The sequence below is a fragment of the Cucurbita maxima genome, unplaced genomic scaffold, assembly GCF_002738345.1.
Source record: "Cucurbita maxima cultivar Rimu unplaced genomic scaffold, Cmax_1.0 Cma_Scf00041, whole genome shotgun sequence".
NCBI lineage: Eukaryota > Viridiplantae > Streptophyta > Magnoliopsida > Cucurbitales > Cucurbitaceae > Cucurbita > Cucurbita maxima.
In genome coordinates, this window is record NW_019272057.1 from 317353 (window position 1) to 453229 (window position 135877).

At 36.3% G+C, this 135877-nt stretch overlaps 21 protein-coding genes, 1 long non-coding RNA gene and 2 other non-coding genes across 36 annotated transcripts in view; 10 read left to right on the top strand and 14 right to left on the bottom strand.

Moving 5' to 3' along the window:
• LOC111469794 (PTI1-like tyrosine-protein kinase 1) overlaps positions 1–1091 on the bottom strand; it is a 2664-nt gene extending 1573 nt beyond the window's left edge. The window contains exons 1-3 of the mRNA XM_023115221.1: positions 780–1091; positions 573–682; positions 1–490 (exon numbers count right to left, since the gene is read on the bottom strand). The exon at positions 1–490 is cut by the window's left edge and continues 270 nt beyond it. Coding sequence (XP_022970989.1) covers positions 1–490; positions 573–682; positions 780–992 — 813 coding nt within the window. The 5' untranslated portion in view covers positions 993–1091. The remainder of the gene's footprint in view (positions 491–572; positions 683–779) is intronic.
• LOC111469915 overlaps positions 1–1667 on the top strand; it is a 3022-nt gene extending 1355 nt beyond the window's left edge. Inside the window, exons 2-4 of one of the 3 annotated variants that reach the window (XR_002714934.1) lie at positions 1–69; positions 1099–1154; positions 1357–1667. The exon at positions 1–69 is cut by the window's left edge and continues 16 nt beyond it. This is a non-coding gene — a long non-coding RNA (uncharacterized LOC111469915). Of the gene's footprint in view, positions 70–1098; positions 1156–1356 lie in introns of those variants that run through there. The other 2 variants (XR_002714933.1, XR_002714935.1) reach the window with 2 other exon arrangements.
• A 5784-nt stretch (positions 1668–7451) lies between these two features.
• LOC111469782 (rop guanine nucleotide exchange factor 1-like) lies at positions 7452–10465 on the top strand. The gene is made up of 6 exons (XM_023115207.1): positions 7452–7559; positions 7668–8022; positions 8144–8260; positions 8351–8883; positions 9150–9503; positions 9604–10465. Exons 2-6 carry the CDS (start codon positions 7749–7751, stop codon positions 10042–10044), a joined length of 1719 nt encoding a protein of 572 aa, XP_022970975.1. The 5' UTR covers positions 7452–7559; positions 7668–7748; the 3' UTR covers positions 10045–10465.
• Positions 10466–10965: 500 nt separating this feature from the next.
• LOC111469808 (F-box protein SKIP23-like) lies at positions 10966–14628 on the bottom strand. The gene is made up of 2 exons (XM_023115243.1): positions 13249–14628; positions 10966–11396 (listed from the first exon to the last, which is right to left on the bottom strand). The coding sequence occupies exons 1-2, from the start codon at positions 14563–14565 to the stop codon at positions 11391–11393; spliced, it is 1323 nt and encodes a 440-aa protein (XP_022971011.1). The 5' UTR covers positions 14566–14628; the 3' UTR covers positions 10966–11390.
• Positions 14629–15480: 852 nt separating this feature from the next.
• LOC111469927 lies at positions 15481–15631 on the top strand. The gene has a single exon (XR_002714938.1). It is a non-coding gene; the product is annotated as a U4 spliceosomal RNA (small nuclear RNA).
• Positions 15632–16145: 514 nt separating this feature from the next.
• LOC111469809 (hippocampus abundant transcript-like protein 1) lies at positions 16146–21288 on the bottom strand. Its single transcript, XM_023115244.1, has 14 exons — positions 21030–21288; positions 20844–20955; positions 19409–19521; positions 19204–19326; positions 18901–19106; positions 18467–18542; positions 18011–18097; positions 17866–17946; positions 17753–17785; positions 17253–17306; positions 17141–17182; positions 16982–17060; positions 16408–16478; positions 16146–16320 (listed from the first exon to the last, which is right to left on the bottom strand). Exons 1-14 carry the CDS (start codon positions 21198–21200, stop codon positions 16252–16254), a joined length of 1317 nt encoding a protein of 438 aa, XP_022971012.1. The 5' UTR covers positions 21201–21288; the 3' UTR covers positions 16146–16251.
• Positions 21289–23311: 2023 nt separating this feature from the next.
• LOC111469931 lies at positions 23312–23451 on the top strand. The gene has a single exon (XR_002714942.1). It is a non-coding gene; the product is annotated as a small nucleolar RNA Z247 (small nucleolar RNA).
• Positions 23452–27364: 3913 nt separating this feature from the next.
• On the top strand, positions 27365–30045 carry LOC111469910 (serine/threonine protein phosphatase 2A 57 kDa regulatory subunit B' beta isoform-like). The gene is made up of 2 exons (XM_023115385.1): positions 27365–28499; positions 29623–30045. Exons 1-2 carry the CDS (start codon positions 27384–27386, stop codon positions 29875–29877), a joined length of 1371 nt encoding a protein of 456 aa, XP_022971153.1. The 5' UTR covers positions 27365–27383; the 3' UTR covers positions 29878–30045.
• On the bottom strand, positions 30000–42752 carry LOC111469753 (transportin-1-like). Its single transcript, XM_023115167.1, has 29 exons — positions 42271–42752; positions 41450–41737; positions 40944–41033; positions 40680–40757; positions 40499–40579; positions 40173–40223; positions 39883–39968; positions 38056–38122; positions 37903–37959; positions 37780–37809; positions 37566–37625; positions 37318–37431; positions 36754–36867; positions 36444–36542; positions 36054–36179; positions 35900–35974; positions 35676–35747; positions 35426–35536; positions 34760–34843; positions 33806–33913; positions 33434–33535; positions 33012–33074; positions 32864–32938; positions 32267–32338; positions 31518–31642; positions 31285–31336; positions 31143–31211; positions 30990–31049; positions 30000–30663 (listed from the first exon to the last, which is right to left on the bottom strand). Exons 1-29 carry the CDS (start codon positions 42451–42453, stop codon positions 30577–30579), a joined length of 2679 nt encoding a protein of 892 aa, XP_022970935.1. The 5' UTR covers positions 42454–42752; the 3' UTR covers positions 30000–30576.
• Positions 42753–44298: 1546 nt separating this feature from the next.
• Positions 44299–47970, bottom strand: LOC111469901. Of its 4 annotated transcripts, none has more exons than XM_023115369.1 (4): positions 47784–47970; positions 45852–45951; positions 44990–45258; positions 44299–44595 (listed from the first exon to the last, which is right to left on the bottom strand). In XM_023115369.1, the coding sequence occupies exons 2-4, from the start codon at positions 45889–45891 to the stop codon at positions 44581–44583; spliced, it is 324 nt and encodes a 107-aa protein (XP_022971137.1). In that variant the 5' UTR covers positions 45892–45951; positions 47784–47970; the 3' UTR covers positions 44299–44580. The 4 variants fall into 4 exon arrangements, 3 of the variants coding, with proteins under 3 accessions (XP_022971137.1, XP_022971138.1, XP_022971136.1); XM_023115370.1 differs by having other exon boundaries at positions 45852–45964; XR_002714924.1 differs by lacking the exon at positions 47784–47970 and having other exon boundaries at positions 44990–45227; positions 45852–46395.
• A 577-nt stretch (positions 47971–48547) lies between these two features.
• LOC111469847 (protein CHAPERONE-LIKE PROTEIN OF POR1, chloroplastic-like) lies at positions 48548–51165 on the top strand. Its single transcript, XM_023115298.1, has 3 exons — positions 48548–49013; positions 49784–50132; positions 50770–51165. Exons 1-3 carry the CDS (start codon positions 48687–48689, stop codon positions 50943–50945), a joined length of 852 nt encoding a protein of 283 aa, XP_022971066.1. The 5' UTR covers positions 48548–48686; the 3' UTR covers positions 50946–51165.
• Positions 51166–51859: 694 nt separating this feature from the next.
• On the bottom strand, positions 51860–55707 carry LOC111469763 (nitrate regulatory gene2 protein-like). 3 transcript variants are annotated; one of them, XM_023115180.1, is made up of 5 exons: positions 54314–55707; positions 53973–54196; positions 53152–53375; positions 52194–53058; positions 51860–52048 (listed from the first exon to the last, which is right to left on the bottom strand). In XM_023115180.1, exons 1-4 carry the CDS (start codon positions 55236–55238, stop codon positions 52218–52220), a joined length of 2214 nt encoding a protein of 737 aa, XP_022970948.1. In that variant the 5' UTR covers positions 55239–55707; the 3' UTR covers positions 51860–52048; positions 52194–52217. The 3 variants fall into 3 exon arrangements, with proteins under 3 accessions (XP_022970948.1, XP_022970947.1, XP_022970949.1); XM_023115179.1 differs by having other exon boundaries at positions 51860–53058; positions 54314–55367; positions 55482–55706; XM_023115181.1 differs by having other exon boundaries at positions 51860–53058; positions 54314–54991; positions 55144–55237.
• A 1630-nt stretch (positions 55708–57337) lies between these two features.
• Positions 57338–61323, bottom strand: LOC111469824 (probable protein phosphatase 2C 60). Its single transcript, XM_023115264.1, has 5 exons — positions 61004–61323; positions 60104–60461; positions 58757–59124; positions 58417–58653; positions 57338–57960 (listed from the first exon to the last, which is right to left on the bottom strand). The coding sequence occupies exons 2-5, from the start codon at positions 60420–60422 to the stop codon at positions 57691–57693; spliced, it is 1194 nt and encodes a 397-aa protein (XP_022971032.1). The 5' UTR covers positions 60423–60461; positions 61004–61323; the 3' UTR covers positions 57338–57690.
• Positions 61324–69502: 8179 nt separating this feature from the next.
• On the top strand, positions 69503–74989 carry LOC111469788 (translation initiation factor IF3-1, mitochondrial-like). Its single transcript, XM_023115215.1, has 8 exons — positions 69503–69889; positions 70265–70361; positions 71160–71227; positions 71366–71464; positions 72580–72636; positions 73412–73480; positions 73643–73705; positions 73808–74989. Exons 1-8 carry the CDS (start codon positions 69713–69715, stop codon positions 74759–74761), a joined length of 1584 nt encoding a protein of 527 aa, XP_022970983.1. The 5' UTR covers positions 69503–69712; the 3' UTR covers positions 74762–74989.
• Positions 74990–76403: 1414 nt separating this feature from the next.
• On the top strand, positions 76404–84946 carry LOC111469743 (probable ubiquitin-conjugating enzyme E2 23). 3 transcript variants are annotated; one of them, XR_002714919.1, is made up of 9 exons: positions 76404–76681; positions 77803–79836; positions 80219–80368; positions 81514–81996; positions 82236–82305; positions 82400–82539; positions 82620–82931; positions 83707–84013; positions 84757–84946. XR_002714919.1 is itself a non-coding variant. In XM_023115142.1 (8 exons), exons 2-8 carry the CDS (start codon positions 77803–77805, stop codon positions 83956–83958), a joined length of 3441 nt encoding a protein of 1146 aa, XP_022970910.1. In that variant the 5' UTR covers positions 76404–76681; the 3' UTR covers positions 83959–84394. The 3 variants fall into 3 exon arrangements, 1 of the variants encoding a protein (XP_022970910.1); XR_002714918.1 differs by lacking the exon at positions 84757–84946 and adding an exon at positions 84470–84640; XM_023115142.1 differs by lacking the exon at positions 84757–84946 and having other exon boundaries at positions 83707–84394.
• Positions 84947–85721: 775 nt separating this feature from the next.
• On the bottom strand, positions 85722–86648 carry LOC111469888. The gene has a single exon (XM_023115353.1). The coding sequence runs from the start codon at positions 86368–86370 to the stop codon at positions 85912–85914; it is 459 nt and encodes a 152-aa protein (XP_022971121.1). The 5' UTR covers positions 86371–86648; the 3' UTR covers positions 85722–85911.
• An 810-nt stretch (positions 86649–87458) lies between these two features.
• Positions 87459–90428, top strand: LOC111469841 (pre-mRNA-splicing factor syf2-like). Its single transcript, XM_023115288.1, has 7 exons — positions 87459–87604; positions 88120–88267; positions 88538–88755; positions 88835–89075; positions 89453–89589; positions 89676–89904; positions 90284–90428. Exons 2-6 carry the CDS (start codon positions 88144–88146, stop codon positions 89901–89903), a joined length of 948 nt encoding a protein of 315 aa, XP_022971056.1. The 5' UTR covers positions 87459–87604; positions 88120–88143; the 3' UTR covers position 89904; positions 90284–90428.
• A 1831-nt stretch (positions 90429–92259) lies between these two features.
• On the bottom strand, positions 92260–97730 carry LOC111469816 (heparan-alpha-glucosaminide N-acetyltransferase-like). The gene is made up of 13 exons (XM_023115255.1): positions 97543–97730; positions 96914–97051; positions 96658–96739; positions 96425–96501; positions 96029–96129; positions 94897–95023; positions 94467–94583; positions 94295–94380; positions 93806–93872; positions 93550–93628; positions 93278–93369; positions 92892–93035; positions 92260–92771 (listed from the first exon to the last, which is right to left on the bottom strand). Exons 1-13 carry the CDS (start codon positions 97648–97650, stop codon positions 92733–92735), a joined length of 1257 nt encoding a protein of 418 aa, XP_022971023.1. The 5' UTR covers positions 97651–97730; the 3' UTR covers positions 92260–92732.
• A 2489-nt stretch (positions 97731–100219) lies between these two features.
• LOC111469828 lies at positions 100220–103766 on the top strand. The gene is made up of 2 exons (XM_023115268.1): positions 100220–100702; positions 102837–103766. The coding sequence occupies exons 1-2, from the start codon at positions 100403–100405 to the stop codon at positions 103674–103676; spliced, it is 1140 nt and encodes a 379-aa protein (XP_022971036.1). The 5' UTR covers positions 100220–100402; the 3' UTR covers positions 103677–103766.
• A 212-nt stretch (positions 103767–103978) lies between these two features.
• On the bottom strand, positions 103979–107804 carry LOC111469865 (CDP-diacylglycerol--inositol 3-phosphatidyltransferase 1-like). The gene is made up of 12 exons (XM_023115326.1): positions 107570–107804; positions 107262–107371; positions 106939–107077; positions 106693–106777; positions 106542–106591; positions 106066–106105; positions 105851–105895; positions 105680–105745; positions 105477–105591; positions 105337–105393; positions 105148–105246; positions 103979–104246 (listed from the first exon to the last, which is right to left on the bottom strand). Exons 3-12 carry the CDS (start codon positions 107003–107005, stop codon positions 104187–104189), a joined length of 684 nt encoding a protein of 227 aa, XP_022971094.1. The 5' UTR covers positions 107006–107077; positions 107262–107371; positions 107570–107804; the 3' UTR covers positions 103979–104186.
• Positions 107805–108445: 641 nt separating this feature from the next.
• Positions 108446–111506, bottom strand: LOC111469850 (basic leucine zipper 19-like). Of its 3 annotated transcripts, none has more exons than XM_023115302.1 (5): positions 111213–111413; positions 110161–110976; positions 109031–109161; positions 108701–108800; positions 108446–108481 (listed from the first exon to the last, which is right to left on the bottom strand). In XM_023115302.1, exons 2-3 carry the CDS (start codon positions 110942–110944, stop codon positions 109121–109123), a joined length of 825 nt encoding a protein of 274 aa, XP_022971070.1. In that variant the 5' UTR covers positions 110945–110976; positions 111213–111413; the 3' UTR covers positions 108446–108481; positions 108701–108800; positions 109031–109120. The 3 variants fall into 3 exon arrangements, with proteins under 3 accessions (XP_022971070.1, XP_022971071.1, XP_022971072.1); XM_023115303.1 differs by lacking the exon at positions 108446–108481 and adding an exon at positions 111434–111506 and having other exon boundaries at positions 108597–108800; positions 111213–111272; XM_023115304.1 differs by lacking the exons at positions 108446–108481; positions 108701–108800; positions 109031–109161 and adding an exon at positions 109257–109609 and having other exon boundaries at positions 111213–111411.
• A 1261-nt stretch (positions 111507–112767) lies between these two features.
• On the bottom strand, positions 112768–117217 carry LOC111469770 (serine/threonine-protein kinase CDG1-like). 2 transcript variants are annotated; one of them, XM_023115193.1, is made up of 11 exons: positions 116869–117217; positions 116311–116627; positions 115636–115709; positions 115426–115526; positions 115212–115327; positions 114474–114953; positions 114141–114389; positions 113886–114049; positions 113577–113804; positions 113332–113481; positions 112768–113234 (listed from the first exon to the last, which is right to left on the bottom strand). In XM_023115193.1, the coding sequence occupies exons 2-11, from the start codon at positions 116492–116494 to the stop codon at positions 113040–113042; spliced, it is 1941 nt and encodes a 646-aa protein (XP_022970961.1). In that variant the 5' UTR covers positions 116495–116627; positions 116869–117217; the 3' UTR covers positions 112768–113039. The 2 variants fall into 2 exon arrangements, with proteins under 2 accessions (XP_022970961.1, XP_022970960.1); XM_023115192.1 differs by having other exon boundaries at positions 115426–115544.
• Positions 117218–119254: 2037 nt separating this feature from the next.
• Positions 119255–122949, bottom strand: LOC111469876 (rac-like GTP-binding protein RAC1). The gene is made up of 7 exons (XM_023115340.1): positions 122391–122949; positions 121452–121539; positions 121270–121379; positions 121124–121187; positions 120054–120118; positions 119902–119967; positions 119255–119824 (listed from the first exon to the last, which is right to left on the bottom strand). The coding sequence occupies exons 1-7, from the start codon at positions 122487–122489 to the stop codon at positions 119720–119722; spliced, it is 597 nt and encodes a 198-aa protein (XP_022971108.1). The 5' UTR covers positions 122490–122949; the 3' UTR covers positions 119255–119719.
• A 6447-nt stretch (positions 122950–129396) lies between these two features.
• LOC111469738 (E3 ubiquitin-protein ligase UPL3-like) overlaps positions 129397–135877 on the bottom strand; it is an 11615-nt gene continuing 5134 nt past the window's right edge. The window contains exons 7-17 of the mRNA XM_023115136.1: positions 135812–135877; positions 134331–135738; positions 133815–133910; positions 132087–133601; positions 131750–131974; positions 131567–131671; positions 130723–130803; positions 130523–130591; positions 130283–130411; positions 129992–130114; positions 129397–129888 (exon numbers count right to left, since the gene is read on the bottom strand). The exon at positions 135812–135877 is cut by the window's right edge and continues 56 nt beyond it. Coding sequence (XP_022970904.1) covers positions 129823–129888; positions 129992–130114; positions 130283–130411; positions 130523–130591; positions 130723–130803; positions 131567–131671; positions 131750–131974; positions 132087–133601; positions 133815–133910; positions 134331–135738; positions 135812–135877 — 3883 coding nt within the window. The 3' untranslated portion in view covers positions 129397–129822. The remainder of the gene's footprint in view (positions 129889–129991; positions 130115–130282; positions 130412–130522; positions 130592–130722; positions 130804–131566; positions 131672–131749; positions 131975–132086; positions 133602–133814; positions 133911–134330; positions 135739–135811) is intronic.

Consider the following 135877-nt stretch of genomic DNA (forward strand, 5'->3'; position numbering starts at 1 on the left):
CTGAACAACATCGTCGGATTGAGAATCCGAGCTTAGAACTTTCACTGCTGCTGCTTGTCCATCTTCGAGGTTAGCTCTATACACCTTGCTATGCCCACCTTCACCAATCACCATTGCAGGATCTAAATTGTTGGTTGCATAGTTGAGCTGTTCTGATGTAAACTGCCTTTTGATTCTTTTTGGATATTGCAGTGATCTAGAACTAGGTAACAATTCATGAAGTGCAAAGTTGAGAAATGGCTTTTCTTTCTTGGAGATTTTCTGTTTTTCATTTGCTTGTAGAGAAGAGCGTAGCGTCGAACTCTTCTGTAGGTCACGGATATTAGTTTGTTGATATCCTGAATGCGAAGATCGTAAAACCGCTCTTTCGGAGCCTTGTTGCGAAGTTCCTTGGTTTTGAAATAGAATTTTGCCTAGATTGTCCATCACCATAAGAGTGCAAGTAGGAGGCAAGCCTTTTAGGCAGGTACTGAAAACTGAATAATCAGGTCTGCAGCAAAGGACCTTATAAGAAACTAAGAGGAAGAAGGAAAGAGGGTTGGAAGGGAGAGTTCATATGTTTCATCCAATACCTTGAAAGGCTACATCCAAGTACCAAAATACTGGCGTAGCTTTCTCGTACTTGACGGGTTAAGTTCGAAATATAAGGAGCGGTTTTGCTTACCTTAACCTGTAAATCGACCTGAAAAAACCAAAAAACTAATCAGTTGAAACCCAATAGAGAAGACCATCTTATTAGTTTCTGTAATTCAAGTAAGACTGATAATGGTGATAAATACCTGCTTGGATTTGCAAATATCTTCATGGATGTGGAAAGTATTTGGATTGAAACTATCATTTGGCTCTTGAACATGAATAGCCAGAACGTAATCTCCCGGATTAACGAGTGTCGTAAGCAACCAAAGGAGGATATCTCTGCTTCCATTGTCAGAATTTAGACCGATGATGATTGTCCTCTTCTTCCGAGTCTTGGGCTTGATGAGTGACAACATTTCTGAGAAGATAGTGAAGAAAGTTGATCCCTATTCTAAGCAGAATGAACACTAGACCTTATTAGGTTGCAACTCTGATGATTACTGTTTGATCTTGTCTCTACAGCATTAAAAGACTTCAAATGTAGATTACATATGAACCATTCCATCACAGCTTGAAGGGTACCCCTCCATTCTTCTGTCTTTCTCACATCACATCACCTTCCTTTACCCCACATCTTGTCTTTGTCATATCATCTCTCCATAGTTTTGATTCCTTTTATTGGTCATGGAATGATAAGGCAACTATACACCTGTCTGGATCTCTTTGAGCTAATCAAGGTGGATATTGTCTATGGTGAATGTCATTGATGTTTTGCTGCAGGAAAAAAGGAGGGAGGAAGCAGCTTCTGGCTAGATGGCAATGATAAAATAGAACAGTACGGTCACCAGCCGAGCTGCACCATTGTTCATGGTGCGTGGGAGTCCCCGAAAGGACATGAAACTGTCTGGACAGGAAGGGAGAGAGAGAGAGAGAAAACGAGTGGCAAGCCCACCACTAGGAGATATCGTCCGCTTTAGTCTGTTACTTATCGCGGTTAACCTCACGGTTTTCAAACGCGTCTACTAGAGAGAAGTTTTCACACCCTTCTAAAGAATGTTTTGTTCCCCTCTCCATCCGACAATTGTGAGATCCCACATTGATTAGAGAGGGAAACAAAACATTCCTTAGAAGGGTGTGGAACCTCTCCCTAGTAGACGCATTTGAAAACCGTGAGGTTGACGACGATACGTAACTAGCCAAAGCGGACAATATCTCGGCGGTTTGCCAGTGAGAATGTTGGACTCGGTTGGAAGGAGGTGGATGGTGAAATCGCACATCGATTGAAAAGGGGAACATAAAACGGACAATTATGTCCAAAAAGAATAAACAAGCCTTTTTGTAATGGCATTATCATCCAACTGGACAGGCAAATCTAGACTGTGCATGAATGGCAGTGGTAATTAAGCCTTTTTTCTTTCTTTCTGTAATGGCATTATCATCATTGTCTCATTCAGCCAACACCCTCCATTAAAAGGGTTCCCCCAACACTCTACATTGATAGCACATTCATTTCCTCACCTGTTTAGGGAGTGAAGTGCAAAAGTGCTTTTATTCATCTTCAGGCAATACTACTTATACTTATTCATCTTCACCCACCGCTATATTGCAAACAAAATGACAATCCAACTCAATATATTTCTACGTTCACGAAACACTGGATTAGATGCAATGTGAGCAACAACTTCATTATCATAAAATAAGAGTGTTCACGTCGAAAAGGAATCTAATGATCCTTTAATGAGTGAGTAGTTCACTCAAACACACGAGCATTAATGGCTTAAAGATCTTCAATTACATCAAGCTGCAAGGAAATTGTGCAACACAATATTGGCAAGAACAACACTTGCTCGTAATAAGCTTTGTTACCAACAAGAACATATTTACGGAATCCAAGTCTTCTCGTCTTTGTACCATTTAAAAATAAGTCAAATCTTGTAATACTCGATAGATCTATCTATTAGCTTCACCGTATACTCTTATCTAGTAAATTCATTCACTTGTTTTCAATAGAATGGTTTCTACGCCCAAAAATTGGTTTGTTATATATATATATATATATATATATATATATATATATAGATTATGGTTATTTAATATAAAAGAAAAGAAAAAAAAATGAATGAACTACGAAACAAATGAATCTCTTGAATTGAAAACTTTTGAGCATCCATTGGGCTTTTGGCCCATTTAAGAAGTGGGCTTCAATGGCTTCATATTGGCCCTAAAACAATCAATTAATAAACAATCATAATTTTTTAAAAAAAAAATCTTATTTTTTAAAAAAAGAAGAAATTCAAGTTAAATTAATAAATGCAAGGATTGAAATTGGAAATTCCAAGAATACCCTTTGACAAGAATATGAAGCAATCAATAGAGTTATTGGTATTTACAATAATGAATGAAATTATAACGTGACAAATAATGTTGCATGCTCCACCCATAAATATTTGTTTGATGCATTAATTTCAGCCCAAATTACATTACTATAAAATTTTATCCTATGCTCATATCATTGGTTTCAATTATTATTATTTTTTTCTTTTTGGTCTCAACGGTCAAAAATGTTTTTAGTGGTTAGTCCCTATAAATTCTATTATACCAAACCCTACGTACCACCTTCAATAATGCTATTTAACTTATATATAAAAAATAATAATGAACCTTTATTCGTCCTTTTAAATAATTTTTTTTTTCTAAAAAAAGACTTAGTAATTGAATACATTAAATTTTAGAAAATAATTATAAAAAATATCTTTATCGTTAGTTTTGAATGGGAACAGATAATATTTTGTTTCAAAAATATAAGAAAATAATCAAGGTGAAGACTTGCCCTAAAAATGATATTTTTAATTATTTTTGAAATGGAATAAAATAAACCGATGGGTAAACTTGCACGGAATTGACCATCTACTTACTTTGAGCAATAGCGAGGAGCCGACGTCTTATTTGACTAACCTATGGTGTATTCTGGCTAAGCATCGGGTTGTTGACAAAGAACATAGGGGCCTAGTATGTTTTCGAAAGAGAAGACGACAGTAGTAGTTCAAATGGCGAAGAGAAGAATGAATAAAATATCGTCAAAGATGACTTCTCTCTCGACATATAATTATCGAGGTGGAAGTTATTCTCTCGGAAATTTGTTTTTTTGTCATCTTAGTGGTTCTGGTATAATGAACTTTCACTTAAACGGTCAATACTCTAATTTTCTTTTCGATTGTAACACCCTTAGAGAGTAGAGAGATATTATTCTTTATCAGCTAAATGAGAATAAGAGAGGAGTTTTTGCAGGGACGATGAATAAAATATGTGACATTCCACATTGGTTGGGGAGGAGAACGAAACACCTTTTGTAAGGATATGGAAACCTTTCTCTAGCAAACGCGTTTTAATGCTTTGAGGGGAAGCGCTTGAGAAAAAGCTCAAAAATGACAATATCTACTAGTTGTAGGCCTGGGCTGTTACAAAATAGGAGGCGGGAACAAGGACGAGGATAGAGACGGAGACGAGAAAGACTTCTTTGTCCCTATCCCACCTCGTTTCACGAACGAAGGACAATGAGGGTCAACATCTTTCAAGACTCGAGGCTTGAGTAGAGAGATAGTTTCGATCTACGTTTATCTAGGGCATGTAGTGTTCAAATATATTTAACCAAACATACAATTTATTGATGTTTCAAAGTTTAATAATTATTTTTCGATAAAAAACGTACTTCAAAATAAATATTAATTAGACGAAATTAACTCAATTCTTACCTAACACATCACTCTACTTAAATAGTTCGGACAAGTAATTATTGAGCTATGACAATTATAGATAACACTCACACCCTCTCGACTTTAACTTTTAATAATGTTTTCATTCAAGATTTTGGTTATGATAACTGTGTTTTATGTTACATATGAAATATTATCAGAATTTCATTAAAAAAACTGTTCGAGAATCAAAATTATGAGTACATTTAACTCGACTACTAAGTCAAATCATTACATTCATGTTGCTTATGGCTACATGACATATGTTCCAGTGTTGCTTGTTCGAGTCAGTTGACAGAGACGTCAACCAATTGAGTGGGGGAGGATGACATAGTCATGCTTGTCCAAGGCGTGTTGTCTATGGTTGTGCCCGTTCCAAACCCCTTTTTCATGCTTTTATCTAAGATAGCCCTTTACCATTTCATATCGGGTCAATATGGGGGTGTATGACCGTTCACCAAAATCACATCTACACCCGCCTGCACAAAAATGCCTCAAAATGTACTATAGGGGGATATGACTAGTTGTCAACTTCTCCCTGCCCAATATTTATATGTACTAAGTCATTGTTATTACCTTTTGCTTACATTCTCATATAACACCAATTTCAATTTCTCAAATCTTGCTTTCAAAACTCTCTACTCCCGTTTTCTAAAACTTTATTCTTGAATCGGGGCCAGAGACTCGAGCATACGTCGCTTGGTCGTAGGCGACGCAAAAACGAACAAGCTTAACTCACTTGTAAAAATAAGTGATGCACAATTACAAATCCGCTGTAATCAAAGTACGATTGTGACAAGTGTATTTAATATTTAAAAAAAATAATTAAAACATTAAAATTTCAAAATTTTATTTACATCACATTAGAAATTCATCTTATAATATAAAGAGAATTATTAATATGAAAAATAGGATAAAGCATTTGATATATTAATAAAAATTTAATAACTTTGGATGAAAAATTAATAAACAATTATTTAACCAAACATTTAAAAAGAAATGAAAAAAATAATAATAATTATTCAACAATTGGTAAAAAGAGAAGGATAGCGATAAGACGAAGAGCATGAGCAATGAATGAGAATGGGACCCACCACGTTGGGGTATCAGAGATGGACGGCTGTGATCTAATCTCACGAATCAAAACATTGTGGGGTCCAAATTCTGAAACTCACAAGTGAAACAAAGACAAACGGCACCCCAAAGACTGCTTGCCTCCAACATTAATCTTCCCCGACCATCCGACCTGGCCTTTGGGCCCCACTTTGTCCATGTGGTCCTACACGTCACCCCCTATTTGTGTGTAGATCACGTTAGTCTATCGCCACCCCTCGAGCAACTTGGCAGGGTCGAATGTCAAGAGATGACTAATGAGACTTACGAGATGCACCTTCTTGCTCTAGCAAGCTCGTCGACTTGACCTAAAAGGTGAGTCGAGAGAGTCAATGTTATGGATATGAATGTCTCCCTATATGTAACGTTAATTGAACGTCATATGTAGAGATCCACTTGAGGTAGACACACTTACTAATTTAGCATTGGATAATATTCAAAAAGGACGATATATCTTAACAGTGGGTTTGAACTTGGGTTGTTACAAATGGTAGCATAGCTGGATACTAGATAGTGTGCCAATAATAACGTTGAGCCCCGGAATAGGGTGGATTGTTAGATATCACATCGATTGAAGAGATGAACGAGTATCAACGAGGATGCTGGGCCCTGAAGCAAGAGTGAGTTGTAAATAGCATAATAAGGTGGGCTTGGACTATTATATTCAATACCTTTATTTTTTACCTGGATGATAGCACACTATGAATGAATATTTGACTTGATAGTCGTTGTAGGTCGAGTCTCGAACTAATTTGGAGCCATATCAGCTCGTTTTATAAAATGTTGGTTGTGGAGGCAAATTACCCTTTTCTCCCCCTCATAAAATTCAAATTATTATAACCTAAATTAAACATTAGCCTAAAAACACTAATAATCTCTTATAAATTCTTATTTTAAAAAATAAAATACAATACATTATAAATCAAGTACAGCAGCGTTACGTATAAACAATGTGTACGAATCGAAACGGCCCATTTTCAGCCGTCTGATTCCCGTAGGATGACTCTGATCTGGACAAGTGGCGGATTGACTTTCTAGGTCGAAGTCTATTATATGCTACAACTCGTAACGGAGCGGTTTCTCCGCCACTCCACGGCGATGCGAACTCGGATCGGCAAAATATCAGCGGTCCATAATTGCTTTGATTGCCGATTAATTGGCTGATCATGGGATGGGAAACTGCCGTTTCTAATAAATCGCGTATTGAATTGGGTGCGCGCCCAAATTTAATGTTATACTCGGCAACGTTACGGATATTTAAAATAAATACATAAACAAATAAATTTAGATTAATAAAATTTATTTCATTACCATGAAAATATAATTTTAAAAAAAATGTATTTAATGTTTGTGACATCATATACTATATATAGAGGTACAGTTTAAATTTTAATATCATGAACTAAATAAATACCGTTCAATTTAGAGGAAATTGACGGTTTTTATAATTCAAATGAAACATCATTTATATTTGCATGCTTTAATTGAATTATTATTTAAATTTAGTATCTAGATGAGTTATTATGGTTAGTTTACATTAACTTCAATAATATTTTTTTTTTATATAATATTATAAAATTCATATCACCAACTTTTGAATTTATGCCTTATTAATAAAATTTAATCAGGTTGACCCAATGATTAGCAAGAGGCTCTACGAGAAACTGTTGCATGATCTCTAGTCCCTTAATTGCGAGATCGAAAACTGAGGGACGGAACATGCAACTAGCCTACACCTTTCGAACCATTTTTCAACTTTTTTTTTAAGAATAATATGAAGGGGATAAAATAAAATAATATTGCTTCAAATGATATATGAAATATTAAATAATGCTAATCACGAGCATTAAAAAAGTATTTATAAAAAAAAAAAGTCCACGTCATCGCTAAATAGTCCAGCCTGGCAAAAAACGGAATGGTTGAAATTATAACAGTGGGGCCAGGAGTAAACGAGGCGTGTCGGGTGCAAAGACCTACTGTTACGGAAAGACAAAGCTGCTCCAAACGGCGTCGCTTTTGCTTTTCCCTCTCTCTCTCTCTCTCTCTCTCTCTCTCTCTCTCTCTCCTCCATCGTCATCATCACACCGATGGCTTTTTTCTAGAGAGAGTTCAGTGGGAGTAAGAACCACAGACGAGTTTCCATTCCTTTTTGTTCTTTTTTTTTTTTTCCTCTCTTTTAACGATCCATTATCGTTTCCTCTGTAAGTTATTCTCTGTTTGTTTCAGTTTCAGACGATTCCGGCATCCATTTTTCTTCGTCTCTTTGTTCTGCATCAACGAATGTGCGTCTGAGAGTGGCTCTTGGAGATGGCTAGTGTGTCCTCCGACGACGGCTCCGACCAACTGAGCGACCGGTGTGGGAGCTACAGTTTGAGTGCGGATGTGAGTGAATCGGAGAGTTGTAGTAGCTTCTCGTGCAGGAGGTTTGATGGAGAAGGGGCTTCCAGTTCTATGGCGTCGTCGCCACATCCTGTTTCTGGTCATTTTTGCTTTCCGCCGCCGGTTTCCTTGCCGGTGATCGGAGGGAAGGATGTTCTTGTTTGGGATGGGAAGGCTAAGAAACGAGACGATGATTTATCTGGTAATTTTTTTTCCCCTCTTTTAGCTGGCATTATCAGATCAGGAATGTTCTATTAAGATCAGAACTCACTCATTTTCTTAATTGGAGATCTCAATCTTATCTCTCGTTGTATTTTGTGCAGAAGTTGAGATGATGAAGGAGAGATTTGCGAAACTCCTCCTTGGTGAAGACATGTCAGGAGGAGGGAAAGGGGTTTGCACCGCCCTGGCTATCTCAAATGCCATCACCAATCTCTCTGGTAGATCTTCCATTTGATCCTCTTTCAAGTAATTGTAACAATGTATTCATTCTGTAGTGTGCTTATGAACATTTCTGATACCAATTTCAGCTACTGTATTTGGTGAACTATGGAGATTGGAGCCACTAGCGCCACAAAAAAGGGCAATGTGGCATAGAGAAATGGAATGGCTTCTATGTGTTTGTGATTCCGTTGTAGAGCTTGTTCCTACGGTTCAGCCGTTCCCTGGCGGAGGTACTTATGAAGTAATGATGTTGAAACCACGCTCAGACTTGCATATGAACCTCCCGGCGTTGAAGAAGCTCGATGCGATGCTTCTCGCTATGCTTGATGGGTTTTGCCATACGGAATTTTGGTATGTTGATCGAGGGATAGTTCTTGGTGACTTGAACGACTGCAACAACAACTTCCTGCCCGGTGGGAGGCCTTCGATTAGGCAAGAAGATAAGTGGTGGCTTCCATGCCCTAAAGTTCCTGCAGATGGTTTGTCTGAAGATGCAAGAAAGAGGCTGCAGCAATGCAGGGATTGTACTCATCAAATACTCAAAGCAGCCATGGCAATCAATAGTAATGTTCTTGCAGAAATGGAAGTTCCTACTGCTTACATGCAAACTTTGCCCAGGGTAAGCGTTTGCAACTCAGCTTGAATTTCTCTGTTAGCCCTTCATATATTCATATCTGCTCCTGATGTTCTTTATAACTTTTGATCACAAATGGGAAAGTTCAATGAGTTCTTGATACCTGTTGTTCATCTTTGGCATGATTCAATGTTTTATAAGAATCAAATAATCTGATCTTCACGTACTTCTGATACCCATTGGTCATCTGATTAAGAAACAAGTATATGATGATTAGTTTTCCTTTTCTTTTCTCTCCACATGTTGAATAGAGTGGAAAAGCTTGCTTGGGAGATATTGTTTATCGCTACATAACCGCCGACCACTTCTCGCCTGAATGTCTCCTCGATTGCTTAGACCTTTCATCGGAGCATCACACGCTGGAAATAGCAAACAGGATTGAGGCATCAGTTCATATTTGGAGGCTAAAAGACCAGAAAAGAAGTGGTCACCGCAGCACGGGAAGACGACCAACTTGGAGTGGGAAGGTGAAAGGTATGGTTGCTGTCCCTGGGAAAAGTCACAATATGGCCCGGAGAGCAGAGACACTGCTTGAAAGTCTAAGACTAAGATTTCCAGGGTTACCACAGACAGCATTGGACATGGCCAAAATCCAATATAACAAAGTAATTCCTTCAATTCCTTTATAGTTTAGCTCTCTGCAACTCTTTGGAATACTAAAACCATTGAAAATGGCCTTGTCTAATGCCAAAAACTTCCCTGCAGGATGTGGGGCAATCAATTCTTGAAAGCTACTCAAGGGTGATGGAGAGTTTGGCTTTCAACATCATGGCACGTATCGACGACGTTCTATACGTCGACGATGCAATCAAGCAATGTGTCAAAGCAGAGTCGATCTCCCTTTTCAACAGAGGTTTGGGTGGCCTTCCAATCCAGAAACGTATGTCTCCCAGCCCTTTCTCAATCCACCACAGCCCATTTGCCTCTCCATTTGGAACTCCAACTTTCTGCTCCTCTACTCCCATTGAAGGAAGCCCAGAAAGACTCTCCACATCCCCAACTGTAAAAAGAAGCAAAGTCAAAGAAACTCCAGATGTTCTAAGACCTGATAAACACAGCCAAGCTGCTGGTAATGAGAAAATTTGGTCATATGCTGGGAACCTCAGTGGTAGAAGAATTTCTGGAGTCACTCCAGAACGAGACTGATAATGTTTGACAGTGGTCCATTATAATATCTAAACAAGAAACTCTTCATACCCTACTGTAAATTACTTGGCCATTAGAAATGTAGAAGGGACAGTCTTAGAAGGAGAGAGAATTTTTGCTATACATTTCTTATATGCTTCTAATGTAATTATTTGCAATGTGTCCAAAAAAGTGAATTTGGTGTCAGCTTTTTCAGCCTTAGGAACAAGCACGAGGCGATTGACAGAGTCCATTAGGAATATGTTTGGGATAAGAATGGCTTCTTCTTCTTCCCACTATAAACTATTAGGATGGCTGTCTTTAGAAGCAAGATGATCATAATTGTTCTCTAGTGAAGCTTTTGGAGTTGCCCTGGGAAATCATTGCAAACTCCTCCAGCCCACATTCCATTTTCTAGTCTGTTCTTGGCCTGTTTTTTGCTTTACTCTATTCACAACTCTCACTCTCATTTCATTGTTTTTCTTTGGAGTATCAAGGCTTTTGTTATAGAGAATCCATTCATATAACAAAGCGAGCTCGAAGAAATTCAAATCATGTATGTTTTTGTTCGATTGTCTAGCGTATCAATGAGCCATCCACCACATCCTTTAAGCATAAAAATGTTCAATTATGATGTACTCTAGCCATGAGGAAAGTAGTATATGTTAAACACATAAAATATTCAATTAGGATATACTCTAGCTATGAGTAAAATAGTATATCAATAAGTTATACAGCCATTTTTATTAAATTTAATACTATTTTATGTTAAAAATCATCATAATGGTCAAATTTTAACCATTCGACACGTAAATTATACATCTTATTGATAAATGAAATTTATGGCTATCTGTGAATGTTCAAGTCAACTTGCATGCATATCATTGACTGCTCTTTTCACGAGATTATCATTATGTTTGGTTACCAAAGTGGCTGGTGAGATATCAAACTATAGGAAATGAAAATCATTTCGATCTCAATTTTTTCAATAGATAAGTTCACTGACACCAAAGGAGTTCAGAAAATGGTTCACATATCATCAAAGTTCACATCAGATGGAGGAAGGCTCAATTACAAGTATCAAATCAGGCTCAATTACAAGATTCAATTTGTCTAATGCAAGGAAAAGGAATTTACAGGCTCATCATCAAGATCCTCTATCCACATCCATGGAAGGTTAGCACAGGCAGTGGCAACGAACACCAAAGCAACTGTATTCAAATTAATGAAGTAAACACTTTATTTATGAACAGCTTACCTGTAAACTGCCGTGTAAATTTCAGGTTTCACCTTCAGATAAAAGCTGGAATGAAGTATGACAACCATGGCACAGATTGAATAGACTGCAGGATTGTAGGCCACTGCTGCTAACTCTGACAACACATTAGATAGGCAAGAATCGTTACTTGTTTGGATACCCAATATCAATATGCAATTACATTGAAATTGGTTTATCACGTTTTAGCTAAAAGAACAAGAAATTGATTTCTCATATCTGATCCTAAGAGAGTCTACATGAAGCATCCACTTTCGAAGGCAAGAGCTCTTCTGATAACTGCACAGCTACGTTTTCCCTCTTGCCACTGAGATGAATTCTAAAAGCAGAAGGTGCAAAATCTCCCTTAAACACCGGCTAGAAGACCACTATTTTTTAAGGAAAGAGGTCAGATTTTCACATCTATTTTGGCAACATATTTTGAATAGAAGTAATGCTTAGTTCCATAAAACAATTTGGTTGATGAAGTGTGAGATCCCACGTGGTTAGAGAGGGGAACGAAGCATTTCTTATAAGGTGTGAAACCCCTTCCTAGTAGATGCATTTTAAAACCACAAGGCTAACAGTAGTACATAACGGGCCAAAGCGGACAATATCTGCTAGCAGTAGGCTTGGGCGGTTACAAATGATATAGAGCCAGACACCGAGCGGTGTGTCAGCGAGGACGCTGGGCCCGTAAGGGGGGTGGATTGTGAGATCCCACATCGGTTGGAGAGGGGAACGAAGCATTCCTTATGAAGGGTGTAGAAACCTCTCCTTAACAAACGCGTTATAAAAACCGTGAGGCTGACAATGATACGTAATGGGCTAAAGCGGACAATATCTTTTAGCGGTGGGCTTGGGCTGTTACATAAACTTTCTAGAATGAGAATTTCTTAAACCCAGAACTTTTCATGTATTTTCATTCTGCTTCAACTCTGAATTCTTTCGTCCAATAAGTTTTCCCCCCTAAATAAAAATATTTGATTATAAAAAGCAATTCAAAACATAAAAACTTCCAAATAAGCTACAAAAAAACACTCCAAATTTTGAGAAAATGACAGAAGGAACTAAGAGAAAACTCCATTTCTTTCCAATCAAATGTTCCCAAAACAAGTCTGACAACATTAGAACGAAGTTTCTATCTGAAAAGAACACCACCGAAGAGAGAACATGTCTTGAATCTAGTTAGTAAAAGCAAAGCAAACCCCAAAGGTGTTAGTTAAGAAGATTCCAATAACATTCAGTCACAAACTGTCAATCAACGTATAAGTGTTTATAAACTTAGAAGCATGCAATCAAAGAGCGCAGCAATTAAGTTGGAAAGAGCAGATAGGATTCCTTTGTTTAATCTTATCATTCAGTGTGTCCAGAGAAAAACTGACTATCTTACAGAACTCCTGTGAGATCCGTAAGAACGAAACATTCTTTATAAGAGTGTGGAAACTTCTCTCTAGCAAACTTGTTTTAAAAACCTTGAAGGAAATCCTAAAAAGGAAAGCCCAAAGAGGACCTGCTAGCGGTGGGCTTGGGCTGTTACAACTTCCCTTCCTCCTTCCATACCAATTGAAGGGCCTATAGAAGGTATAATTCAAATATAGAATTCTGTAACATTTCTTCTTTTCATATCCATATCGATTGAGGGGATTTTTTTTTTACAATCTTCTTTCATGGTAGAGGGAGATTCCTGGTCTCTCCTCTCCTCTTTCTGTTTTTCTTCATTGCCCAATTTTTCACTCATACAAAAGTTCATCAAACATCCAACATCTTTAAATTCCTAATCAATTGAATGATCATCAGATTCAATATATTGAGACAATCTTCAAAGCCAGGCCACTAGCTTATTCACTCAACAAAAATCATTATGCAGGATGTAATGTTTCAGTAGGAAAGTGAAAAAAAGAAGAGATTTACGAAAACTGAAACAGGATGGAAAAACGCAATGAAGCTTTAGATTGAACGATACTTACTCCTGACATGGATGTGATCCAATGTGGGGGTGGCCAGAACAACAATGAATACTCAGCATGTCGAGATAAAGGCGATATACTTCCATCCTCCAAGCAAAATATAGCAATGTCACTACCCTTAAACTCACCATCGTCTTCCTCACAGGGACAGGGGAAACCGTCAATAAAGACTATGCAATTTCCTTTACAACGAGATAATCCTGAAGCTGATGCAGAAAAAGAGCAATTTTCACCCAAGAACAGTATCGTGTCACCCAAGTCACGGACCACAATCCACTTCTTACTTCCATCATCTCTCAGCTTGAAAACCTTAAACCCAACTGTTTTTTCATGTAGAATACTTTCAGGATTTTTATCATCCAAAACAAAATTCTCTTTGGAGTCTATGGTTAAGTACATATCGACCAAAAACAGCTCACCATTGGATTCCACCAAAATCTTCTTGTCACCACCAAATACAGGTTCAGCCACCAAAGTGATTTTATCTTGAGATTCCACCAGGAAGGTGGCCCCAGAATTATCAACCGCATAGAACTCCCCTTTAAACAGCATCACATCATCATAAGGCAACACAGAGTGAGGGATCATACTCCACCGCCCATCCCCCGACTTAAACATAGCCAATTTTCCAGAAACATGAATAGTAATCAAAACAAATTCACTGCCATCGTAATTCAAACACTTATAAGCGACTTTCTCCCTATACAAGTCACTGGCATCGCCAGTCCGATTACTCACAGGCCAAAAATTAAGGTAATGCAACACAAATTCCTGACAGAGTTCAAAAGCCGGAAAAATCAACAAGTCCAATACCTTGGGGAAATTTTTCGGCAATGGAGTGTAGCTAGACTTAGACAGCGGATTCGCTAGCTTATTCCTTCCGTACACATCTTCTTCGACCTTGATCAACCAGTCGTTTGAATGCGCTGTTGAGCGATCCATAGGAGATCCAATACGAAATACGGAGCGTTTAGTGAGATAGAAACCCCACGTAGTGTCTGAAATGCCGTGATTTGGAAGAAATGGGAATCGACCTGGTGATCTATGGCGTCTGGGGGAGACGACGGATCTCCAGGAGGAACAGACAGATCGAAAACGCATCGTGTCGAAAGGAGTTTCGAAACATTGGGCAATGAGGTAGAGGAGATCCTTGGGGAGAAGAGACCAATCCGCCATGGATGATTTGATTAAAATCTGGAAGGTGAGAACGAAAATTGCTAATGAAGAAACACTTACAGTGTGCGTGATGAAGTCCCATTTTATAGGTTTCTGACAACGATCGATGGCATTGAGCGGGATGGTCAGGATTGGAAGCATGAATTTCTATTTATTGCGACTTTGGGGCCTAATCAAGAGATTTGGGGATTTAGGGTTATCTTGTAGGTCATGGATTATGATCGAAATAAGTAAAGCTGTAACGGGTGATAATTTGTATGAATAAGAGGAGCGATTATGATAGACTATGTAAGATTACTAAACAAGGCTTACGAGATAACCATTTTGAGTCCATTTGTATAGTTTAGTTTGAATATTGTGTGTCCACTGTGTGAGGAGGCTAAAAACATCGGGACTTGACGAGTGTGACTAGAACGATCGGAGGAGCTGAGCTGATGATAATAGACATATAACAGCCGAAACCCACCAGTTGGAGAGGGAAACGAAGCATTCCTTATAAGGGTGTGGAAATCTCTCCCTAAGAAACATATTTTAAAATCGTGATACGTAAGGAGCCAAAGCAAACAATATTTGCTAGTGGTGGGCTTGAGCCATTACAAATGGTATCAAAGACAGACACCGGGTTGTATGCCTGTGATGATGCTGGGCTCAAAAGGGATGGATTATGAGATCCCACTTCGGTTGGAGAGGAGAACAAAATATTTCTTACGAATGTGTGAAAGTCTCGCTAACATACTCATTTTAAAACCGTAAAGCTGACAGTGATACATAATAGGCATAAGTAAACAATATCTGCTATCGGTGAACTTGAGCTGTTACAAGACAGACTTGATAAAGTCACGATGGTAGGCAGACTCGATCAGAGAGAATGAAGCTTCAATGCTAATCATAAGTTGTAATGATTTACGGCCATTAATTTAGACATTTCAAAATTATTATTAAAAAAACTTTTTTTTTTTGCATTTTTGCATTTTTGGCGATTCCCACATCGGAAGATTGGAAGATGAAAAGGCCTGTTATGGCTATAAAGCGAAACCGTGGGCATCAGGTTATGGCATCTTTGCGCTTGGGGCAATGACGCAGCTAGTGAGGTTCTAACCGAGGCGCGTCAATTGCTGGTTGAAAACTATTTCCAAACCCCCTCTTAGGCCTGGGTTTGCCTCAGGCCTAAGAGAATTTCTGGAAGGGCTCCCTTCGGGGTAAGGCCCTACAATTCTTCGCTTCTAAATTTTATATTTATTTCTTGGGGCTTTATTACCGGATGACCCTACGAAAATATCTTATATAATAAAGTATTATTGTACCCTCATTAGAGGGATAGTTAACCATCCATCACTGTATTGGTTTGCATCTTTAAGTCTTAAAATTATAAAATTATAATGTACAATATGTTCCTAAAGTGATTATAATTCTAACACCTACTCTCATAAGAAATAAAATAAAATTCTAAAATTGGAGACTAGTTTCAATTTTACATATATATCAATAGCCAATATTTCGGTAAATAAATAAATTACAAAAATTATTCACATTTTATGATATTTATAAAAGATGTCGAAGACGTTTATAAACCCTCTAATTTATGAATATATCTACATACCGATCATATGAACAATACAAGCTAGGATTCCTTATATAGAAGCCTTAATAAAATAATTTACATTAGGGAGAAGAAAAAAAAAAAAAAAAAAAAAAAAAAAAAAAAAAAAAAAAAAAAAAAAAAAAAAAAAAAAAAAAAAAAAAAAAAAAAAAAAAAAAAAGAGGGTGCATAAACGTCGTACCATTGTAGTGTAAGACCAAATGGATCATTGTTTAGAGAGGCTATCGTTAAGGATCTTCTTCACTTGAAATGGATGGGTTTTCTTTGATTGTAAGGCTCAATACAAAGGCCACCAACTACAAAATAATGCATGAAAAGAATTTCAAGTAAAAAGCATAGTAATAAATTGCAGAACTTTGAAGTGAAATTTTATTTTAACTTACTGTAAAAAATCCGAGGCATAACAAAGTGAACCCAGGAAACTGAAATGGAGCATTCTTGGATAAGAAAAGAGCTGACAAAATTGAGGGAGTCAGTATATCCATTAACTTCACACTTTATCTTAAAAATATATATATAATTTCCAATTTTTTTTTTAAAAAAAAATCAATTATCTTCAGTTTTTAGTTAATAATTTATTTAAAAAATACTCTTGGTTGGATGAAGAAAGTCTCACATCGATTAATTTAGAAAATGATCATGAGTATACACTCTTCATTTGTATGAAGCCCTTTAAAAAAACACAAAGCATATTCAAAATTGATAATATCATATCATTGTAGAGAGTCGAGTTCGTATTCCTCTAACACTCTTCAACTTTTAAAAGAGTTTAAAAATACATTGAAATTCCAAAAGTAAGGTATTAATAAAATTTCAAAATACTATCCGTTAACATTAATTGTAAGTGTATTTTTTGAACTGTTTTTTGAAAATTTAAGTATAATTCAAAGCCTTGAAAGTTTTAAATTTTAAAATAAAGTCAAATTTTTTATTAATTTGGCCTACAACTTTACGTACCTGCTAGAGGGTTGAAAACTAATGGAGATATGGCGTAAGCAAAGCTTTGAATGCCAAAAATGCAACCTTGAGCTTTTCCCTAATGATGGAAACATTAAGTTTTTTAGATCGAAGTTTGTTCAAACAAGAAAAGTATTGTTTAATGAAGCATTTACATACCTGTTCTTCAGCCTCAACCTGCTTTGATGCAATACTGCATGCCTGTTTAACTACTATGCATTAAAACCCAATATTTATAATTGAAATATATAGCAAATTATATTGAACTTACTGCGGGCATTACGCACCAAGCAAGAAGAAAAAGTGTAGATGAAGCATAAACAACCTGCATTCATTGGAAACGTTTTGAAATTCACAAACAATTCAAAAGAAGGTGAAATTCAACCGATTCAAATGTTATATCCTTGACCAATATTGTAATAGTCTAAAGTTACTGCTAGCAGATATTGTCCGTTATGTATTGTTATTAGCCTCACGATTTTAAAACACATTTATTAGGGAGAGGTTTCTACACCCTTAAGGAATATTTCGTTCCTAATGTGAGATCTCACAAATATACTCGAGATTTGAATCTCCTCCTCCACAAAAAATTATTTAAAGGGTCATACAATAAATAATTTTCTCTCGACCATCTCCCACGTGCCACAGAACTTGCTTAAGATAAGATGGCATACGATCCTTAAATAATAGGTACGACCTTAAAAGTTCAAGATTAGGTTAGAAACACCTCGTTTATAATCTACTTTCAATAGAGATAGGGGGAGGAATTACCCAAAATGACCAAGCAATGCTTAAGATTAACAACTGCATGAAAGGGCAAAATGGTCAGATGACTAAAATTAGGAAGTTTAAGATAAAGTATTAAGCAAATATAGTCAATATACATTTATAAAGGTGGCAAAGAGAGCGACTGAAAGCAAGTTTTTATCCCCGATCACAGCTGATAAGAATGATGCCACAATGGACTGCAAAGTAGTTATGCTCCATTATTCAGAAGCTAAACCTATAATTTGAACTTAAAAAGCGTACCTGTGAAATAGCTCCAAAAGCCCCAATGAGTATCAATAAGCTAGCAAATTGATCTTTGTTGGAGAGAAAACGAGCCTTGAAGTAGTACTACACCAATTTATCATAATTCAATTTAACAAAACTATTAGAAAAATGTACAATTCACTGAGTTTACCAAACTTATAAGTCAGAAATTAGGTTCCGTTTGATAATCAATTGAATCTAAATTTTTAGTTTTTGAAAATGGTATTATATTGAGTTTCATTTTTTAAGAAAAATTTTGAAAATTCACGAACAGAAAAAGAAAAAGTATTTATATACTTAGTTTTCAAAAAACCAAATAATATCTAGAACTTTGGCAAATTGAGATAAACAAACTCACATTTTATCTAGAAATACATAAGCTTCCTAGATTGTCTAAAATACGTAACATTTAATGTTGTATTAGTTGTAAAAGTTGGGAGAAAGAAAGTGTACCAACAACGATGCTTGTGTCCAACCCAAAGCTATGCTGTTGAAGAAACAAACTGCTAATGTTCGTGAAAATGTTGAGCTAAAAACACAACACAACACTTAAAATATGGTCAGATTAATATAAATAGATAACAACGAGGAATAAGGACGACAACAGTAATATAAAATTATATTAAATAATTTATTGATGAATGTTGGTTGAACATTTAAATTATATTATAATTTATAGAATATTTTTAAAGTAAATTTAGGATTATTCATTTAGAATTTTTTTACAATAATTTTTATTATGATTGAATTTTTTTTTTAATTCCCGCCAAAATAAATGAGATACGAAATTCAAATTTCATGTTTAGAATTTTGACAATTTACAAAATTAAATTACCTAAATCCACAAAAATAAACTATGAAAAATAAGGAAATTGAGAATTAATTACCTTCTTCCAAGCAACGATGTGATTTCCTTGAAAGAGGGGATTGTTTTGGCCGTAGACGGAGGCAATTGGGGAACATTATCGGCACCGTCTCCGTCTTCCTCCGTCTTCAAAATCGGCCGAGACAACAGATCCATTTTATTCGAAACACTTTCTTCTAGAAAAATCCTCACATACGCAATCGCAAACAACGACGCGCACACAGCGACCTAATTACGAAACAGTCAAATCCATAACCAAAAACACTAAATCAGAACTCAAATTCGAATCAAACGATCTAAAACGAAAGCTAATCGAACGAAGAACCTGAAAGATCACGTCGATTGAAAGGAATCGAGCCACCAAGTTTCCGCACAAGTAAGAGCCAGAAAAAACTGCCGATACGATTCCGAACGCAGATAATCGCTGATCCACTAGAACTTTGTCAGCCTGAGAAGAAAAAGCGAGGAGAGTTTCGATTTCAGACACATTCCTGCTATGGAAGATCTGGCGGAGACGGAGATTCAAGTACCGCGTAAGCGAGGGCGAGGGAGATTAAGGTGCCGCCGGTGAGCACGGCGGTAAAAGTCCTTACCACATAGTATGCGTAGAAGAAACTTTTACTTCTTCCAAATGCCAATATCGCTAAAGAAACAAATGAGTTAATAAGATTAAAAAAAAAAATTAATCGAAAAAATAATTATGAATAATAATTTTTTATTTACTTTAAAATAACATTTTTTTAACAAAATTATAGATGAAATTAGATATTTTAAAAGCGATTTTCTTAAAAAGAATTAGGGATTTAAATAAATATTTAAAACTTGGAGTCGATAAATTTCAAAATTCAAATTTATTAATTCATTAAATTTTGTTTTCTAATAATTATGAAAATTTGTCAATATATATATATATATATATATGTCTTTCACCTAGCCGAATTAATGACTTTCACATCTAAATATAATTTAATTCAAAACTTTTATTCTATTTAATATTAAAAAATAAAATATCAATCTTATGTTGAAAGTGGGCATAGTTATTAATTATTTAAATAAAAAATTATAAAAAAGATATAACTATTTTTTTTTTAAGAAAAGAAAATGTTAACAATATATTGACAAAGACTGGTTTAAATTTTATTAAAATTATCCAAATTGAAAGGAGATTGAAATGATCATATATAATAATTATTTTGTTTTTAATTTTAATTTTTTAAAAATTAATATTAAAAAAATCATCTATTAGAATATTCTCTCTAATATTAAAATAAATCACCTTTTAGAGAATTTATTCCTCTATAATTAGCTTGAAACTTAATCTATCATAATAAATTTATAACTAAAAAAATTAAAACCTAATTTTATTTGACCATTTGTCGGAATTTATTTGTCATATTAATTATATATATATATATATATATATTTGTGGTTTTCAATTATTTTATTTTTAAAATAAATTGAAAATAAACTATTTCCTAATTATTATTATTTAAGGCGTAAATAGATTAAGTTTCACCTATATAAATAATTAAAATCTCATAAAATTAAAATATCAAATATTTATCTGTCACAATACATTAACATTAATTTAATTACAATAGAATAAAATTATAACTCTTGAGTGGGTTGAGTTGACTTGACGTAAAAAATGTCAATTCACGAACTAGCCCAAGTTTTAAATTTAAAAAATTCTACTCAACCCAAACAAAAATAAAATCTGAATTATTTCTCAATAATGTCGCAAACATTACTTCCACCCCTCATCATATACATGATATAGTTGTAACTCTATTATCGAGTTGGTCGGGTTAACTCGACTTTAAAAAATCAACCTCATGAACTGACTCAAATTTTTTATTTTTAAAAAATTCAACCCAATCCAAATCTAAAAAAAAAAAAAAAATAATAATAATAATAATAATAATAATAATAATAGAATGAGAGGTTACATGGGGCTTCGGGTACCTGTTGGAATGGCAGAGAGAAGGATGGGAAGTGTTAGTAGATTTTTCCTTCCGTATTTGTCGGATAAGCTCCCAATCCATGGCGTCATGACCATTGCTCCCAATCCAATTATCTGTATTTTTTTTTTCCTGTTATTTAAAAAAAAAAAAAAAAAAAGCGCAAAATTAAATGCAATTATAAACTCACTGCGTCTTGGAAGCCAGTGAGGTAGAAGACGAGGGGACACTGGTCTTGGTGGCCGGGACACAGAGCGTCGGTGGTTACGTCGACTATGGTCGGAATAACCACGGCGTAGCTGAATCCGACGAGAAGCACCGTCGCCAACAGGTGGCGGAGTTCGCTTATTACCTCCTCCATCTCCGATTCTCTGGTTCTTTTTGGAGCTCTTGATAATGAAGAAGAAACAGAGAGGAAAGTGGAGTAGGAGCAGGAGTGGGGCGGGGGGGTTTTGTTACCTTATCTTTTCCTATTTAATAATTATATGGTCCTTCCCTTTTTTTTTTAAATTTTTTTTTTTTTCATGTGATGATTATAATTATTTTAAAATTATTTTTCCAACGATGGTAACAGCTCAAAAAAAAAAAATAATGACATCTACCTCCAACATTCGCTACAACAATGATAACGACCTCCAACAATCACGGTGCCAACTTTGGTTCAAGCTTCCGTAGTTTAGATTGATTAATCTAAATTGGTCGAGTTCTCAAGTCATTTAAACACTTTGAACAATCATTCCCTCGTTGAATCAATTTGGTTATTATGATTTATGTTCTAAATCTTATAATTAATTATTTGTTATTAATAATTAATAAATATTTTAAAATTGGATTTATAATATATAGATAAAATTGGATAGATTATACGACTCACTTTGTAATTATTATAAATTATTTAATTAAAATCGTTTTTAGAGATATGTGAATATGAATATTCTATAATATTTAATTATTATTTTCACTTGTTATCTAATGAAATATAAGATATGAGGCTTGTAATTAAATATCTAGAAAATGTATATACTTTAATTCTGACAAGAATTTGACGCACGTGCCGAATTATATCTTGCTGTCTGAAAGGAATTCAAGATCATACGTGTGCGCGTGGCGCCTTCCTACTATCGACCGTACAGCGCGTGAACAATCTACACCACGTTAACGTTTGAATTAAATAAATAATTTTAATGTATTTATTTATTGAATTAAGAAACTGCCGTTATATCTTTTTAAACGGCCAAACAAACTGCCGTTTGTTGTGGTCCATCCACGGCTCACGCGCCTTCCTTTACCGTCAATTTGTCTCACCATCCACCTCGCATTTGTGGTGGCCCAGCCTGGCTGATTATTCTTTTTTGGCCCGATAATAAATTGACACGTGTAAAATTATTGATTTTTATATAGTATTTATATTTTTCTCCGAAAAAAAAAAGTTAAATCCTAGTCAATCATTTGTTTCCTTTTATTTATTTTATTAAAAAAATCAAAAGTCTAAAAACATTATAAATATTTTACCAAACAAAGCAGAATAATTTTCACCATTCGTATGCGTCCACATAATTACACGTCACCCCACTGAAAATAAAGACAGTTACCTTTGTTAAAGGTAGAATAGATCATATTTGTGTATAGTAAGATAATGAGTGATTTACTAGTTTGTTACCAAATCTATGATTTACTCGTTTGTTACCAAATCTATGATTTACTCCTTTGTTACCAAATCTATGATTTACTAGTTTGTTACCAAATCTATGATTTACTCGTTTGTTACCAAATCTATGATTTACTATCTATGATTTACTCGTTTGTTACCAAATCTTTGTTACTAAATCTATGATTTAGAATGTAATCTTCATTATATACATCTATAAATACATAAGGTCGTGACTCTAGATTATTGAGCCATTCAACTTGACATGGTATTAGAGACAAAGGTTTATTTTTTAAATGTCTACCATATCTTCCTCCTCCTCTCCATCCACCATCTCCAACACCGTCTCAACTACCATGGGGACCTTTGGCCCAATCTCTCTACACCATGCTGTCACAATTCGTCTAACCAAAAACAACTTCATCATATGGTGCGACCAGCTCCTCCCCTACCTACAGAGTACGAAGCTTATGGGCTACCTCGATGGCACCAATGCCGCACCTGCCAAGTTGGTCCCTTCCTCAACTACGGCTGGTGCTGAGTTGGTCTCTAATCCGGTCTATAATCAGTGGTATGATCAGGATCAATATGTTCTTAGCGGTCTTCTCTCCTCCATGTCTGAGGAGATTCTTTACGATGTGGTTGCCGCTACTACGTCTAAGGAGGCGTGGGATACCTTGCAACGGATGTTTTCGTCATCAACTCGTGCTCGCACTACTCAGATTCGTGTTGAGCTCGCCACGTCCAAGAAACGAGATCAATCTGCTGCAAATTATTTTCGCAAGATCAAAGGGCTAGCCACCGAGTTGGCCGCCGCCAACTCTGCCTTGCAGGATGATGATGTAATCGCGTATCTTCTCGCTGGTCTTGGCCCTGACTATGATCCCTTTGTCACCTCAATCACTACCAAGAGTGAATCCCTCACGCTTGATGATGTGTTCGCACATTTAATGACGTATGAAGCTCGCCAACTACAACACCAGGCTGAACTTCAGTTAAATCTTGGATCTTCTGCCAATTATGCTGGTCGTGGTGGTCAGCATAAGAATCGTGGGTGTAGGGATCGTGGTCGTGGTCGTGGTCGTTCTCAAGGTTATGCACCCTCTCGTCCTGCTGGTGATCGTCGTGGCCCTTCTACTCGTCCTTCCTGCCAGATCTGTGGCAAAGTGGGGCATACTGCTATCCGCTGCTGGCATAGGATGGATGAGTCTTATCAAGATGAACCTTCTTCTGCTCCTCCTACGACACTGGCGGCTACTTCCTCTTACAAGATTGACCCAAATTGGTACAGCGACACATGCGCTACAGATCATATCACCAGTGACCTAGATCGTCTCACTGTGCGTGAACGTTATCATGGAGGCGAACAAGCTCAAGTCGACAATGGAGCAGGTTTGCGTGTTTTGCATACTGGTCATTCTCTAATTAATACTGCTACTCGTCCTCTTGCATTGCGTAACACGAAGCATGTTGAAGTTGATTATCACTTCGTTCGTGAACGAGTATCGACTCGTCAGCTTGATGTTCAACTCATTTCTTCCAAGGATCAGCTCGCCAATATCATGACAAAGTCATTGCCAGCTCCTTCTTTTAGCAATTTTAGGCGCAGTTGGTAGAGCAGAGGACTGAAAATCCTCGTGTCACCAGTTCAAATCTGGTTCTTGGCACATCATGAATTTGTATGCGTATCTATTCTGCAGATTCATTAATAAAATAGATTATGAAAAATACCGATACATCATGATATCTGGAAATATACCCTTTAACTAAACTATATTTTACTCTATTTATAGATGAGTAAAATACACAATTTTACTGGTTTGTTACCAAATCTAGTGATTTACTGGTTTGCTACCAAATCTAGTGATTTACTGGTTTGCTACCAAATCTAGTGATTTACTGGTTTGCTACCAAATCTAGTGATTTACTGGTTTGCTACGAAATCTAGTGATTTACTGGTTTGCTACGAAATCTAGTGATTTACTGGTTTGCTACGAAATCTAGTGATTTACTGGTTTGCTACTAAATCTAGTGATTTACTGGTTTGCTACTAAATCTAGTGATTTACTGGTTTGCTACCAAATCTAGTGATTTAGAATGTAATATTCATTATACACATCTATAAATATATGATTTAGAATGTCACGTCAATGAGACATTCAATCTAACAAATAGATATTTTTTTAAATAAAAAAAAATGGTTTAAGGTTTTGTTCATCGGAAGCTGCTGCACTCCGACCGTCGGACTCCACGGCCGGAGAGATTTCTGGCGACGGCAATAACGACGGCGCCGATCCACTGGACGCATCTGTGTCCATGGTTCACGAGATTCCGCATGAAGCCGCCATCGGTGGTGGCTGGCGGTGTGAGAGTGAGGTGTAGGTAGGCCAAGGCGGCGTGTTTGAGGAGTGGGTTTTTGATGGGGAGTTCGTTCCAGGCGGAGGCGGTGGAGGGCGGCGGAGAGGGGGTGTCGAGGAGGAGGTCCTTGAGGCTTGTGTAGGATTGAAGAGGGGTCATTTCGATGTCGGAGAGTTCCAGTTCCGGCGAGGTGAGAGGGTGACTGGGCGGAGAATGGGAGTGGAAGAGAGGAGAGAAGTTGTGATGTTTAAATTACGACTAAATTACAATTTTTATAAAATCTTATTAGATTTATTCTTATATTTTAAAATTTTTAATCTGAAAAATAAAAATTACCTACTTTTTTAGAAAATGGGAAAAAAATTCATCACTAATTCCTACAAAAATAAATAAAAATTTTTTTGTAGGAAATAAAGATCAAACAGTCCCATTATATAGACATCTCGATTCGTCAAAAAAAATATATTCGAATTGAGTTAATTTTAAAAATTAAAATTTCAATTACAGACATAATTATTTTAATTTTATGTAATTTCATGATTATTTTTTTAAAAATTTCTTTTTAATTCTTTATATCATAACTTTTCAAAAAATATATATTAAAATTGAGTCGCACATTTTAATTAGCCTTTTAAATCATTATTTAAATATGTAAATATTCTTCTTGGGTTGAATTGGAATATTTAAGAATTTGTATAATATAGAATAAGATTTAATTATATTTGTTTGTTATTATGTTTAAAACAAATGCTATAAAATTGGATTTGGGTGTGTTTGGTATAATTATTTAATACAATCAAACTTTTAAAAGGTAAATGAAAATTGGTTCATATTCATATTAATTTGTGGATATATTTGTCATTTTCTAAGTTAGAAAATGAGAGTTTTGTTCGGATTTTTTTTTTTAAAGAATAATATACGGAAAAAAATCACCTACGAATACTCCGATCCCTGTAAATTCCTCGCGGAGAATCCCGACCCCAATCTCAGAATTTCCATGAAATAAATGATAGAGATGGAGACCTACTTTGTAGACATCTCTAGTAATAGAGCAAAATATTAGCATTTGTTCGAGGTAGAGTTGGATTTTGAATTCGTTCAGAACGGTTGAGCCAAGTGCACTTGATACAGACCGAGCTCATCTCATTCACATCAGCAAAAAACGTCGTACTCGAAATATTTCACAAAAAGGATGGTTGGAGGTTTCATCCTCTTGAAGGCTATGGTGTTTTGTGGCCCTTTCATCCTTTAAGGCTATGGCTTTAAGCCTCTTTGCTGTGTTCATCACGCTGAGAAGAAAGATGGTTGAGGTTAATGGACAGCCAAGATTTACAGAGACAATCCCAAAGATCAGTTATCTATGTTCCCTATGCTATTAGAATATTTCCCAAAAAGCTTGCACAACTCTCTCTCTCTCCCCTTTGTTCCTAGCTGCCATCAACCTATATAGTCCGTTTTGGCTTATTACGTATCGTCGTCAGTCTCACGATTTTAAAATATATTTGTTAGGAAGAGGTTTCCACGCCCTTTGGAATCTCACAATCCACCCCCCTTGAGGACCAGTGTTCTCGCTCGCACACTGCTTAGTGCTTAGCTCTGATACCATTTATAATAGTAAAACTCACTGCTAGCAAATATTGTCCATTTGACCCATTATATATCGCAGTCAGCCTCACGATTTTAAAACGTGTCTGTTAGGGAGAGATTTCCACACTCAAGGAATGTTTCGTTCCCCTCTTCATCCAATGTGGGATCTCAAATCCACCCCCTTTGGGGGCCAGCTTCCTCGCTGGCACTCACACCGCTCAATGCCTAACTCTGATACCATTTCTAACAATCCAAGCCCACCGTTAGCAGACATTATCCGCTTTGGCCTGTTACGCTTCGCCGCCAGCCTCATGATTTTGAAACGTGTCTGTTAGGGAGAGGTTTCCACACCTTTATAAGGAATGTTTCGTTCACCCCTTCGTTCGATGTGGGATCTCACAATCCACCCCCCTTTGAGGACCAGCATCCTCGCTGGCACACTGCTCGTTGCCTAGCTCTGTTACCATTTCTAACAATAAGTCCATCACTAACAGACATTATCCACTTTGACCCGTTACATATCGCCGTCAGCCTCACGATTTTAAAACGCGTCTACTAGGGAGAGGTTTTCATACCCTTATAAGGAATACTTTGTTCCTCTCTCCACCCGACGTAGGATCTCACATATTCAATACGAAAGTTCAATACGAAAGTTCACTGAACCACCATTTTGGACTATCCAAGCTTTTGTTCCTTACCTCTTTGAGTTTCAATATGTTCATACCTTATCCTCCATCTCCCACCTGTAAATTGTTTCAAAAGTCGGCCGGATTTAGTTTATGTAAGCGACAAGGTCCCCTGCAAATAAAATAATGTCAGAGTCAGCTGAGGAATCGTTTCAAGCATACTAAGAAATGATAAGATCAACAAGAATTTTGTCTAGTTGCCAATGTCCACTTGGGACAACAATGGACAACTTCTTACACGTGGCATCAACCCAGAGGATCAGTGATGACAGAGGCTGTCATATTTAGTAATGTCCGGATTGCTTGTCTGTTCAATCTTGGAAGCTACAAGATCATCAGCACTGAAACATTCCAAGCAGCAATCTCTGAAGAACAACAACAAGCAACAGTCATGGGAGCTCAAAGCAACAAGCCTCTTCCAACATTAAAACATCTTTTCGACCAAGATCCATATAGCAACAAAAGCTTTAGCTTCAACAATGATCTCGAAGATGAAATTCTTTCTATAAGTTCGTTCTGCACCGCCACGACGAGCCAGTCTGCATCGGCTTCTCATGAACTAAAACGGTTCAAGCTCACTCATCTTTTCTATGTTGTCAAGACTTCAAAGCATATACTGCACGACGATGTTTTATCGTCCCTGCTGACTTTAGTGTCGACTAATCTATTCCGACCACTACCACCACCGTGCACGGCTGCAATCAGCTCAAATGTAGCCGATGATGAAGTGGTCATTCCCATTCCTTCTCTGACATGGCCACAACTTGAAATTGTTTATGATATGCTGTTATGGCTGCTCATCAACGTTGATCCACAAACACTTGAAAAACATATACATAACAGCTTTCTTCTTGGTCTTCTATCACTTTTCGATTCAGAGGAAACGAGGGAACGAGAGAATTTGAAGAACATATATCACCAAATATATTACAGATTCACCATGTACAGATCATTCATGCGCAAGGTGATGAGCACGGTGTTCTTAGACTATATTTTCGAGACGGAGCGGCATAACGGTATTGCAGAGATGCTTGAGCTATGGGGGAGCATAATTAATGGTTTTGCAGTTCCTTTGAAGGAAGAACATAAAGTTTTTCTGAAAAGGATACTAATTCCATTGCATAAGGCCAAAGGAATGCAAGGTTTCAACAAGCAGCTGGCTTACTGTGTGTATCAGTTTGTGCATAAGGAGCCTGAGCTTGGTGGGTTGGTTGTGAGGAGGATCATAAGGTACTGGCCGCTGGCTAATAGCCAGAAGGAGCTAATACTCATTGAGGAGTTGGAGGATTTGGTGGAGAAATTGGACCCTAAACTACATAGAGATTTGGCTATGCCCTTTTGTTCTCACATGAACAAATGTTTCAACAGTTTGAACTCCCAGGTAACGTTGAATCCCTTAGCTGCTACTCATTGTGAGTTTGTAGGTACTATATTTCTTGAACTTTTGATTTCATATGAACAGAGTTTCAAAAGATATGAACTCCAAAGAAACAGATAAAATCAGAGAGAAACAATCATAAGCATATACCTTATTAAGAAAAATCTGCGCAAGGCTTGGAGAGGGAACACCATAATGAAGATGTTTTGAGTGGATATCCCTTTCGAGCTTCCACTCAAAGTTTTTAAAAAGCGTCTACTAAGAAGAGATTTTCACACTCTTATAAACGATGTTTCATTCTTCTCCCTAACCGATGTGGGATCTCACAATCCACCCCCTTCGGGGCCTAACGTTTTTGCTGACACTCATTCCTTTCTCCAATTGATGTGGGATTCCCTAATCCACCCCGGTTTGGGGTCTAACGTCTTTGCTGGCACACCACCTCGTGTCCATCCCCCTTTAGGCCTAGCGTCCTCATTGACACTTGCTCCCTTCTCCAATCGATGTGGGACCCCCTAATCTACCCCTCTTCTAGGCTCAACGTTCTTGCTAACACACAATTCCTTTCAGGGGTCAGCGTTCTCAGTGGCACATTGCCCGGTGTCTGGCTCTGATACCATTTATAATCCATAACAAATTTAGGCGTGGAAGCCGGGAAAACCCTACAAGTAGCTAATGAACATTATCCCATAAGACATTAAATATTGCTAGTAATCGATTCCAGCACTTTAGAATACGAACAACCAAAAAATACGCAATTAAGAACGTACCCATCTCTAAAAAGAGGGGTGGGGTGGGGTGATTCTGAAGGTGGATGAACATTGGATTGGTTCCAAGAAATAGTATGAAACCAACCCAATATCCATATAAGGACAATATCGTAGATGAAACACTAATGAATTAGGGAGAGGGGCAACAGAGAATATCCAGGATGACTTTCAATGCTACTCTTACATATGCAGGAGATTGATCATAGCAAATAAAGAAATGGTAGTATGAATTTCGAATTCAAAAGATTTTAGTTGTAAGAACAAAACGTGATATAGACTTGTATAAGTACTCAAAAGATAGCATAAGCCCTTGATTATCAATATCAGTAAGCAACAATGGGTTGTTTTGCATTCAGGTGGCTGAACGAGCACTATACATATGGAATAGCGAAGCATTCGTGAAGATGGTGTCCACAGCAATGGAACAAGTGTTTCCATTAATCATACAAGGAATGGAAGAGATTGTTCATAGCCATTGGAACGACAACGTCAAGAAATTGGCTCACAATGTGAAGGCTTTACTTGAAGAAATGAATCCATTTCTGTACCATAAAACCCTACACCAAAATGGGTTTCAAATAACACAAGCAACCCAAGCTCAGAGACTGTAATGGCTGCACCAAAAACAAAGTGGAAGAAAAAACTCCCATGTAAAATGGATCAAATAACTCACTTTTACCATTTCACACCAAGAATCTCTCTCAAAAACTTCACTCAGCAGCAGAGGGCAAGATGATTCAGTACAAACATGATATGGTTTGATCAAATTAGAAAAAACTGAAGTACATGACAGTTCCTTATTGCTTTCGAAAGCAAAAAGAATCCCAAATCGCCACAAGAATAACTCAGCTGTATCCTTCATGAAAACCTATAACCCTTTTTCTTTCATTAATGGAAAAATCATGGAACCAAAATCATAAACTAAAAAGGACAAGTGATTGACTCTACTCTCTACCCATATAAACTTCTATAAGACAAACCGTCACCCCAAAATCGATATAATGAATCCGGGTAGGTACTCGAAACGACCACATGAAAGGAAAGGATTGGGAACTATACGGGCACCAACACACTATCTCAACATATCTCCCCTGTACAACATTGATTGCTCCCCTTCAGCTGCTTTCATTTCAAGTGCTGTCTCAACCTGTATAAGGATGTGCAATTATCTTCAAGCTTCAACCAATAAGGCATTTTAGTAAGAGCTACGACACACAAGACAAGGCACAAAGCGACCATTGGTTTCGAGACAGAATTTGAAGCATATATTTGAGAAGAATGGTTGCTGAAGTAAATTGATAAACGTCGTCCTATACTTGATATTTCGATAGTTTGTCCCTCACAGAAGGTTCTAGAGAAGAAATATACTGGTCCCATCCACCACCATTTATCAGCATCTGCCAAATAGACATTGATATGATCATTAATATACTGTACACTAGGATCATTATACTATTACAAGTTATAGGAACATAATTATCAAGACAAAGGAAAGAAAACAAAGGGCCCCTAAGAATGGTCCAGCCACAAGTGGGACGTACCAAAAACTCTCTTTGCCAGCCTAATCCATAGCCATCCATCTTAACTCTTAAATCAGATAAAGGAAATCTACCAGTTTATAACGTATTCCATAGTTCGGTCTTTCTTTCAGTACCGACAATTTAAACAATATTTGCCTTAAAATGGGAGATGGGGAATGGTCAGAAGTAGCTTAAGTACGGACCTGTTTATAACCATGCAGAACCTGGCACACTTCATTATGAAGATCTTGACTCCTTATTTCCTGCGGGAAATAAGTTCGGTTTAGGAATACGTAGTCCCTCATAACAAAGATCAAGTAATATCAAAAATTGATAAACGAAGTCTCCATGCTTACATGCCAACTAGCAATGGCTTTGCACATATAAGCAAGTGAACTTAGTGCCCCTGACGGATTTGATTTAGCCTGAAAGTAGCAAAGATATAATAATTATTAATCAGAAACATATGAAGTATCGCTATAAACTCGAGGGGCTTACCAGAGCACAAAGACCTCGGAAAGCATCCTCTTTTTCTACATCGTCACGTATCCTGCCAGTATAATAAAAACCTCAATCCATGCTCAAAAATACAATGGATTAAAAAGAAAAAGGAAAAAATACTCGGTTCGCTCTCTCTTAGTGACAAACTGTGATTTAAACAAAAACAATCAGAAATTAACAATTTTGTCTAAGCTTTGATCACAACATTCATAAAGTAGAGAAAACCTTACATGGATAAAGCAGTGCACCATGGTTGCATGAAATGTTCCATATGTGGTGACACTAGCTGCGGACAAACCCATGCAATCCTTCCAAGTGTAATTGCACTATTTTCTACCAGAGATTTATTTAGCTCCTGCATAGCTCAAAGATATTAAATTTAATAATAATGAGCATGCTAAATACATGCGTGCGAGCACACACATTCAGTATCCCTCCTCAGGATGTAAGGGACAATCTTTACACAGCTCAATTTTTCTCTCATTGAACTGAAACGATATAAAAAATCTACCCTTTGTCACATATGTTTCAAGTTCTTGGTGAACAAAAGGCTCATCAGTGTCATAACAAACAAACTAAGAAGCATGATACGGATATGAGACACAAATACGACATCTACACGGTGACTCGACGTTTTGTAAAAAATTAGAACATAGACACAGCAAGGACACGTTTATTAAAATACACATTTTTTAAATTATATATTAAGCTTATACTACATGAAAATTCCAAATGAATAAGTTTATGTATTTACATATTTTAAAAAATGAGTATGGTGTATTTTACTCAAAATTTATTATGTTTGTCCTATATTATTATGTCTATTTAGTATACTTGTTTGTTAACACATATTTATTGTGCTAACAAGTGTCAGCCTATCCAAATGTCTGACACGGACACGCTAACCAAGCTAAAGAGTATGTGTTTATTAACACACAAATAATGAGACATGTTAGTACAAAATTATGGGGACCATCACCTGTGCATGTTGAAGAATTGGGACCAAGCTTGAAATCACTGTCATAACGACTGGAGAAATTTCTTGGTGTACCTAAACCAATAAAAATGTCAATTAATGTAAAATTGTTGCTTACAAATTCCATTTCCCAACAAGAAGATTGACGTGGAACATGCAACGCAATACCAGATTTTCTAATCTTAATCAGCATACAGGAATATAAAATAATATGATATCATAATTCAGAAACATAGAAATTTAGAAGAACACACTTGGGGTTGTGGTAGTGCAACCAGAACTAGCAAATAGGATCAAAGAACCAGTTTGAGTTGGTGAATTTTGGGCTTCTCTTCAAGCTATTGCTTGAAAGAATTCCTTAACGAGTACTATTAGCATTATAGTAAAGGATAGTGTTGAATTTCCAGGTTGAGGATGTTTTACCATCAGATGCATTACATCGAACTTATAAAATAAGAATCCTCCTACCTTTTTTTCTAAGGCATGATCCAAAAATATACTTAAATAGTCACAATATGAAGCCTGTGAGAAGATACATGCCCATACAAGCTTAAAGTACTTTGTGTGTGTGTGTGTGTGTGTATGAAAACCTACACATACCTTAATAGCTAATTCTCCAATTGCCCAGCAGGCATTGTTAGCCACAGAAACAATTTCCTTCAGCTTGGGAGTGTCCTGTGCAGAAAACGTATCAGACTAGTACAATAACTTCAAATTATAAACGCAAATAATATCGTAGATTATTTACCAGTTGTTTTGCTGCAGCGGTAAGAAATTCTGACAAACGTGGTAGCAAATGAACGTGGCATACCTAACCACAAAAATATGAATAAAGCATAAACACAATAGAAAAATATCAAGGGACACTGTCGAGCATCAGAAGCTTCATCCATGCAAATGAGGTTGCAAATGGACATGGCATACCGAGCAGTCAACAACTCTTGTGCAATCTCCTCCACCAAAGGGTAAGCAAAGAATGGAACATTCATTTGAAAACAAATAAGTATAATGGGAGCAACTTTTCAATGGAGAATACACACATCGCACACTTGTACTGACACACAGATGTACATATTTGTGGGGAGTTTGTTGAGGTTCGAAATTTGAATAACCTACTAAACTTAAAGGAGCAAAGGGAAAACAATCCAAGAGATCAATCCAAGTTCTTACTCTTCCAAGATCCCCAAGCAATGCAAAGGCACTCTGTCGGACATCAGAAGCTTCATCCAAGCAACATTGCAGGAGCAAGTCCCTCAGATTGCTTTGAGAAACCTGATGGAAATTCAAATGTCACATGCAAAGAAGTTCAGAATATATTAGCATAGTTCATTCAATTACTATTAGAAGGCAGAGCATTCACATTTTATCTAAGAAATATACAATATCATAGTAATGAAACAGACAATAAGCACCAACAAAATTTATCTTCATCTGACAAAAAAAAAAAAAAAAAAAAAAAAAAAAAAAAAAAAAAAAAAAAAAAAAAAAAAAAAAAAAAAAAAGATGAAGAAGAAGCAAATGCTTTGTTTAGAATATAATTACCAAACTTTCTACCCCACTGCCAAGACCCTCGGCAAGTCCTGAAAGAAGATCAAGACAGCATACAATAAACTCTTTATCGTATTGAACCCCAGCAGAAGCGGGATTAACCTGCAATAGGAAATCAAGTTAACATCTTAGGAAGATGGATCAAATGATTCAAGCAGAGTATTGCAACCAGCAGTGATAAATTCTTTAATTCAAACTTAATCGCACATATCATCAAGGAGCAACCAAACTTAGTATAATGTTAAATGAGAAGAGTGGGGTTGAGAGGGGGAAAAACCAACGAAGATGGAATGCAAACACAGGAGTCAACATACTGAATACCAAGTCGTTTCAAATCGAAATTGAAAAGAGACTACACTCTGCACAGATATAAGCGAAACAAAATATCTGGCTGCTATCATTTGGTTCTAATCTGTTTCTAGAACAAAAAAAAAAACGATCATTAAGTTATCAATCTAATCAAAAGTTACTTGCAGTGGTTTAGCAGAAGTCTCTATCTGTTTTGGAGGCTTAGGACTTGAAATCTCGGCCTTGAAAAAAATTGGCAATAAGAAATCTAATGGAAGAAGAAAGTGAGGAGTTTAAATGTCTACTAAAATTATTGGAAGGTATATCTCTTGCCTCTAGAGTTGATAAAACGATTTTGAAGAAAAAACATAATAATTTCTCATTTTGTTGTTTGTTAACGCAATTTCTATCTTCAAAATTTGGAGAAAAGTTCAAATGTCAGCATGACTGGTACAGTTGGATGGCTTAAATACAGCAACTGGATTACAAAAGATATGTCTTTTATGTTTTAAAATGGTCAATTAGTAGATTAAGCACAAATATGAGATAAAGCTCCATTATATTTTAGCATAGAGAAACACAAAGAAAAGAAGAGCAAACTAAAGCATAAATTAAAGAGAGTAAAATACGTATTTATTGAAAATCAGTGATGAGGAAAACCTTTGCCATTTGTTGGGTCTGGATGATGCTTATGCATCTCTGAAACACAGGCTGAGCAAATTGGGCAAATCCAGCCCCCAAAGCCTAGAGAAAGGAAAGAAATTAATCATTTTCTCAAAAGTATTGTTACGATGACTAATAGATAAGTAATCCAACTCTGGCTGAATCCATGAAGTACAAACATTTCAAGAAATGAAGCTTTCTCGCGCATTGAATTAAGATATATATATATATATATATATATATATATATTCATAATCTTGAATTTCAATACACAGAATTTGAATGCAACACCCCAAGCCCACCGCTAGCAGATATTGTCCTCTTTGGACTTTCACTTTCGGGCTTCCCCTCAAGGCGCTTTAAAACGTGTCTGCTAGGGGAAGGTTTCCACACCCTTTATAAAGGGTGTTTCGTTCTCCTCCCCAACCAATGTGGGATATCACATTGAGGTCCGGGGGGAGGATCGATGATAAAGGGACCATCCATAACCCAGCTCACATTTAATGCCAAAGACCATTAGTCCAAAATGCTAATTTTATTAATAAGAAACAATTTTAACAGCGGGGGTAGGAAGCCCAATCCAAAGGAGTTCTATGGAAAATGCTAATAAATGAGATTAAGCATTAAAAAACAACGAGTCAATAAACCAAAACACAAATAGACCTGTGCAATAGATGTGAAGCACTCCAACAATGGAAAAAGATCTTTGTCCGAGTTCGAAAGTTGCTGCCATTTGGCAATTAATGGTGGCATGAGAACATCAAGATAAGCAGGCTGCAAACACAACAAATCAAGTGAAATCATTCTTTGATGTACTGCATGCAGAATATAAAAATAATTGTACACGCAACAAGTTTCTGAGATACAGATTCATCAAAAGAAAAGGAGATGATAGGGTGAAACCATATGTTACCTGGTTTAGTTCCGCTCCAACAGCATCTGCTAAGGTTCCAATGGCATCATACACTATCCGTTGATTCCGTCTCTGCTTAACACATATAAGCAAGTCAAATACATACAAGTTCAACAGAAGATAGTTTCCAACCCAGAAAGAAATAGGGCTTAGAATGTCAGCAGCACAAGTCTCTTTTTCTATCGAATCATTCAAAGAGGAAAGCATGAAGAAAGTTAGGTTACCTGGTACTTTCCAAAGGCACATACTAAGTGTTGTAATATATTTTCCAAATGTGGCGCCAACTCCTCTGCAGCTTCCTGCAAGTTACTAAACCCCAGTCATGAACTATATACAGAATAATCTTTAGCAGGTGTAATGAAGTTTCAATAAAAGAACCTCCTCCAGCGTTGCAAAAGCAGAACAAGCTGCTTCTTGCACCCTCTTGTTGTTGTCCAATAATCTTCGTAGAAGTCCCATGAGAACTTTATCAAATTGTTCGTAGCCTTTCTGATTTTCAATGCCCTAAGATGGGAGAAAAAGTGAAATATGATACACATCAAAATCTTGCTTCGTAAAAGTACCACGAGAACATTATCAAATTTTCTCAAAGCACTCTAAATATTTCAATTTCAGTCCCAAAAATATCAAGTTTTCTATCTTCGGCATGGAGTAGTCAAACCACAGGATTGATATTACCAAATAACTTAGAAAAAAATAAGTATAGTATCTTTTACAAAATTTAAAAAGTATTGAAAAGTAAATAAATAAACACCCAGAAACACATACCTGCACGATAAACTTGCTGAAACGAGAAAGTGTCCAACAAGAAATACTCCTTATTAGAGGAAATTTGTCGTCTAAAAGAGGAATAAGAAATGTGACAATCTGCAATACAACACAACTTATTATTGAATATTCTACTTCCTAGGTCAAAAGGAAAGCACATGAGCAACATCAAATTATCAGAAACCATAACCTGCCAATTACAGGAGGAAATGGAACTATTGAAAACAATGAGCGTAACCGTTTAAAAACCTTCAATGAGAATATTATGGGAACTGCAAGTCATGAACATTGGCTGATTAAAATATATCACCTGTGGAAGATGAGGATAAAGTCCATTGATGCAACCTTCAGCTATGGCACCAAGAGCCAATACAGCAGCTTCCCTTTCTTTCCAGGCTTCATCACCTTTTGCGGATAAATTGACCTAATAGGAATCTCAGAAAAGTTCATAAGTCTGCATGAAATATCTAACAAGAAAGAAATTGAGACTGAAGAATTCATGGGAACAATATATCAAACCCAATAAGTCTATAGCACTTACAACTCCCTTAGACCAAGTATTAATGATAAATGTCATTTAATGAGTATACACATCAAACCATAGCTTCGGAAAATAAGCAAAAGCCTAAAACTCATTTCAGTGATTAAACTGCCAAGCAAAAGCAGTTTGGGACAAGCAAACCACAGAACGAAACAATACGAGAGGAAAGAAATAAACAAAAGGACACATAATTGAGAGAGGGGAAATAGAAGATAAGGTTCACAATGGATAGCCTGACCGACTGATGGATCGAAAGAAAATATAAACAAAAATAGTGAAAAGGAAATATTCCACACCAGAGGTTCTGCTTTCTTTGCCTGATTATTTGCCTACCTCAACAATAGGCATCAATATAGGAAGAATTTCATCCCCAAACACATTCGAGAGAATATCAAGAGCTGCAGCGCTGCATTTGCGCAAGTTCCAAATATTTACAATGTCATCATCCTAAATTATGCAAAGAAGTTGATATTAGAGGGGGAAAACTTAACCCAACAGAAGAAAGTAAGACATACAAGAAGACATTATCTGTTGACTGGAACCCATAAGCAAAAAATAAGAAAAATAGTAAAACAACGTACATCATCTTCTGCATTATCTGATCCATGTAACCTTGACGAATGGAACCGGGGTTTTAGATCCTGCAGTGCATAAATTCAGGCAAAATAATAACGAAGATGGCACCAGTAATTGTAGATAGCACGGGAATTCATCAAAAAGGCCATCAAGGTAATGAAACACTGGAATTTTCCAGTTAAGACCTCCAAAATTAACAATGAATGAGAGAAACCGTACCTGCTCCCGGTCTGGAAGAGATCCTTCTTCCTGCAAAAGCGAGTAGATGGAAGACACATCATGAACCATTAAAATTGGCAATCATACATACACAAATAAACAAATTTAAGTATGACAATTCACCTCAGCCTCAAGAAGTGATTCATCGTCATCAGCATAAACCATATTTGACAATAGTGCCTACAGAAGTTGAAACATGCACGTAAAAAGTATTACAAACATCTCAACAGCAAGGTATTGAAAGGAAGAAAATATTTTTCTGAGCATGTGCCATACTGGAATTAAACGTGGCAAGAACTCTCTTAAGTTCTCGGGAGGTAATTGGGCATCACAATATGCAGACCTGCCAAGCATAACTTAAAATGAAACAGATCTAACAAAGAAAATAACCAACACAAATGAGAATAGACGGGGGCGGCTTTAAAAAGGAGTCATCATCCAACAGAAGTCTCAAAGGCCAAGGATGGAAGAAACATGAGTATTCATCAGGTTCATGATTTACCATGAATTAACAATAGGGAGAAGAAAAAACGAAGTAGCAACCCTCTAATGATATAAAATTACAAAAAAGGGAAAGATTCCAGCCAAAAACATTGCAATGAGGAGGAATTCTAGTACAAAAATAATGAAGTAATATTTTGAAATAAAAAAATACGTTTGAAATTGAAGCACATCATTCATAGAAAGCCGTAGGACTTTAAAAAAATAAGAAGAAGCCATAGACATTCACAAATTGAAACTTTAACAAATAGTTAAACCACATTGTTCTGCAGTTTAAATTATTTTACACAGGTTATATTTACTAACAAGATAAATTAAGTAATATTTAGATCCAATTCACAAATTGAAGTGTTACATTGATAAAAGATATTAATTAATATTACAATGGTCTTCTAAAAGAAAATGAAATGTGAGAAAAGAAATATTTGCATAGATAAGAGACAATTATATTTAGAAACAAAAAAAGGTTTTAAAGATGGGAGAGAAGAATAAAAGGCTATTGCTACAATCATCCATAATCAAAAGAATAGGCAAAGTACAAAGCTCTTGGGTAGTGGACATCCAAAGAGACGCCAAAAAGATTCATCTTCTTAATCTTCAAAAACTAAGGAATAAACCTTTTCATGGACTAGCTGCTTAACAACTTCAACCAAAAACTACAGGAAAAGTATGACACATTGGGGTATCTCCCTTGAAACTTTGGGATTTCAAGACCCATTTGCTTGTGGGACTCTAGTTTGGCTCTGTAGAACCACACATCCAGTTTCTACCATCCTGAAACCTCATGGACGTGTGGAATTACCCCCAAGGACCACCAGGTCGTGTCCCCTCCACATCCTTAATCTAAGTGCAGCCTCCTAAACTGAAGGTTCCACCCTTTTTCATGCCCATTGTAACAATCTAACAACCAAATTTCCCCTTAATCCAACACACGCACACATCTTCCTTTTTATCCTATAAATTGTTTGTATTTTGCTACATGTTTCCTATAAAATAGATAATATTGTATCCTTGGATAACAATTTCCCTTAAAAACAAGGGCCACTCACTAAAAGGGGGAACAATGTGAGTTTAAGTATTTCAACGAAATCCCCGGAGATCTTCAGCAAAAATGGACTAAATGTAAAGAGAATCCAACTCTTTTCCATCTTTCCACACAAAACATATTATGAGGATTAAGAAAAAATGAAAAGTAACAACTTTGAATGTGTTTCATATCTTAAGCAAAACCACCAAACAATGTACTGAAATTTCGAGTATCAAACGGTCTAATCAAAACCATGCAAGGCATACCGTGGATATGAATGCTTTTTGAGCATGGTAATATCTTAAAAACCAAAATTTTGTATCTGGGTTAATAATGTAGGAAATGTGCAAGTAGCTTGAGAATCAGTTTCATATAAACTCTAAGCCAAAATTTTCTTGTTATTCAAGGATATTAAGACTAGATCTCAAAAAAAAAAGAAAGAAGACGACGAAGAAAGAAAAGAAACATGATCAAAATAAGAAGCAACCTCATACACAAAATTAAAGCTGTATGAACAGGTATTAAACTATACCCGGCAAGACACAGAGTTGCATAGTTAACAAAGTGACAATTACCAAAATTCACATGCTTCAAGTGAAACCTCCTCATCAGCATCTTTATTGACTTGCAACATGTATTCGATTACATTCCGCAGGTGTGGCTGCAGAGTCACATGATAAACAGTGTTTTCATAAAAAACGCAGCAATAAAAGACATCAACGTAGTTTAAAGAACGGAAAAAATAGTTGTCTAAAAAAGGAGGAATTAGACAGAATCCAGCTCATATTTTCAGTCCAAGGAACAAAAGGCAGGAAGTAATTAAAATATGGCATATAATTCAAACAAGGAACAAGGCGGAACCAACCTCCAAGAAAGTTGGGCGTACTTCAATTAGTTGTACAAATGCTTGACAAACCTGCTCGACATAGACACAAAGAAAGGAGAAGGATGTAAACCTAACAATATTATTACTGCTACAACATACTTCATTATCTGAAAACAACTCTAAAGCCCACAGTAATAGATGTCAAACAGATAATTTATTGCAGCATCCTAGGGCTGCATTGACTTTCTTCTATAAGAAACCAAAGGATTTAATTTACAAACAAAACAGATCAGACAAAACGCCGTGATTAAGCAGGAAGCAGCTATAATAAAATATACTCCAGACACACAGAATAAAGCACTAACCAGCTTTCGCACTTCTGACGTAGGGTCATTAGCAAGAACAAATAAACCTTGAAGATACTGATCCATGGATACATATAGAGCCTACAATCATATATATTGTAACAACCAGTGTCAACATAAGGATCGGAACAAGGTCCAAAAAAAGTAAAATAACAAAATATCTCTCATAATTATTACTTACAGTGGGCATCAGCATGATGTATTGATTCACAGAACTCAATGAAAGCTTTCTCAACGTAGCATGCGGAGACTGAAAGAACTGTTCAAAGAATATCCAAGCACAAGAATCAGGAAACAGAGTTTTAACTGGTAAAAAAAAAGGAAAAATAAACTGAAAGGATCTAACAGCTACGGATAGACAATGCTTCAATGCCAATTGAATCAATGGTAAGGAAACTATGAATAGAAAAATAGCGATACACGAGAGGGTACAAGATGACCATACCTGAAATAATCTAGGAAGAAATATGTTGATTGGGCGTTCAGACAAACCAGGTACATCTAAATCAAGCACTTGAGGTATATCTTCACAAATCTAAGCCAGAAATTATGAAAAATAAATATAATTGTCAAACCTTGACAACACTCACCTTATCAAATTGCTGCAACATAAATTCAATATAAGGCTATGTTGCTGATCATCATTAAAAGAGGTTACATAAAAGATAAGAAATTTGAATGCCAATTGAACTCATTGAACTGTCCTAGTATACCTGATTTTAGTATGAACCAAAAGATCGAAGTGTACTCTGAAAATTTTAACTTTGCCTAAACTAAATTATTCAATTTACAAACAAAACCAACCTTCCACAAGGAACAGTCTTATCTAAACATTGAACTTCACCATACTCGTATAGGGTAAAGAACGAACAATCATGTGACAAAATTTTAGTCATTGCATTTATACCTCTAAAAAATAGACAAGGTAAGATTTTAGGATAAAGAATAAACCTTGGACAAAGCATCCATAGCACCTTCCATGTGATTCTGGTCTGTACTGTCTAAGCATTTTACAAGTGCTTGCAACAACTCAGGCCACCCCAATATTCCCCCTAGTTGAACAACAACACTGATGATGGTCCCAACCGTAGACCTGATATGTCTGTCTGCAGCTCCCATACACGGCAACAATTCAGATTTAATATACTGCTGAAAGACAGGAGACATCGACTTGTATGCATTTCTAAGGTTGTTTTTCAGAAACAAGCCTGCCGCTTGTCGAACCTCGACTGATTTACCCTGCAGAAAGTTCCAATCTATCAACTCAATTTCTGAACTCCAAAACAAGAATTTTATAAATCACAGGCTAAATCTACAAGCAGCAATGATATTCTAAAACCAACACAGAGCTTCAAAACTTTTTTCAATTTTATTGCGTGTGGCTACATGTATAGCAGAGAGCAGAAGGCACACTAGTTAAGAAGGCTATTGGCAATGAACTGAAGTCAAAAGCAAAGTTCAGCAGATCGGTTGCAACAAATTAAGATAATAGTCCACCAAAAAAAACCCTTCGTCCTCGCGAATCAAGCTTCCACAGAACAAATATGACAATTATCCGTGAAGGGCACACGTTGAGGAGCAAACAAGCATTCCGGACGCATCAAGAGTACAACTCAAAAACTAATCAACCAATTTTAATCCCAACTCTACAATCACAAACCCAGAAGTCTCGAGAAGCCAGTGGTCCAATCCAGTCAACCCCATCAACAATTGTTAAGCGAATTGCAAAAACATATAAACAAAAGCGCAAAAGAAGATAGAACAAGAAGAACCTCGGCGCGTGCAAGAATAAAAACGAGGTAATTATTGAAGTCAGGAAACTGCGAGTATTGCTGAAGTTGCTGCCAAATCTGGGACTTATCAGCATTCGATGAAGGGGAAATCTGCTGCTCGAGCAAGCCGCAGATCTCGTTGAACCCATTTTCCTGAGCTTGCCATGACACACTCGCCGCCATATCAATCGATTAGAACAAAAATAAAACAAACCCAATAGAGAACCAAAGCTGGAAATCAATGAGACGTATAAAGATTAATAAATCAAAAGGGTTTAACGTGGCGTAGGCGGAGAGGCGCCGAAGCTTGCTTGAATTGAAAAATCAAGAGGAATGATGAAAGGGTTTTGGGAAGCGGCCGATGAGGGAAGAAAGCAAGCGAGCTATATAGGTGGGTCGGGTTTCGATATCAGGCGCGAGTGCCAGTGTCGTCAAAATGATTGGAGACGACGAGAATTGGACGATTCCGCTGTCTTTTAACTTTAACACATTGGACCTTTTAACGTTTTCTTTGGTAAATTGAAGAACACTTTTGTATTCTTCTTCCAATGTTTTGCTCCAAATTTGGTTTGATCTCTTTTTAAATTCTCTCTCGAACAACTAAATGTTCAAGGTGTCGAGTAATTTTATAAATTATGTGGCGATGGTTTAGTTGAAACTGATACGATGATATTAAATAACAAGGAATAGAACGTGACACTGGATTACCTAAAAAGATAAAAAGAGTTAAAACGTCGTGATTTATGTCAAATACGTTCTTGTATTTGTTCGGCTCGAGCTTAATTCAATTAGTTAAAACATGTATCGTCGACCAAGTGATCAAAAGTGTTTAAACTTTAGTTATCCGACATACACACGTGTCAAACCAACAAAATTATTTTTGTACTTAAGTCGGTTGAGTCCAAAATTCAGAACCCACTACTTGAAAAAGAGTTGAGTATTAAAAGACGATAAATAATTAATATCTTAAAGTAACATTTAGAATCCTGTACACGCATTTTCCAATCATACCCTTTGTAAACTTCTATTCAATTTGTAATAAATGTGCGTGTATTTATGGGATCCCCTGTGTTATTTTACAATCTTATTTATTTATTCTCTTTTAAAGCCAAATTTTGTTTGAGGTAGCAACACTTTTCTTGGTAAGAGATGTAGTCGTTCCGGTTATTATTGAAGGAGATATTATTTACAATGAGTGTTACTTAACAATGAATAGAAATTTTGACATGGTCGGTGCAATTTTGACATTGTTATTAACGGTTTTATACCATAAAATAAATAAATATATATATATATATATGTTCATATAATTAGAAAAATTTGACTTGATCTACATTTGTGTTATTTTATATTTAAAACTGATTTTAATAAAATACCCTATCTTAAAAAAAAAAAAACTAATTTTAAAAAGGGTAAACAATACTTCAAGGGTTTCAAAAAGTGATGGAGGAGAATCGAAAGGCACAGGGCGAGACCAAGGTTGAGGTACAAAGCCCTCCATGGAACGTCAGCTTTATCAAAATTTAAAAGAAATTGAGAAACATGTAGGAGAACACCACGGAAAACCTCTAAGAAGGATATATAAAGTTTCATGATCTTGAAAAGTTAGATTAAGAGGTTCGAGGTACGCCCTTCACAAATGGGATCACGAGGAAAGATTTTTCTCAAAACTTCCAAGTTTCAACAAGCCTTGTGTTATAAAAGCAGACAAAAAACCTACTCAAAACTCGAGTTGAAACTGACTCTAAGGTCGACCCTCAATTAAGCTTAAGGCTGATCCTAGATTAAGGTTGAGATGACCCTAGGTTTAAGCGAACTTAAGAAAAGATTGAAATCAATTACAATCTCACTTGTATTTTGAAAATACTAAACAATCGAACTTATCTAGTAAGTACTAAAGAAAAAAAAGACTGGTTGGAGACTTTATCAAGGGAGAATATGTCAATGGTTGAGGATACGAGTACTCAAATCCAAAAATCAAAGAAGAAAGTAAACTTTGGTAAGAATCAATCAATGAAAAGACGAAAAGACAAGAAAAAAATAGGATCAATTGAATACGCAATTTTTGGAATTGTCACACATTTTTTTTCCAAACTATAACGAATATTGTTTTACCCACTCCAGTCCCTCAGGGACATTTTGAGACAATTATAGATCCTAGGAGGCAATTCCGCGTTCCCGAAGGCACACCTCTCTTTCAAGAGGATTCGCGGCATATCAAACCTTGGTAAAGTTTTTTGCTTTGCATCAAATTAAACCACATGTTCCACCACTTGTGCTTGTGCTATGTAGTATGATCAAGGAAAAACATCAGGCTTCTTCAATCTACAACAACCAGCATTCAACAACATTATAAAATTATAAAATTTATGTACATCGTTAATAGTCAACCGGGAATAAAAGCATCGCCCAATATGAACTAATTTAACTACAAACTTAGCATTATCTAAGTTTCTTAAACTTGAAAAGAAGTGGAAAGTAGGAAGTAAAAGGGACTTTTCATCAGATTTGGAAGGAATGATTGGGATAAAGTTACAAAATTTTCCCTCGACTACTTCACTAAATTAAAGCCACTAAACTTTTGCAAAGTCATGTCCACTTAAATTAGCAAGAAGAAAAAGAGAGAGCCACCAGACCCCAATCAGTCTCTATAAGAATGGGTTAGGTCCTATCAGTCAGTGAAAGCAAGAAAAACAAAAGACTTTGTTTTAATACTCACCTCTGGACTGCCGCCGTCCGTACAAAAGAATCTACATTGATTCACCCTTCTTTCGGTGGGTGAGTGAGGAACAACCAAGCATCCAAAGAGGGTGGCAGTGGCACAACTCGTTTTAGACAAATAGGTGGGACTGTCAAACAGAGCCTTAGCTCTCTCTCTTTTTCCTTGCAAAAGCTGCCATTGAAGCTGTAGAAGGTTGAGATGTTGCATAATGACTGTTAGTTGGGTTGGGAGTGACCTGCAGCTTGAAAAGGCTTCATTTATCGTTCCTGTGAGGGAAATTACAACGAGAAAGAGAGAGAAAGTTTAACGGCCTAAATTGATCGTTAACGGATATTGTTTTAATTAGACTTTTCATTTCGAGCTTTTCCCTCAAGGTTTTTAAAACGCATCCATTAAGGAGAAATTTTCATACTCTTATAAAGAAAGTTTCATTTTCCTCCCTAATCGACGTGGAATCTCACAATTCACCCCCTTTGAGGCCCAGTGTCCTCGATGGTACTGGTTCCCTTCTCCAATCGATGTGGGACCTCTGAATCCACCCCCTTGGGACCCAATGTCCTTGTTGGCACACCGCCTTATGTCCACCCCCTTTCGGAGCTTAGCCTTCTTCTTGGCACATCGCCCAATGTCTGACTCTGATATCATTTGTAACAGCCCACTACTCGTAGATATTGTTCTCTTTGAGATTTCTCTTTCGATTTTCCTATCAAAGTTTTTAAAGCGTGTCTACTGAGTAAAGATTTTTATGCTCTTATAAATAATGGTTTATTGGAGGAAGAGCCGGGGAAAACAGTAAACAAAAGGCAGTAATATGTTTGATGTGACGCAAGTAGGAATAGGATACTATAAAAATCTGTACCTCCATTTTTCCTTTCAATAGATGGGGCTGCTGCTTTCATAGCTCTGAGCTTCGAAGTGTAATTACCTGCAGATTGCTATCCACTCTCTTGCCTTTTTCTCTGTAGATAAGCACTTTATTGAATTGTAGTAAGTGATGTGATGTTCCTTGTTCAATTGGTTAACTTTGGAATGATTTTACTTCAGCATGCTATAAACGAAATCAACACATACTTTGTACACGTTTACAGATCAAATAAGACACCTGAAAATATGAGAATTTTGGAAAAAAAGTCATAGTTTAAGAGGGAGGCCAGACTACTTATGCACCATCCCAGATGACAGTTTGATTTATAATAGCCATAAAAAAACATAAAAACTTAAGCAGAGATGGTAATGACGAAAAAGAAAAACAAAGGGAAAAGAAAAGATAATAGCACAATTGATGTGGAGCCGATTCCATTACAGAATAATTGTAAGATCTCACTTCAGTTGAGTAGGAGAACAAAATATTCTTTATAAGAGTGTAGAAATCTCTCACTAGCAAACACGTTTCAAAAAACTTGAAAGAAAATTTCAAAGAAGAGATTGTCTACTTGCGGTGAGCTTGGAGTTAAAAAAATTAGGCCCACTTGGGAAGGGTGTTTTATCACAAATCATGCTGCTCAGCTTTGGTCTAAAGGAAAAAACTCTCGTAAGCAACAAAATCTTAAGCAGATCAACTTTCTCAGATATGAAGGAAGTACTTTAATCATATCAACCTTGCAAGATCTGGTTTCAAAACCAGCAGATTCTACGTACGGATGTTGATTAATGAGAAGTAACTCAATTTTTGGCTTCGCTTCAGAGCCTGTTTGTTTTATCATTGAAAACAAGTCCAGCACACAGATACAGAAACACAAGTAATGCTAGAAAGCAAAACCCAACATCAACAGTTTTCAGCAGCAACCAAAAGCCACAGAACTTGATTGTATTTTGGAATGGTTTAGCATATAAAATATGGGTTCAAATATCTTCCCTGTTCCAAAAGGAATCAAACAGCTCGATGACCCACGTACATACACACTTGAAATCTATAAGAATGCCGTAGTAGCTGTTAGGAACATCGAATCTACATATTAGTATGAAATTGTTTATTCTGAACATAAATTCTCAAAGTTTAGTTTTTGGTTTCTCCAAAACATCTCGTACCGATAAAGATATTGTTTCTTACTTATCTACACGTTCTCCTCACAATTGAGTACTCCAAGTTGCATAAAGAAGAACCACACTTTCCCAAAAGTTCCAAATGGAACTAAATTTTCTCAGTTCAGAACCATCTTCTAATCTGTAACTTTGAGTTTTCTGGCCCATAACACTGAATCACTCTCCTTTTTCTAAGGCCAGAACCAACAGAAGATCACCGTATAATTTGTCCTGTTCGAACTCCGAGAATCTCGTAGAATGATTTGTACTTTTATCGTCAGGGTACAATTCCCGATACCCTTCCTCCACAGCCTTCCAACACAATGCTATTGAAAGTTCAAGACCTAGTCGCCTTCTTCTCACTCAATACCATAGAAATCTATAAGGACCTATATTACATCTAGATTCCCATTCTAGCAGCAAAGAAGCTTCCCTAAGATAGATTTAGAACAGCGATCAGTAGGTCCTATAATTCAATAATTTAGAAATAAAAGCTAATTTTCTTGGCACTTTTTCTCACCGATAAGATGCACCTAACTAGAGGCAGTAATTGTTAGATGAATACGACTCTTCAAAATAGTATGATATTATCCACTTTAAACATAAGTTCACATCTCAAAAGGCTGGTACGAGGAGAGAATATTCTTTGATTATAAATTCATGATTATTTTCTAAATTAGCGAGACTTTCATCATCCAACTAACGTTATCCAATATACTTGCAAACGAATACATAAAGAAAGCCCTAGAAAGATGCAAACCAAAGTCACCTGAGATCGGCATTTCGGCGCCAATGAGAATACAACAGGACGGCCGAACGTACGGAAGGATTGCAGTACGGCAAAACTCTGCATCTGCAGATAAGCAGCGACGACGGCCGTCGCCACTAGGCGGGTGCCGTCGATTTATCCATAAAGTCGCCGATCGGAGTGGTTTTTAAATTTTTTTTTTTTTTTATAGAGATATAGTCGCCAAGTTTAAGTTACTCTAGATAAAAATTAATTAATTAATTAATTAAAACTTATATTTCTTTTTTCTTAAAAAAAAATATAATTTAACTTTAACCAATATAATTAAAAGCTAAATTAATAAAAATAGCCCTAAAATTTTTTAAATTATTTTAAAAAGACTTACTTTTATAGAAATTACTAATATCCTTCCTTTTTAAAAGTATTTTTATCATGAAAAATAAAAAATATATATTATTTATAATTTTTATTAAAAAAAAATTAATTCTTTTTTACTATAATACAAGATAAAACCTTTTATAGATTATTTCTAAATTTTTTAATTTTTTAAAACGCTTTATAAATTATTATTTTTTTAAAAATAAAATTACGTGTAAGCCAATCTAAACTAAGATTTGTCGTTACTCTTAATTCTATTTTCTTACTCATCAAATCTCATTCACTATTTGTCAGTTTCCATTAAAGCCCCGTCAAAGAAAAATTCTCTGCTTGATCAAAATGAAGCCTTTTAGGCCTTAGAGAAAGAGAGAAGATCTGAACCGTACATCACGAAGACCAAAAAACCCCTTGCCGGATATGCGACGGAGATCAGACAATAAAAAGAGCTCACCGGAACTTATTCTATGACCGACATACCATAACATTCCTTGATTTTGCATATCAACGAAGGCCAGCCTCACGCTTCTGCAGAAAATCAGTTCGACTATGGCAGCCGCCCTCTCCGTCCGGCCCAACACCCCTGCCGCCGGTTCACCGTTTTCCCGACCGCCCTTCCGACGATCCGGCTCAACATTTCCCGGTAGAACTGTTTCCTGGACCGGTGGTGTCCCTCCTCTCTGCCGTGAATATACTAGGACGCTGCTGCTGCCGGTTCAGGCGAGCTCGCGCGCTGACGACTCGGCGCCGTCTGAGATGTCTCTCGAGAACGCGCTTAAGCTTCTTGGCGTCTCCGAAGGAGCCTCCTTCGATGAAATACTCCGCGCCAAGAATTCCATTCTTGCTACTTGCAGCGACGACAAGGGGATTGCTCAGGTAATGTATTGATCGTGGTTTGAGTGCCAGTTTTGTCTTGATTTTGGAAATTTCAATACCTGTTCTCATGCGTTGATGTCAATTTGGTTGTTTTGTGACTCAATTTTGATTGTTTCTGTATTTCTTACTTCGATCAGTGGAACCTAATAGGCTAGTATCAGTATGTTACGTAATAAATTCTCTTAGAGTCTGAATTCATTAACCAAAGTCTATCATATTGAACGCCATGCAAATATAGAAACAATTTCAACTTTCTCCCCTCAAAAGTAAAAAGGGAGAAACCGTGGATTCAACCTCCTTTTAGTTAAAAATATGATTATATTTGGTTTGTCATTGCATACTGTTCTGCCATGTTTGTCATTTATCACTTCTATGGCATAAGTCATTGTACTTGTCATTCCATTTAGCTGTTTTGTTAATTATGCATTAGGAAGGAGAGTTATTTGTCATTTGGAGAAAATCCTCTGCCTGGTTGCTAAAAGCGCGATATTAGATATCCTGCACTTTTCATGGATGACTGGGCAAAATTGTTACATTCCCTGGGTGAACGTTTTATATTTCTCAAAGGTTCTAATACTGACAGGTTTTTTATTTGTTACAAATGATTTCATGTGTTCTGTTTTATATTTTATTTGGAAGGTTTTCTAACTGAAGAACCAAGGACTATGCATCGATTCCATTCTGTCACTCGTTACATTTTTTATCCACTATAGCCTATATGGTAGGAAAGCCATAAACATCTCCTTGTTGCTATGCCAAATGTGTTTCAGGTTGAAGCTGCGTATGACATACTGCTGATGCAGAGCTTAACTCGGCGTCGAGCTGGGAAAGTTGAGAACAGTCGCATCCGGTATGCTGATGTTAAACCAGTAAATTCTCCTGGTGTAGGTTCAATGTCTCAGTGGCTGCGGAACATGCCTGTTTCTGTAGAAACACCATCTACTGGTGACTTGGGCATACAAGCTGGTGTATATGGGGCATTAGCAGTCTTGACATATGTAAATGGGGCCGCTTCATCTTCTTCACTGCCTTATGCAGGTGCTGATGTTCCTGGACTGATCTTGGCTGGTAGCTTTGGAGCCTCCCTGTACTTTATGACTAAAAAGAACGTAAAATTAGGTAAGGATTTTCACAAAGAAGGTTTACAATATATTGCTTATAAGTACTAGAAGAGTTTGATTATCATGAACTTGAGAATTCTCCATTGCAACCCATTATGATTAATGTTCTAGAGAAGTCCAGAGACCGGCTGAAGAACCATACTAGTTATCTTTGAAGTTATATACAGCCAGCAAGAACCGCGGCCAAAAAAATAAATGTAACTTGATTCTTTTCAAACATAATTTGAAATATGGGAGGTTCTTTTATTGCTCTTTCGAAATCAAGTTACCATGTTCTGTTGACTGGCTTATGGGTCATCTAAAGTTTTTTTTTTTTTTTTTTTAAAGAAAAAAAAATCAGTGTAGACCTTCTGAATAGTCGAGCAAATTAGCTTTCTTGGTTGTGTGAAAGTTCCATACAAAGGTCTCTTCTAATAATGATTCCGTTATTAGTTCTGTAATCTATGTCTAAAAATATTTTTAATATATTGGTTAAATTTTAAGAACGGTGTAAGCACTTTTCACATACTTTAAGAGCAATAATGCTTAATTTTATGTTATTATTAATTGGAGCCCAAGCTTTCAGAATTTCACAAGTTGAAACTCTTAATCGTTGAAGAACATATTTGACGTTAATTTTTTCCCTCTCATTGCAGGAAAGGCAACGGCGATAACACTAGGTGGCCTTGTGGCTGGTGCGGTAGTGGGTTCTGCAGTTGAGAGTTGGCTGCAGGTTGACATTGTTCCTTTCCTTGGTATACACTCTCCTGCTACTGTAGTAAGCGAATTCCTAATTTTCTCCCAATTCTTGGTCTCTTTATACCTTAGATAGTGCTAATAGAATATTGTAACTGCCCCTTCATTGTAGGAGTTGTAATTATTCATTTGCTCTATCACATGTTAGCTCTTTAAGGCTGTGTGCTTTTGGATGCACAAAAGCTCAATGAATTGTTGGGAATGACTTGTGTTTATAGTGAAGAACATAATAATCATCATATGTTCTCCATGTTGGATATGAGTGTTCAAAATGTCCATTTGTCATAATTTCATTATATAGTTCTCATCTTCTTATATTCTCAATTATAGGCTTCACAGCTCATTACTATAAGCCCATGGCAATTAAGCCTTCTTGGTTCAATATGGAGTTCATGATTTAGAACAGAAAAGAGAAAATGAAGTATGGCCAGAAGGTCGTGAAATTCAGTCATGCTATCCCTACTGTTCTTCCAGGTTTCTATTCAATTGCAATCACTTGGGATATACAATGGAACTGTTTAAGAGTCGATATCTTCTTGTTTAAGAATGGTCCCCCCCCCCCCCCCCCCCCCCCCCCCCCCCCCCCCCCCCCCCCCCCCCCCCCCCCCCCCCCCCCCCCCCCCCCCCCCCCCCCCCCCCCCCCCCCCCCCCCCCCCCCCCCCCCCCCCCCCCCCCCCCCCCCCCCCCCCCCCCCCCCNAAAACAAAAAAAAAAAAAAAAAAAAAAAAAAAAAAAAAAAAAAAAAAAAAAAAAAAAAAAGAGAAGAGAGAATTTAAAGCTTTGACGGCCACGTGAACACCATCTGTCTTTTTGCTAGATTCAGATTCTGTTTTCACGTGTGTCCCACCATAATAATGGAAAAAAACACATACATGAAGACAAAGCTTTGCAACTGCCATTGATGGTACATCGAGTTTCAGAACTGTAACCAAACATCACCAGATCAAAAGACAACACACTGTTATGAATGTGCTTTCTGCATTTCTCCCGATAGAGAAGACCAATTGATTACTGGAAAGCTGAAAAAGGTTGAAATAGAGATGTTGACCAAATTTAGGTCCCAAGCTTCTTTGTTTTTTCAGGAACATTGAAGCAACTTACAATAATTGCCCACTTAGAATCCAAATCTACATTTTTAGCCTCTTGCCAATAATGTAGAAAGTCAATAACTTGACCTTGTCTGCAACAAAATTGTGGGAATGAAAGCCTGAAACAAAATCTTAACAATTTTCTAGGATGGAATGTTGGAAGGAAAATAAAAACCTATGTCTCAGCGAGCTGCTTCGACTAGGTATAATTTACAGAATTCAGGAAAAAAAAAATACCCCTTTTTAGTCCCCTCCCTCCTATCATCTGCCAACATTTTTTTCTGCTTGGGAGCCCTCAATATAGTTCATATTTTCGGGTTTATTGGCATTCTCACTGTTTGTCACGAGGTCGTTGTACATTTTTTGGGAAGCCTTGGCAAACTCTGATAAGGATTCAAAAACTGCAGAAAACCCTGTTTGGATTCCATTTAATGTGATCCTTTGTGCTTCTTGAATGCAGTTATGGTGCTTTTCCTTCTCCAAGTCTAGCTTCTTTCTGAACATGTCCACCTGATCTTTCTTCTCTGTCAAGTATTCGTTCTCATTTTCGACTTCCAACTCTGATTTCATCTCAGTAAAGTTGAATTCCAAGAACTTGTCCTCTGTTTTTTGGAATGACAGAATCTTTCGATCGAGTTCCTTCACCAGACTTTCAACTCTTCTCTTTTGCTGCTGCTCTTCCATCTGCTTATCTGACAGAGCCTTCATATCCTTTGCAAAGCTTTTCAATGAAAAGGATACTGTTTTATCTGGTAACTTTTCCATGGAAGATAGCCAATCACGGCAGATTGAAAGCAATGGAGGTCCGTGCAGCCCATAAGGTACAGACGAAGCCCGACTTCGAGAATAGAATTCGACCTCAGGCATTACAAACTTGGTCAGCCATCCATGGAGAGCTTCAATGTAAGCCCTTTGTGATTCAACATATTTTGAAAAACACGAACGCCAGTTTAGAAGCTCAGCCCCAAGCTGAAGTGTTGCAAGACAATGAGATTCGTTACAGAATTTCAGATAAGAATGGCAGGAATAAGTCTTCACTTCAAGAATAATCTTTTTCTGGGTTTCATGAACCTCCAACATGATTTTCCATGTTCTTGTTAAGCTGCAAAACCATTTGGAAAGAAAAACATGTGACAAACTGGCAACATTACCTACATTATTCACATCAGAAATGCAGATATCTTCCAAGTTTTACCCTTTTAATAGCTCAATGATCTGAGGTTGTAGCTCGTCATCTCTGAGTTTCTCTATTCTTGTTGAGATAGACTCGGCACTCCGAATGGCAACCAAGATCCTGGCATATAAATCTTTTACTGCAGCTCGAGTTTTATCGGTTGTGACTCCATTACTCCCTTTAATGTCCTGGTTTCTTAGTCGTGAACATCTTTTCTCGTACAGTTTGCGCATACTGTCTCCAGCCTGAATGTAAGAATAGGAACACAACCCAACATCCATTAGGAAGAATTAGAAATTTGTTAGTCGAAAATCTACCAACCCTTTCTAAAAATCCATAACAGTAGTTTCTTTGCTAACAGAGGATAAATCTACAGTGAAGCAGGAAGCTACCAAGTCAGGAAGGATCAAAGATTTATTTTGTTTACATCTCTAAACAATGCTCATGAGGTTGAGCAATCAACACGAGAACGAGCCAGGCTCGAATCACTTCTCGGGTAACTAAAGCAGCATAAGATTACGAGGATAAAGAAAGCTAAGACACCCTTTTTCTTTCTGCAAAACTAACAAGGCTTAGGATAAAGAAAGATAAGATCTCGGACAATCAAAGAGGTTGCCAGGAGAAATGTTATTGCAATGGAATAGGCTATCTATGCTTCATTTTCTTCCGTCCAAATTCTTTGATCAAGTCGAGCAGTTATGAAGATGAAGTGATAATTAACCAAGTGAAGGCATTCTACATGATCTTCAAATTTAGCCTGAGTGAGATTATCAAACCAGAATGTTTTTACTGTGTTGTAATGATCTTTTCAAAAGAGAAACGGCTCGAGGATCGTACTTCACCTTAACCTCTTCGTAGAGTTTTTTCTCCCAAGCATATAACCGTCCAAGAGTTGATGAATGGCTTCCGGAGTCCATTACGCCATAATCATCGAACAGTTCATTCTTAAACTCTGTCCATGACGAAGAACTCTTCGAACTGGATGCTACTAGACTCTTACATGATGAAGGCTTGACCGTAGCAGCCCGGTGCCAAGTTATCGCTTGGATGAGTTTTGTCGAGTTCTCTGCAGTAAAATGAGTTAGTTAAGTTAGCTAACAAGAGATTGGTATCAGCTCCAATGATTTCAATTAAGCTTGCAAGAAAAAAGCAAACTTGAGTGCTTAAATAGTGAATGGCCCACCTTTGATCTCCTCTAAACCAGACTGGAGATGAATTTTGTTGGCCTCTAACATCCTAGAAACATCAATTCCGGAATCATAAGCCCTAACGAAATAATCCTCAATGTCCTGCAAAGCTTCCAAAAGTTCCCTTCCTTCCACTGGTGTGTCAATGACTGTTAGCCCTTTCTGCTTCAACTTGCCCTCTTCTTTAACCATTTCAACTCCATTCCTTTGCTCTTTAAGAACACCAACATTTTCCTCTTCAACAACAGCCACAACTCTCTGCCTTTGCTCTTCCTTTTCTTCCTCTGCCTCTTCCAGCTCTGGAATGCCTTCTTCCTCCCTCACCATCCTGAGATTGTCCTCCGAGCTTTGTTGATACTCGGCGGCGGCAGCGACAACATCAGTCCTCATACTGTCAAATGGATTGAAAAAATCCCATGCAAACTCCCTCTGAGGAGATGGCATTGGTGGTGGCATTTGCAGGTAGAAATATGAAGGGACCTGTTCTATCCTCTCCTCAACTAGCTCTTCTTCTTCTTCTTCTTCTTCTTCTTCTTCTTGTTCTTCTCCTTCATCCATGGAGGACTCTGCAGAGGTTGAAGAAGAGGAAGCACATGAAGGGCAGGCAGCTATGGCTTCATGGGCGGAATCAGAAGGTGTTTGCTGAAGAAACATTGGATTGTTTACCACTTTTTCTGAAGGGGGAGGAGAAGAAGGAGAACATGGAGGAGGGAATGTGATGAGAAAAGGGGAAGGAGAAGAATGTCGAGCTACAAAGAGCTTAATGGCAGCTGAAACAGCATATAAAGCTTGACAATATTTACAATGAGCCTCTGCTAGAGCATACCTTCTCTCAACAGCTAACTTTAGTTGCCGTTTTCTTTCTCTACAGATGGTAACTACTTCTTCTTCTTCCTCTAACTTTGAGGCAACACAACCCATCTCTTCTTGTTCTTCCTTTACTGATATTCTTTACTGATAAAAAGAGGAAGATGTTTGCTTCAGAAACATAAAGTGTAGAAATGCAGCCTTTTGAGAAAAATCCGATCGACCCATTTCATGTTCCTGCAACTAAAATGGTGGGATTGCTTCAAAAACAAAAACAAACCAAGAACAGTGAGGCTCTTTTGAAGAAGGTTCTTCCTAAATGCTAGATGATGAAGTAAGTTAGAAGGAGGCAAAAACCTCTGGTTTAGCTGTTTTTTTAGACTCGAGAGAGATTAGGAAAGAAACCCTCTTCTTTTGGGGCTAAGAACTTCTAGAGAGAGAGAGAGAGAGAGAGAGAGAGATAGATAGGCGAGGAAGAAGGTAGGGGCTCGAGAAAGAGAGAGAGGGAAGTGTTGTGTAAAATTTTGTACTCCATTTGTTAGCGTGTTAATGTTAAACAGTTTGAAATAGGAAAAAGTTCAGAGCTTGGTTTACCTGGTTTTTACATATTACCCACTTTTCATTACTTTATTTTCCATTGATTAATGTTTTCTCTCTCTCTCTCTCTCCAGAGAGAGAGAGAGAGATAGAGAGAGAGATTTTGTTGGGTTGAAAGGTTGATTTGTGTTGTTCTTTGTAACTCAAAACACAACATTACACAATAAGCTCTTAGGGTTTTGGTTTGGAGAATCCAGAAAGTCACAACTGTCACTCTCTTCATAGCTTACAGACAACTCTTGTCTCCTTACACAAGAACTCTCTACTTTCTTCTTCTTCTTTTTTTTTATTTTTCACCCTTTTAGGTTTAAATGTTTGATAATTAATCTAAGATTGCCTACGATGAAATGATAATTTATACTTTATTTATTGAGCTATGTTTAAATTGAATTAAATTTTCTCCTTTTGTTTTCTTTATAATTATGTTGTAAGCTTTAATGATGGGTCTATATATTTTTTAATTATCTTTTATGACTTTTTTTTATTTTCGATCGATAAGTCTTTCTAGTATGATACATTCTAAGAAGTCGTTACCCTTTAAATTATTATTTATATTGATGGGAGGCGTGTTAATTGGCCCAATGAGCGATGTTTTAGCACTATGTAATAATAGGGGCACAAGGGATACATTTCTTGAATAAGAATAAGGGTAGAGGAGTAATAATCTTGGTATCAACTCTTGTGGTATGTATTCTCTTTATTCACATGATGATGTTACTCATAATGGTAAAAGTGTTTTTTTAAAAGTTTATGATGTATTTTTTTTATTTTTTTCTTTTTAGTTTAAAGATATTATTGAAACTTTTGAAAATTTATAAGAGGTTTGAGAGAAAATGTGGATTCAAAAGTTTTTTTTTTATATATTTATTAATTTAGCCTAACATAATTATTAATTTTTTAAATAAGTTTTTATTTGATCTCTTCAAACTTTTAAATTTATTAAAATTCACTACTACCATATTTATATTTAGAGAGGAATTTAAAATAATTTATTAGACATAAAATTAAAATTTTAAATACTAATTAAATATTTTTTATAAAATAAATTCATGAGTCCAATTCCAAGAATTCTTGAAACTTATAATTTAACATTTTTTTATTATAGAAAAAAAAAAAAAAGACCATTTTGGTTTGAACTTAACCCACACCAAATTCTGATTCCATCCAATCCTCACCAACTAAGAAACAGTAGAGAGAGAGAGAGAGAGAGAGAGAGAGAGAGAAGGGTAGTGGGCTGTGAGAAATGTGCCATTTTTAACTTTGGGGATGGAAAATGGAAATGGAAATGGAAATGACAATTAAAACAGGACAACCATACACTCCCTTTCTTACATAGGGACCTTCCCCCTTTTCTGTCTGCTTTTAAGTGTTTATTATACCCTTCTCTCCCTCTCTCTTCTGACACTCTCTCTCCTCTTTCTCTCTCCTCCCTGTACACTAATACAATACTCTATTCTAAATTCCCACACATTTACATACCCACCACAACCAACCATTCATACACAAGAACTGGAAATATAGCTTCAAAAAGGCGTATTCGAGGAGACCCGTATTCGACACATATTTGTCAAGCGAGTGTCATCGAAGATGTTTCAGGATCTACAAGGAAGTCGAGGGAAGTGACAATCAATCAATCATTCATTCATTCTATTGAATAAGAAAGTGCAGATGTTATGGCAGATTAGGCAGTTCAGTAAACCACTAAAACTGAATCTCCATAGTCATCATACATACAATTTACAAGACCTAAGTAGTGAGCAAATGGGTAAAAAAGAAGGAAAAAAAAATCATGGGAATGATAAGAAATATGCGAAGGAATTAGCTACAATCAGAAAAAGCTGAAGCTTTTTTCTTCTTGAGTTAACAGTTACAGTGTATGGTAAAAAAGATTGATATATGCCTGGCTCCACTTTTTATCTCTGTTGGAAGCTAACCTGGTATTCACATGAGTTGATATATAGCCCTGTAATCAGGCCATGCTGTGGTCTGATGGCGTGGTGCACGGGGCCAATGAGTTTGGACGCAAGTTAACTCCGCCCCCTCGTATGGATAGGCTTGCACATTTTGTAGAGCTACCTCGGCTCACGAGGTTTGAGTCGAGAAACACAACAATCACTGTAATGTCATCGTGGAAATGTCGCCGTACGCCACGGTCGATCTTCTTCAAGTCAGAGTATCTCATTTCTCTCTTCTTTGCTGCCTCTAGCAGTGCTGCTTTCACCAGCCTCCTTGCACTTCCCTGCAATGAGATTGGTCTTTGTTCTCATCACTTTTGAAAACTTTTCTCTCTTGGAAAGATATTGATTTTAAAACTTTCAATACAATACATGAAGCCATAAAGAAATCTAGAATTACTGTAGCTACTTAAGGTTGCTCTCAATCAACTAGAAGCATGCTGCAAGAACGATGAGATGTAAAATGTGGTTTTTAGGACTCGATCTAACCTACGTTATTCAAAACACGAGATATGACAGCAGCTCGTCAATCTAAGCTACTTAAGGTTGCTCAGATCATGTAGAAGTTAACTTGCCTGTTTGTGATCAAAGAAAGACCAAAAAGAAATAAAATGCGTCTGTTAGGGAGAAGTTTCCACACCCTTATAAGGTATGCTTCGTTCCCCTTTTCAACCGACGTGGGATCTCACAATTCACCCCAGTGTATTCCCTTCTAATTTTAGCTGGGAGAGAAATCTTACACTACGTGGATGGTTTTGGACAATATCCACAGCTTCCTGGTTGCTAAGGTGTTCCCAGAGCCCATCTGAAGCAAATATAATAAATTGATCTTGTGGCTGTAACTGGAGCACCGAAATAGATGGTTCGGCACTCAGTATCGGCTTTGTGATCGGTTCACGAAGGCGAAACTTGGCATAAAGAGGCTCTTGGTTGAATTCAGCTTTCTTCAAATAGACATCGCCGATCGATCGAGAAACCTAGGATAGAAAAGTTGTTTTGTGCTTAGTTAAAATACATAATTCAGCCACATGAAAAGAAAAACTACAAGCATAATCGATATCGACGCATCGAATAACTAACCTGTATAAGGCCCTTCACGCGCCATACATTATGCTTCAAAACTACAATCTGGGGGTCATCAGGATGCAGAGCACGTAGCTCGTGCCGAACAGACTCTATAGATGCATTATGCTCGGCCGACAACTGAACGGACAAAACTTCCCCTGTTGCCTTCACAACTCTCCCTAAAACAGCTCGTGAATCACCAAGGTTAGCAATGTAGAGGGTTCCACCACAAATTACACCAACAAGGCAGCAAGATCCAACAGCTGCAATTTGTGGCCTCATCGACCATTGTTTCGAAACTTGAGCAACGACCCCGTCTTCTGTAGCTTGAAAGGCCTTTCTTATGACATCCACTGACATGGATTGTTGCTCTGAAGTAAACCCTGAAAATTAGGGAACAAACCATAAGGACTTCGGAGTGTCTTAGTTCTTGACCAAATATATTAGTAGAAAAGGAAAAGAATATTCACATTGTAACTTCTAACATTAAACCTTGATCAAGCTGCACCAACTCACTATTCCAACTTTGTGAGATCCCACGTCGGTTAGAGGAGGTGAATGAAGAATTCTTTATAAAGGTGTGAAAACCTCTCTCTAGCATACGCGTTTTAAAAACCTCGAGGGGAAGCCCGGAGGGAAAAATGCAAAGAGGACAATATTTGTTAACGTGGGCTTGGGCAGTTACAAATGGTATCAAAGCCAGACACCGGGTGATGTGCCAACAAGGATGCAGCGCCCCAAAGGGGGGTGGATTGTGAGATCCCACATCGGTTGGGGAGAAGAACGAAACATATTTATAAGGGTGTGGAAACCTCTCCCTAGTAGATGTGTTTTAAAAACATTGAGGGGAAGCCCGGAAGGGAAAGCCCAAAGAGAACAATATATGCTAGCGGTGGGCTTGGGCCGTTACAAATAATATCAGAACCAGACACCGAGCGATTGATCCGGAAGGGGGATGGATTGTGAGATCCCACGTCAATTGGGGAGGAGAATTAAGCATTCTTTATAAGTGTGTGGAAACCTCTCCCTAGCATCCACGTTTTAAAAACTTTGAGGGGAAGCCTGGACCGGAATGCCCAAAGAGAACAATATCTGCTAGTGGTAGGCTTGGGCGGTTGTAACTGACTTATTTGAGATGAGATGGGAATCATTTTTTCGGAAACTATGAACTAGTGAAAGCACTATAGCATAGTATTCTTGAGTTTTTCAAACCAAAACCCAGAGTTCCACCTTTCATCCCTTTCTAGATGCACAATCCACTTGCAAACCAACTCACATCAACTCATTGAGAAATCAAGCATATGGGACATGAATTATTGGACAAAAAAGATATTCAAGATCGAAGAAGTTTCAGTGCCTTACTTTTAAGATGCTGGAAAAGGTGATCGTTAACATAGCGCGACGTCTCGGGCCCTCCATGCCCATCATACACTCCAACAAAGGTACCATATGGCCCAGACTCGTGCAAGCTCAAATTGCCTGACTCAATCTGGCTTTGATCTTCAAGTAAATTGTTAGCTTGAACGACAGCCATTGAAAACTCACCATTCGCATGCTGTCCACTATCCTTGTACCATAGGAGACCATCCTGTCGCCCACCAGCATCTGAACCTTTGTGGACATGTCGGTTCGACCTCGGTCGAAAACAAGCTCTCAGAAAGTTCATCAACTCTGAGAACATCCCTCATCTCAACCAAACAACCCTCCAAAATCTCCACATCTGGATACACGGAACAAGAGGAATTTAGACTCACTAATTCCTAATCCAATTCCTTCTGATATGCTGATGTTTAAACTCACAAACTTATATATGCTACAGAAATAACCAATAAGATTAAGAACAAAAACATAAACAGATGGAACATAGATTTCGTCGAACAAAACGAGAGAGACATAGCAAAAAAAGGCAAAACAAACAGTAAATTTCAATTGGGAAAATCTGAAACCGCTTCTGTTTCCCCTTCAACTCAAAACTTATGTAGGATATGGCCGCTAACAGAGGAAAAAGTCAGATTAGGGGGAGGAAATGAGAGGTCAAAGACGATTATTTCTTCAACAATTTCCTAGTCATTCATTTATCCATCCAGAGAAGTCTACGTCTTCACATTGAAACACAAAGCCTCAGCCACAACAAATTCCAAGTTAAATCAGAACAATTCAACATCCTTGTCAGCAAATTCAACAAACCCATATGAAAAAATCAAAAAGAAAAGGAACCCAGATGACGAAAATCAAAAACAGAGAGAAAAAAAAAGGGCTTACAGCAATTAACACGTCAATGGAAGCTCCCATAAATGAACTGGAGCTGATCGAATGGGCCTGAAAGCTTAGATCTGTGGATCCATGGAAATTAGCGATGAAACAGAAGTGGGTTTGGTTTGGATTATCAGATATTGAAACGAAAAGGTGTGGATGGAAAAGGAAAGGTTAGGGAAGTGAAAACCCCTCTTTCTTTGTTGCTTTAATTTCTTCCTTTCTTTGTGTTTCTCTCTGTGTGGAAGGCAGACAAGCTCCATAAAAGACCAACAATGGAGAGCTTGAAGCCAGCAAAGCAGAGGTCCAGCCATGGGGTCCACGCCGCTACGCTACACACAGAAAGAGAGAGTCAAAGGAAGTTGAGACAACACAATACCTAAACGTCGGTATTGCAAAGACTCCATGTTACAATGGTACGTTTTTAGTTCAATTTTTTCTATTTAGATTTTAAATAGCAAATTTGTCCTTATAATTTAAGGAAATTAGAGTTTAGTCCTTTTAAATTTAAACATGTTTATATAGCGGGTTTTATCAAACGATATTGTTAGACATATCCACAAAGCGGGGCAGAAACAGGAAAGTCTTCCCCGTCTCCATACCCATTACTTATTTTATTCTTCATTATCGTAAAATTTTTCATTTATTTTTGTTGTGATCGGGACAAAGATTTTTCACAAAACATTTGCAGGAATTGGATTGAAGGCAAGTAACTTTTTTTGGTTTATTATTATTTTTAAAAAATGTTATAAATAATTTTGAAAATAAATATTTTAAATTAGAAAATGTAATGGTCCAAGTCTATCGTTAGTAGATATTGTCCGCTTTAGCCTGTTACGTATCTGCTGTAAACCTCATGGTTTCCACCCTCTTATAATAAATAAATGTTTTGTTTCCTCAACGGTAAGATCTCACTAAAAACAAACCTATTTTAAAAATTATTTTCAAACCTACCCAATATTTTTATTATTATTTTATTATTATTATTATTTTTTTTTTTTAGCCATAAGTGATGAAGAAATGTCTACGCAAGCATTAAAATCTTGACACCTAAATGATAGGTTTTGAATTAAGCCATAGGTTATTTCTCTCTCAATTCTAAGTTTGACTTTTTGTTTTAATTTCTAAGCTAGTAACGGTCGTATGTAACCGTTAAAGATATGTATTAGCTGAAATATTCAATATCAACGTCGAGTATTTTTAGTCTTCTTTCAATCGTGTTGCCCACTTTTAGTTGAATAATTATTCAACAAGATCGTTAAAATCTAATTTTCGTTTTCGAATTCGTGTTACTTGGAGCTGAACTATTATGTCCCGTCAAATGTACGTTATTGTCAATATATTTGCCATTTTTTTTATTTCTCGAATTTATTATTTATATGAAATGCTTATTTCACATAATAATAATAATAATAATAATAATAATAATAATAATAATAATAATAATGAGGGAACGATGGTAGGAAACAATATTTTTAAAATATGATAATTTGAAACTATTTAAAACAATTGTTACTTTCGTCGATAAGATACATTTTTTTTATACACTTCAATCACGAGAAATCTAAACTTATCGTGCTTGATTTGGCGCAATTTTATATCCAGACTTTTTAGAAATTTTCTTAAAAAATATGCGAGTTAGTACAAAACATTTTAAAAGGACTCGTGTTAGTTTGTGGGTAACATAGTCGAGTTGTAGAGGATACAGAGGAAGAAATGTCGGGGTCTTCATTTCTAAAAACGAGGTAACGTAGTCATGTTATAGGAACTGTAGAAGAGTATCAGAGTCATCGAACGTCAAATAAAATCTAGATTTTTAATCATTAAATGAAAGTTATAACTTAAAATATTCGTCGTTACAATTTTATTTATTAACTTGAATATTTTTTTAGATTGAATTTATTTCTTTTAATACTAAAAAAAACTTAAAATGTTTTGTACAAATTTTCTGAAATTCCATAATTTCATCGGATGTCGAAATTTTTGTGTGATTAAAATTTTGAAATATATATTTCAAAATTTGGAAAATATTTAATTTAATTTGTATGACCCACCGACCTTTTTATTTCTCATTAATTAAGTCGCTTTCAAAATAATAATAATAATAATAATAATAATAATATATTATTTTAAAATATTAAGATTAAATTAAAAAATTGGGTGATGATTAAAAAAAATCTATATATTTTAATATTGGTGAATAATTAGTGTTTTAAAAATAAACTCGTTAATAAATTTTAAAATCTTTTAATAAATTCTCACGTATTCAAATTTTTTAATAAGTATTTAAATTTTAGTTTATTTTTTTCTTTTTTTGCAAGAATGTAATTTAATATTTTTTCTAAAAAAATTATTAAAAACTCTGAATAAATCAATATATTTCTTAACTACCAACCTAATTTATAAAATTTAAATATTAATTTGATAACCGGTTTAACCATTAACTAAATCATTAAAAAATCATATTTATTTACTATATATATTATATTAATAAATAAAATCTCATAAACTTTAAATAGGAAATATTTATTAGCTACAACGATTATTAACATTGGTTATGTTAAATATTTTTAATATTTTAATTATAAAATGGATTAGATTATAACCCTATTTTCGAGTGGCTCATATTCATCTGAGCTCAACCAGCAAACCAAATTAAATTTTTTATTTTTCAAAAATTCAACCCATCCTAACTTTTAGGGTCATTTGAGTTTAGCCGTCTGAATTAGTCAGGGATTATTCGGTCATATAAATACCTCTAATTTTTGTTTTCTTTATCGGTTGACGACCATCAATGTTTTTTTTTTTTTTAAATAATCCATATATTACAAATTAAAAGAACCCTTTATAATAATTTTAATATAATTCACCTATTTTTCTAAAATACCATTTTTTTTATAATTATTTGAATGTTTCATTATTTAAAATATATTTCAACGTAATTATTATTTAAAAAAAAAAACACAAACTGACCATTTTTGTTGACAATTTTATTTATTTATTTGAAGTGGAATAAAATTAATAATAATAATCGTTATTATTATGTTTTTAAAGAGATATTTGTTATTTACATCATCAAACAAAACAAAGCCAACAATTATTTCATATTATTTAAATCAGAATTAATATTTAGATAAATTATCTGCATTAAAAAAAAGCAATAGAATTTGGAGTTGTTACACTAGCACGTGCACATGAGTCATTTTAATTCAATCTCATCCATGCACGTGCACGTGTTTTCTTTTCACACTAACTATTTAAATGAACACTTGACATTAATTAACCTTATTTATATCTTTAATGGGTTATTTTAACATGTTTTGTTCTCAGTCATATATTTTTTAGAAAATTCTTAGAAAACATCAGAATAAAATTGTTCTAACAATCTCGATTTGAGTTTAGAGAAAGGAACCGAGCTGTGGTATGGAGACAAGTTATGTAGATTAAACAAGCCTGTAAGTTGAGGTGTCTGTCCTTAGATCTAAACTAAACAAGTATAGATTGAGTGACGTGGTTTAGTAGTTGTCTGTGGGTAGAACGAGGCAAACCAGTCTAGTTTAGTTACTACAGCATAGTGCTAGTAACTAGCAGACCTCTTATTTATTCTTCTTTCGATATCGAGTCGTGTTTCGTTGTCAAGTTGTCAAATCGAGCCAAACACACTTAGTTTTGGAGTTCCAATGACTAAGCCACTGAAAAACAAAAGACACAACACCATTTTTTTCGTTTTCTATTTCCAATCTCTTATATTTTCTTCTTCTATAGGGTTTTCGTGTAATAATCCAAGCCCACAGCTGACATTGACTCGTATCACTGTCGACCTCTTGATTTTAAAACACATCTATACGGAGAAATTTTCACACTTTTACAAAGAATATTTCGTTTCTCTTTTCAATCGACATGGACTCAAAATGTTCGGCTCTGTTAAGTTTATGCAAAACTGTGCCTCACACTATTGAGGACATATTCTATTTATATTGGCAAAAGATTAACTAATAGATCCGATTTCATAGGAAACTAACGAAGTAAGCCTATTCTTATGGCATGACTAACTTCAAGCTATTCTAATGGATTGACCAATTCTAACAGTCCCCTTCAATCCCAACAAGTCTTGTACATGTTGAGATTGTTACAATGTGTAGTAAAAGGAGTTTTAGACAGTGGTTTTGTCAGGATATCAGCTACTTGATCACTTGATGAAATGAACCGAACTTCCATTGCTTTACGTGCTACTTGTTCTCGAACAAAATGAAAATCAACTTCAATATGTTTCGTTCTAGCATGAAATACTGGATTTGAAGTTAAATATGTAGCTCCGAGGTTGTCACACCAGAGGCGAGGAGCCTTTGATTGATACACGCCCAGTTCCTTCAGTAATGACTTGATCCAAATCATTTCTGCAGTAAGATTCGCAATGGCCTTGTATTCTGCTTCGGTGCTTGATCTTGACACTGTAGCCTGTTTTCTGGAACTCCATGAGATTAGATTTGCTCCAAGAAATACAGCAAAGCCGCTAGTTGAACGTCGATCATCGGGACAACCAGCCCAATCAGCATCAGAAAACCCCGACAACATCATGGTTGATTTCTGAATTTTCACTCCTAATGCTAGTGTGCCTTTAACATAACGAAGAATTCTCTTCACAGCACCCCAATGAGCATCAGTAGGTGTATGAAGATATTGACACACTTTATTGACAGCAAATGCCAAATCAGGCCTAGTCATTGTCAAATATTGTAGTGCTCCCACTGTACTTCTGTATTTGAATTGTTCTTCAGCTGATAAGGGTATTCCTTGTTCTCTGAATAATTTTTCAGCAGAACCCATTGGTGTAGACATAGGTTTGCATTTTTCCATGTTTACTCTTTTCAACAAATCTAAAGCATATCGTCTCTGTGACAGTATGATACCATCTCGTGTTTTCTTGACTTCAATACCCAGAAAATACTCAAGATCACCCAAATCTTTTACTGCAAAATCTATTTTCAATTTCTGAATCAACCTTTCGGTTGCTTGATCAGAGGAGCTCACAATAATTATATCATCAACATAGATGAGCATATAGATAGTTATCTCTCTGTTTTTGAGAATAAAAAGAGATGAATCAGCTACTGAAGCCTTGAAGCCTAACTCAATAAGTTTTCCAGTCAACCTTGAATGCCAAGCTTTTGGGGCTTGTTTCAGGCCATAAAGGGCTTTCTTGAGCTTGCATATGTAATTCTTTGGTTTGGCTGAGTCTTGAAATCCTGGTGGTTGTCGCATGTACACTTCCTCTTTCAGAATTCCATGCAAAAATGCATTTTGGATATCAACTTGTCTCATATTCCAGCCCTTGGTTACTGCTAGCGAAAGAATGACCCTGATTGTTGACGGTTTGATCACAGGGCTAAAAGTATCAGTGTAATCAACACCAAATCTTTGCTTGAATCCTTTGGCAACTAATCTTGCTTTTAATCTTTCAACTGACCCATCTGCTTTTCTTTTCACTTTATACACCCATTTACTATCAATGAGATTTATTCCAGGTTTGGGTGGAACTAGATCCCAAGTGGCATTTCGTTTTAGCGCTGAGAGCTCATCATTCATTGCTCCTCTCCATCTTGGATGTTGCATGGCTTCCTGCAGGTTTCGAGGTTCAGTAGCAGTCTCTATGATCGGAGTTGTGATAGTTACAGCGCTTGCGAATTTTCTTGAGGTTTCTGAATATCTGATAGTTCCATCAGTGAATTGTTTAGCTTGTACAATGTTATTTCTCAACCTTGTTCGCATTGGATGTTGACTAGCTGCTTCAGTTGGTTGATCAGACACATGTTCATGAGTTTGGTTTTGAGCATTGATCGAACTGCTCTCAGCTTCATATTCTGCAATTTCCTCTGAACTTCTTGTATTATCTGCAGAAGATAAGCTGACACCAGACAAGTTGTCACTAGCAATATTATCAGTTTGACCATCATTCATATGGGAATTACTAACAACTGGTTCAATATCTGTAAGAGCATTTTCAGTGTAAAAACTAGCAAGTTTGGCTAAGGCTGGAAGTAGAACAGGATGATGTGGATTTGTGGTTTTGTTTGGTGGCTTAGATTCTTCAAAAGGAAAAATATTTTCATCGAAAACCACGTCTCTAGAGATGTAAATACGTCCTGTACTTCTATTTAAGCATTTATATCCCTTATGAGAAGAACTATAACCCAAGAATATACATCTAGTAGTTCTGAAACTCAGTTTCTTGTTGTTGTAAGGCCTTAAATTAGGCCAGCAAGCACAGCCAAACACCCTAAGCATGGAGTAGTCTGGACTTTTACCAAACAATTTATGAAGTGGTGTGTCTTGTTGTATGGTTCGGCTGGGCATTCTATTTATAAGAAAGCAAGCTGTGTTGAAAGCTTCATCCCAGTAGGATAGAGGCATGTTGGCTTGAGCGAGTAAAGCAAGGCCAGTTTCTACAATGTGTCTGTGTTTTCTTTCGACTAACCCATTCTGCTGGTGTGTGTGAGGACAGGAGATATGATGTTTTTGAAATTGAAGGAATCTGATTTGCATAGTATAATGGATTGACCAATTCTAACAGGCTCAACCAAGGGTAATGGTCAAAGTTTGAAGACGAGGAATGGACGAAACACAACGAACTTAAAATTGTGGTGGTATTGATTCATCAATGAGATTTAAACCTTTAAAAAACTCGAACAATAACAATTCAACTATATTGTGAGGTATTGATATATATTAATACCAGGCTTCGTAACGTTTTCTCTCGATTAAAACGTGTATCATTGATAAAAATATCAAAGATTCGTTCTCCAAAGATACGTCCGTTGAACAAAAAGATTAAAAAAAAACATAAATGTGTTTAATAGTAATTAATGTTATTTAGTTAATCTTTAAAAAATAATATTAAAATAAGTACAACAGAGTGATTAAGATACTAATTATCATCCTGAGTTTGATTAAGTTTGTTTTCTCGCTAATTCTTTAAAAGGTTAAAAACATTTGAATTTTTGTTCAAAATAATTTTTTTATTTAATTAACTCTATTTCGTCATAGTGGGCCACTTATATAAATTTTATAAACATATAATTAATTAAAAATTATTTTTATAAATAATTTTATGTCGTATTAAAATATTATAATGTCTAACAACTCGAAAATATATTAAGATAAATTTAACGGTTTTATGTCACATCGATATGAATTGAATTATTAGAACGTGGAAGATGTCGAAAAGTGCAGTAAAACACGAGATTGATAAGACAACATTATTGTAACACATTTTTTAATATATTAATTATTGTTTATTTTATTATATGATTTGAAGATGTTGAAGGAAAATCGTAGGGATAGGTTCTTTTCTCATTCAAAATTCAAAAGAAAAGCCCAAAAAAGGGGAAACAACAATGTTTTCATTAATTAATTTAATATTAATAAATGGCCTTGATTAAATCAACCATGCTTTAAAAAAAATAATGTGGAATTATTTATGAGATGCGACAAGACATTATAATACAACTCATGTTTTTAAAATAATTAAACTATGTTTTTTTTAATGATGTTTGGTTTTTTTATTAGACACGCATGTTCCTATTTTATATTATATATACTAAATAATTATTTTGGAGACATTCTTTTCGGTTGGTAATTGATAATTCAATATAAGTAGGTAACGTGATCCTATCGTAGAAGATGTAGAGAAATGTTATGGTCATCCTGTGCAAAATCCATATTCCAAATTCTGGTATGAATTCTACGCATGGAGAATTATAGATAGGATCTATCGAGAATCGAGACTAACATATATTATCATATTTTGGATTTTCCTTTCGGGCTTCCCCTCAAAGCTTTACAATGCATTTGCCACCGGTTTCGTTCTCCTCCCCAACCAATGTGGGTTCTAACAAGATATCAAAACTATATTCCAAATCTTAGTTTGAACTCTAGACATGAAACGTTACATATGATATTAGAGCAAAACCTGTGAGATCCCACATGGATTGGAGAGAGAAACAAAACATTTCTTATAAGGGTGTGGAAAGCGAACAATAACTATGAACGGTGAGCTTGAGATGTTACAAAACCTGCCCAAAACATTATAAATAGTATATGAAGGAACCTTTCCCAGTAAAATGTAGTTCGAGGATAAACTAAAATAGAAGTTGATGGACATGTGATACCGAAGTAAATGGAATGAACCACGACTACAGCCGAACGAGATGGATTATGAATACATAAAACTGTAGTTAGACCGAGACAATGATCCAAATATTTGTATTATTAATATATATATATATATATATTTTATAAAAGTTACTATATTTTAATTTTTTTTAAAATGGTGAATTTGGGTAAGTTTAATGATATTTTTGAAATATTTTTAAAGTTATTTTTAAAAAATATATTAACGATAAAAACAATTTAAGGATATTATGAATTTTCTAAAGGTTACATAAGATATGACATAAATTTGAGGCCAAGTTCCTCTTGATGGGCTCTGGACTGGGCCGGGAATGTTGAGCTAAATTTCAGGTTGGATCCGGAACCGGGTCGAGTTCGCGCTCTCAATTTCTCCCAATAGCAAGAGCTTCGCTCGTGAGCTCTGCAACTGCGACTGGCGCGAGCCATCGTCTTGTTCCTTCGAAGCAACCCTCGCGGGAGAGTTAAATCCGTCGATATTCGTTGAAGTTTGCGACGATGCTATGGTTTGGTCATAGTAACTAGGATACGATGGCGTTCTTCTGTAGGATAAATCAATTCAAGAGGCATTATTTTCAAGTTTGTTATGCTTCTTCGATCGGTTCGGGTCGTACAACGAAGCATGTTTCTGAGTATATATCGCGTATAATTCCCCGTGGACCAGCTGATTTTGGCGGTAAAGTCAGGTTTTATGCTGCCCCGGTTCAGGTACTGATTCTGGTCCTTATGGATGGCAATGGTGCATTAGTTCTTGAATTTGGGATAAATTATATCAAAACTTGTGTAGTAATGTTTTTCAAAGGTTTCAAGTCCTGTTTTAGATGCTAAATTTTCATGCTTTGAACTTTCAAAAGTTGCGTATTGGGACAGGGAATAGAACAGATTTTAATTATTCTTTTTTTTTTTTTTTTAAACTTACATATATTTTTTTTGTATTATACTAAAGATTCTTTTAGTTAGCTTGTTAAGCCTGCATTCACCCTACTGATTATAAATTAGGCAGCTGATTTGAATTATAAGAGTGTTTAATTCATAAAAAAATGGCGAGACTGATCTTGTTCATTTTATGATATGTCATTAAAGTTTCAGGGAAAGGCGAAGAAGGAAGAGAATAATACGAGTGGACCACGACTTAATGATAAAATCAAGGCTGAGTTTGTGAGGCTTGTATCTGATGATGGTATGTGAGATGAATATTGAATTTTTGTTAATATCATAGTTTGAGATCTATAAGTTGTGATGCCTTTTCACGTTCTTGGGATTGATATATCACGTTCGTAGTGATGCATCTAGGCGGTTAGCGTAGCTCTCTCCCCTCTGACAAAATGGGAAAGGTTCATGGAACAATAAGTCCTCATATTTGGGTAAGAAGGGTGCGTGGTGGATGAGGAATTTGATTTTGATCATGTCTGATATTTCATGTGCCACTACCTACTACATGGATAAAATTTTCTAGAAAACTAGTATTGAATCGATCTATTGGAACGTGTTATAGGGTGCGCTATCTTGATTGTGAAGAAGTAGTAGCATGAAAATAATGGAAAAATGAGGAAGAAAATGAATGTTTTTTTTTAATAAAAAAGAAGGAAACATTATAATTTGGACAAAAGGAAGGGTTTCCTCTTAATGGGCCGAAGGAGTTGCACAACATTCTCCATTTGACTTGAATGTCAGAAGTATGATTAAGTACAAAAAATTCTTAGAAGAGATGCCATCGACAAATCCCAAAAAGCGATTTTCTTGTCTTGAAAATCTGAGGGTCTGACAATCTCTTTAAACCAAGTAGCCCAAGCAAGAACTAATGCACCCACCTTCACCATATTCCAAGCAAGAAACAATGCACCCCCAATCACCAGTCTCCAAAACTCTTTGAAAATGAATGTTATCGGGTATAGAAGTTGTGTAATTATGTATTGGGCTTGAATGAGGATTGTGTTTGTTTATTACTTGTTGATGTGTTGCATATGAATTTTTGTAGGACATGCAATTCTTTCACTTCGTGAAGCTCTTGGACGTGCTCGTGAGCTCAAGCTGGATTTGGTTGAGGTAAACTTCCATTTTTCATGTTGCCAGCATTTTCTGTCTTTTTATATGTATAATTCTACTTTCAATCTCAGTAATTAGTAGACTTTCATATTTGTTATCGGGTCATGCAATATTTCATTCATGTGTCATATTTTTTAGGTCCAACAAAAAGCCAACCCACCTGTCTGTAAAATCATGGACTTTCACAGAGAGAAGTACAAGCAGCAAATAAGGGAAAAGGATCGTGTTAAAAGCAAGGTGAGTTCCTGATACGAAATACAAAGTCTTAATCATGCCACAAAAATTGCATGGTGGATGACAAGATTCCCATACATGTTAGGATGTTAGGATTTAGGGAGGTTTTATTATACTTTTCTAGTTTAGAGTATTATTTTTAAGGTTTTAAGTTACGATTAGTTAGTGGTCATTATGGTATCGATGGACATGAGAGTTACAACCTCTCAATTGACCATAGGTTACTTTAAGATTTATTTTCAAGGGTATAAATAGTCAACTATGAGAATTTTGGATATTAAAATGAAAGTTGCATATTATGCTTCTTTTAAGCCATGAGGTTGTTCCTTTGCATTTCTTGTGTTAAGATTTGCATTCTAGAGTCATTCAAGTAGTCTTGATCAAGCTATCTTGTAGAATGATTTGAATCACGAGTTTTCTTTACTCTTGATCTTGATCATCAAGGTAATCCGTTCCAAAACCTTCCCTTGGACTGATTCTTTATCATTTTTGGATTTCTTTGATAATTTAATCTAAAAGGTCTTGTTGCTCAACAAGGTTATTAGATCAAATCCCAAGAGCTTCATAAAAGTTCCTTAAAAGTTCCAAGGCAATGTACATATGGGTTAGTGTCTTTTAGACAGTGATAATGCCTTTGGTCGGGATATTGTATTGAAATCAAGAATTTATTGTTTAACTGATAATGCCTTTGGTCGGGATATTGTATTGAAATGAAGAATTTATTGTTTAACTTTTGCTACTTGATCCCATGTCAGTGCTGAACCGTATTTTATCATAAAATTATGTCAAATTGGTTTTGTATTCCTCTTCATTTTGATAATGAATGAAGTGGGTATAATACAGCCACAAACTTGGATGATTGTAAACATCTAACATGTTTGTACTTCCTTCATGATTGCATAAATAAAACGAACAATCAAGTTGTTTGTCTGAGCTTCATTATGATTGGGCATTTTAATATTATTCCACGAATAACCGTTTTAAAATTGTGCCAGTTTTAGTTAATCTTTTTCCCAAAAGGAAAACCTGTTAGTATTTCAGGTCTTGAGAAATGACTCGTAAAATTTATATTAGGAAAAGTGTTGCATGTGTTGTGAAACAGATTCATATTCTTGCAGGCTGAAGTGGGTTTAAGAAAGGGAGATCACAAAGAAGTCCGCTTCACTGGGAAAACTGTGAGTAATTTATTTTTTAATGTTCAGACCTTTTGCTGCCATGAATATAACTTGAAGACTCTCTGATGGTGATATGATTGAATGCCTTGTGGATGGAACATAATTTTCTATTCTAGCCTCAACAGGAAAGTAAAATTGCGTACAAAAGTCCTACTATGACCATGAATACTGTGTTTTAAGCCATGGCTTATACTCTAGTACTGTACCATCCTTTCTTAAAAATGATTTCATTATAGTTTAAGATTAATGTTCTTCAAGTATTGTGAATTCATCTTCAGCAATTTGGTCCTCGCTTCTATAGGTCTATATGGAAATCAAATACCTAAAAACGTTAAACTACTTAATTAAGAAACCTCTATGGTGTTCGACCTAGTTCGTGGATGGAAACATTGAAAAGTCAAATGTGGATATCACCATTAACCTATTTGTTTATAAAAAAAATAGTTTCATTTTTTTCATTCAAAATATGAACTGCAGGCGAAGATTTTTCTGCATTTAATAATTTCCTTCAATTATTGTTACTACCTACAACATTGACATTAATTTTGGTATGTTGTCCATACCCAAAGAATTGTGAAGGATTCGGTTCCTATCACACTACGACACCATTTTGTTGTAGTATGTACGAGGTTAACACTAGAGTTGAGACAATTTCTTTTCCGCTAAAAGAATCCTTGAGCTCCGAACCGACTTTTGACCATTATGAGAGCTTAGAACAAAACTCTTAATATTTGATGCTAAAAATTATTTATTTATTTATTTGTATTGTCATCAGGAAGAGAAGGACCTAAGGATGAAAGCTGATATGGTAAAGCGATTGATGGAACAAGGTTACCGTGTGAAGGTATTATTTTTCCATTTTACAAAATGATTCATAATTTCTGTTCTTTTTAGTTTCTTATTTCTTTTCAGAGGTGTGTTTTTCAATACAAGATCTTCACAAATATGTTCTAAACACTAACTGTTCATTGTTCAATAATATCTTACTTTTTTGTTCACTGAACAGTGTAGTGCCAGGGGCGGTGAGGATCAGGACTTGGGTGGCTTGTTATCTCGTCTCTCTGCTTTGGTATTGCCTCATGAAACACTTCATTCTCTCTTGACAATACCAGTTCATCAATTTCTATTGTCTTATCCTTCCCACCGCATATAATGAACAATCTTTTTGCAGATAGAGGATGTGGCAATGGTGGAAAGTGGACCACGAGTGGAAAGAGGACAGGCATATGTTATAGTCAGGCATGTTAAATTTGGCCCCTCAAAGAAAGGGGGCGGTGGAAAAGCATCAAAAGTTGCTGTGAGTGCAAGACAGGAGGTTATAAATGGCACCACCCCTCTGGTTCCGGCGGCCCGCTCTTCAACCCCTGATGAAGAAGAAAAAGGTCCTGAAGAACCAGATTCTGAAGCAACGTGGTCAGTTGTTGATGGTAATAATGATTTTGATGAAGTTTTTGACTTGAAAGATGATGCCAATGGGATTCCCTTAGAAACCACTGCCAATAAAATGAATGTAGCTTCAGACAGGGATGCTAATGTCTCAGACCTTTCACCACCGACGCGGTTGCCTGATACGAGTAGAACCAGCTCCGTTCCACTCTCTCGACAAGATTCTTCCACCAAAGCCGATAACAGATACAAAAAGATCGAACCTGCAAACCGGTTCCAACCACCAAATGTAACGGATAACAAGGGCCGAGGTGCTAGAGACTCACTCCGATCAGATCCCCAGATTCGCAATCAGAGAAGGCAACCACTTATGAAAGAAACCAGGCTAGATGACAACAATTCTTCTGCATCAAGAAACATTAAGCATCCCTCAAATGAGACATCCAAGTCTGGTCCATCACATCATACCGATCCTGGTCCATCCAAAACTAGCTTTGGGATCTTCAGCTCTCTAAATGCCAATGCTCCAGGAAAGCAAGATGCAGCATCCACAAGTTATCGAGGCAATCGAGGGCTTCCATACCCTCCATCGACTAATCCGAACGTGCCTGGAGCTTCAGAAAGTTTGAAGTTTTCATTAACAAAATCTGACGACAATGTGAACAAGGGATCGAAAAGCTGGGGAATTTTCAGTGAGGGTCCTAATAATTCCCCAAACAGGATATCAAAACCTAACTGAGGTGAAGGTAGAACATGTTTACAGTGATTGTTTCAGTATTATATGGAAGGCTGAATTTTGATGAGGATATTTATTTGGACATGGAACATAGCAGAGATTCTTCTTCAAATAGTTACTACTCGCCGTGCTGTTGTGCACGTTGCAAGTTTTATAGTGATTTTGAGTAATAAGAATATTGTCCACTTGAACATTTTTAATGGTCAAAGATCAAAGAGCAACGTCTCGATATTTTAGGTAGATATCAACATTGTAATAAGCGAGCGCTTTCATTGGACAAAACTCAAAGTTCACAACATTGAGACGCTCGAGGCAAATGTGAAGATGCTCCACGCAGCATCACAACACTTGAGACAGAAATCAACATTATGAAACGCGATGCCATTTTCATTTGATGAAATCTAAAGTTTAAGGCATTGAAACGTTCCAGACAACTCATGCAGTTCATGAGGTTTGAAGGGCTCCTCTCGTAGACTCCAAGACGTTCTTGTGCTTGAAAGGTTATTCAAATCATTAGCTAAAGATGCCATTTAGACCTTTAGAGAACCAACCTCATCATTCCTACAAGTCTTTTGTATTATTGAGAATGGCTCTTACGAGCTCACCTGATTCTCATCCATGCTAATTTTTAGTATCATGCATGACATTACAACTCTTCATTAAAATTTGAGTACATTTCAAATCATTCTCCTTAGGAAAGCAACTATCGTCATGCATTTAAGACATGTTCTAAATTATATCTCGCACATGTGAATGTAGACCAACATAAACTATTGACATATGATCACAAACTTCAAGGCATTAAGAATTAAATACATTAATATAGGCAGTGTCTCGACGCCTCAAACAAAAATCCCCATTACGAGATGCATACATGCTTTTGTCTAATGGAACCCAAAATTCGTAGCGTTGAGACAACCAAAACAACGTCTCAGGTGAAATATGAGATAATAATTTTGTTCGTGAATTATATTTGAAAAGGTTTTGTTTGTGAACCAACCAAACTTTATCCTTTACAATTTTTAAAATATACCTCGGTTAACTTAACCTAGTTTAAAATAAAAATATTATTTTTTTTTATTAAATTCTTAGAAAAATGTTAACTTGCCTTGTAAATTATAAACTTCCTTTCAATATTAGAACTCCCCAAGAAAAGCACCTTTCATTCCCTTGCTTCAAATCCAAACTTACATATAACTATGTTTAAATTTATTTTTTTTAAAATTTATCTCTATTTACACTTTATATATTTTATTATTAAATACTAATAAATAAATAAAAATATGTTTTTATAATAAATTTTCTACTAATTACTTAGTTTAGAATTTAATTAAAATTTTTGTACGATGATTAATTTCAAACATACACAATACTTTTTTTTAAAAAAAATTCAATTTTACGCCAATTATATATATATTAATTAGTAAAAATTATTATTAAAAGTTTTGAAACTAAAATATTAATAGAAAAAAAGTTGGGTTTAAATATATATCCAAATAAATAAATAATAAAATTGGTATAATATAATAAATATATTTTTTAAGTTAAAAAATAATTATTTTTGCAACGGGGCTTGGTCCTAATTTTGAACGGCGGTAATGGATCACGATTACCATACCCATCAACGGACACAAATATATAAGAAGAAGGCCCCCAGGTTTTTATTTATTCCCATAACCAACCCCCATATTATAGGTATTTACAAACCCACCCCCACGGTAACTCTCTTACCAGCTCCTCCTTCTAATTCTTTCATAATATATTATATTCTCTGGTTCGAAAACGGAGTTCGCAGGAACCTCCGTTCAAAATCAAAGGCCTCCTTTTCTTCATCGCATCCTCTTCTTTCCCTCCAAGTGACGGCGATTTTCAGATTGCCTTTCTCTTTGCAGCTCATTTTTGTCTGCCTCCGAGCAGCCTCAGGTTCTCATTTCATTAGCTCGTTTGTTTTGGTTACTTGATTGGATTGAGCTTTTGGATGGAATATTTTTTCTTTATTGTTTGGATTACTGGTGGGATGTTTGAGTTTAGCTCGAGGGATTGATCTGCGAAGGTCTCGAATCGTGGTCTTCAGCTTCTTTAGTTAGTTCGTTAGTTTGTTTGTTCTTTTTTTCATTTCGATTAATGGTTTTGCTGGTAATTATGGCCTGCTCTGAGCATTTGAATGCGAGAACGGGAGAGGTGTAAATGGTTTTAGCCATTATTTCTTCTTCTTCTTGCGTTTGATTCAAGTAACTTGATGATTTTAACGAAGACGTCCATTGGATGCCTTCTTAATTCTGTCGTCTTGCTAAGCATATTAGCAAATGAACCCAGAATTTTTCATTTCTGTTTGTGTTGGTCAATCGTCTTTCCTGGGTTTTTGGGTTTTTTTTGAATTTTAGATCTGAAAATCTATAATGGAGATGGTTGAGATATACTACTGGAAACATATTTGATGACTGCTCTAAGTAGCAACAAAAAGCTTCTTGCAAAAATATGTCAACCTCCTGATTCTTTATTCAAATATGCTATAAATGTCCACTTCTTTCTGCTCTGTTCATTCTGCAACTTTTCCCTATTTGTTGAAAATATGAAGGAAAAAGGAGCAGTGAGCTTATTTGACTTTATTGTTGCTTAGAGTAAAATTACAGCGACTGGTTTGTTCATACTTACAGACTAATGGGCCATGGATTTTGTTTGTTCACTTTCTTGGCTGGCTAGATAGGCATCTAGGAAGCTTGAATTCTCTTATTACATGCAGAGTTGGGAATCCAACATGGACATCTTTGGTATATGATTTTGAAGTTTTAATTTATTTAAATGTTGCACGCGGTGAGGATGCCCAAAGGATTCATTGGGGACCCTGGGCGCGTTAGGGAGGTGCATCTGGTTTAGTACAATAATATATATAATAAAAGAAAAAAATGTTGTTCTGTTTTGGTTCTTATATTTGACCTTTGACAAATGTACTTTACAGGACTGAAATGAATATTATCCCAATGTACTTGAGTTACATATGTAAGTCATTTCTGTACTCATCCTTCTTCCTTCTTTCTTTCCAGATGGGGCAACAGGATTCTGTGGACAAGGAGTCTCTTACGGATACTTGCGATAGTTACATGAATAGGGATGGTGTTTCTACAAGTGGAAATATTCACATGCCAACTATAAATAATGATGAAGCTAGAAGAATGAATGAGAATAAAAGCGATAAACATAATGTTCCACATGTATATAGACGAGATATTGTAAAAAGCAAAGGCAGTGGTATGATAGGGATTGTGACTGAAGTTGCTGGTGATGCTGATTCAGATACTGACATTACTGATGATGAAGATGACTATGATGATGGTGAGGATGGTCTTGATGATGATGGTTGTGATGATTATGGGGAGAACGAAGGTCAAAACAAGGAAAACTATGACGATGACACTAATGCTAAAAATTCAAACAGAGATAGTTATAAGAATCAACCCCTTACTGCTGATGAAGTTCGAGTCCTCTGGATGGATGAAAGTGAGACTACTCAGAATGTTAATGATTTAACAGTTATAGATAGGGGTTTTTTACATGGTGATTTTGTTGCTGCTGTTTCCAATCCTACAGGGCAAGCAGGTGTTGTGGTAGATGTAAATATCTCTGTTGACTTGTTAGTTCCTGATGGATCAGTTGTGAAAAATATATCATCTAAGGACTTGATACGTGTGAGAGATTTCACGGTGGGGGATTATGTGGTCCTTGGTCCGTGGTTGGGTAGAATTGATGATATCTTGGATAATGTGACTGTGATGTTTGATGATGGCTCCAAGTGTAAAGTCACAAAGGCAGAGCCATCGCGGCTCAAACCAGTTTCTAAGAATATCCTTGAAGATGCAAGCTTTCCTTACTATCCTGGCCAGCGGGTGAGGGCGAGTTCTTCAACAGTTTTTAAGAATTCTAAATGGCTTTCTGGTTTATGGAAACCTAATCGATTGCAAGGTACTGTCACTAAAGTTACAGTTGGATCAGTGTTCATTTATTGGATAGCATCTGCTGGATATGGACCAGATTCTTCTACCACCCCAGCTGAAGAACAGAGTCCAAAGAACTTGAGACTATTAACTTGTTTTTCACATGTGAATTGGCAATTGGGTGACTGGTGTCTTCTTCCCTCCTCATTCTCCTCTGGCTCGACTAAGGACTCATCACAAACAGAACTTTCTGATTCAGTGACCAATACGTTAGATTACGCACAAACAGTGGGAGCATGCGATTCAGAGGATACTGTGCTAGATGAATTAAATGGGAGAACTGAATCCACTGATCTTGACTCCATTAGTGCATGTAATGGAAATTATAGGGATCCAGAATGTCATATTTTGCCGGAATCTAGTAGTTCTAGAGCAACAAAGGAGAATACCCATGAGACTTGGCCTCTACATCGCAAAAAAATTCGTAAAGTTGTCATCAGGAGAGATAAGAAGGCTAGAAAGAAAGATGACAATTTTGAGAGGGCCCTTTTAATCATCAATACTTCGACAAAAGTTGATGTTGTATGGCAGGATGGCCGGACAGAACTTGCGCTGGATTCAACTGGCTTGATTCCAATTAATCCAGGTGATCATGAATTTGTTCCAGAACAGTATGTGGTTGAGAAGGCCTCTGATAATGATGATGATGTTACAGAAAGCAGGCGAGTTGGAGTTGTGAAAAGTGTTCATGCAAATGAGCGAACAGCCTGTGTAAGGTGGTTAAAACCAGTCTCCAGGGCAGAGGATCCTCGAGAATTTGACATAGAAGAAGTTGTTAGTGTGTATGAGCTAGAAGGGCATCCAGATTATGACTACTGTTATGGTGATGTTGTTGTTCGTTTGTCACCTGTTTCTGATTCTATAGAAGCTCTGTCTTCTGAAAACAATACTGAAGAATTAAATCATCAAAGTTCAACCAATGGGGTGATGAGTTGTACAGAAAAGGTTTCAGGAAGCCTGAAAATAGAATATCCATCAAGTAGTGATGATTTCTTTGACTTCTCAGATCTCTCTTGGGTTGGAAATATAACGAATCTTAAGAATGGTGATATTGAAGTTTTTTGGGCCAATGGCATGGTTTCAACGGTATTTTTCATTTCCTAATTCTTTTGAAAATGATACTTGGTTGCAAACGTAAAAAACAAGACCAAATGGTTTATGATCTTCTTCTAACAGGAAGAGTGCATTATCATTGTAATTAAACAAATTTATTATAAGGGCAGGTTAGGGAGATGTTTTTCCTGTATTTTCGTAGGAATTGATTGTTATTTTTATGTTTGGTATCTGCTTATTTATTGGCTTTTAAATTAGTTGATCTTGAAATATTAAAAATGTTACTTTTTTTTTTTTTGTCTTGATAGTCTATAATCTAACATTCATATGTGGTAACTGATTTAATTTTTAATGGTTTTCACTTTTCTCACGAGTTTAGAAACTCAAATGCTGAAGTGTTTATTATTTCGCTAAGGTTGGCCCTCAAGCAATTTATGTTGTTGGTCGAGATGATGATGATGAATCAATTGGTGCTGGAAGTGAAATAAGTAACGGTGCTGCAAGTTGGGAAACAATTGATGATGATGATGATGATGATGAAATGGATGTTGAGAACGCCAAGGAGGTAATATTCTTTTGGTACACTAAAGTTAGCATATTCTTTTGAATGGTTCTGATGTTGAGGATTGTTGGGAGATGAGTCTCATATTGGCTAATTAATGGGAATATCTTGAGTTTCTAAGTAAGGAATACTATCTCCATTGGTATGAGGCCTTTTGGGGAAACCAAAAGCAAAACCATGAGAGCTTATGCTCAAAGTGGACAATATTATTACTGTTGTGGAGGGTCGTGGTTCCTAACATGGCATTAGAGCCGTGCCCTCAACTTAGCTATGTCAATAGAATCCTCAAGTGTTGAACAAAGAAGTTGTGAACCTCGAAGGTGTAGTCAAAAAGTGACTCAAGTGTCGAACAAAGGTTGTACTTTGTTCAAGAGCTCCAAAGAAGGAGTCAAGCCTCGATTAAGGAGAGGTTGTCTGAGGGCTCCATAGGTCTTAGGGGAGGCTCTATGGTGTACTTTTTTCGAGGGGAGAATTGTTGAGAATTGTTGGGCTGATTCTCATATTGGCTAATTAAGGGAAGATCATGAGTTTATAAGTAAGGAATGCTATCTCTATTGGTATGAAGCCTTTTGGGAAAACCAAAAGTAAAATCATGAGAGCTTATACTCGAAGTGGACAATATCATACCATTGTGGAGGGTTGTGGTTCCTAACATCTAATAATATAATCTCTAGATTTTCTGTCAAAGAAACTAAAGAATAAAACTAGAAGTAACATGTAATTATGAGGGCCGGTATGGACTTACCTTTGTTTTAATCATGCATATTAGATGTAAAAGGTCAGTCTGAATTCCTGTCTCTTTACTTGTAATCTTCTTTAAATTATGGGTTTCAAAATTTATTTTGATAGACTCTCAGTCTTTCACTCACTCTCAATAATATCATTTTTTTTTTTTCAGTTTCTGCTTGCAAGGTTTTGGCAAAAATTTCATATCATTTTTTATTAGTGACCCTCCATATGTTATGCCCTCTTGTGCTGATTTTTTGAAAGTTCGGCAGTTCTTATGAATTGAAATCTGATGTCATTTTGCCCTTCCATTGTTCATTTATTTGTCTTTGCTTGTAACGTTGTTATCTACAGTTTTAAGAATAATTACACCTGATATGTATTAAGGCATCGCGAATAATGACCCACGTCAATGTCTCTAGGATATTGAGCTGCAAGATACTGGAGTGGATTCTGAAGAGGAAGAGAGTGAACAGCATAATTCAGGAAGAAGTCTAGCTCTTTCTGTTCCACTTGCTGCGTTTCGATTTGTTACCAGATTGGCTACTGGAATATTCTCACGAGGACCAAGAAATCGAGAATCAATGGATTTGGATTCCCACAGTGAAAGTGACACTCAATCCTTGGAAATTCAAGCTTTGGAGGAAATAGATTCTGGGCTTCAGTCTAGCTCTCTTAAATCCAATTCTTTTACTGCTTCTGATATGAACTCTGACTGTGGAAGAGGAGAGGACGATGATGCCTCAGAGCCATCAAAAGTGTTAGTATCAGCAGAAGCTTCAAGCAACCTGAGGACTGCTCAATCAGATGGGTCAACATGCCATGAGGATGGCACCTGCAGCTTCAAGGGCTTTGATATCGCTAAAGATCCTTTGGACCATTATTTTCTTGGTACGAATGGTCAAGTAAGTAATTTACAAAATTCTCCAAACCTTGTTATATTTGTGAAGTTTCGATACCACTTTGATGCTCTAAGAATACTTCTGTGCACGGTTCTTGTTTTAGGGTTGCACGGCTCTTGTTTTAGGGTCTTGTTCTTCATGTTCATCAATACTTTTGGGTTTCGGGTTGTCCAGATTGGTTTACACGTTCTTACTTGAAAGATTCTCGCACAAGTCTGAATGGTTGAACTTGTTGAATGCAGACTATTAACGGAAGGAAATGGCTTAAGAAAATCCAGCAAGATTGGACTATCCTCCAGAATAATCTTCCAGGTAAACAATGCCCATCTTTGCTTCATTGTGTCGCGTCTCGTGAGATTGACATTCATGTATCTGTTAGCTGAGCCACGAATGAATTCTGTAACAGATGGGATATACGTTCAAGTCTATGAGGATCGAATGGACCTTTTAAGAGCCGTCATTGTTGGGGCCTATGGAACCCCTTACCAAGATGGCCTTTTCTTCTTCGATTTTCACCTCCCACCAGATTATCCCGACGTTCCTCCTGTGAGTCATAGCATTAAGTCACTTCTATAATCTGGTTTGTCTTATATGGTAACTTAATGATGGGATTTGTTATGATGCAGTCAGCATATTATCATTCAGGTGGGTGGCGGATAAATCCCAATCTTTATGAGGAAGGCAAAGTGTGCCTTAGCCTTTTAAATACTTGGACTGGCAGAGGAAATGAAGTGTGGGATCCAAAGTCCTCTAGCATCCTTCAAGTGTTGGTATCGCTCCAGGGGTTAGTGTTGAATTCTAAACCATATTTTAATGAAGCGGGATATGACAAACAAATTGGGACAGCAGAAGGAGAGAAGAATTCCTTGTCGTACAATGAAAACACCTTCTTGTTGAACTGCAAGACAATAATGTATCTTATGAGGAAGCCTCCCAAGGTGGGTATTACTGTTTATTTTCATTTGAATATCTTTGTTGAGAACTTTTTCTGCACCACACAATCTTCAAACGTCATATGCTGAAAGGAGGATGGTGAGATCCGACATCGATTGGAGGGAGGAACAAGTGTCAGCGAGGATGCTGGGCCCCGAAGGTGGGTGGATTATGAGATCACACATTAGTTGGAGAGGAGAATGAAACCTTCTTTATAAGGGTGTGGAAACCTTTCCCTAGCAGATGCGTTTGAAAAACTTTGAGGGAAAGGGTGTGGATACCTTTCCTTAGTAGATGCGTTTGAAAAACTTTGAGGGGAAGCCCAAAGAGGACAATATCTGTTAGCGGTGGGCTTGAGCTATTATAGATGATATCATAGCCAGACATTGGGCGGTGTGCCAGTGAGGACGCTGGGCTACGAAGGTGGGTGGATTGTGAGATCCCACGTCGGTTGGGGAGGAGAACGAAACATTCTTTATAAGGGTGTGGAAACTTTCCTCAAGCAGACTTGTTTTAAAAATCTTGAAGGGGAGCCCGAAAGGGAAATTCCAAAGAAAACAATATCGGCTAGCGGTGGGCGTAGGCTATTACGGTGTTTCTTTTTTCTTTTTCCTCTTTAATGGACAACCATGGGTTTGAAGAACTTGTGATTGGTCGGTGGATTTCATAACTTGAGTGAATTTATGTATGCTGTACACAGAAAGTTCATGATGCAATGACTGCTAGTGATATATTAGCTATAAATATTATGTTTGACCAATTGATTTTGTTCATGAATAGGACTTTGAAGAACTCGTTAAAGAACATTTCAGGAAGCGTGGATATTACATCCTGAAGGCCTGTGATGCATACATGAAAGGTCACTTAATTGGCTCTCTCACAGAAGATGCCTCTATAAGAGAAGAAAGCGATCCCAACTCCACGTCAGTCGGGTTTAAGCTTATGCTCGCTAAGATTGTTCCGAAGCTGTTCTCGTCGTTGAACGAAGTCAGAGCTGATTGTCGTGATTTTAAGCATTTTCAACAGTTGTAGCATTACGAAAAACTCCAGATGACAAGGTTGTCATCATTTACACATAGCTGACAAGGTAATCTTTTTCTTTTCTTTTCTTCTATTCATTCCCATTCATGTTAAAGCCTTCTTGTCTTTACCCATTATGATCAATGATGCACCTTGTTTATAAGTTTTGAACTGGGGGCCTCATGAACTTCAAAAGCTTCCTAGAATTCTAGGATCTGGGTTTTTTGTGACAATTCTTTGGTCTGTGATCCATTTTTTTCCTTAGAAAAAACGAAGGAAAGTCAAATTACATTGCAAGTTAGGAGTTCGTTGGTCTTGTTCTGTCGTAGGTTGTTTGTCCTAAAATGGACTTTTTTTTATCATGATTTTTATTTTGTTGTACTTGCATTTGAGTATTGCTCAAAGAAAGTAAAAGAAGTATAATATGTTGTATTGTCTTACTATTGTATTTTCTGTTTGTATAACTATTCGGTAAAATTATGTCTAAGCCTGTCAGACTTAAATTGTTTCAAAATGTACTATAGGGGATGATATCAGTCGTCAACTCCTCCCGCCTAAGATTTGTATGACCGTTTGGCAAAATCATGTCTAAGTCTGCTAGACTTAAATCGCTTTAAAATGTACTATGTACTATAAGGAGATGCTGACTAGTTGTCAATTTTTCATACTCGAGTTATATTTATATGATATTTAAGTTGTGGTATTTCTTTATATACTTAGCATTTAACAACTTTCAAACCTTCTTTCAACCTTCAAACTCTCTTTCAAAAATCTCTCTCATCGTTTTCTAAAACCTTCCTCTCGAAACAGGGCTAGAGGCTTGAGCATATGTTGCTTGGCCGCAGGTGACGTGAATCCAAATTGGCTTGATTCACTCGGTGTTGAGTGAATGACACACAATCGCAAAAGTCTTACCGTCAAGAATAGTGTAATTGTCAAGAATAGTGTGATTGTGACACTGAGCATTTCGAGTTATAAAAAAAGTTTGAAGTTTTGGGCTTTTAGCTTTCATTCGTCCTTTGTCGGGTGGTGTTTGTGTGTGGGGTGTGCTATCATATGACTCCGAAAAAAAGTCTAAGCTTAAAAACGGTGACAATAGTTCAGTAGCCGAAAAAAAGTCTAAATAGCCCCTATAATATGGACTATTTATAAAGGTTTTTACTCTTGGTGAGATTTTATCAAAACTATAAAAATAGGATTCTAATATTTTTCCAATTTAAGATTATAGGAAATGAATTTGTAATTTAATAAAAAAGAAAAGAAACAAAAGAAAAATATTTTAAATATATTCATAATAAATTTTATTTTAATAAACGTTTAAATGTGTTGTTTTACTTATAAATAATAAATTAATTAATGGGTATTTTTGTTTTCACTATTTTTAACTGTTTATTGGTAATGTATTAAAAAATAAAGAAAATTATCAATATATATATATATAAGTATATAAATTTTACATAATCAAATCTATTTCATATTTTTAATTGAAGCTGTTTCATTTTTCAACTTACCAAACAAGTTTTTTATAATTTCATATTATTTATTTCTAAAAACATAAAGATGGAAATTAGATAATTAAAAAAAGAAACAAATGAGCTTAAATATTTTTTAATTTTCATTTCATTGTTAATGCTTCTATTAATTATTTGGTAAGAAATAAAATTCATATATAAATATATTGTCTACTTTATTCTCTCATAGGCAGATCTACAGAATTCAGTCTCTAAAAAAGGCGATCGAATTTTTCAGAGTGGAAATCAGATGAAGAACGAAAGGGAAGAACTCAGAGTGGAATTTCATTTATTTTCTGTTTTGACTAATTTTTCTTGGAAAAAAAAATCTCAAAAGAACGTAGAAAATGGATTATTACACTCTGTAGATCGCGAGAAGAAGCTTAACTCTAATCGACCATCGCAGATCCAACTTACAAGAAAGATGATGAAGAAATGGGATGGATTCAGTTCCTTAACCACTTCTCATAATTCCTCGCCTCGCCAGCAGCCTCGCGATCGGCGGTGTGAGCGCAATCGTGATCGGGATCCGAATCGGCAACAATGCCTTGTTACAAAGCACGGCCAAAGCCAACGCGCCGCCAGTCGACGCTGCGAGCTCGGCTGTACGATTCCTTTTCCTCGGCTCTTCCACTACGGTTGATTGAATTCCCGATGTAGGTCTTTCTTCGATCACAAATCCATCATCTACAGACGGTGTGATTTCAGAGGGACTTGTCTGTGGCGTATCTTTGGAAGAGAATCCGTCCATGTGTAGCTTATCGAGTAGCGATTCTACATCGACATTGTTCTTGATGGCGACATAGAGGCCAGTGATTGAAGCCGCCGACACTGAGAAATGAACTCCGATTGCGACCTTCCCGTACTTCCTGAGAAGCTCGCGGAATCGGCCACCACCGGTGAAGAAAGCCATTGGTGAAAGAGAAGGGAAAAGGGCCGGGAAGAGAAACGGCGCGTCGGAGCTGAGCGGTGGAGTGTGGAAGCTAGGGTTTCAAAGTTTTCGGACGGGTTTGAAAATCCGTCTATTTTATTAGGAATTTATTTTTCAACGAGACGTTTTTCGGAGGGAATGTCAATACGACACCGTTTTGCGATAGTTAAAAAGTCAACCGAATCTGGTTGAATGGGCCAGTTGTCGTGGGTACAGCCCTTTTCGAGAGACCCTTCTAATGGGCCTAAAGCCCATTAATTTCAACCCGAATGTAATATTCAATTTTCTTTTATAAATTGTAAGCTAAATTAGTCATAGTTTTCAATTTGGTCCCTATAAATTTTAGAATTACAATTTGAACCAAATTGTTCTAATAATTCTAATTAATTGAGAGATAAATCAATAAATATACAGAGAAAACGGTTTTATTTTTATGTCAATAATAAAATAAAATTAATTTTATGGATCGTACTATTGTATCATACTATCTTTAAAGATCGAAATAACAGTTCATTTATTTATCTTAGATAATTAAACGTGAAATCTCGTTGATCATATAAGAGTTACGTTGACACTGGTGCTGGAGCTAGGGGAGGGGACGAGGAAGGAGGCGAAATAACAGTTTATTTATTTATCTTAGATAATTAAACGTGAAATCTCGTTGATCATATAAGAGTTACGTTGACATTGGTGCTGGAGCTAGGGGAGGGGACGAGGAAGGAGGTAGGGTCGGGGCGGGGCCATAGGTGGAAAGGAGGTGGATGAAGAGGGAACGAGAGAATTTTTTTTTTTCTTAAGAAAATTAAAACGAATTATTAATTTTAATTTTAAAACTAGTTTTTTTATATTTTAAAAATTGCACTTTAGCCCTCCATTAAATAACTATTTAATAAAGGGTTTGATTGCGTAATTATAAAACATAGAGACGAAATAAAGCAATTTTTTAATTTCAATAACCAAAAAATAATTTACGAAATAGTAAAAAATGACAATGATTAAATATATGTATTTAAATAATAATAATAATAATAATAAATAATTTTAAATTAATAAGAAACCAAAATTAATTTTGTATTTAAAATTTAGAGAATTTTAAAGGGATTTGTTGTTTCGGAAGAAATCTTGAGCAATTGTTCTTCGTTCTTCCCAAATCGGGAACGGAACCTCTTCTGCTTTCTTCTTCGAGTTCTTCCCGCACGGAAAACCTAGCTTTCAGGTATAGTTCTGCATCTCGCTTTTAGCGCCTCTAAATCTCTAATATTGCTTTTCTCGTTGTGATTCCGTATGAATTTCGGTTTTGATTCGCAAGTTTTGTCTGGAATCAGTGATAATGTTCATGCTGCTATTTGTTGTTGTGTGTTGTAGTAGACTTGATTTTGAGTTACCGTGGTTTCCTTTCCTCAGAAGTTGAATTGTTGTAGTTTGCTCGGGAATTGATTGTACTCCTTCGAATTCTTCTTGTGAAAAACAAAGACATATGCAAGGAAAATCAATTTTCCATTGAGTACACTTTGCGCATTGTATACATTCGGAGAAATTGAGGATTATTGTTGGCGTTGGTACGATAAATTAAGTTGGAAGTTTGAATGTTTTGATTTGTTTGATTGATCGTGTAACCTTCGTATCCATCCAATGATGCCTTTTATTGTCAAAATCTTCTTTTAAAGCTTTAAGTTTCCGGAATTTTTGTATATTTTCAAGCTCTGTTTAATTATGACTCTTTATTTGCAGCGAGTAAGAGACGTTGTTGCAGAGATGTCTGACGAAGGAAGAGTACACCCTGATTGTAGAAATGCTTCTAATCCTTATCATGAATGTAGCGAGTACTGCTTTAAAATAATAGCAGAAGTCAAAGCCCTGAATCAGAAAAATGAGCCAGGTTTTTTCACATGCTACAATTTCTTTGCAACTTCCTTGAACATAATGACTTCTCTTATTGTAGCTGACAATTTCATTATTTATCACTATCTATCCTTTTGTCTAATTTGTTAACGTTTTCTTGGAATTACGTAGCTTTTTTAACATTGCTAAAAATTGGCCCTATAAATTGCATAACCATTCCTCCTCCACCTTTCAAATTCAAGTGATATCATTGGTGGTCTTTTTCTCTTATCTCATGTTAATGTTTTTTTGTGAATTTTGATCACAGTTGCCACTTCATCAGAAGCTGTTCAAGCTGGTCGAAGTAGTGCTCCTTTCAATTTTGCGCCTCCTGACGAGTATGAAGATCTTCATGATGAAAAGCCTGAAGAAGAAGGGCATAGTGATGGTGATACTGACAAATTGAGTGGTGGGGAGAATGTGGAAGGAGACTTCACAAAACTTACAGGGAGGAAAAAGAAATTGTTTGAACTCAGGCTTAAGATGGTAATTTTCTACATTTTTCAAAAGTAGCTAACAATTCCTATCAAGTGTCAAGTAATGACTTATGGATCCATGGATGCAGAATGAGGCACGAAAAGCTAATCAGACAGCAATAGCTGCTGAAAAAAAGAAAATGGAACCTCCAACAGAATCAAGAGGCATTTCTAAACAAAAGTGGCTTGAGGATCGGAAGAAGAAAATCGGGAAGCTTTTGGATGCGAATGGCTTGGATATGACAAAAGCATACATGTTAGATACACAAGAGGCAGCAGAGTCCAAATATAAGAAATGGGAGAAGGATCCAGCTCCCTATGGATGGGATGGTGAGTCTCTATCTGTACTACAAATTTACACTATGGTGATCTTAGCTGCTTTTTTATGGAAAAATACATTTTTTAATAATTTGACTAGATTCCTTAATTTGCTAGTTGATGACGAACACATGATTTGATCTAGGATATAGATATTGTGAATCTGATTGTGAATTGAAAAAACTTCGTACTTAAAGTACTGGTGTTTCTCACTGTATAAAGCTATTTAAGTGTTTGTTTAATTATGAATCGCGTTATATCCCAAAGTAATCACATTTTTTGGGGGGAGGACTTGGATATAAAGTTTGCTTAATTGGTTGTATTTTATGTATTTGTTTTTAATATGTAAATACTTATCTAAAAGGGTTAAACTGCTTTGGTTTTAACAGTTTTTAACCAGAAAACGTTGTATGATGCATACAAAAAGCGGACGAAGAATGTCAATGTTGACATTGAGGAATATAATAAAATGAAAGAATCTGATCCTGAGTTCTACCGTGAGGCTTCAAGTCTTCAATATGGAAAGGTACTGTTAGTTCCACTGTATAGTTTCGATCATATGTGTAATTATCAGATTTCTGAGGATATAGATCTTGTGTCACTATCCTACAGGCACCTAAGATTTCAGAGGATAAGATTGACAATATGGTGAAAGAACTCAAGGACCGGGAGGAGAAGCGAAAGTCGTTTAGCCGTAGGAGGAAGTTCCACGAAGACAAGGATATCGATTCTATCAATGATCGTAATGAACATTTCAACAAAAAGATCGAGCGGGCCTTTGGTAGATATACTCTGGAGATCAAAAACAATCTTGAGCGAGGAACTGCATTGCCTGATTAAGGTATTTTGTTTAGATGAGGCTCTGGCTCAATCATTCATACATACATGCATACATTCTTTTTACTCTTGCCCTCCTTCCTCTGCTATGTGCTGAATATACTTGTCACGAGGAGAGACGAGATGTGAGATCCCACATCGGTTAGAGAGTAGAATAAAACATTCTTTATAAGGGTATGAAAACCTCTTTCTAGCAAGCGTGTTTTAAAAATTTCGAGGGGAAGCCCAAAAGGGAAAGCCTAAAGAGAACAATATTTGCTAACGGTGGGCTTGGGCCGTTACGTGTATTCTATGCTATGCTGAAGTTACATATTTCTTTCTAAGCATGGCTTGGTGCACTTGATTAAATTTTATTTCGTGTTTTCCATTGTTTTTTCGTGTAGGATTTTGGAATCCAAGTAGTTGGGAGTATTTTAAAGCCAGCAGATTTGTACGCAAAGCTATAGAAAGTGATTGTAAGTGATTTTGTTTTTAATATGACTATGAATTCATATTAGAAAAAAATTCTCTCCTATTTTATTTTGGTTTTATTTTGTCTTGCAATTAAAGAAAAGTTGTTTTCTTCCTTTATAGAAGTTTGTTCTATTTATCTCTGATTTTAACCGCTATCTTTAAAATTTCTCTTAAATATTTCTAAATTTTTATCTTTCAGTAACTTTTGTCTACCGTCTTCTAATTTTTTTTAATCTCAAATATAACTCTTTTTAAATGGGATGATTCTAAAACTACTTTTGTAAATAAACATGATTCATTTTAAAATGTTTTAAAATCGTTTTTACAAGTGCGGGACTAAATATCAATTAAAATGATTTATAACTAAACATTTTTACAAAATTAATTATTATTAAATCGCTTAATTGAAAACATTTAGGCTTATTCATTTACCAAGGAAAAAACATTTAAATATATTGTAACCCAACATTATAGCAATTCAACCCTTAAATATTAGTAATGTGTCACAATCGCTTTTTCTCAAGACTTTGTAAAGTATTTTTGTGACACTCACTCTCACCACCAATCGAGTTAGTGAACTCAAATTTATGTCACAATTGGTATGGATGATATTTGCTCAAATCTTAGTTGTTAGTTCGGTTAACAACAATGACATTAATAGCATGTAATCTCTTAATATAAAGAATTGACAAACACATTTTGAATTAGATATTATAATAAAACATAATATAAAATGAAAACGATAAAATAATATTAACTTAGAAGTAGACAAAATCATTTGACATGGGGTATGCAACTATGACATGTTCTGAATAGGCATAACCATGACACCGTGCAAGAACGAAGATCAGGTGTGGAAGAACTATGAACGGACTACAGAGTGCTGCTTGTGCGTTGTTTCTAATAAAGGTGGCGATGGGGATGTACAAGAAAATGAGAGTGGCCATGTACCTCTGCAAAAGGAACCAAACCTTAATCTCATAAAACCCCATGAACGGAGCTGGTGGCAGATCCAGTCTTTCTTAGAAGACATGATTAATTGCCTTTTCAAAGCTTTTCAAAGCTTCAAGCACATGCAGATGGATCTCTCTATATATATACATATATAGCTTCTCAAAGCGATGAATGCTTTAGTTTTCTAGAAGAAAGTGAAACAAGATATAAAGAGCTTGAAGGCGTTTAGTCATCCATGAAAATTTTCTTGAAAAGCTTACAAGGGTCTCTAATTTGGTGCCTTTTTCTTCTCTCTCAAAATTTTTCCTCCATTTCCTTGGGGTTGTGTGAGTTGCTTTCAGAATCAGAGTAGTAATCTTTTTTCTCATGCACACCGGACTCTAGAGATGAATACCAAAAGAGCTTTTACCAGATGCACCATCTACCTCGGACAACTCGCTCGACCGAGCCGGAGAAGAATTTGTTTCATGCACATAGGTTGGAATACAACGAGTTAGCACTAAAGAGAATTAAGAGATACTTTGTGGTAAATTCTAATCACATAACAAGTTAAAATGTTAGGAAAATAGAAAAGTTACTTTTGGGCTGAAGAAAGAAATCAAGAGGAAAAATAGTTAATGGGTTGTTCAATAGGAACTCTTAAAGTTAAAAACTTGAAGAAGAAGAAGAAGGAAAAAAAAAAAAAGGAAGAACAAATTTGGGATGTTTAGGATTGGAGGGAGCTTATAGCGGGTTTAGATGTTGAATGACCTTATAGGCCGAAACTGAGCCACGTTTTAGGGAAGAACAGTGTGTGAGGGAAAATAGAGACACTGTCATTTGGACAACAGCTAGCACTATCATGCTCAAGCATTCAAATGTCCTCACTGGCCATAAATTTACATTCATCCTTTTGAATAAATATCAAAATCTTGTAACCTAATTAACAGTCTGAAGAATGACACCAACAACATACCATAAGAAGTTTTAGATTCTATTCTGTGATTAAATCAAAAATCCAACTTTATGACTAGTATAAAATGAACTTTTCTCCTCACAAATACAGACAATTTCATTACACCTATCAAATGTTCAATCTCCAAAGTAAATGACTTGATGGCTAATAAAGGTTTGCCTTAAAATTTCTATTAGGAGTAACAGATTTCTCAGTCCCAGGAATTTCACACAGATAATACAACAATTACAATTTTGGTGTCAGGCAAATGTCTGGAATCTTAGACACATATCCATATGCTATACTAAAAACTTGGGAACATTGGGGTTATGCATATTAGTTTATGATCTTACTTGCAATAGCTCTGTTATCTTCTTGCCAGACTTTTTTTTGTTAATATTTGCAGGGTGATTTCGAGTATGATCCAAAATTAACCCCAGCAAGTTAGCAGCTCCACATACTAAATACTTTAAACAGGTGCTCGAATTATTTCAACTTTGAGCTTTGACACGACTTAGAATCCAGTGCACCTGTAAAAGTCCAACCACAGTAAGTTCGAAAATGAATCTCAAAATAACCGGGTTTATTTTAAGAAATAATGGACTTGCCAGTCCCCATAAAAAAAAATAGCTCCATTGTTTAGTGCTTACGATGTTATTTTTAGGAGATTTCCAGTAAAATCCTTGGATCCCAATGACGAGTATGTTAGAGATTACTAAAACATAAATACTCAAAGCATGCTTCCCCATCCACTCCAGAACACATGTCAAGCATCGATAGCCGTGGACATCCACCTATAGAAATTAAGAGATCTTCAAACCTTAGTTGTCCATTTAGTTTGGCTAAGAAAAATACATGGATAGAATTTAACAAGGAAAAAAAGGTGGTTAGTCGTTCTTTAAACGACACCGCACCCTGATATTTATATTATTATTATTATGATTATTATGATTCAGTTTGAAGAATAATTCCAAATGCTTGCTTCCACTACGATGGTTTCATCTTCAATCCAAAATCTCAAAATTTATGAACTCACCAATATATATAGAGCACAAAAGAGTATTCCTGCTGACGCTGAAGTAATCAACATATAGCTGACTGTGTAGAGGGACTTATTTACAGGGATACCTGAAAGACAGTTTCAAAACAGAAATCAATTTCAAAATCGGATATTGTAAAAGATTATATATATAACATAACTTTGCTGAAAACATTGGAGAAAGGAATGGACAATGATCGGTCAACATTATTAGCCTAGCTGACATGATAGATACGTGTTCAGCAATGCATCTTCCATCAAGTTTATACCTACGAAGACAAGGAATATTCCGAGCACGAAGATCTTAAGAGAGAGCGAGAACCAGCTATTGGTGCGACTTTTGTGATCCTGGAAAATATTGAAGCGATGCAATTAGTGACCAATGTTTGACTTCGCAAGCATTATTTATATCGGAAACAAAGTGTCCACTATACTACTTTTTTCATTGAGATAAGTAAATTATGTGAAATGAGAACTTCCTAATCAGAGTGATGAGTAATATGCTAAGTTCTTGCTTAAGCTCACCTGTACAATGGCAAGAATGTGACCATACTGAAGCCCTATTATGCATGCCACTGTAGCTGTTAAAGAGCTGCAAACATTTGCAACAGTGCAAAATGTACTCACGTGAAATAACGTATGAAAGGAATGAACATTCTTTCTACAAAAAGGAAAGAAAAACAAAAACAAAAAAAGAATCTAGATTTCAATGAAGCATAAGAAATGCATCATCTGAAGGCTTCAGAATTTAGATCAACAATTTGTAAAGGGTTAAATTTCAGCGCATGCATCTTAATATTATATTTCCCTGAAGGCCAAAATTTATGGCATTTCTCTCAAACCAAACGGTCTGATTTAAAACTGAAGTTGGCACATTAATTTTTCTCACCAACCTTTCCCCAAAATATCTCATCAAGACAGAGAGTGCACATCCCTTGAAAAAGTCCCGTACGCATCAAAATGAATGCATGTCTTTATAAATTCATTTTACTGAGAAGAAGAACAGATCTGCACCTTAAAAGACCCTCAGGTTCAAAAGGAGCATGGCACCATGAAGGTGAAGTCTCAGGAACTTGACCGCTGGAGGAAATGTTGCACTCCTTCAAACCACATTCTTCATTAGGGCTGATCAAAATGCACAACTATGGTGAACTTTACAAGATCAAAAAACCGATATAACTGATACCTTCAGATTTCTGTAGACAGGTTTAGTATACAAATGGTGAATACCAAGAACATAACGATCAATCATCCCAGCAGAATTACAAGCAGGTCCCATATCACCTCGAATAGAACAATTCACCTATAACAAGAATGATCTTGTTTTCAGTGTAATTTATGCCCAAAGCTCTTCCTTTCTTTCATCAGATAAAGGACTATCATAGTTTAGCATCCTAGATTTGAGGATGAAGCAACTGGTACATGGATGGAAGTAAAACTTTGCATGGGTATCATTCCAGATGTAAGTACATAAGCATTTCGATATTATCTCATTTTTTCCGCTCTAAACTATAAAGAATGGGTTCTCTCCTTTTTCTAAAAATAGAAAATAATAGACCATAAAAATGAAGCTATTAGAGAAATGGGCACAAACATGGTGCATAGTATTTACTTACCATGTAAACATAGCTTCCATTTGGTGGAAGTGAAGAGCTCGTGGTTGATATTTTAAATTCCCAATCTGGAACATATAAACCATACGATAGTCCCATATACAACGACAACAAGAGAAATATGATACACCTGCAAATTCAAAACGCTAAACATGAAGAAGCATAATAAAATAGAGAAGTTCAAGCATTCTTATAATGCCACTGTTAGGACTCACGACTCTCCACAATGGTATGATATTGTCCACTTTGAGCATAAGCTCTCATGGCTTTGCTTTGGGCTTCCCCAAAAGGCCTCATACCAATGGAGATAGTATTCCTCACTTATAAACCCATGATTTTCTACTAAATTAACCAATGTGGGACTTACTCCCAATAATCCTCAACAATCCTCACCTCAAACAAAGTACCCTATAAGCCTCCCCTGAGGCTTATGGAGCTCAAGAATAGCCTCCCCTTAATTGAGGCTCGACTCCTTTCTCTGGAGCCATCGAACAAAGTACACCCTTTGTTCGACACTTTAGTCACTTTTGACTACACCTTCGAGGCTCACAATTCTTTGTTCGATATTTGAGGATTCTATTGACATGGTTAAGTTTAGGGTATGGCTCTGATACCATGTTAGGAATCACGACTCTCCACAATGGTATGATATTGTCCACTTTGAGCATCAGCTCTCATGGCTTTGCTTTGGGCTTCCCCAAAAGGTCTCATACCAATGGAGATAGTATTCCTCACTCATAAACTCATGATCTTCCACTAAATTAACCAAATGTGGGACTCACTCCCAATAATCCTCAACAGCCACTGCTTATTGCTAATGGTTATTTCAATTTCAATGACTCTGATAAAGGGCTTAAAGACTTTAAAATAACATAGTGTGATGAACCACCAAGATCAAATTGAGTAACAACTCTCAATTTCACTCGATATCTAAGTCTGTAGTACTCTCTTAGCAAAATTTTGCAACCAAAATCATGTCGTTACAAATACATTAATAGGAGGTCTGATCATACCTAGTAAAAGAGTAGAAAAACATTATTCATACCACCAAAAAATGAAATTGAAACTTAAGCAATAGCCTCTAGATATTATGCATATGTAATATCAATCAGGTTAACAAATACTATATCCTTACCAATGCCAGCTGAAACTCTTAGTATTTTGAGCTTCTTCACGTATACAATGAGTAAGCCAGATCTCACATAGTGCAGCAATCAAGTATCCAACAGATATTCTCTACATTGAATCAAAATAGATACATAACCTGATGTTAGATGTAAGAGGAGGAAGAAAAGTTGGCCCAAATCCCTGTCTATAAATTTGACGTTAGGTCATTTTGTCAGCTTATAATCGCTTGGATGGCATTTGAGCCATCTCGAACATATAGGGAGCAACATCATATAGTTCAAAATCTGAACCAAATTCATTAATTTGGTTATGTAACAGAAACCCTATAATTGTGTGCTCTGGCCAGAACAAACTTGGACCATTGTAGTAATTACACGCAGAAAAGGAGAGACGAACGCAACACCTGCAAAATGCCAAGCCACCTTATCCTTTGCATATCAACACCATATGTCAATGATGTTATTCCGTGAAAGTAACCACCTGAAATAATCAGGAAAAATTATGATTGATCTTACAATTTAAAATGTATGCAATCAAAATCAATATAAAATTCTGAACCACAGAATGTAGACATCACTGACTGAGTACAACTTGACAATCTAAGTTCAACACAAAATTGACCATAAGTAACTTTACCTTGAAGAAGAACGCCGAGGAGAAAAAGGTATAGACCCCTGCATGCTGCATTCTTTGTAGCAGTCACTTTACAATTTACTTCCTATTTTAAGCAATTCTGTATGTTAAAACAAAATCCTGGAAAAAATTTACAAAAACAGGGGAAACCGTGATCCGTCTACACGGATTTTACTTCCACACAGAAGAGGACAGTAGCTAGTTGAACGAAAAAAGTCAACCAGAGGCCAAAAATTCTTGGTTGAATCCATTCACTTACTTTATAAACAAGTGCAAGCGAGACTCCCGCAATAAATAGAAACCAAGGCATCACAAAATCAGCCAAATGAAGCCCATTCCATGGAGAATGAGCGATAACTGGTAAAAAAGAGCCACCGTAGTCCACGAACATCATCATCTGGATATACACAGCAGACAGCATAGCATCAAATATCACAAATTTAGCAGGTAGTAGTCAATTTACTGGATTTGCTAAAGTGAGCTGCTACATAACACAAACTGTCCTCTTATGGAATTCATTAGAAAAGTAAAATCTCATTAAAGAAAAACTCAAAAGCCGAACTAACAGAAATAACAACAAGAATGAGAAATTCTTTAATTAGACATTGATCAATAACCAGTTCCGGAGAAAGAAAAACAGCGTGCTCCAAACAAACCAATTGCACTCGTTTCAACATAAGAGTAAGATTCAGCTTCAATTAGATCCTTTATCATCTCAACAGAAGGCACATTCTTTCCGATAACCAAACCCAGCCGAACCAAAAAGCACAAAACCAAACGATTATGCATGCACAATAATTCAAGAAGCATATGAAAACCAGGCCAAACAAAGAGATGTACGCAGCGTATATAGTGAATCGAGATCCAGAGGGCAAACAAAGAGCTTACAAAGACGCTGAGACCGCGAAAGACATCGAGTGAGATAACGCGCGGAGCTTTGCGACTGGAGTCCGGCAACTCCTGTCGATTCCTCAGCAGCGGTTGAGAATCGGCCATTGATTCCGGCAAGAAGCGCGGAGGCCGAAGTAACTGAAAGTAGGCCAAAGCGATCAAAATTCACAAGAATATGAACATCCGTAAGCCATGTTTGGTAAAGAATATGCACCGCGGTAAACGCCGTCGCTTCCCTCAATGTCTCATTATTATGCGGTGGCGCTTTTTCATTGGCTGCAAACAGAATCTGACATAAATCGAAGTCTCAAAAGTTATTTTTATTTTTCAGATATTTGAAAATAAGAAAAATAAAATTATATATATATATGTATATATATATATATATATATATATATATATATATGTATGTATGTATGTATGTATATATATGTATGTATGTATGTATGTATGTATGTAAATTTTTCAGTGTTATGAATTTTAATTTATAGTTCTGGATCATTTATTAATTAATTCTTTTTATAAAAAATGCATAAGAAAATACAATATTATATTATGGTTTAATTAGAGTATTAAATTATTGATTTGAAGAAAATAATATTGAATTATTGTATCATGAAAAGGAGAGTATTAAATTATAATATCATATGCATTGCATTTGTTTGATTATTTTTGTCATTTTAATTCATCCTACTTATTTAATTGACTTTTTTTTTAAATAAATATATTTTTTAATTCAAGAATGATTTTAAAAAAAAATTATAATGATGTTAAGATGAGTCCTACTACTCATTAAGGGGAAAATCATGGGTATAAGACATATGAGCTTATGCTCGATCCCTTAACTTAGCCATATTAATAGAAGGCTTCAGATACAGTGACTCAATCAGTATGGTCGAAAAATGCAACCATATGCAACATGTTTCTTGACTAATGAGACCTACTATTCATGACTGATCCTTAAGCTCCTTTTTCTTTTTCATAGGGTTGGATGCATAGTACTTATGTACATTCAAATCTCACATACGCACATGAACTCACTAATTAGGCTCGTTAATGTACCCTTAGGCCTGACTATGGGTTAGCGCGCTTGTTGCCAAAAATCAATGAAAAAGAAAGAAGTGTGTATAATAGCATGATGCACGTGTCCACACACAACATACTAAAGAAGTAATCTATGCTCGTGTGTCATGCAATATGCATGAAGTCCCTTTACGTCAATGACAAGAACAAAAACGAACTTGAAAGTTCAATAACATCTAACCCTCTTTGCCACTCTTCCATAAGCATTGTCAGCCTCTTTGATAAACAAAACGAGTCTTGATAAGTCCATCGAGCCAATATCTTCATCCCTTGTCAAACAAATAACTTCCAACCGACTCGATCCCCTTTATATTTTTGGAATCAATCCAAGCTAGTCATGTATAATTAAAACCAATGTCCAAGTGTGAGGAGTGGTTGGGCTTGTTCCATGAGAGGCTGCGTGTGGCGCGCGCAGACATGCGCACGGTTGGAGTGTGGCGGAGTGAGGGCAAGCGCGCGCGGGGGCGTGGAGGGCGGCTCCACCACTGTGGACTAAACTAAACCCATTCCATTTAAATACATAACAAAATGATGCTCACTATTGCCCCAATTTAATGCTAATATTCCTATGGAATTTGTGTAATTATTTATTTTTATTTCTTAAAATAGCTCTCAAAGGGTATAAACTTATCTTTATACTTTAAATTTGTAATTATTTTTTTTGGCGTTTAACAGGTGAAAAAGTAAATTTAAGGGAATACTATCCATATCAATTTTGTCTTTAAATTTTAATTTTCTCGAGTTAGATTAAATACTTTTAGATAAGTATAGTAATTTTCCCTTTTTATAAAAAAATATATTTTTTCCACGTGACCACTATTTTTTTTTAAATAATAGAAAAATCAAGTCTAACGTCATTTTTCTTTAAATTCCATCCCTTTAATATCAAACTCATGTTATATAATCCATTTAGCGAGAATTTTTTAAATTTTTTTTCAAACAAAGAATACTTATTTGGAAAATAAAAATGATGATAATTATTAACTTTAGGTAAAAAATCTAAATACTTACTGGTTTAAAATTAATATTATAATGTTTTAAAATGTAATTTGGTGAAATAAAAATATTTATCACGAAAAAATTAATTCCCCCTAGGTAATTAATTTAATATAATTACCGGAAAATGTAAATATATATATTGTATTGAAAAATAAGGATAAAAAATAAGGAGTTTATTTATAATACATATTACATTAATAACTAACATTTCATAAACTCAAAGATTAAATGTAAAATATTTTTAATTTTTATAATAATCCAAAACCTAATTTCGAGTGGGTGGGTTGACCGGACCAAAAAAATATAAACTTGCTCAGTTCAAATTTTTGGTTTTTCAAAAATTCAATCCAACCCAGACCTAAAAAATCTAACCCAACAATGATTTGAGTTGAGTGAGTAATCAGTTGCTCGGTTCACTAGTAATATGAACACCTTTAAATTTAAATTTAAATGAGGTAGTTTAGATTTCAACCGTTTTTTTTTAATGCCATAAATGGAATTTGGAATTCAAAATCTCAAAATAATCATTTTCTTTTATTTTAGGGTAAAGGATTTTAAAGAAAGTTCATAGCTATTGACGGTGACTTCCAAAACCAAAGCAACGAATGAGATTAGATAATGATTAACAGCAAACAATGGCTGAATTAATCGGATCATCGTCTCCCAGTTCTAAGCTTTAACAATCCCAGCAACAGCAACAACTTTATCTTCTCAAATCCTCTTCTCTTTGCTAAATCTTTACCCATACCCACAAAGCCAAACTCTCTTAGAAGCCATGGAGAAGCTTTTGTATTCTTCTTCTCCGACCCGCTTGAAACCCCATCTTCTTAACCGCGCTCCTTTTCTTCCTCCACTCCGTCGCATTGACCCATCAAAGCTCCATTTCCCCTCATCAATCCGTTCCGAGTTTACTGGACTTAATTCGTTCTCTTCCATAATTGAGAACTCATTTCTTCCTTCTTCTCTTCCTCGTCACCCTGTTTCTTCGCTGTTTCTGGCTGATTCTCGTGATGGGTCGGCGCCGAAACCTCATGTTCTACAGCGGATCGGAACTTTGCCCTCTGGAGAACAAAAGGTATCTTGAAAAATTTAGTCGAGGGGTGTTGTTTTTGTGACATTGTTGTATTTCATTTCTGTGTTGTTGGATGAACTCTCTGTGTTTGAGCTGCTGGTTAGCGCACTGATCAACGAGTAGCGTAATTCCTGTTCATGATAAAGAGGAAGGGAAAGGGGAATCGAATGATTTTGCTAGTTTGGTTAGTGAATGGATAGGTTGGACTTATGAATCCAATTTCCCTTTACTTTTTAGCTTTTGTTTATATGATTTGTATGAACAAGGGCTGAAGATTTAGCATAAGAGTAGAATTGGGGTAGGATTGTGCTGTTGTTGGTCAAGATTGTTGTCATTCTGAATGTTCATATTGAACTAGGAATTTTAAGTTTTGTTGGTAACAAAACTGAGCTTGAAGAATTAGTGGAAGGAGCCCCGTTACTTGGGATATCTTTGAATCAGAATATGGGAGGCTACTTGGTTTGGGGACCAAACTACTTTTTGCACCTTCTTGTTTCCAGCCACAAGGAAAACATTTGCTATGGAATGATTCGACTGGCCATTGATTAGGGGAGCTGAAACTTAGATCTAACTTGGATTCCGCACTATGGAAACTAGATGTGAGAGCTCACATCTGTTGGAGAGGGGAATGAAACATTCCTTATATAGTGTGGAAATACGAAACATTCCTTATATAGGTGTGGAAATCTCTCCATAATAGCCGCATTTTAAAACCTTAAGACCCTAAGGGGAAGCTCAGAAAGGAAAGCCCAAAGAGATAATATCTTCTAGCGGCGGGCTTGGGCTATTAGACTGGAAGGGGTTGAAGTCTTTCTTCTTCTACTACTTGATCCTACATCTACCTCATAGGTAAAGCAAACAATTGGTCTGGACATCTTGAAAATAAATACCTACAAAACAAATCCAAATGTTTGCATATCAAAAAGCTCATCTAGAATCCAAGGTGCCCAAGAAATCGAATTCTCGACTTGGTGCACGATCTTCAAGGAAATAAACGTTTGCCAAAGAGGTCTGCGAGTAGGCATCTCAACTTTAAAATGTGAATATAATCCGAAGGAGTAGGAAAAGTCTGGACTAGCTATTTCTTCGATCATATTTCGGTCTAAAGACTGGGGCAAACATTTCGAAACTTCTTGCCTGGATTGGTTTGTCCCTTTGTAGATAGAAGAGTTCTTAAGCATAGTGCAGTCCATCTTGTCCAATTGAAGGGAAAAGAAAGGGGAAAATTTGATTAATGGAACAATAGACTGAGTGTGGAACTTCCCAGACTCTTTAACTTCACTTTTAGGGGTAGCCCGAAAAGAAAAGCCCAAAGAGGACAATATTTGCTAGCAGTGGGCTTGGGTTGTTACAGATCTATTCCACTCATTCATTTGAACATTTCTAATATGATAGTAGCCCTTCTTCAAGTGGAAACAATTCGGTTTCTATAAGAAACCATTCCTAAATGCAATTTGGGTGAGGTAAAAGTTAAAAGTAAGATTCGAACGGATGGGGATAGATTATGGTTACCATGGAATGTGGAATGGTTGTCGATAAGCTAGCTTGGCAGTCGACGTTCTTCACTTTGCGTGCACCTTTAAGGTAAGAATTCTGCTCCAATTACCAGTAATGATCTTTTACCAACTTTGCACTCCCTGTCAAGTGCATTATGCACAATGTGGGGACTAACCTTCATGTTAATTGCTATATCCTTTAGCAAGCCACAATATTTGGGCAAGTTTCATTTTAGCTTCTTTATCTCTTGGGAAATATTTCCTGAACTTCGATATGATTTTATTTTATGATAAATTTTAATACGAACGCGCTAGGATCATCAGGAGTTTAGGCATATGGCCTTTTGGTTCAGTCTCTTGTAATCTTGCTGTTTAACTTAGAATATTCTTTATCAATTTATGGTAGGCTGCTTATTAAGCTCAGCATTGTAATGAAACTAAACTTTTCCTTGTCAACTTCACAGTCCAAGGATACTGAAATATTGGATTTGCTGATGATTCATGTATAGGTTGAACGGTTGCTTGCGATATCGCAAATTTTGTCTCAGCAGTTGTACGTGCTGTATTTGCATGTCACGTGTCAATATTATTGCTAATTTGCTTTGAAAGCTTACAGAGTTTTCGTGTTCCAAAATTTATAGGCAAAAACTACAAGGACATTTATGGCGCTCTGTGTTGCTGTTCTGTTCTTGCTCCAACCAGTTTTTGCACCTTCAGCTTTTGCATCCTTCCACCCTGCAGCTACGACAGGGGGTCCTGCTGCTGCCACTTTTGGGGGAAGATTTTTCCGATCTGAACTATTGATCAGTGCTTGGACTGGTTTCTTTGCTGGATGTTTACACACATTATCAGGGCCCGACCATCTTGCTGCTTTAGCTCCCCTCTCCATCGGGCGTACGCGCATGGAAAGTGCCGCTGTTGGAGCCCTGTGGGGCTGTGGTCACGATGCAGGTCAGGTTATCTTTGGCCTCATATTCCTCCTATTGAAAGACCGACTTCATATCGAAATCATCCGTACTTGGGGCACAAGAGTCGTCGGTATTACTCTGCTTGTAATCGGTGCATTAGGCATTAGGGAGGCTTCGGAGGTTCCTACTCCTTGCGTTGCATTAGACAACGGCGAGTGTGACGTTAGCATGTATGAACCGTTAGATAATCCAACAGGAGGCAAGAAGAAGATAGGTTTTGCAACTTTTGCAACAGGTATTGTGCATGGGCTGCAACCAGATGCATTGATGATGATATTGCCTGCACTTGCACTGCCCTCTAGATTGGCCGGAGCTGCATTTCTTGTGATGTTTTTGGTAGGTACTGTAGTGGCGATGGGAAGTTATACAGTGTTCATAGGTTCATGTACTCAGGCCTTAAAGGAGAGGGTGCCTAGGATTACAGAGAAGCTCACATGGGCTGCTTCCTTTATAGCCATTGCTCTTGGATTGGCCATTCTCATCAGTCAGTACTTTGGGTTTAGCCTTTACTAAACTGCAACGTTCCACACTTTTCTTGCTTTGTTATTGTTAGAAGAATATGCTAGTAGTAATAAAAGGTTTGTTTATTATGTTTAGAGCAAATTTTTCTCAAAAGTGCCACTTCTATTAGCAATTCTCTGCCATCTTCGTTTATGAATTTTGTTTCATAGGCCTTTCCAATACAAATATGGGCGGAGAGATTTGGATCTTGAATGAATTCTAGGCCTACTTGAACCATCTTTTGATTTGGAATCACAGATTTTCAACCTTTGAATAAATTTCCATGAACATGGCAGTACAGGGATAAGAAAGGATTACTAAAAAGCAGAAATTCTCAATTTCTATATGGTAGCAACCAAGAGTGCACAAATTCTGAACAGCAAAAGGCAAATGGTTTATAGATTCACATACAAAGAGAAACAGCTGCATCAGTTATTTTCAAAATAAATATTAAACTACAAAATATTTGACATGAGTGCAAGAGAGGAGTGCTTTACTGAAACAAATTTTACAAAGGTCTCATCATGGCTTCTGTTTTTTGTTGGTATCGTGAAGGACACAAACATCCGCCGCCGTCTTCATCTGAAACGAACAGAACAGTTGATATTAGAAATAGCTGCTGTTTTTGTGTTTATTCAGGCTTTCAGCTTGAAATTGAATAAACTTTTGAGATCTTATGTAAGACAGAATAATGTCACCTTCAACTCCCATACTATCCAATCGAAAAGTCCACGTAACAAAAGGGAAAAAAAACGATGAGGTATCGATTAAGGGAAATGGCAGGAGTGAAGAGCAACTGAGGTGGACAGAGACGGAGGCAAGAGAGGCACGAGTGAATTGGAACGTGGGGATTGAACGGTATGCAATATGACAATGGTTTGGAGTATAAGATTCATAAATATGGTGAGTTAAGCGAGTTGAAAGAGGACAACTCCAATAGGCATAGTCCATTAAAAAGGAAGGGATGGCGAGTTAGTACTAACCGAAACCTTACACGCACAATTTTCATAGGCATAAAAAAGTACAGAATTTTGGTGCTTAAAGACACCCACCACAGGGAAAATGAACACACCAACATATTAATTTCAAGAATTTCTACTATGATTACAAGGTACCATGGATCGCATGCTAAAACTAGGAAGTATAAATCAGGAAAATTCATCCTAAAGTTATTAATTTATAATACTCCATGAGTGTCCAGACCCGAACATTCTCATGAGACAACCATCTTACTCTACTGCATTTAGTTGATATGGTAACTCATATGATATTAAATCCTAGACAGATGACCAATATAGCTTGAACCAATTACCTTTAAATCTTTTAATATTTACATGACCTTTATTGACCACTGGACCAACCCGCGATGATTTCATATACGGCCCCTACTTCAAGTTGGGCATTCATGTCTAAAAGGAATCATTCATGCAGCTACTGAATCTATCCATTTACAAAGATATAAAGGTCTGATAGCATGCATTACCTGTATGACATTAACAGCTTGCTTCACTGCCCATCCGAACAAGCTAATTACGACCAAAAGTGATAGGAGTGTCTTTTGTTGTATCGAGTGTAATATAACCTGAAAAAAGGTATCGAGTTCAAACAACTGGGATATTGTCCTACTCCTACCAGCAACCCGAAATTAACACTAATGACAAACTATACTTACATCCATCAATTTCTCATTTTGCTTCTCCGCCAGCAGAAATAGAGTAATGTAAAGAACCTATAGACGGAAAATGAGGATTGAGAACAGGTGGTGCTCACCAATGAGTGTTTGAGTAATTAAAGAACAGAATTTCAAATTACCTCGCATGACACACAACAGTAAGCCATAAATGTCCTATTTCCATAATATGCCTTAAACAGCCAATTGGTGCTGTCTTTGACATCTTTATGACTGGCTTTGCCTAGCAAAAAGGTACTGAGGTAATAGTAAACCAAAAAAATCAGAGATGCATAAGGAAAAAAAATGTACACATGATCAAGCAGAATTAAAAGCAATATAATACCTGTACATTTGAAGCCAGTGGCTAGCAATATCCAAGGCAAGAAGTGATAAGAAAGTCAAACCAGGCCTGCATTACAACCCTCTATAATATTTACAACTAGTTTCGTTTTAGTCTTTACAAAATCCCTTGAAACTAGCAAAAATATTATGTATATATAAATGAAATCCTTACCTGTATACTTGGGATAGAATTACTAGTAGACAAGCAGTGCTAATCCTGTGATACAGCAGATTCTGATCAAAATTGTCAATCAAGGGCAAGGTTGTATGCCCTGAGGGACTTGATATCAATATAAAGTTACGAGTATAACAAATCCAGTACTATATCAAATTTCCATATCTTAGATGCAAAATATATATAAATACAAAGATTAACGAAGATTGTACCGGTCTGTTACCATGTCCAGCACAGCCCCAAAGGTGGAAACTGAATCATTCAAGAAAAAAGCATTACATTTTACAGATAATGGTTCAACTTTAGAGACTAACAAAGTTCAAGTGATTGAAAGCACTTGAGGCATCCTATCAATAACATTGTACACAGGCAACTAGGTTAAGGCTCTCCAATATAATTTTCTTCCACATATATATATATATATATAAATACCAGAATAAGTCAAACTGAGAAGTCCTTAATCACAGGTTATACATTTACTTAGTTCAATTAAAGCACTCAACACTGGGTATCATAGAACTATAAACATTTACTTCCGTTCGAAAATAAAGAGAACAGCAAAAACCATAACAGTCAAGATGAATATTGGCTTATAATATTTACAATAAAAACCAGAGAATTGCATCTAATATATATTTTTCCACAAGTACTCATAGCAGATAAACACACAAACATGGTAAGTATGTACCTTGATTGAATTTGCGAGCACACCAACCGTCTATACCATCGCATACAAAGCTGAAAACATGAGTTTAATAAAAAATGTGTCCAGTTTCCCCCAATTTTGCATAAAGATATTGATGGAAAAGAGAAGGTGATATGGGAAATTAAGCACTAACCTGACAAAATAGAGGACTGAGAAAATTATTTTATTTGAGAAGCATAGGGCAAAGGCAACAATGTTCATGAGAACCCTTATATAACCTGCATTTCAGTCAAGAAAATATTTTAGAAATCATGAATGCATCATAACTTCAGCAATTAAGTAGAGTTCTTAAGTAGAAGCAGGGCATTCAATATAAAGATGACACGAGCTGATTGAATGATTAGAAGACAACATGCAATAAGAGAAACTTAATACCCACCAATGATATTGGGAACGTAAAGGTACACGGACATTTTACTTTGTTTCCGCTTCAACTTATCAGCCATGGAAGCTTCTCAAAGAGTTCAAAACTGAGTCAGATAAACTACACAAGCAATCAATCAATCAATCTATACCTCCTGCATCCATAGCATATTTTCATGATTAAGTATTACCCCAAATCCGCACCAACAAGGACAAAAAACTTAATCACATTAATCAAGAAAAGATTCACTGATTCTAACAAGAAAAATGAAGTAGCCAAGCAAAACAAAGTCGGAAGAGAAGACGGAACAGAATAGAAGGGTTGACGGAAGAAAAAACCTTAAGGGGAAAAGCTGGTCCGGCTGCAGATCAAAAACCCTTGGTTGACAACCCTTTTGTCGATTTATTTCTGATTCTTTGCTTAACAGTGGAGCAAAACAACGGAATAACTGCAAGCAAACATCAAACAAAGACAAAGCATTAAATTAAATGAAGTTTGACGAAGGACCGTGGGCCAAATGGGGCCCATCCATATATAGAATCTGGGCCCCGAGGCTGAGAACTACTGGAATTCGGAGGAGGAAGAGTGTTTCGTCGTCAATGGCGGCGTAAATCGAAGGAATTAGAGAGGAAAGCTTGCATCGTACCAGTGCGAAGAGGAGGAAGGAAAGAATCAATGGCAAGCGAGGAGAGAGATCCTGCGGAACTGAGTATCGAGAGTTGGTAATGGTCGTTGAAAAGTGGAGACCAACTTGATGAGAATGTGTGAAGTAGTGCTCCAATGGCGGTATAATGCATATGAAAAGCTTGAATCTCGACAGCCAGAGAGAGAAGGGGAGGGAGATGAGTACAGAGAATGGGGTTGAAATCAAACCAAAATTAGGGCTGTTCTTGATCATGTTTTTTTTTTTCCTTTTTTTTCTTTTTTTGAGAAAAAAATTTAACCTTTTTATCTTTTAACTTGTTAATTTCCATTCACTCCCAAATTTTTTATTATTTTTTTTTGTTTGTTATAGATCTTAATTAAATGTTTAAAAATAAATAATTAAATATTTTACCAAATAATATCTTTTCTTCTATTTTCCTTTCATGAATTTTTTGAAATGAGAAGTTTGTTTTTATCTTTCAGTCGCTAAAAAGAGAATGATGTATTGTAAGAAGCTTCAATAACATCCTTGATCGTATCGAATGCGTTCAAAGGTGTTGAGCCAAACGTGAGTGCTCCCATAGGTGATTTCTCGAGAGAGCGTTTAAAGACATAGTGTTTGAAAGAAAAAGGAAGGGAGAGTTTAATTTTAATAAAATTTTATTAGACATTAAATTTTAATTTTGGCCTAACCATTGTTAAATTTTAAAAAATGTTGTTTAATATTAAATTTGTTTATTTATTATTATTGGTCTAATATGCCTCTTGACAATTTTAATATATACAATTTTGTTATTCGATAATTAAAAAAAAAAAAAAAAAAAATTATATACAATTACGAGTGAAAAATGGAATGATGAACTATAGCATACTTGAAACAATCACACCTTATGCGAAATCTAAAGCCACCAAGCTAGAAAAAGGAAGAAGATGCAAATTAATGGCTGTACTATACTCTTTTCTCCAATCTCGACCTCTAATTTGATGTTTCTTAAGACATTTGTATACCTTTGACTCGATTACACGTTAAGAGTTTTAACGAAAATCATTCATAAGAACAAAGGGGAAGATTACATATGTTCCGCTGGTTTTAAGCAAGATGTGTGAGACACAAGTTCTCAGAATGGCGTACCCGACTTGGTCAACACGGATCACTTGGAAGATAAGGAACAATAGTCCTCCGCTTCGATAGAGTCCTGTCATGTTTCTGGATATCCCACCATTTCCTAATTCTGTAATTCCAGTAATCCATCAAATTTCTTGGCTTAGAAAGAGGGAAAGTTTTGCTAAAACCACCTAAAATACCTCACAAACTTGGCTAAGGACTCGGATTCTACATAGTCGTTCGCTAGCTTTTTAGAAGTATCTTTATGCCTTACTTTATCATTCAAACATAATTGACCATCTCAGACAACCTAACATGTTTTAGAAAATAGGGTGAATGGGTTGTGGAAGAGAAAACCTGAAAGAGGATGTTGATGCTGCACTCTGGACAGAGCAGGAACCAACGTAGCTGGTTATGTACACGAAAGGATGCAGATACCATCCACGATCAGCTCTTCCCTTTTCTGGACTTCTTACGGACCCCTCCTCCTAATCGAACCGCGAGCATCATATAAAGAGTTGTTAGTAGCTGAAGACAGAAAGAGGCAAGTCCTCGTGCTGTATCGAACTCTTTAAAATCTTGAATAAGGAAGGAAATATGATAGAAACCAATATTCATACTGTTTCACTGATGCTTATGGAACATATATGAAAAAAATTGCATATAATTTTACACCCCAAAAGGAAAATGAGCGTTAATAAATCTCACATATCAGATGATGAGAAGATGAATGGCAGCTGAAAATGATTACATTTAATTTGAACACTCAACAAATGAAAGCTGCGCCAACTAACAAGAGTCTAGCAAGCAAAATATGAAAAGAACCTAAGATGGTAGTAGAGAGATCTTCATGAGCCAGCCGGGTTTTGCTTCAACAGGGAACATCGAGTTCAAACTTTTATAACACATAACTTGGACAGATTCTTTCATAGACACCTGAGGTTAAGACGTGGTTACATACACATGTAATACATTGAGTGAAAACAAACTAAACTGTGGATACTTCATTCATATATTGTCAAGAACTAATGTAACAGCTCAAGTCCATTGCTAGCAGATAATGTCCTCTTTAGGCTTTCCCTTTCGGACTTCCCCTCAAGATTTTTAAAATGTGTTTGCTAGGGAGAGGTTTCCACACCCTTATAAAGAATGTTTCGTTCTCCTCCCCAACCGATGTGGGATCTCACAACTAAGATCTCCAATGGCTTTTATCGCAACATAGATGAATTTTGCACATAAAACAGAACCATGCACCAATCAACTCAACAAGAAAATCTCTAGAACATCTGGATGATACTAATTTGCTACACACATCAACTATCGAGACGGCCCTTTTCTCAAAATGCAATGCTTATTCTTGCAAGTTCTCAGAAAATGAAGGAGATAATCCTAAGAAACATTGATAGTAATCAACTGAGCTGCCTACACTGCGCCAATCATAAAAGATTAGAACTAAAAACATTAAGAGTTAAGTGCTCAGGATTCACCTTTCTTCTGATTAAATTCGGCGCAATTGATGTTAGAAACTGTGTCCCCTAATCCACAATCAGGAAGTTCCTTTGTTCCTCCGGTGTTTTGATTAGCCGAGCACTGAAGATTTTCAAAGTCACAGCCACTGAAGCTTTGCCCATTCAACAAAACGCTCTCTCCACTTTTTCCATCGGCCCCTGGATGAAGGCAATACGGCAGATCATTGCACTGCACGTTACAGGGATTTATCATGTAACTACCAGACATATTTTGATTGGGAAGATCTGAATTGGCTGGTTTCTGATAAGGAAATGTTCCAATCTCCCCTTCAATTCTTCCTCTAATATCCACAAGCAAACATTTGAGCCTCGAAATCTCAGCCTCCAATGCAGCCTGACCTTGCAATCTCTTCAAAAGTTGCTGATTCAGGCTCCTCAATCTCACAACTTCATCTTCCAATGATGCAGCTCTTGCCTTCTTCTTCTCACGGTATTTACGAACCGCTTCGCGATTACCAAGCGGGCGTTTCTTAGTCTTCTTATCCACAGATTCCGCCGTGTCATCTGTGGAAACCTTTTCTTCGGTGGGGGAGGAAACAATTTTAGTATGAACATGAAAACATGTGTGCGTATGTGAATAATCAGGACCAGGAGGGTTGCAAGTATGAGCATGCGTGCAAGCATGAGTATCCTTAAGAATCTCATCGAAGAAGCTATCCATCGAGCAGCTACTCAGAAACTCAACGGCATTCGAACTCGAAAACACTTCAGGATTCGAGGATTCAAGCTCGCCGTCTTCCATTATAGATATCAGCCAACGCAGCTAGAAAAGCTCTAGAGAAATTTAATGGGAGGGGATAATAATGAGAATCGACTTTAAGTGATTATGAACCGAATCGAGATCCTAAACAATCAGGACAAATAGGGTTTCCGCACAATTCAATTGGCAGACAGAACCAAAAAAGGAAAAAAAAAAAGATCAAAAAATCAAACAAGCATCACAAACGAAATTCTCTGCAAAGATATGAGGAATTTCATCCACCAACGTTCAAGAAGAACACTAAATTTACCTCTACAGCAAGAAGAAAAGGCTGAGACCTCATAAAATGAATCAAAAACCTAGTGGCGAACTGCAAATCATGTTGATCGGGGGAATAATCAGATACCATCAAAAGAAGAAAATTTAATAATCGAAACCTAAACCCCAATCAAAAAATGACAACTGAACGGAAAATGATGGAAGAAATGATTCGACAATCGTAAAGAAAGCGACAGAGAATAGGATTCGAACCCTTTTGGAGAGGATGCTGGAACTTCAAACTTCGATCATGAAAAAGAAAAAAAAATAATAATAATATTTACAAAAGTTTTATCAAAGAGTAAAAAATCCCGACTTTCAAGACCACAAAATTATAACTTTTGGGGGGGCGGGAGAAAGAACATTGGCTTTCAGATTCTTTATTTTTCATTTTTTTTATTTTCCTAATAAAAAAAAATTATTAAATTGAACGACGACTTATCGTTTTGATTTTTTTTTTTTTTAATTACAGTCTAAACTGAACTTTTAAAAATTGTTTAATAATTAAAAAAATAATTGACTTATTTAGATATATAATTAAATTTTATGTTAAATATCAATTTTGTACATAAAATTGAAAATTCCATAATTTATTTGACATAAATTAAAATTTTAAAAATTTATTAGACATTTGGACTTATTCCTAATTTTTTTATTAAACAAACAAAAACATGTTTTTTTTTTTGTAATTATTTATTAATTTTATTGAACAAGATCTTAAATATATATAAAAAAAAAATAATACTATTATTAGCATTTGTTCATTTTTGTCGGCTTTTATTCATTTTAATCATCATATTTTCAAAAACGTTAATTTTGGTATTTGTATTTTTTTAAAACTAACAATTTTTTTTTGTTGATTTATTGTCTTTCCATTGTATTTCCTAAATTTCATCATTTATAATAAAAAGTGTGCGCTTATTTATTATTATTATTATTTTTTGTCTTCAATTTCAGTTGATTTTTTAAAATTTTCAATTAAAATCTAAAAAAAAAGAAAGACTATTTGATATGATTTATTTTATTGGTTTGACCATAATATATGAGAGTTGACTTTTAAGTTTTTAATAGATTTTTCCACCTCTCCCCGTTATAAAACTACGACAATACGTAATAGACAGAATATAAATATTTGTTAGTGTAAGCTTGAACTGTTAAAAATGATATTAGAGTCATACACTATGAGTGTGTTAGAGAGGATTATGAGATCTCATTGTGGAAACCTCTCCTAGTTTACGCATTTTAATATTATTATGGAAATTTAATGGTAAGGTAAAGCAAATATAAAAATTAATTAATTTTATATTTATATATTTAAAAAATGGGGGCGGAGTAGGAAATTGGATAGGTTCGGAGATGAGAAATACAATTCCTATCCTTGGCCCCATTTTTCGAACATGAGAAATTTCGACTCATATACTCTCAGCACCATAAATAGTGATCGTTAATTATTAATATAAAATGAGAGATTCTAACACAGTAGCATGCATGCCAAATATATTTTGTAAATATGGTTCATATATGGTAGTTTAACTAGTAAAGAAATATATAAATATAACTCATCATTGACTTAATTGCCCTTCAAACCAAAAATGAAAAGAAAAATAAAAAAGGAAAAATATTTACAAGCCATTTAAGAAATCACCTCAGCAAAGGGTGCAAAAGTTTTTATACTCATTGTACAGTTTTATTCTCTAAATTTTAGCTAATTTACAGTGTATGGTGAACGGAATGACGTATTAGAAGCTCGTTAAAGCTTGAGGATCTTCTCACGACAGTCTCATGTCGCACGCCCAAAGTCCGCTCCATCGTGCCGCCTTCACCATAGGGCTTGCCCAAAGGCACCCAATTCTGCTCCATCGTCGTAGTCGTCGTCACCAAGCAATGCAAGGTTCATCAAATGCAGATCAGAGCTCGAGTTTGGATAAACTTCATCGTCTCCATTCTCGACACTTTGTGATTCCTCCATACTTACATTCATGGAATTGATTTCCCCTCTTAGAATCTTCAGTATCTGGAGCGAAGGGCGTTCGTAAACATATTTGACCGATTGATACAAGTATCGTGTGACATGTTTGTGAGAACTGAGAAGATATTGTTGAGAGCAATACCTGACTAATTCTAGGACGGAGTCGAGACGCCCTCGTGATGCACAGATTTGCTGCAAGAGCCATTCTTTGCAACTGATCGACGTCGAATTTTCGCACCAAATTTGGATCGACTAGTTCATTTATGCTGCCACTCTCTATGATTGGCTTGGCCTGACATATCATATACATATACACTCTCTTCATTCTTGTTCGTTATGAGTATCATGAAGTTAAAATTGTGAGCTATGATGAGATAGAGGTCTTACCCACATAACCAAGCTCTTTTGCTCTTTCCAAGTCTCTGCACTGATTGCTCTTCGTCCCGATAACAGTTCGAGTAGAACTATACCGAAAGCGTACACATCAATCTTATTACTCATCTTTCCATACATGAAATATTCAGGAGCAAGATATCCAAACGTTCCGACGACGTTGGCTTCGATCTGAAACGATGATTCTGTTGGTCCCCAGATTGCAAGGCCAAAATCCGATAGCTGTGGCACAGAACATCAGTTAGGATTACGAATAGACGAGAAAGAATCAACGTCGATCCGATGAAGACTTTCTAACACTACCTGTGGTTCAAGTTCATCAGTGAGCAGAATGTTTGATGATTTGACATCTCTGTGTACAACAGGCCGAGGATATTCGTCGTGTAGGTAGCTTAGCGCCTCGGCAATACCGATAGCCAGCTTAAATCTCACCTCCCATGAAAGAATGCCTTTTTCTTGCTTTGTATCTACATATCATACAACTTTCTGGTCAGCATACTACTCCTGGCTGATAGTATTTCAGATTGTTGAAGAAAATATAATGTATCTAAGCCTTACCAGATAGATTTTCCTCTAAACTTCCTTGAGAAAAGAAACCATAAACAGATATCAACATATCGTCATCTACGCAGATACCGAGAAACGGAGTTATGTTCTTGTGATGTAATGAGGAAATAATATCAATTTCTTGAGAAAATTCATTCCATGCCTGTTTGGAAGAGTTCATTACTTTAACTGCAATTGGCTTTCCATCTGGGAGAATTCCTTTGTATACATGATTGCAACCGCCTTTCCCAATCAGGTTTTCTGTAAAGAAAACACAAATTTATGAGTCGAACGACAAGAGAACGGATTCAAACATCAATTTAAAGCGAGAATTAACTCGAAAACCTGAAGAGAAATGAGAAGTTGACGCTTTCAACACATCAGGACTAAACCATTTATAAGAAGATGACTTAGTTTTCAGGATATCCTCCAAGTCTTCTGGTGGTTCAGAAAAGTCGGATAAAATTCCAAGCCCTGGCTCACTTCTTGATGGATCATTTTTTTCTTTTGTGCTTAAATGACTCGGTGAGCGATCGGGTAAGTTCATCACCCATTGCACTACAGACATGTTATGTACACATGAGTTTTGTGAAATCTTTGGCATCGTTCGAAGCAGTGGCCAACCGAGCCCTAGCTCGGGATGGTCAATCTTCATTGATGTGTCTTTTTTGTTACTATTTCTTTTACTTTCAAGGATGCCTCCATGATGTTCATCCTTCAAGTCTTCACTACCAATACTATAAGAAGCAGAAGTCTCAGTCTCAGAGGCATCAAAATCAGATTGACTAGCTTGACTAAAACTTGGTTTTGGGTCATGATTCAAGCCTGTCATGTTGCAGTCAAATCCATTGACTTTAGTTTTGGTTTTCAACCAAAAAACAAAAAAACGATGAAGAAAGAAAGTCAAGCTCAAGCCCACCGCTAACAAATATTGTCCTCTTTGAACTCTTCCTTTCAAGATTTCCCTCAAGGTTTTTAAAACACATCTTAAAAACCTTGAGAGAAAGTCCAAAACGGACAATATCTGCTAGCGGTGGACTTGGGCGGTTACATAAATGGTCTTTTAAACCAAGTGCACCAAACCTGGTAGTTGATCATTGGTGGATCTTCTGAAGACAATTTTTCCATTGTTGAGAGCCAAAACATCGGTGGTTCGAGGCAGTCGCTTGACTAAGTATCTAGTTGTTGAAGACCATACCCTGCAAATGGTTTTTGTTAAGCCCAAACCAGAAAACAAACAAAAAACTACTGCCACCAATTCAAAAAAACAGCCCCAGCACCATAGCCTCTTGCCTACCCAAGATTAAATGGCTTGCTTGTTCCCAAAACTACAGCCTCAGCAGCATAGCCTTTTGCCTGTCTGACCAGAGTCTTCCTAACCGAACTTCCGGTCGATATCTGAGCAATAAGAGCTACCTATTATCGAATTTGAAGATAATAATCAGTAACAAAAACTTCATTTCATCCTTAGAATCATCCATAAAGGGCAATGAAATCCAAACCAAACCTTGTTTACATCACAAAGGCTTTTGTATCCTTCTAAGAATTCATCAAATATGGGCTTATCTTTTGATACACGATCTGTTTGGCAAGAGGGAAAAATCATATTTCAAAACTAAGCATTTTTAATAGTACAAGCCCACCGCTATCCTATATTGTCTTCTTTGGGCTTTCCCTTTCAAGCTTCCCCTCAAAGTTTTTAAAACGTGTTTGGTAGGGAGAGGATTCCACACGCTTATAAGCAATGCTTCGTTTTTCTCTCCAACTGATGTGGGATCTCACAATCCATCCCCTTGGGGGCCCAGTGTCCTCGTTGGCATACTACTCGATGTCTGGCTCTGATACCAATTGTAACTAAACAACCCAAGCTCACTGCTAACAAATATTGTCCTCTTTAGTTATAATTGGTATCAGAGCCAGACATCGGGTAGTATGCCAATGAGGACACTAGGCCCCCAAGGGGATAGATTGTGAGATCCCACGTCAGTTGGAGAGAAGAACGAAGCATTGCTTATAAGCGTGTGGAATCCTCTCCCTACCAAACGCGTTTTAAAAACCTGGAGGGGAAGCTCAAAAGGAAAAGCTCAAAGAGGACAATATCTACTAGTGGTGGGCACGGGCGGTTACACCATGTATAAAAGAGTGGTAAAGAGTGAAACCAGAGATTGGAAAGAAAATACACCAGAAGTTTGACAAACATGGATTACAATGACACAATCCCCAGGATCAGCAACTTTAACAATCGCCCAATTGAGTACGTCTCTACTATCGCCATTAATTCTAATCCCCACTAACACATTCTTCCTCTCCTTCTTCTTCCTCTTCTTCTTTTCAATAACCTCATAATCCTCCTGGTCAATTGTCATTTCGTTTCCTCCAGATTAATCTCCTATAATCTCCCAAACCCCACAGATTTTGAATCTTCAATTTCCAGGGCTTCAGCAGACAACCTCTGATTGAGAGATTCCCCACTTCTCAACCCCCCCACCATTACACACACTGCAACCAAAACCCACCAGAATCGACCAACAAAACAATCAGAAATCTTAAAACACCCACAGAAAAGAAAGAAAGCGCAGCCAGAACTTGTAGCTATGAGTATTTGCAAACAAACAGCAACCCATTAACGCATCCAAAAAGCTACCATTATTTCATTTCCAACAATAAATTAGAACAATAATTTCAATCAGAACCCTAAAACAAAGCAGAAGATATATAGAAGCCGACAAATGGGTTGTACCTAAAACTTGTACCGATTCGTCGTCCAAGCTCAGCATGATTTCAAACACCGATTTCGCCGATTAATCAGCCCGTACCCTCTAACCTACTGCGACCAACTAATACAGGGAGACGATAAAGAAATTTGAAATCCAAGGAGAAGTAGGGCACAAAACTGTCGTACACGACAATAATTTCAGGTAGGACGACGCCAAGCATGAATGAAAGAAAATAGGGTTCGAGGGTTTTTATATATTTGTTCGAATCAGTTGAGGAAACAAAAATGTCCGCAAGAGAGAGAGAGAGAGAGAGAAAAATCGCAGAGAATTTCGAAGGAATTGAAAGAGACGATTAGGTTTAACGATGAATGATTTCTTTTGATTCCTTCAAATCTTTTCCTTTTCTTTTTCTTTTTCATTTTAATGACAGTTAAAAGGGAAACCGGAAGTTTTCGCGGGAAACCTATGGTAGCCGGTCGGTTTGCGTGGTCCGCCATGAGCGGACTCCATGTTCTCACCGGCTATTGCGGGTTGTCATACTTGACCGTTGTCCGACGTGTCAACAAGATCATGTTTTTATTTATTTATTTATTAAAAATAAATTCCTATAATTTTAAATATTAAATTTGATTCTTATAGTATGATAAATAAAAAAAATAAAATTTTTTAAATGACCAAATTTATAATTTAATTATTTCTAATAATTTTTTGGGATATAATAAATAAAGACGAAAAAAGATGGTCAAAAGTGTTAAGTACAGCTAAAAAATGAAATAAATCTTTATTATTATTGGGACGTGTTTTCTTTAGTTGGACCTAACACTTTCGTTAGAATATCTGTTATCGGAAAATTTTGTAATTACCATATTTTCAAAAGGTTCTCGTATTTATTTTCATTAATAAAAGCACGACCTTTTCATTGAAAATATTATTGAAATTAATAATATTAATAACGATGATTCTACGATGTACGGACGTTTCGACTTATATTTAGATTGTGCACGCTTTAAATTAGCTAAAAAGCTTAAGTTTTACTCAACTCCTCATCATTGAGGTAGGAAATTTAATGAATAAATGTCGACTTTATTCAAATAATTGACTAAAAAAATTTAATTTTTTTCGTCAAATAATAACTAAATATTTCTATCAAAAAAAAATATAAATCAAAAAATAAGAACGTGAAATTACATCATTGCCCTTAAAGAAAAGAATAGATCCCCTAATTTATGTTTGATCTTAAAAATAAATTAAAAAATAATGCATAAATTCATACAAAAAGAAATAAATATTGGAATTGTTTTATTATTTTTCATTTAAGAAATTTCTTTTAATGGAAATATCTCAAAATTGAAGGCTTTATGTTTGGAAAATCTTTGTGGGGGAAGCAAATTTGTGTTGGGTCAATTTTGTGACCTACATATTTAAAAATAAATCCTTTTTTCTAGACAAGAAATAATAATAATAATAATAATAATAAATAAATAAATAAATAAAGAAAGAGGGAGGCTACCCACTCTTTAATTATTAAATTATGGGTCCCACTAGAGTAATGAAAATATAAGATCCCATATCCCACAAATTCTTCTAAATAATTTCAACATTAATTACATGAGGAAAAATAAATCATATCATATACTAATTATGTAACAATATGAAAGTCCAATGAAATAATTACATTAATATATTGATTTTTCAACTATCCTCGTTAAATTTCCGTTTCGAGGAGGGACGGTTTAGTCATTCCAAAAAATGTTAATTAAATTTTTGGTTTACTCGACCGATGGTATCTGAACCGACTAAAAAAATTAGACCACAGTAAAAATTTTAGTCAAAAAAATTTAGTGACAAATGATAAGCCCAAACTAGAGGTCCTTCTAGTTTCTTTGCAAACTTTCACCTAATTTAACAATAATTCCAACCAAAAGCGGGTTAGAAGGGTGAATAATTCTTAGATCAAACCTAGAATATATGATGATCACTCTTAAATACCAAAATGACTTTCTCCAGAATTAGCTTGATCATGATTAATCCAATGAATCGATTTTAGAATCAAATCTAAAGAAAAGTTTGAAAGAAACCTAACACCCGAAGGGTTCCAAAAAGATGGAAGCAATAGACGAATTCTAAGTTAAATTACAATTTAGTCCCTATAAGCTAGAATTTCGAAATTTAAAATGTGATTGATCTCGTATATTTTGAAATTGGGTTAGTGTTTTCAAAAAGAAAAAAGAAAAAAGAAATATATGGAAGCAATAGACGGGTTCTAGGTTAAATTACATTATAGTCCCTAGAAAGTTCAAATTAAGGGACTCATTCTAACATGTTAGACCTGGGACTAAATTTTAACTTTATCGAAACTATAGGGACCAATTCGTAAACGGGATTATATCATATGATATAAATACGAAGTGCTCGAAAATCAGTTCATATTACAAGCCTATAATATATTGTTCAGTCAACATTAATCCAAAGCCAGAAAAACCAAAGTTGCTAAATGTCAATCAATGGAAAGCTTTCTAACCAGCTCAGCTGGTTGACAGAAAAGCGTCCAAGAACATTACAATATATCGAAGCAGGACGACATACAGTGTCGAGCTACACGATACTAACTCGAGAATCAGTTTCATAGACGATATCTAAACTCGAACATATACTATCAGCACGCATATTACAAACAGATGAATTCATAACACTTTTTACAAATCATAGCACAGACGATGAGATTTGCTGCTCGCTCAATCGCGGGATTGCGTCAAGGACGATGTGAAAATATAACTCATATATAGTAATAGTTAGGGGGCTAAATGATGAGTAGTAGCTTACTAATACGTCTTCGAGTTCTAACCAGTTGTGATACGAACGACTAATTTTGCATCATAATATAGAACACGACTTCTGTGCCTTTCGCTTCTTTCGCTTCTTCCGCTTTGGAGGCTGGAGAACCACTTTGATCGCTGCATCGAACACGGCTTTCACATTCTGCATTTGGATCAAAGACTTGTTAAAAAGTGAGGAACTGGAGGAAGTATAGCAAGAAAAAGGTGGTTTTTTCTTACTTGCTGTGTTTTCGAACTGCATTCGATGTAAACTGGGGCACCGATTAGTTTTCTGAGTTCCTCCCCCTGCAAGAAGAGTTCAAATCGAACCGATGATGAACAAAACTACGATAATATCGAACTCGTAAATACAGGGCAACGTAGAAGGATACCTGGGACGTGGTAATGGGGACTACCCCGGGGTGTTCGATCAGGTACTGTTTATCTTCTCGAAGGTCTACAGGAAGCAAGTTGATACCCATGATTAACGATAATCCCGCATCGAGAGCACACGATAATATAATATTTATCAAAAGCACTCATTTTCAAGGAGAGGTAACGTAACAGCCTAAGCCTACCGCTACCAGATATTATTGTTCGTTTCGGCCCGTTACGTATCGCCGTCAACCTCACAATTTTTAAAATGCGTCTACTAGGAAGAGGTTTTCACACCCTTATAAAGAATGTTTCGTTCTCCTCTCCAACCGCTGTGGAACCTCACAATCCACCCCTCCCCCCCTTTGGGGACCCGGCGTCCTTGCTGCCATACCGCTAGGTACCTGGCTCTAATACTAGTTTTAACAGCCCAAGCCCACCGCTAACCGATATTATGCACTTTTACTCGTTACGTATCGTCGTTAGCCTCACGGTTCTAAAATCGTCCGCTAGGGAGAGGTTTCCACTCCCTTATAAGGAATGTTTCGTTCTCCTCTCCAACCGATGTAGGATCTCATAATCTACCCCCTATGGAGGCCCAACGTCCTTGCTGGCACACCGCTCAATGTCTAGCTCTAATACCATTCGTAACAATCCAAACCCACCGCTAGCAGATAATGTCCGCTTTGGCCTATTACGTATCGCCGTCAGCCTCAGTTTCAAAATGCGTCTGCTAGGGAGAGGTTTCCACACCCTTATAAGGGATGTTTCGTTCACCTCTCCAACGTGGGATCTCACAGTTTCTTGGATTATTTAACTGACTTCTACCCATTATACTGTCTTTTATGGGACAAGCTAGTTTATCAATACCCAAGAAGCCAAATACAGAACAATCATCACATTTTTGTTACAATACGAGTTGCTCGAGTAAAAGAAACGGTATCGACTATAACACGAGATCTTTGTTTCATGTAGTTCATCATGGTAAGTTACTTGTATTCAGAAACAATCATCAGCAAATGAACGAGAAAATTGTTTCAGATCGAACACTAAAGGAGAAAACTAGAAAGATAGTGAAGAATATAACCAAGCTTAGTCCCAACAAGAATAACTGGTACGCCAGGAGCATAGTGCCTCAGTTCAGGAATCCACTGTCATTGGAAAGAAGAGTATTAGCTAAAAGACGTTTAAACGAAAAGAATGAGACGAAGATAACGCATCGTAGAGCCTTACTTTCTTGGCCACATTTTCATAGCTAGCCTTGCTTATGAGCGAGAACGCTAAGAGAAATACATCGGCTCCACGGTAGCTCAACGGTCTCAACCTATTGTAATCTTCCTGGCCTGGTTCATGACTCATACACATTAGACTTTGAGCAAGAAAACATGTTATGTAAAGACTAGTTTTGAACACACCAGCAGTATCCCACAAGCCCAGGTTGACTGTACTGCCATCCACAACTACATTTGCACTAAAATTGTCGAAAACGGTCGGCACGTAATCCTGTTTCAGATTATACACCGTCATTGTAGATAGATAACGATTTCACAGAACTTAAGAATCAATCTTTGTTACAGTCTACCAATCAAGACACCATATTGAACAAATTATGAAATGGAAAACAGATAAATCGTTAAGATTTCTAGATAGCGAAAGTTTTCCCCAAATCACGCACGCACGCGCGGATGGAGATCTGATACCATGCTAGAATAGAGTTTCATGGAGGCTATGCTTACAGCTGAAAAGTACACTAAGAACACCAAAATGTTTGGATGGTCTCACTCAAAGAGGCAAACAATTGGTCATAAAGAGCATGAAATTGATAAACATACGAAAACAAAACCACATTCCATTCCATTTTTTGATGAATTTAGAAGTCTCCTCATGTGGGAATCTTCCTGCAAGAACTAATGAACTGAAAAGAGCCTGAAATTGCTTGAAAAACCCTTAAAACTCCAAGAGATTCATGTTCCACCAAACATGTAGATGGGAAGTTTCTTTGCTTAAGACACGAAAAACAACAACAGAATTACATTAGATTTGTTCATCAAATGAAAATTCACTTAAAAAAAACCAAGAATCCTAACATGGAGAAGACTAGAAAAGGGTTCACTGAAACAAAAAGCAAAAAGCACAAAAACCCAGAAAAGAAACACGCATTCTCAGCACAAAAAGTGCAGAAATGGAGTCCATAAGTCACAAACTTCTCAGAAACCAAACAAGAACAAGAACAAGAACAAGAACAAGAACAAGAACAAGAACAAGAACAAGAACAAGAACAAGAACAACGACAAGAACAACGACAAGGACAAGAACAAGAACAGAAGGGTTAAATTAAAGATGAAGTAGCTCACGGTGGGGAAAGTGTTGCTGGTGTAGGAGATAAGCATACAAGTCTTCCCAACAGCACCATCGCCAACAGTAACACACTTAATAAACCTGGAAACACTCATTTCCTCCTTGGGAGCTGAGAATCAGCAACACCCAGAGAAAAAGAGATAACAATGGAGTTGACCCACAAATCCAGGGAGAATTAGAAGGGGCCACACAGAAAGGGGAAATTGTATGAGGCCGTGGAAGAGAGAAGGAGAGTCACAAAGACAAGGCAACTGGGTCTATAAAGAGGGGGAGGCCAGCTCTTGGCCAGCTATGGCAGACTAAAAATCACGGCCTCAAAATTGAAATTGAAAGCACCCTTTCATCTCTACCGTNTTGGGTTTGGAAGGGAATTGGGAAATTGGGAAATTTTTACCGATCAATCGATGTTGATGTCAAACTTGTCGCTCTCACTCGTCTCTTCTTCACCGCTCTCTCTCTCTGCCTCACACCCACTTTTGGGTAACTTTTTTTATTCACAATTCTCAATCTCATCTTTAAAGAAAGGTACTCTCTCTTTGGTTGTTATTTTCTTCTTTTTGAAGGAAAACACGGGCCGCAACCAAACATTTTGTTTTTGTATGAAAATGTGGAGCTTTTGCTTTCAATTTGTGAAATTATTTTAGAATTGAAACAAAAAAAAAAAAAAAAAAAAAAAAAAAAAAAAAAAAAAAAAAAAAAAAAAAAGCATCTACGCAATACATGTAAAGTATGGTCTACTTTCATTTAATTTAAACCAACAATAGGATGATCAATAGAAAAGCTATGTAAAGAAGACAATGTGCAATCCATTGTTTACCAAACAAAGATAGGAAAGTTTTTAATGAGTTTTTAAAGTAGAGTGGATTTTGTATTCGAAGTGAACTTTTTTACGAGTTAATCTACTTAAATCTCAAAACTTACCTCTTCTCGAGCATAATAAATAAGACTAACCCAAGTTCAATTTAGACTTGTTATCTTTGATTATCTCCTACTTGTATAGATTGACTATATGGGTCATGAAAACTCCCGATGCAATTGAGCCTTAGTCAACCCATGGGTCAACCAATCAAAGCCAACCATGGGTCACCAAATGGTCTTCAACCTACTATTCCTCGTTTTGAAATTTCAAATCTCAACCATTTATGGAATTGACTCAATTAGCTAGATTCATCAATTATCATAAGATGAGTTTTAACGATAAAACAACTTATTTATTATATTACTAGATATTGTTCTTGATGTTCAATTAATCCATGGAAGAAAACCATTTTATTAAAGAAAAAAAAGACAATGAATGGTTAAATGAGTGAGATGAGAAAGGTAATATATATATATATTGCACACCATTCTCTGTCATTAAGTAGCAGCATTAAGAACCATACAAGACCCATGAAATAAGTTAATATACCATTTAATGCCATCAAATTCTTTACTCCCATGTTTTAAATAATGAAGGAAAGTGGATGGTTGAATAACACTCCCTCTTTTTGAAGCAACATGTTAGATCTTTTTAACTCTATTATGTCACTTTACTTTTATCCTTGCCCAATCACCCATTCGATGTACGATTAAAAAGTTTGGACCTGTATAATCAAGAAATAAAGAGGTTCTAGAAAGCCCCGAAAAAAAAAAAAGAAAAAATTGCTAAGGGTAACCCATCCATAATCTTACATAAACAAAGCCACATAGAATATGAATATTATAAAGTTCAAAATTATAATCCAAAGCCTAACCCATGAATGAAACAGCAGTTTAAGTTTGGTGAACTAGACTCGTATCACCCATCGCATTCTAAGAGGTGTCATAGTACCCACCAAATCCTTAAACAAAATGGTGGTGGTTGTCTCTTTAGTGGTTAACGGTGGTTGTAGCTTTACTCTTTATCATTCCTGCTCTCCTCTCTCTCACACATTTCTCAAGTCAATTTGTTGACACCAACGGTTTCTTGGCTAACAATCATAACCTAACATTGTCCGAACCAAATAATGTGCCAACAACTGACACTACCAGAGCTAGAAACCTAATCACCAAATTTCAAGATTCCTCTCTACCTTTACACTAAACTATGCTTAAAATCTCATACCAGTAAATATATCAATTAAACTCTAAACTTTTCTAAGAAAATCAATTCAATCCACTGACACTATACAAACGGTTTGAGAGTTCGTTTTAAATCTGTTAGATCTCACGTCGATTGGGAAGGAGAACGAAACATTCTTTATAAGAGGTGGAAATCTCTTTCTAACATAAGCGTTTTAAAAATTTTGAGGAGAAGCTTGAAAGAGAAATCACAAAAAAAACAATATCTATTAGCAACTTGAACGGTTACAAAATCATTTTGACATGAGTGAATCAGATAGTAATTCCACCCAAAAGAGTTATGATATATTTTCAAGGGAGATTTCAGATCCTTTTGAGAAAATCTACAAAACAGTTTCAAGAACTGTCGTGTTGGATTTCCTAACCGGGCCACTGCTATTTAACATTGTAAAACATGGGAGGAACGAATATTAAAAAGAGATGGGTAGCACATCACCTAACCCCATGTGCATGGATGACCATTTATCCCCCATATCTCACTGCCCTCTCGTGTCACTTGACAATTGGCTTTGTGCTCAGCCGTCTGCACGAAGCTCTGTAAAACCATAAGCTTATTAATTAATGGAAACAAAAAGAAGCTATAGAGTTTCTTCCACATTTCAAAATAAGTAGAACTTCTATTGTTTCTCCAGTAGTCCAGGAATCAATTCCACGTCTGTTCTCGCTTCTCTTGCTTTGATTTCTGAAACCACAGTGAACCATGAGTATTAATTAGTCTCCATACTTCTAGAGCCTTGCTTGTATTCTTCTTTTAAACCAATTCTTTCATCTTGTATCATAGGGTTGTGGGCATAAGCATCTATAATTGATGGGAATTTGCACTTGTAAGAATCAAAGCTCAAACGTTGAATTATCGGGTGGGTATAATGTCGATATCATCATCTGAACTAACATAACCCAGCTTGGTCATTTTTCCTGGTCAGTTTTTTCTTCGGGGATCTGGTTGTTGATTTTCACCTTCTGGATCCAGTTTCATGGTAGCTGATCCTGAAATATAACTTACAGATCTGTAATGGCGTAGAAAGATGGCAACAGAAAACAACAAAGTGCTGGATAGAATCTTACAAAATTGTCGTCTTCCCTGAACTGATACTCCCGACTTGGTTTGGCTGATTTATTATTTACTCTTTTATTACTCAATTTCCCTGTAATTGGAAAAAGTGTCGAGATAAGTTTCATGAATTTTCCAGCGCATGCACGTAGAGATTGTGATCTCTAACCTAAGATCTCAGCAAGGAATCTTTTCCCCTGTGAGCGTGCATTGGTGGTCACTTTATCAGTATTGCTGTTCACAGGGACAGAGTAAGTCAGCCGAAAGCAAGAACACAACAAAAATAACTGATACTCCTTATGCAGACAAGAATCCGTCTTAGTTTGTCCATTTGCAGAAGAAAAATATTTTGAATATGAAAAACTCACACTAAAATGGAGTAAAATGGCTTGTGACTTAATACCAAGTGAACCCACGAGAAGATAGTCAACAGATGAATGACCACACTCATTTTCGTTTCATTCATAAATGGCTTGTTTCAATTGGATCAAAAGAAAGATGAAAATGCAGTACACTTCTTTTTTAGAATACTACATTACAAATAATAAAAAGGAAATTCGAATTGACCACCAATTAAAATTCACAATAATGACTAAGTTTCTAAAATAAAATAAACTTGAAGCACATGATTCTTTCCCCCTATTCACAATAATGACTAAGTTTCAATTCGCCTGTAGTAATACAATACTCATCAGAATACTTCCAAAGTATGAATTTAAAAAACAAAATATATGAAAACCAGCTACTTTGGAGAAAAATAATATATATTAATTCAGGGAAGAAAAATACAATAAAAAAAAACTAAACTAACAAAACTATGCTTGCGTGTTTGGATTTGTAAACAAGAATGCCTACATAAGATGATTGGCTCCATACATAGTGAAAAAAGGAGAACTTTCAAAATGAACTATTAGAAGAATATTCACTTTATGGAGTGAGAATTTTTTTATAAGAAACATCAAGGGAGTATATTCCACTAAAGAAACAGGGACAACCTTAGGACAAAAGAAACAGGGACAACCTTAGGACAAAAGAAACAGGAACAACCTAAGGGACAGGGTAGAGAGCATCCCCCAAAAAAAACTACACCAAAAGAATCTGCCAGTCCCTAATAATACACCACCTTGCGAATCATATTTTAACACCAGCGATGAATAATGAAACTGAAGAAATAGGCAGTCCACATCGACTTAGGCAAGTTGGACCAGGTATTTAGCAATGAGTCCATAGTCTTATTTATCCAGCAGAAAGCAGTTTATATTACTAGTATCTATGATATTGGGTTTAATAAATTTATCATAAAAATAACGATGGTCATGTCAAAAGAAAATCTAGGAAGTAAACCACATTCAACATATGCACTATAAGGTTTGTATTATTAAATTAATATCTTTAGGCGTACCAGAATAGCTCCTTGATTATAAGATTTGGCTAATAAGTTTTCTTAAAATATAATGATGAGTATTCCAGCCAAAGGATTTATCCAACAATGAATTGATTGTCCCATTTATCAAGAAACGGAAAAGAGCATACCCGATAGGCTTGTTGAATGTATATAGTTGTTGACACCTTAGTTAAATTATACAATTAATAGTAGAAAAGCTCAGTCAAACGAACCCCAACATTGTCATGAAATTTCTTTGGCCTACGGCTCATGTCCACACATGTAACTCTTTTTGCAACTGAATTCGTACGCAAGAGGAGCTACTATAATATAAGGTAAGTTCAAATTTCTCATGACAAACCTATTTATTACATTATAGGGTATTGTTTATAATGTAGCCATAAAAACTATTTAAATCAATAATTAAGTTGTTTGTCCTTCCAAACTAAGTCATAAATCTTGTTACTGGTATTTATATTTTTATTAGAGTTAGTTGATGTGTATATATTTATAAAAGATACCTGAGGTATCGATGGATATTTCATCTTTCACTCTACAGAGTTTTATGAGTTTAGTTTTATAAAAGGCACATGCCACCATTGAAGAGTGATGAAAAAGCAAAATACATCTTGATAATGTTGCAAAAATGCAAAGTATTTAGTGATAAAGTTTAACGCTTTGAAAAAATCAGTCAACTAATTTGCTTTGAAAAATGTATAACATGTTCACATTGTTATATTAACCAGTTGATCTCTTCAAGGTTGATGGTGTTCAAGTTAAGATTAACCAGAATTATATCGCATCAATCTTCCTAACAGAAATCATAGTGCATTCCTTTATCTCACATGAGGAAAAATACAATAGCTTATCTAAAATAGAGCATGTGTATCATTCTCCTAGATGCAAAGCAATTAACGCCTACAAGTATAAAGGATGTGAAGTGAAATTATATGGTAGACAAACTAACAAAGCGAATGCTAGAAAAACGATGGCGAAGCTCTACAGGTTTTGCCAGTTAAAGAAGGAAAAAAACGTCTAGAAAATTACTCTATCAGTCCATGCTAGACAGATTTCTAGATGTTATCTCCACTAGTTCTATCCTCGGTAAGGTTATCCATGATGCTAAAAAGGAAAAATCTTTCTGGTATACTTCTACCATAAGTAATTGCATATTTTTCCTAACAATCGTGTTATAAGTTTCCTGAAACTTGTATATTATACAGAAACTGATCTGGACTATAATTCCAAATATGATTTGAGGTCGCTCCTCTAAAATTTTTCCAGTAAGAAATCAGGAACACAGTAACGAAATAGCATGAAAAATCAGAGTACATGAAATTTTAGAATGCAAATCACCACACTGTATACCTCTCGCAGACCAGAGAACTTCTCGTCTGTAACATCATTAAAGACCTTTGATCGGTTAGTTTTTCCACTTCTTTAAGTTGGTGATGACAATATGAAAACTGAAGTGCGACTAATCGGCATAGTCGATAAAGTTACCATCGTACCTGAGGAAGGAAGCAGATGTTCGAGGAGGAGTTTCAACAACTTTATCTTGAAGAGTAAAGGAGAAGATCGAGATCGCCATCGTCGTTGGCCATAGCTTGCGGCTCTTGCTCGTCTGTTTGGAAATTGGAATGCAGAATCGTTCGGAATGCCATGGACGGGAAATTAAAGTTTTGGAGGGAACGGCGAATATAGGTCCGCAACGTCTCGTCTCTTTAAATATAAGAAGAAGAAGAAAGGCTTAAACCAACCAACATTTTAGCTTCATTTCATTGATTTTTTTTTTTTTTTTTTTCTAAATGAATTAATATTCTTCCAATTAAGAAAAATATTTGAACTATAAAAACTGATTACAAAAATATTTATAACATTCTTAAAAATCTTGTTCAATTATCAGAAACAGAATTTCCACAAAATTAATATTGGTACCCTCAAATAAAGATTTTATTTCCTTTTTGTGTGAAAACTTAGGTTCCTTAATAAAAAAAAATTCTTTTTTTGTTTTAAAAGATAAAAAGGTAAGCAATGAAGTTGAGATATTACACATATATTAGAGTTAATCATTGAATGGTGTGGCAGTGAAGATATTACACATATATTAGAGCTAATCACTGAATGGTGTAGCTGAGAGGCCCTAAGGATAGTGGAACTTAAGATATTACAACTAATACCAGAGCCAGGCCGTCACTGGGTGTGTGGCAGTGAGAGGCCCTAAAGAGGGTGGAACTTGAGCTATTACGATATCAGAATGAGGACGGAGCTAGATTAATTATGAGTTTGATTTTTGAACTACCAACCCTCCTCCTTGGGCGAGCCTTAGAAAGACTAGAAAGGAAGGAAAAAACAGAGGTGCATAAAACAAGAAGCATGCCTGTAAAGATAAGGCGGCTCAGGCCATGTGATACAACAAATGGGAGTATGTTGTAGGCTACTGCTTTGAAGTGAGAAGCAAAAAGAATGCAATGAATATTGAATTTTGATTATTTCCCCTTCAAATCATATTTTATGAGATGCATGTTTACAGCCAATATAACCAACCACCACCACCACCACCACCACCACCACCACCCAGGTGAAGAGGGAATCCAACAGTTCCTACTTATTTACATAATATCCTAAAACTTGGAACTGACACAAAAAGTAGTTCAAAAACTCCCTCTACCTTGTTTTCCCCACCACTCTCATCATACCATTGCTCCTCCCCCTATGAAAGACAGCAAAATAAACAACACAATGGTCAAAATATGAATGTACAACTCCAAAAGGAAAGGAAAAGAAGATCTGCTCTCACGCCGGCTGCCAAAACTATTGCAGATAAACACGATACGTTGGCCCGAGTATTGCATGTTAATAGTATACACAAGTTGTGGTTAGTCCCAAGAACTCATGACAAATCGAAAGATCCCTGCCCCTCGTTGATCGCATAGATTAGTTTCTTGTACATTATTTCCTGTTCGCGTACAACAACACTGATCATTCATTCACATACCACGTCGGAGTAAACTATACTTTAAAACGTTCTCATTGTCAATCAAAGTTTGAATAAGTAGTACCTTGGTTGAGTACGGAGGAAGCTTAAGGTAATTGGCGCATGTCATGACACTAGGCAAATCATCATCTGCCGATTCGGAAGCCCCTACCCCGCTGGTGGCTGCATTAGTTGTTGTTGACGAGTGCTGCAAAGATAAAAGTGAATAAAAGCTAAGACTCGTTGATTCAACGTTGAACAAATAAAGCAAATTCATCATTACGAGCTTCTAAAACACACACAAGCCACAACCAAGCCAACAGTGTTTAGAAACTTAGAAGACATTTCTGTGTATAAACTATTCCTTCATACAAACCTTTCTCACAATAGTCAATTTTGGGTTCAACACTGCAAGGCCTCCTGGTGGAAGCCTAGGTGCACCTGTTACAAACTGGCAGAAAGCTCGCTGCTGCTCTGGTGTGAATTCGCCCATAATCTCGAGAAACTAAGAACGCCATAAGAGAACATATGAGGATCATGTATACCGTAACAGAATATATGAGCACCACGCATCAATAAATCATGCAATTCTGAAGTTATGGAGAAAAGAACTCACATTGACTATTGCAGGACTCTTGGCGGTGTATCCATGATCGAATTTAATATGATCGGCAAGAGTGTCAGCCTAAAAAACATGACGTAATATTACTATATTACTATTGTTTTGACAAGGCAATTTAAAACAAAATAAAATAAGAACTCCAAAACCAGTTTTTTAGTAGTAGGTTGGTCTAACATGAAAATTCCGCAGTTTACCTTCCACAATTCTCTACGACCACATAGCAAATGGTCCAACTCGTGGGGAATAAATATGCGTAATGCCGATATGTCAAAAACCTGTATTTCAAACATCAAGAATCAAAAATAGGGAAAGGACGAAGACAACACATGCACATTTAAAGATGGGGGAAAAGAAAAAATATGCAGAAGTTGTAGTTTATATATTAATATGCAAGTTCAGAACTCCCAATCCCCGTTGATCAATGATTAATGAAAAACATTGAGTAATAGTCCCATGGGGTAGCTTAATTGGCAAAAAAGAATAACAGTCCATCATTGGTTTTGAGTCCCGCACCCAAGTTGCTTTGTCAAAAACATAATAAAGAACCAATAATAAAATATATCGAGACCAATAATAAAGCATATCGAAACCAATGTCACAAATTACAAATGATAAACAATGACAATATATTTCCCAGTGAATACAGTACCATAGGCAACAAAAGAGCGCTCGAAGCCTATATTCAGAAAGCTAAAAATTAGAATTAGTACATGAACATAGATCAATAAATCATAAGGGGAGACACAATTGATTAATCAGTGTAAGGTAGGAAGAGCAATAAAAATTGAAGCCAAGAAAGTTATAATGTCATACTATAGTCCACAAATGCACAAAGCATGCAATTCATCATCTATTTACTGTGGAATCCCCCAATTCAGTAGGTTTGTTGAGACCAATACGAGGCTTCACAACATCGTAGTTTGAAGACTAGAGAGATATTTCTACCTCGCTAAGTGTCTCAAAGGTCGTTTAATAGCCCATCTTAATGGAAATTTACAATACCACATTAAAGAAAAAAAATATCATTGGTAGAGTTACCTGATTGAATCCTGCGGTAAATGCTTCCATTTGTCGCATTATGCCAGTCTTAACAGTGGCATCTAGTACAAGGGATATGTACTCCTCCAAGTTGTGAATATTAACCTGAAAATGTATCTAATGTTAAAAAGTTTATTTAACCATGACAATGGGAGATGGATAACTTAAGTTTTTATAATATACAGTTTCGTCTCCTGGCTTCAAAACATAGTCCGGATAACCAGGTAGTGTAAAATCCAAGGAGAGATCTTCTACTGCAACCCCGCGGAAAGACAAGTTGGAAATTGTATTTTCATTATCACCGTTGGTCGATTCTAAAAGATGTTTCCGATGAACAAGAGCCTGCAATTCTTGTAAATTCTTCCCTAGCTCAGCGTCAAATGAGAGGACATCATGTAAATCAAGATCCTGAAAGTTAAAATTCGCTTAAAATTAATTGATTAAAAAAAAACAGAAATTCCAGAAATTTTTTAATCATTTAAGAAAGAAAAAAGAAAGGCATATCATGCAACTGACTTACTTGACCAAGAACAAGCTTATAAAATGCTGTTGATAGTGGTAGATCCAATAGTCTTCCATCTTGCAGACCTTTGGCCATGGCACGACCAACAAGTCGGAAATATTCAATAACCTTCGAAAATTGGCTGCCCTCGGAAGAATTGGCATTTGGTGGCCAAGGTCGTGGGAATAACCCAAGAGGAGATTGGATGATATCAGTATTGGCATCTTTAGCCTTTCCAAGCTGTTCATCTTCACTACTTTCGATCGACTCTTGTAAAGAATTAGACCTCCACATCCCAAGTCCAGCCCTCTGCAACTCATGACTTAAAAGTGTGTAGAATTCAAGGGTAGGACCTAATCCAGTTCCCACTTCGCCAAAATATTCTACTTCAAGGACGGCCTTTTGGCTAGAATACATCTCCATAACTTTTGCAGCAGAATCCAATATTCGATTACGTGAGACACGAACTTTTTGGCGCTGCAATCTTCCAACCCTTACCTCTCGCTCATTTGCTGTTCCTTGACCATCAGCTCCTTGTTGCTGATGTAGCCGATATAATGCACGTGACAGCCCAAATGCAGTTGAATAGAAATACTGTCGCCGGGTCTCAAAAGGAAACAAGAATGGACATGCTTTAGTCAATTGGTAACACCACGAAGGGAGGCTCCCACTGCATAATGCAAGAGCATCCTGAATTTGTCGAGCCAATTTAGGAGTAAGCTTACTATTGATGAATTCCTCATGAGGAACCTTTCCACCAATTCCACTCAACTCATTAAGTGTAGAGATCTTTCCCTCTGCAAAATAATCAGAGACTATTTGTGCTCTTAAGCGTGGAGCAAGCTGATTCAATCCCTCAAGTACACGCAGTAAAGATAATATATCATATGTAGGATTAGATTTGTCCAAATCACATGGAAGTTTTCCTTGTAAAATACTGTCTAGAAGTGACATTTGATGGAACTGAGACTCTGAATTTGAACTGGAAGTTGATACACATTTGGTAGATTTAGATTTAGAGGAGCTTGATTCCCCAGCTAAAGCCCTCTCGCATTGATTATCTGACCTCTGATATGTGATGGTATATATATCACCCCATAAACCGCTCCCATCATTAGATACAAAGTCACTGCCAGTACCAGCAAACCTCTCATCATCATCCTCGTTCAATACAAGCTGCCGTTGAACAGCTTGGTATATTGTCAAATGTCTATCAAGCTGCTTCTCACCAGAAGAAAAGACTAATTTAGGGTCATCATTGGAGCCACCAAAGAGAGGACATCCCTGTTGATCCCGACTTCCATGGAAAGCCCTGCCATTAGCTGATCCAAGCCCAGCCATAGCAGCAGCAGCAAATGACATACCTCCCCTTGAACCCCTGACTGCAGCCGCTCTACTGCCAGAGCCAAAAGCTGAATGAATCTGGCTATCACTTGTAGCTGGACCAGCATCACCATCTTCAACTGCGTCACCCAATTTGACATCATGCACCTTTTCAGGCATACAAACAGGAAGAGAGTCTTCCTGCAGCACCTGAATTGAAAGAACCAAGAAGCATGAAGAAAAATCAGTCGAGTAGATTAACATGCAGAGCTCACCTCTCTGTGAAAAGCAATAAGATTATATGAAAGAAACTTTTAAAAAAAGTGGAACATATAAAGTGATTTCTTTGCAATGTCAATGAGAAGAAGACTTATATAAACGCATCAAGTTGTGGTAAAAAAGAAAAAGAATAAAATTGTATACATCATCTTGGTCATCATCTTCATCATCAGAAATATCATCATCCTCAATCACTAAAGAATCATCAATCTGGATGGAGGACAGGTCCAATTCTTCATCCTACGAAGTATAAGAAACATACCATCAAAATCAGATTATCAAATTGACATGTACTAAATCTTTGTAAACGGTCCTTTTTTTTTTCACTTTAAGTGTGGAGGAGGAAACGAAAAGGGGATACTCCTACACGCTAAAGCTAGAGTAGTGGCGATGGATCTACGTACCCATGATCTAAAGCATATCACTTCTTATGCAAATCATAACGTATGAAGGTGTTTGCAGCAATAGAATGTAATCGTAAACTAAATCTTGGCCGTAATTCCAAAATAGTATACTTTTTAATAGAAAAACGAATCAACAGAAAGAAGACTGTTTCAGAACCCCATTTAAATTTGTCATCTACTCCTAGACTTACTATAGTATTGTGTCATCTTTGGATTATTGATTTATATTATCCCCCGGTTGAGAAAAAAAAAATACCTCAGAAGTGGTCTCTCCATTTGCAGGCTTCATTTGGGCATCCTTGTTCACAGCTGATCTTCTACGGGTAGAATTTCTAGTTTGTAGGCCTCTCTTCTCCTCCCAAGCAGGCTTTAGAATAGCTTTCCCCTTCCCCTTTGAAGTGCTTTTCTCCTGTGAAGATTCCTTCCCTGCTCTTTCTCCAATAGTCATCGACCATCTATGCCTAGTAGGGTAACGGCGAGTGGTTGAACTAGGAGTTGAAGCAACAGTTCCTGTAGGGGTTGTTCCTGAATCTGAGTTTGCAGCAGATGATGCTGAAGGTTTTTGACCAGATTCACTTCTCTGAACTCTAGGCCACAGAAACTCTTCGACAGCTGCTAAACTTGCCAATGGATCAATCAGAACAATATTTGATGAATAATCACGAAGTGATTTTTCTCCTTGGGCTCGACAAAGTCGTAACTTAAATGGCTGAGATAATACACTTAGCCCAGAGGAAAGACGTGCACTACCATTGGATGATCTAGAAGAATGGCTCAAGACAACGGGAAAACGCTCCAAAGAGGACAAAGCACTCTGTAGCTTTTGAACTAAGACTGTCATAGGAGCTACTGTCCCCACATTAAAGCTTGTAGGAAGGGCAACAGAAATAAATGATTTAAATCTTTTAAGTACTTGTCGCCGAAGCTTGGGCAACTCAGCTTCCGAAATTCTTCCTTTAGAGAAGTATCCACAAGAAAAGTAGTTAAGCAGAACTCCAACAACGCCACTACCAATAAATTCAAAAGTGGAAACACCATCATCTTTTCCCAATTCAATTAGCATTTCAGATATTACACCAGTTAAACACTCTTCCTTATTAGTAATAATATCATCTTGGCGAGACCCTGAAGCTTTTGACTTCCCTTTTGATTTAGTCTCCTGATCATCAATACCAGTACTCAACTTGACACACAGATTTTTCAGACGTAAGAGATCATCCGTAACTCCAACTTCAACATCTCCCGGATCTAAAGGGAAGTACTTGGTTTTAAAAGCATTGGCATAGGCACTCACAGCAGTTCGGAGATTAGAATTAACTGATGGAGCCTCCACTGAACCCTGTGGAACACCACTACCAGAAACAGGATTCTTGTTTTCATCCAGTGAACTTCCATCTGGATTCATATTTCCACTGCGTCTTCTATAACGTCGAGTGCGTGATGAAGTTCCAGATGCAGAGTTATTATTCTTCTCAACAGAAGCAGCTTGGGAAGCAGAATTTTGGTTATCGGCTAAGATAAGCTGGTCAACAGCATAAACAACACCCTCTCGGAGAAACATCTTGGAAAATGTTTCAGGAAGCTTTTCCATAAGAATCTCAGCAATTTGGAGAGCAGGAATCAATATGTGTGGATCTTTCCACGCCAAAACACCAGCTAGAAAACTAAATCAAGAAATGAAAAGTTCAGTGCCACAACAAAAGCAAGCATAGAAATCTTATGCAGACTTTAGTTTACCTTGCTATATTAGTCACATTCAATAGCGATTGTATCATCTCTGGAGTGCTGAAATACATCAATTTT

What these genes read in the sequence shown, in the direction of transcription:
- LOC111469888 (XM_023115353.1), bottom strand. Translation starts at nt 86,370, where the DNA reads ATGGCTTTCTTCACCGGTGGTGGCCGATTCCGCGAGCTTCTCAGGAAG.
- LOC111469782 (XM_023115207.1), top strand. Translation starts at nt 7,749, where the DNA reads ATGGCTAGTGTGTCCTCCGACGACGGCTCCGACCAACTGAGCGACCGG. An exon ending in ACGAGACGATGATTTATCTG is followed by an intron (nt 8,023 to 8,143) that starts GTAATTTTTTTT and finishes TATTTTGTGCAG; the next exon opens with AAGTTGAGATGATGAAGGAG. An exon ending in CCAAAATCCAATATAACAAA is followed by an intron (nt 9,504 to 9,603) that starts GTAATTCCTTCA and finishes ACTTCCCTGCAG; the next exon opens with GATGTGGGGCAATCAATTCT.
- LOC111469763 (XM_023115180.1), bottom strand. Translation starts at nt 55,238, where the DNA reads ATGGGTTGTGTTGCCTCAAAGTTAGAGGAAGAAGAAGAAGTAGTTACC. An exon ending in TGGTTTAGAGGAGATCAAAG is followed by an intron (nt 54,197 to 54,313) that starts GTGGGCCATTCA and finishes ATTTTACTGCAG; the next exon opens with AGAACTCGACAAAACTCATC. An exon ending in ATCATTGAGCTATTAAAAGG is followed by an intron (nt 53,059 to 53,151) that starts GTAAAACTTGGA and finishes ATGGTTTTGCAG; the next exon opens with CTTAACAAGAACATGGAAAA.
- LOC111469828 (XM_023115268.1), top strand. Translation starts at nt 100,403, where the DNA reads ATGGAGAAGCTTTTGTATTCTTCTTCTCCGACCCGCTTGAAACCCCAT. An exon ending in TGCCCTCTGGAGAACAAAAG is followed by an intron (nt 100,703 to 102,836) that starts GTATCTTGAAAA and finishes CAAAATTTATAG; the next exon opens with GCAAAAACTACAAGGACATT.
- LOC111469743 (XM_023115142.1), top strand. Translation starts at nt 77,803, where the DNA reads ATGGGGCAACAGGATTCTGTGGACAAGGAGTCTCTTACGGATACTTGC. An exon ending in ATTATCCCGACGTTCCTCCT is followed by an intron (nt 82,540 to 82,619) that starts GTGAGTCATAGC and finishes GTTATGATGCAG; the next exon opens with TCAGCATATTATCATTCAGG. An exon ending in TTATGAGGAAGCCTCCCAAG is followed by an intron (nt 82,932 to 83,706) that starts GTGGGTATTACT and finishes GTTCATGAATAG; the next exon opens with GACTTTGAAGAACTCGTTAA.
- LOC111469847 (XM_023115298.1), top strand. Translation starts at nt 48,687, where the DNA reads ATGGCAGCCGCCCTCTCCGTCCGGCCCAACACCCCTGCCGCCGGTTCA. An exon ending in ACGACAAGGGGATTGCTCAG is followed by an intron (nt 49,014 to 49,783) that starts GTAATGTATTGA and finishes AATGTGTTTCAG; the next exon opens with GTTGAAGCTGCGTATGACAT. An exon ending in TAAAAAGAACGTAAAATTAG is followed by an intron (nt 50,133 to 50,769) that starts GTAAGGATTTTC and finishes CTCTCATTGCAG; the next exon opens with GAAAGGCAACGGCGATAACA.
- LOC111469753 (XM_023115167.1), bottom strand. Translation starts at nt 42,453, where the DNA reads ATGGCGGCGAGTGTGTCATGGCAAGCTCAGGAAAATGGGTTCAACGAG. An exon ending in TATTGATGCCTATTGTTGAG is followed by an intron (nt 36,868 to 37,317) that starts GTAGGCAAATAA and finishes GATTCCTATTAG; the next exon opens with GTCAATTTATCCGCAAAAGG. An exon ending in CCGCTGCAGCAAAACAACTG is followed by an intron (nt 32,939 to 33,011) that starts GTAAATAATCTA and finishes TTTTCTGCACAG; the next exon opens with GACACTCCCAAGCTGAAGGA.
- LOC111469770 (XM_023115192.1), bottom strand. Translation starts at nt 116,494, where the DNA reads ATGACAATTGACCAGGAGGATTATGAGGTTATTGAAAAGAAGAAGAGG. An exon ending in CCATGTTTGTCAAACTTCTG is followed by an intron (nt 115,710 to 116,310) that starts GTGTATTTTCTT and finishes CTTGCCAAACAG; the next exon opens with ATCGTGTATCAAAAGATAAG. An exon ending in AAAAGAGCTTGGTTATGTGG is followed by an intron (nt 113,482 to 113,576) that starts GTAAGACCTCTA and finishes ATGATATGTCAG; the next exon opens with GCCAAGCCAATCATAGAGAG.
- LOC111469816 (XM_023115255.1), bottom strand. Translation starts at nt 97,650, where the DNA reads ATGGCCGATTCTCAACCGCTGCTGAGGAATCGACAGGAGTTGCCGGAC. An exon ending in GGTGGCTTGGCATTTTGCAG is followed by an intron (nt 96,130 to 96,424) that starts GTGTTGCGTTCG and finishes GATTCAATGTAG; the next exon opens with AGAATATCTGTTGGATACTT. An exon ending in CTGTCTACAGAAATCTGAAG is followed by an intron (nt 94,381 to 94,466) that starts GTATCAGTTATA and finishes TGTGGTTTGAAG; the next exon opens with GAGTGCAACATTTCCTCCAG.
- LOC111469841 (XM_023115288.1), top strand. Translation starts at nt 88,144, where the DNA reads ATGTCTGACGAAGGAAGAGTACACCCTGATTGTAGAAATGCTTCTAAT. An exon ending in GAATCAGAAAAATGAGCCAG is followed by an intron (nt 88,268 to 88,537) that starts GTTTTTTCACAT and finishes TTTTGATCACAG; the next exon opens with TTGCCACTTCATCAGAAGCT. An exon ending in TTGAACTCAGGCTTAAGATG is followed by an intron (nt 88,756 to 88,834) that starts GTAATTTTCTAC and finishes CCATGGATGCAG; the next exon opens with AATGAGGCACGAAAAGCTAA.
- LOC111469865 (XM_023115326.1), bottom strand. Translation starts at nt 107,005, where the DNA reads ATGGCTGATAAGTTGAAGCGGAAACAAAGTAAAATGTCCGTGTACCTT. An exon ending in TGCTCGCAAATTCAATCAAG is followed by an intron (nt 106,106 to 106,541) that starts GTACATACTTAC and finishes TGAATGATTCAG; the next exon opens with TTTCCACCTTTGGGGCTGTG. An exon ending in AAGCTGTTAATGTCATACAG is followed by an intron (nt 104,247 to 105,147) that starts GTAATGCATGCT and finishes TGTTCGTTTCAG; the next exon opens with ATGAAGACGGCGGCGGATGT.
- LOC111469788 (XM_023115215.1), top strand. Translation starts at nt 69,713, where the DNA reads ATGGCGTTCTTCTGTAGGATAAATCAATTCAAGAGGCATTATTTTCAA. An exon ending in TCCGCTTCACTGGGAAAACT is followed by an intron (nt 72,637 to 73,411) that starts GTGAGTAATTTA and finishes TATTGTCATCAG; the next exon opens with GAAGAGAAGGACCTAAGGAT. An exon ending in TATCTCGTCTCTCTGCTTTG is followed by an intron (nt 73,706 to 73,807) that starts GTATTGCCTCAT and finishes ATCTTTTTGCAG; the next exon opens with ATAGAGGATGTGGCAATGGT.
- LOC111469910 (XM_023115385.1), top strand. Translation starts at nt 27,384, where the DNA reads ATGACAGAGGCTGTCATATTTAGTAATGTCCGGATTGCTTGTCTGTTC. An exon ending in TCAACAGTTTGAACTCCCAG is followed by an intron (nt 28,500 to 29,622) that starts GTAACGTTGAAT and finishes TTTTGCATTCAG; the next exon opens with GTGGCTGAACGAGCACTATA.
- LOC111469824 (XM_023115264.1), bottom strand. Translation starts at nt 60,422, where the DNA reads ATGTTCTCAGAGTTGATGAACTTTCTGAGAGCTTGTTTTCGACCGAGG. An exon ending in CCTTTTCCAGCATCTTAAAA is followed by an intron (nt 59,125 to 60,103) that starts GTAAGGCACTGA and finishes CCTAATTTTCAG; the next exon opens with GGTTTACTTCAGAGCAACAA. An exon ending in GCGTGAAGGGCCTTATACAG is followed by an intron (nt 58,654 to 58,756) that starts GTTAGTTATTCG and finishes TTTCTATCCTAG; the next exon opens with GTTTCTCGATCGATCGGCGA.
- LOC111469850 (XM_023115302.1), bottom strand. Translation starts at nt 110,944, where the DNA reads ATGGAAGACGGCGAGCTTGAATCCTCGAATCCTGAAGTGTTTTCGAGT. An exon ending in CGAATTTAATCAGAAGAAAG is followed by an intron (nt 109,162 to 110,160) that starts GTGAATCCTGAG and finishes CGGTTCGATTAG; the next exon opens with GAGGAGGGGTCCGTAAGAAG.
- LOC111469901 (XM_023115369.1), bottom strand. Translation starts at nt 45,891, where the DNA reads ATGAAAGCAGCAGCCCCATCTATTGAAAGGAAAAATGGAG. An exon ending in TATTGAAAGGAAAAATGGAG is followed by an intron (nt 45,259 to 45,851) that starts GTACAGATTTTT and finishes TTTCCCTCACAG; the next exon opens with GAACGATAAATGAAGCCTTT.
- LOC111469808 (XM_023115243.1), bottom strand. Translation starts at nt 14,565, where the DNA reads ATGCTTCCAATCCTGACCATCCCGCTCAATGCCATCGATCGTTGTCAG.
- LOC111469809 (XM_023115244.1), bottom strand. Translation starts at nt 21,200, where the DNA reads ATGGAGGAGGTAATAAGCGAACTCCGCCACCTGTTGGCGACGGTGCTT. An exon ending in TCTTTGCCACCTTTATAAAT is followed by an intron (nt 17,786 to 17,865) that starts GTATATTGACTA and finishes CCTTTCATGCAG; the next exon opens with TTGTTAATCTTAAGCATTGC. An exon ending in CTTGGTGCGTAATGCCCGCA is followed by an intron (nt 17,183 to 17,252) that starts GTAAGTTCAATA and finishes GTAGTTAAACAG; the next exon opens with GCATGCAGTATTGCATCAAA.
- LOC111469876 (XM_023115340.1), bottom strand. Translation starts at nt 122,489, where the DNA reads ATGAGTGTTTCCAGGTTTATTAAGTGTGTTACTGTTGGCGATGGTGCT. An exon ending in GGGCTTGTGGGATACTGCTG is followed by an intron (nt 121,380 to 121,451) that starts GTGTGTTCAAAA and finishes GTCATGAACCAG; the next exon opens with GCCAGGAAGATTACAATAGG. An exon ending in GCAGTTCGAAAACACAGCAA is followed by an intron (nt 119,825 to 119,901) that starts GTAAGAAAAAAC and finishes ATCCAAATGCAG; the next exon opens with AATGTGAAAGCCGTGTTCGA.